The sequence below is a fragment of the Urocitellus parryii genome, chromosome 13 (assembly GCF_045843805.1).
Source record: "Urocitellus parryii isolate mUroPar1 chromosome 13, mUroPar1.hap1, whole genome shotgun sequence".
Taxonomy (NCBI): domain Eukaryota; kingdom Metazoa; phylum Chordata; class Mammalia; order Rodentia; family Sciuridae; genus Urocitellus; species Urocitellus parryii.
In genome coordinates, this window is record NC_135543.1 from 70050337 (window position 1) to 70194515 (window position 144179).

The 144179-nt window shown below is 46.7% G+C and overlaps 1 protein-coding gene and 1 non-coding gene across 2 annotated transcripts; one reads left to right on the forward strand and one right to left on the reverse strand.

Moving 5' to 3' along the window:
* The first annotated feature begins 43375 nt into the window (after nt 1-43375).
* Syk (spleen associated tyrosine kinase) lies at nt 43376-102284 on the forward strand. Its single transcript, XM_077792322.1, has 14 exons — nt 43376-43428; nt 58164-58625; nt 59952-60112; nt 76226-76364; nt 78619-78700; nt 79098-79129; nt 80707-80775; nt 88051-88138; nt 89263-89440; nt 92626-92835; nt 93317-93506; nt 98004-98144; nt 99262-99374; nt 101585-102284. The coding sequence occupies exons 2-14, from the start codon at nt 58212-58214 to the stop codon at nt 101655-101657; spliced, it is 1890 nt and encodes a 629-aa protein (XP_077648448.1). The 5' UTR covers nt 43376-43428; nt 58164-58211; the 3' UTR covers nt 101658-102284.
* Nucleotides 102285-139649: 37365 nt separating this feature from the next.
* Nucleotides 139650-139750, reverse strand: LOC113177353 (small nucleolar RNA U13). The gene has a single exon (XR_003300130.1). It is a non-coding gene; the product is annotated as a small nucleolar RNA U13 (small nucleolar RNA).
* Nucleotides 139751-144179: the final 4429 nt, after the last annotated feature.

Below are 144179 nucleotides of genomic sequence, written 5' to 3' on the forward strand. Positions count from 1 at the left end.
GCGTATGTATTGTAGAAGAGTGATGTCTTGGTTTTATAAATACATAAAGTTTGACCTGGTGACATTGACTTTTGCAATTCTATAGTTTATTTTATGTATATTCACAAACACACACACACATTTATTTTGTACAGGGGATTGAACCCCTGGGCACTTACCCACTGAGCTGCATCCACAGCCCTTTTGATATTTTATTTAGAGACAAAGCCCTCCCTAAGTGGCTGAAGCAGCTTTGAACTCACCATCCTCCTGCCTCAGCCTGCTCAGCCGCTGGGGTTTGTCCGATCACCTTTTCATAAACGTAATCAGATGAAGCCCCTCTTCCCATGACTTCTTCTTGCCTTAATAACAACATCAAAGTGCTCACATGACCTGCAAGGCCCGATGTCACCTGGCCTCACCGCTTGTCTCGGAACACCTCCTGCCACCCCTCTCTTAGGCTCACTGCATCCCAAGCACCTGGCTTTTTGCTGTTCCTGAACATTCCATGCTTTGTGTTTCCTTTTTCCTCTCCGGGACACCCTTCCCCCACGTCTTCTCATGGTTCAACGATTTACTAATCTCTTTTTAAATTCATACACAGATGTTTTTGCTTCTGAGACACCCGTTGAGCACTTCATCTCTTCCTTCTCACCCTCTGTAATGCTGCATAGCATTAACTGCCCCTGTAATCATGCTGCATATCCAGCAGACACGGGTGGGTGGCCCATCTGCCCCTGGACTGTCAGTTTCTGGAGGACAGGGACCTCCCTGTCCTGTATCCAAAGGGCTTAGATCAGCATGCGCTCAGTAAGCATTGCCTGTATAACACCTGTCAATGAGGATCCCGCTGGCAAAGTGACGTAAGGATGATTTCTCATCAGCTTCACAAAATGCGTGTGAGCTCTCCCGAGGAAGGCTGAGATCTTGTAAAATCTCAATATATTTCTAGAAACAGATTTCTGTTTCTCTACCTGGGATTCCACTTTTAAAAACCACAGAAATTCACTATAGAGTAAATCATACCATGTTTTGAAGACAAAGAAGTGAATCAAGTTCATATTAAAGATCAGCTCTTGATCTAGCTGTTGACCTTAACTGGGGAGATGGAAAACTTATCAGCTAAGAAGTATCTGACTTGTCACATTTTTTTTAAGAAAAATAAAGATTGTTCAAGAAATACATAGGAAAGTAGATAGGAGATTGTACAGACTGGGAACATTATTTTAATTTCACTTGTACCAGAGAATCGTCAGTAACAATCAGTCTTACCCACTACATACGTTTATAACATCCTTTGTGAACAATACCTAGGACCTTTTCCAAGGCCCAAATTACTACATTTCATAAAGAAATCACATACTGTCAAACAACACTTCACGGGTGTGACAAGCATATATGAAAATCTAACTCCCAGGAGTATTTCCAACAGTTCTGTGGGAGAAAAAAAAAAAAGCTATGAAATGTGAAATACAAATGTGACTGTCATTCTAATTTGGCTGTTTGTTTCTCTGATTCCCACAAGAAGAAGCAGAATCTCTCTTCCCACAGCTCCTCTGACATCACCCCCACGGGCACCAGGATGTATTTCCCCAGGTGGTTGAGGCCCTTCAGTGACAGACCTGCTTTGTGAGTGGCAACAGCGTGGAGTCACATGCCCATCATTTGCTCAGTCACTGGGCACAAGGCGTAGGATGCCCTGGTTGGCTAAGGAGGAACCAAGGTGGTATTCCTTATGTTTGCATTTTACTGAGATTACAATGACATCTTTATCATTTGTAGCACTAGCATAAAGACGTTAGTCTGTGTTCTAAACTGCAAAATTCCATGACCCATTCCAGAAATATTTATGCTAACTCCTGAAAATTGCTTGTTGGGTTGATCTTATACACTCTGAGGTCTCGCTCTGGAAACACAAGATCTAGGTGCAAATCTCGGTTCTGTAGGTTCCTGTCTGTGTGGTCTTTGTCAAATAACTTCCCTTCCTCAGAAGAGGAAGTCTGTCCATCTCTGAAATAGAGACAATAACTATTCTCCCTTCGCAGCCTCAATTAAAGAACTTAGCTAGATAATGCATGTAAAGAATTCAGCAAACCACCCCGAGATTTCATAAGTATCTATTTAGTATCTCTTGTAACCAAAGGTCTACTTAATGGAGATAGAAAGAGGGAAGTACACTTTCCTAAGTGAAAAAAAAAAAAAAAAACAACATAGAAGTTGTTATATGCACTGAAAAAAAAAAAGAGGAACTGGGATGTAGAAAATGTAAACTAATATTCACTGTTGACAGGGATCAACTTGAGATGTTTCTCACAATTTCACAGCCACAAAACCTGGTAGCATAATTTTTCAGGATACTTTCCATGGCTAGAGATGGAAATGGAGCTCAAAGTAGCCAAGGACAGAGGGAAGACAGAGAACCTGGGGACCTGTGAGGATGGCCTTCGGCCTGAGCCTAAGCAACTCCATTTTAAAAACTCCAGTTTGAAACCTGCAGTCTCACCAGGCACACCCACAGATCCCTCCAGTGTGGCCTCAGACAAGTTACTTCCCGTCACCCTGATAAACAGAGTGAAGCCCCCGCAGGCTGTCCTCGCCTGATAAGAGGGAAAGGCAAGAAGATCAGAGTGGAGACCACCAGACCAGATGTTTCTGACCCCAGGGAAAATGACGTCATGGAGAAATCTGGTGGTAGCTGATAAGGATTGAAAGGGGAGGGGGCGTCAAAAAACCCAAATTTAGTATAAATACTAGAGCTGATGAACAGGGATTCAGCAGCCGAAACAAGGATGCACTCGAGCTGGAGAGCCTGATGAGGCCCTGACATCCCATCACTTGTCATCATTCCTGAGCCTCTGCGTGATCCTCGCGGCTCTCAAACTCTGCCACCTCCTCTGGACCTTGGTGAGAGCCGCAACTTCTCCCTACGACCCCCTCCTCAACCAGTCACCCACTCCACGCCAGGAAAAGCCTGCCTTGGTTCCCGACCTGATCACCGCATTCTGAGTGAGTGTGCATCTGCTGGACATAAAGCCTAAGGCTTGAGACTTTTGAACTTATCCTGCAGAGGGAATGTCTGTCCTTAGTCTATCATGATTGTGTTTTCAGTGCTTAGAATTCATCTAGAATTGTTTGATGTGAATTGAATTGATTATGTCTATTGCAATTCCTAGCATTAAGGATTGTGGTTTTCTTAAGAACCTATAGAGTGAAATCGTATGGAGTAATTTGAGTGAATAAAGCATTGAAAGGGGCAGAAGCACGTGGACCTTCTTTATTTCTCCCCTCGACTGCATACATTGCAATTTTGCCCCCTCGCCACAGTAGGTAACTGTTGGGATCTCCAAGGTAGAGATGGAGTTTTGACAAGGAGCCCACAGGTTCAACCATATGTGAAAGGTTTTCTTTCTCTCTTTCTTTATCTCCCAGCTACACACCTTCTCTGCTTCCTCTGATTTGCCAGCTTCACCACCTCCTGTTTCCACAGGCTTCTCCATTGGGGCAAGAAATATGGTTTAGCAAACCCCAAGGCTATCCTCAGCACATGATCCAACAGGAAGAGGGACATTTTTTCCCCATGATTCTGCTGACAAATCTCAAGGAAGCATCCAGGAGACCCCAATAGCGTCACATGCCTAGCTTTTTCTTAGTCACTGAGAAGAGAAGCATGGATTGCTATGATTGGCCTGGTCTGAGTCACATGCCCCTCCTTTGTTCAGTCACTGGGCACAAGGCATGGCGTGTCCTGATTGGCCAGGCAAGAGAAACATGTCCAATCACTCCACCAATCACAGACTTATAATGCTTTCAGGATAACTTCCAGAACTTCATGGACAGTGCACATACAGCCACCAGGGCCCCGTGGTTAGGTTCATGCTCTGCTCTTTACACTTTTAAATCTTCATAGATTGAACCTGTGGTAGGTAAATAAAATCCAGTGGGAAGATGGAGCACTTGGATGAGCAGGAGAGGGACCTGCAGGGCACCTGCCTGCTGTTGTCCTTGGCCACTCACCTCTTCTACCCACACTGTCCATGATCACAGAAGATGTGTGGACCTACTGTGTGTGCGTTTGAACAAAACTCAAAGCACGTAGCACAAAGAGAGCACGTGGTGTGTACCACTATACAAGAGGAGTGTGCACAGCCCAAAGGGACACACACAGTCTGCTGAAACCAAGATTCCTCCAAATACAGAAGGAGGGCAGTGGCCTTCTGAGAAGACATCCAGGGTGCCCTGTCATGTCCCTTCTCACCTTCTCACGCTCAGTTGGCATGAGGCAGTCAATGGTGTCCTGTGTTACAACTGCCACAGTTTCCAAGAGCTTAGCTGGTTTGGGGAGTTTGGGGAGGAGTTTGATGTTCTTTTGCTTTGTTTTGGGCAGGTTTTAAGGAATGTGGCTCCTGACTTTGATTTCCAGGCATGTGCAACTGAACGCACCCTGATGCTTTAATCGCCTCCCTGAAACTCTTCTACAGTGGAATCGCGTCCCACCATGGCAATGGGCTCTGCAGAGCTGTGAGCCCCGACTGGACAGTGCATCCGCCAGCTGCCCACAGGAAGGTGCTCTCTCCCGTTCTCATCTCATCTACACCTTATGCACCCAACCTGCAGGTCATTTTATATAACATTTCTATGGCACCTGCATTTGGACATAACGTAAAGTCAGATGTGGAAATTTTATATTTTTGACATCATGTGCTCAAAAATTTCAGATTTAGGAACATTTCAGATTTGGGGTTTTCAGATGAGGGAGGCCTCAACCTATATATATTTTCTCCAGGTCCTGATGCAGAAAGGGAAAATCCTAGGAGATGGGAGAGAAACTTTTGCCCTCAGACCTTTTCAAGCCCTAAAAAAAAAAAAAAAAAAGAAACAGAATTATAAAGCTATAGCCATTAAGGCATGAACACCCTAGTCTATCAAATAGATCAGTGAAACACAGTAGAAAAACTGGAAATAAACACAAGCATTTATGCAAATCAATATCTGACAAAGTTAATTACCATCCAGTGAGAAGATGGATTCTTGAATAAGCTGACTAATCATGGAGGAAAAGAAATTGAATATCAGTCACACTCCTCTGACTAAATAAAATCCCAGATGGGCTGGGTGTGGCGGCACAGGTCTGGAGTCCCAGCTACTCGGGAAGCTGAGGAAGGATAAAACACTGGCCATGCTGGGAACCCAGGACAACAGGGAGCAGGAGGGGCCCCACCTCCCCCGCTGCTGGCTGGCCCAGGATCTGGCTTGTCCCCAGAGAGCCTGTGTAGGACATACCACCTCACACCTACCACCATGGCTGATGTCAAATGGCCAACAGCAAGAGTCACCAAAGATGTGGGAACAATTGGAACTTGCCTCCTTTTTTTGGTAAAAATTTCAGATAGTAAAGTCTCTTTAGCAAATTACCTGTTAGTTCCTCAAAATGACAAACACGGAGTTACCCTATGGCCCAGCAATTCTACTTCCAGATATCAGTACAAGAAAAAAAAGAAAGAAGAAGAAGAAGAAGAAGAAGAAGAAGAAGAAGAAGAAGAGGAGGAGGAGGAGGAGGAGGAGGAGGAGGAGGAGGAGGAGGAGGAGGAGGAGGAGGAGGAGGAGGAAGGGAGGAGGAGAAGGAGCAGGAGGAGGGAAGGAAGGAAGGAAAGAAGAAAGAAAGAAAAGAAAAACGTACATCAGCACAAAAGCTTGTGTTCATGGCAACAGTCAAAGAGCAGGGAGTCGTGAGTGTGTCGATGAAATGTGGCATATCCATACCATGCAAGATCATTTGACAATGGAAATAAATGAAATCGTGATGCATGCTATAACGTGAAAGAAAACATTATGTGCAGTGAGTGAAGACAGCCATGAAGAGCACATGTTATATGACTATATGACTAAATTTATATGAAGTGTCCAGAACAGTCACAGCTACAGAGACGGGAAGCAGACTGATAATTATCCTAGGACCACAGGTAGGGGGGAGGGGAGGGATTGTGTTGGTGGGAAGAATGGAAAGCTACTAATAATGGGGACAGGGCTTCGTTTGTTGTTGAAGAAGATGCTAATATTGATTTGGGTGATGATGTACAACCTTGGGCATATATTGAAAATTGTACCTTTTAAATAAGTAAGTGGTATAGAATGTGAATTGTACCTTCAAAAAAAACTGTCAAAAATTGAATTGCATGTAAAAAGAATGGTATCTTGGTATGAGAAAATCTAGGGACTGAGATAATTTTCACTAAGGTAAAAATAAGAGCATCCGGGCATGGTGGTAATTCCAGCGGCTGGGGGGACTGAGGCAAGAGGATCATGAGTTCAAAGCCAGCCTCAGCAAAAGTGAGGCACTAAGCAACTCAGTGAGTCCCTGTCTCTAAATAAAATACAAAATAGGGCTGGGGATGGGGCTCCGTGGTAGTGCCCCTGAGTTCAATACCTGGTACCTGCCCCACCCCAAAAAGCAAAACTATCTCCCCATTCAGTAATTATTTATTTACATAGAGTAACCAGTCCAGCAAATGATAGTTACCTATGGAACAGGTGAGGGGGAGAAGTTATTTTTTAACGTCTTTCCCCACCCCTTTTCATCTCTAGTGGTTAGGATGGTGCATGACCAATAGAAGATCCTCAATAATTGTTTGCTGACTCAAATTTCATTAGAAACAAGAAATCAGGAGTGTACAGAGGAGACCTGACTTGCTCTGAGCCACACACAAGGACAGGAACAGAGACTGGAATATTCTCCCTGCTTTCTGACCTCCTTCAGGGTGCTCATGGCTGGGTCTACACCCATGTGCTGGTAACTGTGTCCACTTTATGATTTGAATATAGCCCTTGGTGCTCTGCTACTGTAACTTATTTTTTTAATGGGCATGTTTCTTTCTCTTCCTCTCTCCCTGCTCCTCCCTAATCCCAGGGGAAACAGGATTACCTTTCTTCCCATCCAGGGCAGAGTTACCTGTCCCTGAGTACAAACCCACCGTAGGAACAAAGTCATCCAGACTTTGGGGATGGCACCAGAAGATCTCAGAAATGACTTTCTCCCAAATTAACAAGTGAATGTCGACTGCATTGGAGAACTCTTGGAATGTAGCTTTGAATCACCTCCTTAAAGCCCCCTGTTCCTGCTGATAGGAAGAATCACAGCCTTTGGGACAGAAGTCCCTTGTGTTTCTCCTTTGCTAGCAAAGCAATGAAACTTCTTTTTCTTTTTCTCAAAACTATGTCCTCATTATTGGATTGGCATTAGGGACAAGGACTGAGCTTTCAGCAACATGGTCAGAGTTCATACATGATTCTTGGTCCCTAAGGAACTTTCCTTTGTTTTTGTTTTGGCTCAGAATCTCACCAGCAAAAAGAAAGGGGGGAAAAAACAGAAGGAAGTCCATCCCTCATGTCCCTAGTAGGTGACAAACCACTTTTAATCTGCTCAATGGGGATTGGCTGGGGATACCATCTGGAGGGGATTGTTCCTCTTGCTACGTTCTGTGGCATAGTGGCAACTGGGTGGGTAGGACCAAGAGGTGAGACTCACAGGGATGGACGGATCCGTCAGGGGTTGTCAATCATAATTAACTTACCTTCCTAAGTCACACCTGCGATGAATTGTGTCCCCATTTGATTTGTATGAAAGTACAGAGGATGGAGTCCTGACCATGCTGGGTTCTCCTTTGTGTGCCAATAAAATTTTGTTATCTCACTAGTTTTGAAGTTGGGTATTCTTTTACTTGCAATCCAAATCATCCAAAGAGGGGTGAAAGAGGTGAAAAATGACAATCTTGCATTCTGACACTAAAAGGTACAATGTCAATTCTACAGCAAAAGCGTGGGGTATTAAATTTTGGATAGAAGTGGTGAAACCCTCACAGAAGGTCCTGCCGTCCAGGAGGAAGGGACCCCTCCCTTTCCTCAGGCCCCCAACCCAGATAAAAGGGAAGAGGAAGAAAGCAAACATGGTCTCCAGGGGCAACCGAAGGGGAAAAGGAGAAGCACCTCGGGAGAGGCCCTCCCTGGGGTGCTGGCTCACGGGAGAAACGGAAGCGTGAGAGGCCACAGAGATGTCAGACTCCCCCTCCCAGGACTGCCCCTTGGGGTCACGGCGTCCTGAAGACCCCCTCTGGGACCTGCAGAAGTGAATGGAGTCATGGCTCCTCCTTGGCTTTCACGAACCCACTGTTCATGGGGCAGTGAGGAGCTCAACGCCCCCCACCCACCCACCGTGGAGGGCCCTCAGCCTCTCCCCAGAGGGGGAGAGAACCCTGGATGTCGTGCCCAGTCTCATGAGGGAGCAGAGACCAAGTGGCCAGTGCAACTCCAGTTGAGCCCATCCTTCCTTCTTCTGCTCAAAGTCTGTAGAAAATGAGGTGTGAACCGTCCACGAGGTGTGAGCCCTCAACGGCAACACAGAAAAGGAGAAGGGAACAAGATCCAACAGAACAGAGCCCAACAGGACAGAGCCAAGGGGAGTCTAGATCGGCCAAGTGCAGAGGAGATACGACCCAGGGAGCGAGCCAGGTATGTGAACTTGAACTTGACCCGAATGTGCAAGCAAAACACAAACCCAGTCTGAAAGAGATTTTAAGTGTACAGAATTAAAATGATTCGGTAAGAATATAAATTCGATTTTTAAAAGTCTCAAAGATCAACTGAGTAAACCAAAGAAAATAATAACTAGTGGGCGAGATGGAGAGAAGTCAGAGGTAAGTAAATAACTTGAGGACCAATAAGCCCATCTCCAGGTAAGTTAGAAAGGGCAAGCCACAAGGCAGACCCTGCTGAACAGCTAACTAGTGATTAAAAAGGGAAAGAAAGTCACTATAAACACAGAAGTAAGAAGAGATGATAGCAATCCAAGAGAAAATAATAGATAGGGATGACAAAAGGTTAATCCACATCCTTGAAGATGAGGACCCAGCAAATGGAAAGGTATTCAAAATAACACACAACGCATGTCCTGAGCCAATAAAGAGCACATTGTGTTAAAAAAAAAAAACAAAAAACAGAAGATACAGGTCGATCCATGGCCATACATGTCCTTGTTAAGTCTCTTCATTGTAGAATAATAAAAAGTATCCTCTAGGAACCCAGGAGGACGAGAAAGAGCTGTAGTTTGGATTGGTTTGTCCTCCACAGTTTCATTGCTGGCAGCTTGGTCCCCAGGGTGGTGGCACTGAGGTGGGGGGACCTTGAGGAGTTTGATGGGGCCTAGTGCAAGGTGGCTACGTCATGGGGGGCTCAGCCTTAGGAAGGGATTAACGTAGTTCCTTTGGAACCTGGTTCATTTCTGTGATAGCAGGATGTTCTAACAAGAGCAAGCCTGGTCCAAATCTCTCTGTGGCCTCCTGCCTCACCATGTGATTTCTTATGTACATGTTCCCACCATTGTGATGTTGTTCAGCATGAACCAAAGCCATGGGGCCACCCAATCTTGAACTTCCTGTCTACAAAACTGTGAGCTAAATAAATTTCCTTTCTTTATAAAGTTTCTAACCTTGGGCACTTTGTTATAGCAACAGAAAACAGACTAAGATAGCAAGTCATCCAAAATTAGAGCAGGGGACTGGTTACTCTCAGATTTTTCCCCAAGCAACTTTTCCTGCCAAAAGATGAGTTAAATCTACCTAATCTTAGTTGAGAGGATAGAGGACCAAGGAGCAATGTGGCCACACTTGATATTATTCCCATGTAGTCATAATGGTAATAGACTCGTACCCTCAGTTTTGGGAGAACTGATAGATTCAATATGTGTTATCACTTGTTGAAACCAATAGAGACGTTAGGAATGGCGGAGTGCTGGTTAAGAAGGCCTGGGTGTGATGTGGAACCCTTTCAAATGCGGAAGTAAGGATAAACAACCAAGGGGTGATGGCTACAAAAAAATGAAGTCAAATTTAAAACACTTGACAACTTCAAACTTCTATGAGTAACTCAACTTGGAGGATGAGGGAAACACAGTGTGAGGGAATAGCTCATGACAGCAGGGTTAACCCACACTGTCCAAAATTAAACCTTACTGTTTAAAAAATGACTAAAACTGCTTATTTTCACTTGTCTCTGGCCTTATTCAGTGACATCATTCCAGAAATGACACACATTTGTGGTCAAGTCATTTCCATAGAGTCAGTAACTCTTCATTTCTCACACTAGGATTTTTATTCTATCAAATTTAAGTAGAATCGTCATATTTTATATGTACACAAATGTATGATGGAGGCATCGTCTTTGAGAGGAAGCCATATTCACCCCTCCACGGCCTTGTGTGTATATGGAAAGAGAGAATTCTGTCATGGTCACCTGAGGTTCCTGATGGAATTTTCTATTTTCTTTGTATTGTTCTTCATGTCAAGAATATCCTATTATTATTATGACTTGCCACTGTGATGAAAATAAAGTTAATTTTTTAAAAATTAAAGACTTTATTTATTTCATTTCTTTTTTTTTTTTTTTTTAAGGGAAGCTGTAGCTTCACAGCAAAACTGAGGTCCTGGTAACATTTGTGTGCTGGCTTATCCTTTAGTTAGCTTGTTACTTGCAGTTTTGGGGGTCAAACCCAGGGCCGTGAGCATGCTGGGCAAGCACTCTACCACTGAGCTACACCCTGTGCCCATGTGGAGATAGAAGTTTCCAGGTCCGTTAGGTAGATACCAAGGAGCATAGTTGGTGGATCATCGTACCTTAGGAGGGGTTGGGTTCCTAGGTGACCACTGCATCTTGCACTCCCCCCAGCAGGGTAAGAGAAGCCTGAATCCTCGCAGCATGTGGTATTGTCAGTGTTCTGGATTTTGGCCCATCTAATAGGGGTGTAGTGGGATCTCACTGTCATTTTAATTTGCATTTCCCAGTGAAAAATGAGGTGGAATATCGTCTCATGAGCTGCTTTGCCATCTGTACGTCTCTCTCTGGCCAGGTGTCGGGTCAGATCTCGGGCCCATTTTTAATCGGATGATTTGTTTATGGTTGAGTTTTAAAAGTTCTTTTGTAGATTCTGAATGATAATCTACCAGATGTGTCTTCTACAAATAATGTCTCCCAGTTTGTGACCTGGCTTCTCATTCTCTTGATGATTTTTAAAAACGATGGGTTTTGATTCAAAGAAAGGCAAACTGGTCAACGGAACAAGATTAGAGTCCAGAAAGAGGAACAGTGTTTGACGACTGCTGTGATTATTCAATGAGAAAGTTGACATTTCATTTCAGTGGAAAAAGGATTGCTTATCAAAACTGGTATCATTGTTCATTTGGGGAAAAACCAGGTGAATTTCACATAACACGATATATACAAGGTTATACAGATCTCAGAGGGAAGCAAGAATATTAAAAGTTAAAAATTAGAAATATTAGAAGAAAGTGTAGGAAATTGGTAAGGTTTGGTGTTATATTTTATTTTTAAAAAATTTCCAGATTCATTAAAGTATAATTGACATATAAAAATTGCATTTACTGTGTACAATGAGATGTTTGATATATGTATACATTAGGAAATGATTATCACAATGAAGCTAATTGGTATCTGTCAGCTCAAAGGGTTCTAGTGTGTGTGTGTATGTGTGTGTGTGTGTGTGTGTGTGTGTGTGTGTGTGTGTGTGTGTGTGGTAAGGACACTTAAGATCTTAGCGATTTTTAAGTGGGCATTATTAAAAAGGAGTTTAGAAAATAGATGGATTTTTGCTGGGCGCAGTGGTGCAGCCTGTAATGCCAGTGGCTTGGGAGGCTGAGATAGGAGGATTGAGAGTTCAAAGCCAGCCTGAGCAATTTATGGAGGCTGTAAGCAACCTAGCAAGAACCTGTCTCTAAATAAAATATAAAAAGAGGTGGGGATGTGGCTCAGCGGATGAATGCAGCTGGGTTCAATCCCCAGTACCAAAAAAATAAAAAAAATAAAATAAAAATAGATGGATTTTAAAATCAAATGCATTTAATTTCAGAAAATCACAAAGATTAGGTAAGTCATAAAACAAAGTAAAAGAGAAAAGTAAAAATGAGGACCATATATACAAGTACGATAAAAAGATTGTTAATATTTTTTACATTTAAAAAATTTCCTTAAAAAAAAGAGAGAGAAAAATAATTTCCTATAAACCAGGCATGGTGGTGTATGCTTGTAATCCCAGCAGCTCAGAAGACGGAGGCAGGAGGATTGCAAGTTCTAAGCCAGCCTTAGCAATTTAGTGAGGCCCTGTCTTAAAATAAAAAAAAAAAAAAATTTAAAAGGGCTGGGCATGTGGCTTCGTGGTTAAGTGCCCTGGGTCCAATCCCGGGGGGGGGGGGGGGGGGTAGGAGAGGGGGCAGTTCTTATAAATGAGTCAGAAATCAATTAACCACCCAGTAGAAAAATGGACGCAGGATATTAAGCAAACACATTATAAGAATAATGCAAATGTCCAAAAACTCAGTCTCCCTAGAGAATAGGAAAATGCAAATAGATGCCAGAGATGTCATCAGGCATCCTTCATACCACAAAAATGGAAAGCATGAAGAAATGAGATTCTCCACAAGGGAAAGAGAAAATTGTTTAAATCTGTTGAAAATTAATTTTTTTAAATGTACATAATATTTGGCCCAGACATCCCATTTTTAAGATGCTATACTACAAAAATAACAGTATAAGCACATAAGAATGTATCACAAAGAATCCAGAATGCAAATATAACACTTCCAAAAAGATAAAAAAGAAAAAAATGAGGGTAAAAGATCATTGACAAAATAATTGAATAAATTCTTCCATAAATAAATTTTTTTCTAGATCTATAATAAAACTGAATTGTATTTAATTGTATTTAAAAGTATGTTTGCACTGTATTTGTGATGAATAAATTGATCCTAGGAAAATCCACATTTTCATCATAACATTATCAACTTTAAAACACTGGGGACATAGAGCAGATGCTACAATCTTCAAAGGGAAGATAAGAAGTTACAATTAAAGATAAAGAATAAAAATGGTTTGGATCTATCAATAACACTTGAAGCAAGAAGGTAATAAAATTGTGAAGAAAAAATAATTGAAAGACTAGAAAACTATACAACCAAAGCATCTGTCAAACATGAGGGCGGAAACATTTTGGATATGGATGGTCTTAAAAAGATCTAGTTCCATTTTTCAAAAAAAAACCCTACTGTGTGTGAGAGGAATATGAGACACACAGATTCCAATGCAAAAGAAAGGTAAGAGGAAGCAGGAAACAGAAAAAAAAATTCTTAAGAAACGGTAACCATGAATTGATAAAATTCGTACTCCAACTTACAGCTCAAAGTCATATTACTTGTGTGGTCCAAAACACTTAAACTGAGTATTTACCTTAAAATGTCCAAAGACTAGTTGTGTCCTGTGTTTCTAACAGAAGCAAAGGCAAATTCTCTTTCAAAGAAAACACTTTCTTAGGTATCAACGAATCCCCAAAATACTTTTTCAAGACAACAAGTGGCTCCCAGTCAGCTACCACCAAGTACCCAAGGAAAAGACTGGGTACCCAGAACCAGTAGAAGCAGTGAGTCAATACAGACAGATGAGGAGAGACCTCATGTGTTGGGATTAAGCCAGCAGAAACAGAAAACAAATATACCCTATATACTATTTTTAAAGAAATGTAAAACATGATAATCTGCAGGCAAAGGGACAGGAGATTTTAAAAAGTGGTTGTGTGGGAGGCCTGAGTCTAGAAATAACTTAGATATATTACAGTGAGAGATTGGAAAACAAAGTCTACAGAGGGGAGAAGAAAGGGTGGAAGAAATGGACTGATGTGTAGGAAGGTTGTTTTCTAGCTATTTGGGAGATGACTTTAATTTTTTTATTTTTTCTAAAGCCACTGCAAGCAGAGTAATCAACACGGAAGATGTCTCAACGTGGGGAAAGACTACAGCACTGCTGGAGGGGCGCTGGCAGAGGGTCTAGAACCTCACCTCACCTCCACCAGGTGAAGCCCTAAAGAAGCCTTGATCGAAAGCAAAATCTCGGTTAGCTCTTCACACGCTGACCCAAGGCAGGACTCCCAGAGCCGGTGTCCAGCAACACCACCAGCTCTGAAAACCTCCTGTGGACAACCGGGATTTCTGCTGGCTTGTTGAAGCAACATTCAGTCTAATGGTTTACAGATAGAGACATAATAAAATCCTCCATACAGGTTTAGAAAAATGAATGGAAGAGCCATTCCAACAAGACTTGAAGTGGAAAAGACTAAGGGGCCCAACTGAAGGTCAACACTCCACATCCCTTCTTTGCTCTCCACCGTGATTATAATCTGACATACTGTGTATTTTATTTGGATTATTGAGTTTGGGCTCAGGGTACAGATTTTTTAAAAACAGGAATTGGCAAATAAGTGTTCTCAAGAAGACCTGGACACTGTTTCATGGGAACATTTAATGTCCTGTCAAAACCCACATAATACAGAGATTCTCCAAAAAGAGCACAGTTATTTGGGAGTAGCAGATTTTGCAATGGGAATACATGAGCCATGGGAAGCTATAAGCATATTCAAGGAGGCTTAGAAAAAAGGTGGAGATTCAAAGGCAAGATGAAGAGAATTGTTTTTATTAGTACCTTAGGATTATGCATGAGAGTGGGATTCGTTGTGATGTTCATGCATGCACATGATAATTGGATCAATTTCACTTTCTAGTCCCAGCCCTCTCTGTCCCTCCCCCCCAGAGTCCCTTCCTCAATTCCATGGGTCTCCCATCTGTTTCCATGGGATCCCTTTTCAAAAACATTTTTCTCTCTAGCTTCCATATATGAGAGAGGACACTCATTCAACTCTTGACTTTCTGGGTCTGGCTTATTTCATTCAATGGTTCCATTCATTTTTCTGCAAATGACATAATTTCCGTCTTCTTTAAGACTAATTAAACCCCATTGTGTATACCTATCACATTTTCCTGATCCATGAAATAGGATAATTTTATGAATTACTTTGATCCTGGCTGTCAGGATCGCTAACAAGAGTGGCATCTACCCAAGGTTGAACAGGCAGCTGCTGGACAGATACCCTCAAGCAGAGCCTTACGGTCTGAGGTTGTGGTGGTCTTTGTGCAAGATGGTGGTTCTGGAAGGTTCTTGTGACAGTTCTTGTTGAGGTCACAGGTGGGTGACATTCCCTCCTTCACCACCCTCTGGGCTTTATCATGCATTTAGGTTAAGGTTTGACAAAAGAGTCACAGTTTAACAATAAAAAGCATGGGTGGGAAGGGAAGACAGGTTTTAACATGTTAAGGACCTTAAAGAAGAATTACCCTTAATATGATTCCATATAGACCCCAGGACTAGTTGTGGATGGAAGGAAGTGGATTCAATGGAAAGAACTTTGAGATCATTAAAGCCCTCAGAAAAACAGCCCTTTGGGCAGGCGGGACCCTTTTTCCAAGTGAAGGCATGGTTAAAATTAGAAAAAAAAAATTAAAGAAAAAAAAGAAGAGAAGGAATAGAAGGAGGAGGAGGAGGAGGAGGAGGAGGAGGAGGAGGAGAGGAGAAGGAGCAGGAGAGAAGGAGCAGGAGGAGGGAAGGAGGAGGAGGAGGGAAGGAGGAGGAGGAGGAGGAGGGGAGGAGGAGGAGGGAAGGAGAGGAGGAGGAGGAGGAGGAGGAGGAGGAGGGAAGGAGGAGGAGGAGGAGGGAAGGAGGAAGAGGAGGAAAAAGAAAAGAAAAAGAAAAGAAGAAAAAGGGACCCTGAGTGCCTTCAGGGCCTCAGGAGTCACAGATGTCAGCCAGGTGGTGGGAGGACATGGGCAGCTAAGGGCCCAGCTGTGGTTCATGTTGTTAGCTGTCCCATTCTCTTTACATGGGACGGCTCCTTGCCTGGCTAGTTGAGCTGGGAGGAGGGAAGGGGAAGGCGGAGCGCCAGGTCCAGGCCTCTCCCCCGCTGCAGCCTGCCGGGCCACCGGCCCGCGTTGGGGTGCCCAGGTGCTGTCAACCCGGCGGGCCAGGGAGAGCCTGGGCGGCGGCCTGGAGGAAGGGCGGGCCGCCTGCCCTTGCGCGTTAAGGAAGTTGCCCAAAATGAGGAAGCGCAGCGAGCCGGGTGGCTGAGGCGACACTGGCGACCGAAGAGACAGGAGGAGCAGGCGGCCGGCGTCCCAGCTGTCCCCGAGGACGCGCCCGCTCCAGCCCCGCGCCACCGACGCGCTCGCGGCCGCCCAGGCCTCACCTGGCCCAGGTAGGTGTGGCCGCGCTGGCTCCTGGCCGCCGCCCGGGGCGCTCCCGAGGCGCCTGTGGTTAGGAGGGTGGCAGGGGGGGCACAGCGGGGCGTTTGTCCTGTGCCCTCTTCCTGCCGCCCGGGCACACGGGCGCAGGTGACCCGGGCTCCGGGCCTTTTAAAGGAGGACACTGAAGTCCTGACCATTGAATAAGGAGAGGTAGGTCCTGCCGGCTTCTGTCCCCAAACGGAGCCGGGGTCCAGCCCCTGCGCGGGGAGAGGGGGGCGGGGGCCGGCCGGGGCGCAGGGGCGCGGAGGTCCGACGTGCGCAAGGGACCTGGGACCGCCGCCCGCGCTGGCCTCCAGCCGGGGCGCACAGTGCGGCAGCCGGCCAGGCGCTGGGGAGCGCGGGCCGGGGACAGGCACGGCCCCAGGGGCTCCGTCTCTGAAATAGAGCATTTTCCCTTTGGCCGCTGAGGCGAATCCTTGAGGAAAGGATCAAAATATTTTAATTAAAATATCAAAAATATTTATCCAAGTCCATGAATCAGGCGGAGGAGCGCGCATGGCTTCTGGGCCTGGCGGAGCGGGAAGAGACTTTCAGAACCCCTCCAACAGGGAGCAGGGTCGCTGGGTCCGGGTGGGCACAAGTTCACTGTCAACGAACTCAGCCCGGAGCGACTCAGAGTCAGAAGAGTTTTAAGTGGGAAAATGTAAATTTGAGTTACGTATTTGAGGAAGGGGCAATATGGCTTCCAAGTCACTCACCCAAGGACTGCACCAATGCAGTCGCTGCTGCTGTTGGAATGTTCGAGAAACTAGGAAGACAGTCATTAGAGAAATTAGAGTTTGCAAGTTTTTTTTTTTTTTTTTTTTTGGAAAAAAAGTGAGAAGCTATTGCAGATTATTTTCTGAGTTCTATCTGACTGATGAAAGATTGGGTTGAACTCAAGTAAAACCATGGACTGGAAGAATTTTTTTTTTTTTCTTTTTCTCTTCTTTTTCAACCTTCACCGAATTCCAGGATGTAATAAAAAGATTTGGAAGTGTGCCATGTCTGAGTACTCATTTGGGAAAAAAAAAAAAAAAAAAAAAAAAAAACAACATTAATCATGTAATGTCTGAGAATTCCTGGAGTAAATGGGATTGGTTCTGTCATCTGATTTCTTTGTTTTAGTTAAGAATAAATTCATGGGCTAGGGTTTGGCTCAGTGGTGGAGCGATTGCCTAGCTTGTGTGAGGCACTGGGTATGATCCTCAGCCCTGCATATGAATAAATAAAGCATTTTTTTAAAGAACAAATTCATTGCCTTTACACAGGCAACTGTTTAATTAAACACTAAATACATGGATGATGTCTCTCTTCCCTGCAAAGGAAGTCAAAATAGGGGATGGGTATATTTATATTTGAACTAAAAGAAAAAGGTTTAAAGTGACAAACCTTACCAATTCAAGTTATGTGTCCTTATTTTGTTCTATCTAAACCATATGTTTGTTTTAGTGTATTTAGAGAAATTTTGCAGTAAAACAAATTGTGTTATCCTCTGTATTTGAAATGCTTATAGACATTGGGTTTTATAAGAAAAGTCTTCATAATTAGAATATTTTTTAATGTTTTAAGTTAGGATAAAAATGGGGAATATACTTTAGATCTTTACCTTTCCTGAGGGAGAAAATTGGTAGGCCGATTATTTTATTACTAGGTCTGCGTTTCAGAGATGATTCTTGTTGGTCTTCCTTGGGCTGGTGTTTAATATTCTGAATGCAGGTCCAATCACTCTGTTTTTTAAACTGAACACCTCTTGTAGAACTTTACTCATGCACCATGTTATTTGTTCATAGTCCTCCAAAACCTTTGTGCCAAGATATGCCTCAGAATTCAGCCTTTTGCAGAATTTGGAATTTTAAATTTAGAGTCTCAATTTCAGAATTTAGAAAGGTGGATATATGTGCATACCAACACCCTGGGTTCCATACAGCTCCAGTACACTCCAATAGCACCCTGCCGTCCCTCACATGAATCCTTGAACACTTTCCAGGTTAACATATTCATAGTCTAAGTGGAGTAAATAAAGACTATAAATAGCTGTGTGTCAGTTTGGGGCAGGTGTTGTCACTATTGAAGTTCCCCAAAACTTACCAAAAAAAAAAAAAAAAAAAACCCAGAAAACCAAAAGCCTTCCTTTTCAGAACTGAGTCTGTATTCAGCTTCTTTGAACCACTGTCTGTTTTGAAAGCAAAGGACCTTGACATTGTCCAGTAACTCACTCTTTCCAGTAACTGGGCGGGCAGTTCCCATCTTGTTCACCGAGTCTGAAATAGCAGCTAGCATTGAAGTTCCAATCCAATCAATCAGAATATGGATCCTTCCATACAGTGGGTGTTTTCAGCCTTTAGCGATCTGGTTTCCAACAGCAGGGTTTGTGAAGGTCTTAGGATTTGAGAGCCAGCGGATGAGAGGTACTCAGAGAACAGGTTATCAGGGCCCTGCACAGCTGCAGTGCGTCCTTGGAAGAAGCACGGTGGTTTCCTGTTACTCTGCAGATGGCTCTATCTACCCCTGCTATCTCTACCTGAGGGATGGCAGGGCAGTCTGTATCCAATATAATTTCTGCTTCCTCACCTTTCTTCAACCGCTGCCTCCCAACCCACTTCTCCTGTCCCCATTTTCCATGTTTTAACACTTTCCTGCCTTTCTGTATTGAGTTAGCTGTAACTGGGTGGAGGAAAAAAAAAATAGGAATTTAGGCCTTTGGGAATTTTTAAAAAAATATCTACACACTTAGCCTTTTTTGTTTTTTCCTTCTTAAGCAGTTGAAATAAAAAGACAGAGTCCCAATGAGATTATCATCAAATTGCCCAAATTATGTCTTCTCACCTTGATCTTTGGATTTGAACAGGTTGGATTTGAACACCACGAGATGGGAATTTTACTTCTGAAAGATTTGGAAAAGATTAAAATAATAATCAGGCTAATTGAATTTTAGGAAAGTGCATAATTTTGATATTTTGTTATCAGGAAATTTTTCTATTTGCTTATAACTGACAAAAGTTAGCTTGTATCCATTTGATCTTCCTTCCTTCCTTCCTTCCTTCCTTCCTTCCTTCCTTCCTTCCTTCCTTCCTTCTTTCTTTCTTTCTTTCTTTCTTTCCTTCTTTTTTTTTAACTTTAAGAATCAAGTTTGTAACTTTTACCTTGTATCTCTTGAAAGGTCCTTGAGCTGAAATGTTAAATACAATCAAATTTATCCAAAGTCCAAAACTACCCAGAGAGAGAATATCTCGGTTATGTTACAGTGGGTTTAACAAATCAAAAGTGGTGCTCTCGTTCTTCTTTTATTTCTTGGAAATCGCGTCTGTATTTCTGGAGGTTGGCCAAAGCTGACGGTGGAGGGAAAGGTGGAGACAGTTAGGAATCTTGGTGATGGCACTGTTCCTCACCTCACCCGGTAGGTGCTTGAGCTTTTCTGATGGATATTCTCTGGGGGAACAAGGAGGGTGCTTCCCCCTGATGCTGGTCCTGAATCCTGAGGCTGGATCCCCACAGCTGTCCCCCAGGACTGGGCAGGGAACACAGGTGTGGGGCCTTCAGAGATGCTGTGACCCCTGTGAAGACCAAGCAGGCCAGAAGCAGGTCTGCAGGAGGGGGTCAGACTTAGGTACTGTAAATGGGGACCAAGGTGGCCCAGGGCAGAGGTGTACAGAAATCGGCAATTTAAAGAGAGATTGGCTTATTTGGGCTCTGCCTAACTATAAAATCATTGAATGCACATGTGACTGACTCTTGCTTCCCTCCATCTGTTTGACTTCACTGATAAATCCTCATTCTGTCTCCATCAATATGATACTTTATGGCATCTATCAGTTCCCATTGATTTGCCATGGGCATGTTGGATGTGCCCTGGGCTAATTTACCTTTTTTGTTTAATTTAAATATTTAATAACTTCCTCTTTTATTCTTTCTATCCATGAGCTCGGCTCGTCAAAAACAAGCTTCTCAATTTTTTGAACTAGAATTCTTCCAGAATTCTCCTTATTTCCTTAAACTCAGTGTATTTGTCGTTTTTACTATGGTTATTTTTCTAATGTGTCAAGCGCCAACAGTGTGCTGACTTCCTAACCTGAGAATTGAGGAGTCGGTGGTCCTAGATCACCTGTCACCTTCTACCCTCTCCCCATATCGTCCCAGGATAAGTATTGTACTATTTGAGGTTTAAAAGCTTTTGGGTGTTTGCTTTATTATGCCTCCAGTAGTACAGTCTGCACACAGATAACGGCATCGTCCACTCAGCGCGCCAGGCCAGAAGCCACTGTCTTCCCACACCTGGGTTCCCTGTGGCAGCCATGAGGGGTGGCAGCTTCTGCAGTTCAACAACCAGGTGTATGTTGTGCTTAGGATATGGCCTGAGTGCGTCCCACAAAGCTTCCTGTGCTAGAGGCTACCCCCCCACAGTGTGGCAGTGTTGAGAGGTAGGGGAATAGTGAGTAGTAGGTGGTTAGGTATTTGGGGTCACTACCCTCAGAAGGGATTAATGTAGCTCTTATGGAACCCCCATTAGTTCCCAAGAGAGTGGGTTGTTGTAAAAAAAGCAAGTCTGGCCCCTGAAGTTTTCTGACTTTCTGTCTTATCGTGTGATCCCTTCTTCTTCCATGGGTTCCCTCCATGATACTATCCGCCATGTTGTGATGTCGCCATTAGGGCCCTTACCAGAAGCCAAACAGATGGAGCCACCTTATCTTGTATTTTCAGCCCCAGAGCATAATCTAAGCTAGTTTCTTTTTTTTTTTTCATCAAATACCCAGATTCAAGAATTTTGTTGTAGCAACAATAAACAGACGGATACAGCATATAGTATAATTACATTTTCTTTCTGATGCCCGTTTTTGTTTTTTTCTGCAGCAGAACTTTGATCTGTTTGGGGTTTTTCTTCGTTTGCACTGTTCCTATGATAATTTTCTTCTCAATTCTCTGAGAATAAAAGTGGATATCCCTCTTGACAGAGGTTTCCATAATCAGATAAACCAAGTAATCTCTCAGTTTTATTTTCTTTCTCTTTTTCTGGGAGATTCTTCTGCTCTATTCTGACAGTGGCTCTCCTTTTGCTGTAGAGTACCTTGGGGAGCTTGTTGACTGCAGGTATTTTCTGCCAGTTGTTTATTGCACTCTTTGTTTTGCCTTTTGGAGTATTCAAATGCATCTTAAAAACTTCCATTTACAGTTTACCTCTTATAAATCCATTCCCATAATTGTCGAACACATTTCCCTCAACTCTGTGTTTCTGCATTTGTTGGTTCACCTATTTATTTTTCACTGCGTAGAGTTTTTGTGATCTCTGCTGTCAGGAGATATTTTGAATTATGACTGATGAAAGATCTTTTTGACTTCTCACGGAGCAGTGAAACATCTATATTTTAAATCAGTATCCTTCTCACCACTGTATTTGTTCCTGCCCCAATGTTTTATTACATGAATGAGGAGAATTTATATCTTTTCTGGGGAGACCATGAGCCTTTAGTCAGAGACGTGGTCTTTGCCTCGATTTCCCTGCTTCCTACTGCGGATGCTGTGTAGTGTGAGCTGTCTCTGCTCACGTGTGAGCAACACTGGGTGGAGTGGAGTGGAGCCAGCAGGGAGCCATGTGGTGAGCTCCTGCCGGGCCTTCATGCAGGTGATGTGCACAGAGATCCTCCAGGAGGACTTCTCCTGAGACCACGCCGTGCACCTGCCCTGGGGCATCTTGGGGGCCTGGGGCTTCTGCAGCCCCTTCTGGAAACACAGAGTGACCTCTTGCTGCTCCTTCACAAGTCTTTTGGATTTGCTTGGGCAGAGGAAGAATGCTGAGGCTGTTTTTATCGTAAGTGCTAAGAAGGCTTGAGATCATTGATTAACATCATGTCTCAAACCCACGTCTATGGAAGACTTTTACAGATGGTGGTTGAGAGTTGGGGGTCGACGTCTCATTGTGTTCAGATCCCCATTCTAGGTTTTTAAGCTACTCTTGAAGGGAACGATCCCAGAGGGGGGGTTTGTTCTGATACCAGAGGCAGTGCCTGGTCCCTGGCTGTGGTCAGGACTGACCCACCTGTTGCAGCCCTAGTGGGGGAGGCAGGGAATTTGGGGATCTGCCCCTGCAGTCTGGGATGGAGGCCAATAACTCTACTCCCAGAGAGGTTTCAGAGGAACAGCCACAACTTTGAAAGGGAGTTTCTTTGATCTCCAAGAGGGGAGAACTCTCTGCATTTCTCGTTCTGGAAAGTTTTCCACTACACACTGGTACATGTGGAAAGGGAAGAATTCAAATGCCAACCACAACAGGGGCACCCTGACCTCTGCCCTCCAGTCCCACGGTGGGAAAGCAGTTTGGTACCTGTCCTCCCAGCCTTGTCCTGTGTGTTCATGTACATATGTGGGTACATACATTGGTTTGCCACAGCTCCCATGTTAGGGGTGTCCATGATACCTTCACTGCTCTCTGGCTGACAGCTCCATGCCTGGGATTATTCTAATTGATTCCACCAAGTTAAAAATACGTAGCTTATGGAGAGGCCTGTAGATTCTCGGTCCTAATTTTTGATGTTTCAAGTCAGGCACGTCTTCTTTTCTTTCTTTTCTTCTCCTTTGCTATCCGCATGCGCCATCTGGGTCATCTTTATCCCCAGACAGCTGTTGGTCCTGTCCTTCATTCAGGCCACTGTTGGAGTTTTTTTTTTTTTACTTTAGCAAGTGGGCTTCTCCTTTCCAAGGAATGCAGTTAAGACTTGGTTTTTATTAAATGACACGGGACGTGCTCGTGGTTCTGGTCACGCGTGGCGGTGCAGACGGTCTCTGCTGCCCATGAGCTCCATCTCCTCGTCCATCTGTTTGCCCACTGGGTGTCTCTGCCTGGGGGCCCCAGCTTTCCTGACCTGTCCTGTTTGGCATTTCCAGGTTGCACACTGGTCTGTCTTTCAAGGTACCCTGGGTATTTTGAGGCTGCATCTGTGATAGTACCATCTTCATCCTGTCCCCCATGAGACAGAAACAGGATAAGACATGGACACTCACGGGGCAGCGTGAGCCTGTAGCCCAGGCCCTTCCTGCCTAAGCCGCCTGAACTTGACGTCCTTCCCTCTAGAGGCACTTTTAGGAGCAGGGAGCTGGGGACGGCCTGGCTGCCGGAGGGCACTTCTCCCTGCAGGCCCTCTTCTGCTTCCCTGCTCTGTGCCCCCTGCTGCCTGCCTGCTCTGGGGGAGAGGTCCCCTGAGCAGCCGCCTGTCTTCTCCATGGGTGTCCCTCCACTGGCGGCCTGCGTCCTTAGCACCCCGGCACACCGATGGCTGTGTTTTCTGCCAAGTGCTCCGAGTGTCACTTCTTTCCTCTCTCTGCATTTACAGCGGCTGCCTGGGCTGGAGGCGGAAGTCCACCACTTCCTTTTCTTAGTGACTCTGGTCAGCTGATGGCCATGGCTGTTGGCGGGGGGTGGGCCCAGAGAGCAGGAAAGAGAAGAGACTTGCTAGAGCAGGGGAGGGTGCGTCCCGGGCCTTGTGTCGAGCTCCCCCAATGCTGATGGCTTCTGTGGTCTCCACCCGGCACCCTTTGATCCTGTGGCCACTCAGGAAGTCTAAGAAGAAAGTCCCATGTGACGGCCATGTTGCTAATTAGGACAGCGCAGGTCCAAGATTTCTAGACGCTCAACTAAAGATGCAGAGGGTGTGGGAGGTGACGGGGATCCTGGGGACCATCTAGTTTGACCTGTTTAGAGGCAATGGGACTCACGAAGCCGTGCTGCTGGGAGGCCAACCTCACCCCCAGAGTTCTTAGAGGCAGGGTCTCATGGAGATGTTGAGCTCCTCGCTTTTTGCTGAGCACCAGCCTTTTGCTGAGGCTGGCTTTGAACTCACCATCCTCCCGCCTCAGCCTCCCAAGCTGTTGGGATTATAACCACTGCGCCCGGCTAACTAAAGGAATCTTGAAAGGGCAGAGGGATGACCTGAGCTTGGCATAAGACATGTCGGCCTCACTCTTCACCCACTAGTGACAGAAAACTTGCTCTGATCCCTCTGCTTTGTGTTGAGCAATTCAGCAAATTTCATAAGAAATTGTTAAGACCTCTGGCCCCGTGACTGGTGAATATGAGCACACTGGACACATTGCACAGCTGTCCCCTTCCACAGAGACTGAGCTCACCTCCAAACCCCCGTCAGAGTGAACTGGCGTCCTGTGGGAAGCTCTTGGAGAGGTCCACTGTGCAGTCACCCGCTCTGTCACTTTCCAGCACACCTTCATGTCCGCTCTGGTTGGGAGATGGCTTGGGTGCCCCCCGAGGTTCCAGTCTGAGCATGGTAGTTGTGGGGGTGCTGTGGAATCTTTAAGAAATGGAAACTGGTAGGAGGCGCTGGGGTCCCTGGGACCCTGTTCTGACTGATGATGTTTCTCCCGTGAGTTCTCACAAGAGGCTTGTTGCCAAGGGGGTGATCCTGGATCCGCACTCTCTCTGCTTCCTGGCTCAAGGTGGGACTGCTTTCTCCAGTGAACTCTGGCCATGGATCCTCTCCAGAACCAAGCTGATTCAGGCACCATGACCTTGAATCTCCAAAACTGAGCCAAGTCAACCTTTCTTTTTTTTTAATCCCTCGGTAGGCTGTGTCAGGTATTTTGGTATAGTGATGCAAAGCTGACTAATGTCGTATCTGTGGCTGTCCCTCAAAGGGGTAGAATTGGTGCTGCCTGACTTCATCACTACCTTTTGGGCTGGGAAGGAGAAGAACTAGGTCTTCTGCAGCATTGGAATAAAATGGGAGGACAAAAGAAATTTGAGACTCATTTCCATTTAGTTATGGGAACTTTTGTGATGCAGGTGGGTTTTTGATGACCCAGGCAAGAAAGGACATCTTGTTTTTTGGGGGAGAAGGACACCTTCTAGAAGGTAAGCATAAGGTGAATATTTGTGAAGGACAGTCTCCCTGAAGGAACAACATTTTCTGCAAAAACATATATGCAAGAAATTCTTTCTAGTTTAATTCTTTTAAGTAAACTCTGGAAACGGTCAGTTCCCATTCATGGAGGAATGGCGTATTAGTTTGCTCAGGGCTGCTGTAACAAAGCACCCCGTGCTGGCTGGATCATGCAGCAGCATGTGTTGGTCTCAGTGTTCTGGAGGTCAGGAAGTCCAAGATCAAGGTGCTGGCAGGGTGGTTCCTTCTGAGAGGTAGGAGGAAGAGTCTGTCCCAGGCCTCTCTTGCCTGGCTTATGGATGGCTGTTCTCATCTTCACAGGCCATTTTCTCCCAGGCGTGTCTCTCTCTAGCCAAGTTTACCTTTTGCATAAGGACACTATTCATGTTGGATTGGGCTCTTCCTAGATTTAATCACCTCTATGGAGACCCCATCTCCAAGTAAAAATCCAATATGGAGTTTCTGGGGGTTAGGATTTCAACATTTGAATTTCAGGAACATGGGGGTGGACACAGGTCAATCCATCCGTCTGGCCTTTCTCTTGGTGTCTCTCCTGTGGTGCCACCAAGGGCCCCAGAGTCGTCTCTCCCTGGCCACCTGAATGGGCTCAATACACAGAGGGTTCTAGAGCGTGGCACCTGTCAAAACCAAACCTCAGCCAAGCAGGCTGAAGTACTTCATGTACAGGGCTTCCTGTGTGTAGATTGGCAAAAGCCTTTTTAAAAAAGAAAATGAGACAGGGGCAGGAGGATGAGGAATGGTAGATGGGAGAGCACAGGGGCAGGAGTCAAAACTGTCACGGAGAGAAGAGCAAGAGACTGGAATCGCATGCAGAAATCAGTACAGAGCAGGGAACCATCCACCTCTGTCAGGGAGGGAGGTCAGGGTTTTGAATAAATGGTACCAGGAGAGCTGGCTAATCATTTGTAAAATAAAACTTTGCTCTTGAGACTACAATACATTCTAACCTGAATTTTATGGAACCCATCTCGACGTCCATGAGCAGATGATTAGATAAAGAAATCGTGGTTATCTAGACACAGTGGAATATGATTCAGCCGTACAGAAGAATGACTTTATGGCATTTTCCAGTAAGTGGATGAATCCGGAGACGATCATGCCAAGAGAAATAGGCCAGTCCCCCCAAAACAAAGGTCAAATGTTTTCACTGATATTTGAAAGCTCACCCACAATAAAAGGGGGCGGGGAGAAGAGAAGTTCCATAGATTAGACAGAAGGGAAGGAAAAGAAGGGAGAGGAGATAGGAATAGGAAAGACAGTAGAAAAGCCTCTAACCTAACTTTCCTGTGAAACCTATGAAAATACCTACATGAGCCCCACCACCATGCCCACCCCCAAGAACGGGGTCCTAATTAGAAGATGTATCTAGGCTTACATAATTTTATCAAAATGGATTCTATTGTCATATATAATTAAAGAACCAATAAAATAGAATTAAAAAATAAGCATATCTAAATGAAATCATAAATCTACTAAAACTTAGGTGAACAGTTTAATTAATAATATTGTGGAGTAAAGAGGTTGTTCTACATATGATAGACATAGGAATTCACAATAGATAAAGACATATAAGAATGACTTCCTAAAAGAAAACCCTTATGCAAATGAAAAAAGAAAATCAGTAAAAAAAGACCCTGTAAGGTACATTTATTTTCAGTGCTTATGATAGAGCTCCAATAGCTTTAATATGTAATAAGTTCTTTTGAATCAATAGGACAAAGAACATAAGGGAGAATCCGCAGGGCCATTTGGTAACAGCTTTGGATGAAACACACAAGTACTTTGGCTCAACAATTTCACCTTTGGGAACTTATTGCACATACATATTAACAAAAGTGGGGAAATTTTTATGTATGCATACAGTAATGCATTGCAACATTTACTTTTGTAATAGCAAAAAAAAAACAGGAAAAAGAATAGCTATCAGGAAGGGACCTGGTTAAATAAATTATAGCCTGTCCATGCATTATGATCTCTGCAGTCTTTTTACAAATATAGATATTAATTTGTATCTTGACACCAAATTATAATGATATCAAAACTATATTAGTGAAAAAGCAGGTTGTCACATGTCACTCTATATTTTTCAAAACTCATGCGGGCACATAACGATGCAATTGACATTGGATTTTCATTTACTACATAACAGTGCATATCCAACTGTGCAAATATGGGAGTGTGTGTGTGTGTGTGTGTGTGTGTGTGTGTGTGAATACATAGAACAATCTGGAAACATGAGTACCTAAGAGAGAGCAGCATTCATCTGAGGATTAGACTTGGTCTGGAGAAAAAAAAATGAAATATGCATTTTTACTCTGTGTATTTGCAAAGAATGTGAGTGTGTCTTTTTTAAGTTAGGAAAAAAAATAAAATAGGGTTTGCTTGGGGGTGGGGGATGAATAATATGAGAGAGAAGAAAGAAAACTTTTTTGGAAACTCCCATCATGACTGATGGGGCGATTCTGCCTTGTAGTGAGGAGTGAGCTCAGGTGGCAGCCCTGATTCTCAAACATGTTTGCACACCATGACCCTGGGAGCCTGTCTCAATCCTGATGCAGAGGCCCTCCACCAGGAATGCTGGGGCGGCCCAGGGTACAGCCTCCCAGCCCATCCCGTGATAGAACTAGTTAGCAGGATTTCATAGCACACAAGCACATCTTGGAAGGAGATTCCCACCAGACTGGAATCAACTTGGATGCCGTGTATAATGGCGATGGTGTGTGCCTTTGGTGGTGGGCCAGAATGAAGTAGTCTCTCCCTATTTAATGCATGTGTGTGTGAGAGAGAGACAGAGATACAGAGAAAGAGAGAACTCATGCACTGTTGTGGAGGTCTCACTGCACGGGAACTTGCATTATAAGTCTGTCAGTCTGCAGAATTTGGAGAGGAAGGCGTTCGAGAGTTATCAGTGCCCTCCCGGCAAGTGAATAGCTGGAGGAGGGGATGCACATCAAATAACTCCCAGAGAAGGAATGTGTGCACCCACCTCCATGCCATTGTCTGCACAGGATGATCGGAATTGCCTCCATCCTCGGGATTTACGTAACCCACTGCACTTAGTCGCTGTCAGGCCGTGTGTCCTGTGCCTGCTAACGTGAACTGTTGTTTTTTCTCCCGTGAGAAGGATACAAACAGCCTCACTGCTGGTTGAGAATTTGGGCTATATTTGGTCCCTTGGTGGCTGTGGCTTGGCATCCGGTCTTGCAGGCTACCCTAGACGTAACCTGAAGGCTGCTCTGGGTGGCCCATCTGAACTGTGCTGTCACCTCTCAGGCCATGAACGCCTCCATCCACACTGTACACACTCACCCAGGACAGTCCCAGAGCTCACGCCATGCACTTTGTAAGGAAATCTCTAGGACTATGGCTTTGTCCCATAAACGTCCAGTCCCCAAACCGCAGTTCCAAGAGTCCTCTCTGAGGGAGTGTAGTTGGTGCAAGCAGACCAGGTCCCTGGACGTGGGGCACAGACTGCTTGAAGTTGCCTAAGCTCTTGCTACCTCACCTGCAAAAGGAGGCTAAAAATACCTGCCCCTGGGATTGTTTTTTTGTTGTTGGTTGTTCAAAACATTACATAGTTCTTGATATATCATATTTCACACTTTGATTCAAGTGGGTTATGAACTCCCATTTTTACCCCGTATACAGCTTGCAGAATCACATCGGTTACACTTCCATTGATTTACATATTGCCATACTCATGTCTGTTGTATTCTGCTGCCTTTCCTATCCTCTACTATCCCCCCTCCCCTCCCCTCCCCTCCCCTCTTCTCTCTCTACCCCCACTACTGTAATTCATTCCTCCCCCTTGTATTGTTTTTCCCTTTCCCCTCACTTCCTCTTGTATGTAATTTTGTATAACCCTGTGGGTCTCCTTCCATTTCCATGCAATTTCCCTTCTCTCTCCCTTTCCCTCCCACCTCTCATCCTTGTTTAATGTTAGTCTTCTTCTCGTGCTCTTCTTCCCTAGTCTGTTCTTAGTTACTCTCCTTATTTCAAAGAAGACATTTGGCATTTGTTTTTTAGGGCTTGGCCAGCTTCACTTAGCATAATCTGCTCTAATGCCATCCATTTCCCTCCAAATTCTATGATTTTGTCATTTTTTAATGCAGAGTAATACTCCATTGTGTATAAATGCCACATTTTTTTTTTTATCCATTCGTCTATTGAAGGGCATCTAGGTTGCTTCCACAGTCTTGCTATTGTGAATTGTGCTGCTATGAACATCGATGTAGCAGTGTCCCTGTAGCATGCTCTTTTTAGGTCTTTAGGGAATAGACCGAGAAGGGGAATAGCTGGGTCAAATGGTGGTTCCATTCCCAGCTTTCCAAGAAATCTCCATACTGCTTTCTAAATTGGCCGCACCAATTTGCAGTCCCACCAACAATGTACAAGAGTGCCCTTTTCCCCGCATCCTCTCCAGCACTTATTGTTGTTTGACTTCCTAATGGCTGCCAATCTTACTGGAGTGAGATGGTATCTTAGGGTGGTTTTGATTTGCATTTCTCTGACTGCTAGCGATGGTGAGCATTTTTCCATGTACTTGTTGATTGATTGTATGTCCTCCTCTGAGAAGTGTCTGTTCAGGTCCTTGGCCCATTTGTTGATTGGGTTACTTGTTATCTTATTGTCTAATTTTTTGAGTTCTTTATATATTCTGGTTATTAGGGCTCTATCTGAAGTGTGAGGAGTAAAGATTTGTTCCCATGATGTAGGCTCCCTATTTACCTCTCTTATTGTTTCTCTTGCTGAGAAAAAACTTTTTAGTTTGAGTAAGTCCCATTTGTTGATTCTGTATATTAACTCTTGTGCTATGGGTGTCCTATTGAGGAATTTGGAGCCTGACCCCACAGTATGTAGGTCATAGCCTACTTTTTCTTCTATCAGATGCCGTGTCTCTGATTTGATATCAAGCTCCTTGATCCATTTTGAGTTAACTTTTGTGCATGGTGAGAGATAGGGATTCAGATTCATTTTGTTGCATATGGATTTCCAGTTTTCCCAGCACCATTTGTTGAAGATGCTATCCTTCCTCCATTGCATGCTTTTAGCCCCTTTATCAAATATAAGATAGTTGTAGTTTTGTGGATTGGTTTCTGTGTCCTCTATTCTGTACCATTGGTCCACCCGCCTGTTTTGGTACCAGTACCATGCTGTTTTTGTCACTATTGCTCTGTAATATAGAGTCTGGTATCGCTATACCGCCTGATTCACTCTTCCTGCTTAGAATTGCGTTTGCTATTCTGGGTCTTTTATTTTTCCATATGAATTTCATGATTGCTTTCTCTATTTCTACAAGAAATGCCGTTGGGATTTTGATTGGCATTGCATTAAACCTGTAGAGAACTTTTGGTAATATCGCCATTTTGATGATGGTAGTTCTGCCTATCCATGAACAGGGTATATTTTTCCATCTTCTAAGGTCTTCTTCAATTTCTCTCTTTAGGGTTCTGTAGTTTTCATTGTATAAGTCTTTCACCTCTTCTGTTAGGTTGATTCCCAAGTATTTTATTATTTTTGAGGATATTGTGAATGGAGTGGTTGTCCTCATTTCCATTTCAGAGGATTTGTCGCTGATATACAGGAATGCCTTTGATTAATGCGTGTTTGTTGTCAGGCTCTGAGGAGCTCGCTGCAAAGCACAGAGACCAATAGCTTGTGAAGAACAGGCCCTCTGCAAAACGTTCATGGTCAAGTGCAGAAAATCTGCTGGTTACCTGGGGTTTGAAAAAAGGGGTTGTGTATGAGTCACATGAATTTAAGACACGTTATGGGAGGGTCACAGCAACAGAATGGCGGTTGCCCAACAGGGTCTCCTGACTTTGAAGCAAGCTTTCTGTAAGCTGATCATGTGTTGGGGAATTAGTAAGTTAGGTTGAACAGGGAAGAGAGAGAGAGTGTATGTTCCCCCCTCCCATCCCGAGTCCTTGGACAAGGACACCCTTCCCCATACCATGACTTTTACTTTGAAGCCCTAAAACCTTTGTCACATGATTTTTGACCTCTATTGTAGACTTTTAAAGCATCCAGTTGGGGACCATGCCCTGGACATTTTTGTAGATTTGTACTTCTAGAAGGATATCTTCTTTGCGTGTTCTGGGTCCTCTCAAAGTTCCTTTCTAATAGTTTTAGAGAAGCTTTGGATATAATAAACTAGATATTTGGAGAAAAATGTCACCATCCTTCTAATTAAAAAATAAATAAATAAAACAGTAGAGCCTCCAAATTTGGCCCAAGTAGGAGAGATTTCTGGAAGGGAGAGGTGTCTGGGCCACCCAGACTACGTTCCTGGGGTATGTTTATGTGATACCCCTCATGACCTGCAGTCCCCATGCCCTGGTCTCAGGGAGGGCCCTGCCTGGTGCCCAGGAGTGTACAGAAGGCCTCTCTCTGACTTCCCCCATGGAGATTCCACATGGAGCCATTTATATTTCAATTACTTAAAATTAAATAAATATGAAAATTAAGTTCTCCAGTCACGCCAGCCCCATGTGCAGGGCCTGCGGCCACACGTGACTTGTGGCTCTGTGTCAGACCTAGGTGACAAGCATTTCCGTGGTGGCAGCAAGGTCTGCTGGATGCCAGGTGGGACTTGAGCCCACGGCGTCAGCCCACGAGGAGCCCAGGGGTGCAGCTGGCCTTGACCTGCCGCCCACCTTTCCTGGTCGATCATGCCCAGGACTGAAACGGTCCACTCAACACAGCAGCCTTCCCGACACACGAGTGTGTACCTGTGCACAAGCGCACACCCAGGGCTGTAGAGTCTGTGGCACGCTCCCAGTGAGTCAGCAGGGGACTGGGCCAGTTCCCACTGGTGGCCTCCCAATAGTCTTCCACATGGGAACTCAGCTTTGGGGAAATCCAATTAAGGAATCCTCGGATGAAGTGGCTCAGCAGACAGCCGGCCCTTGGTATCCACAGCTGCGGCAACGTGGCAGGATCTAGCCAACGTGACACAGAGAACATTTAGAAACGATCACATCTGTGCTGAAATGTGTGCGCGCGGCCGTCTCCTGTGATTATTCCCTAAGCCACACAGTGTGGCGGTCATCGGCAGGACCTTTACATTCTGTTAGGTACCCAAGGTCATCTGGAGATGATCTAAAGTGCGTGGGAGGATGGCATAGGTCAGATGCCCATACCCTGCCGTTCACGCCAGGACCTGACCTGCTGTGCATTTGGATGTCCCTGGGGTGGGCATGTCTTGAAGTGGATCCCCTGCAGATACCGAGGGACAAGCAGAGTTCCTCAAAGAACTGAGTGACCTTGTTGAAGAGGATTTTGAGGGAGTGGAGAAAAACCTTAGTGCTCTTCATTGCTCTTTTGTTAAAACAAACAAACAAACTCACTCACTCCAGGGCTGGGGACGGGGCTCAGTGGTTGGGCCCTGGCCTGGCATGTACTAGTGGTTCCAGAAGAATTCAAAAATAGTAAATCAAGACTTTTTTTTTCGTTCCTGGGACTGTGTTGCACTGGGGGTGTTAGGCACCCTGAGTGTGATCCGAGGTCTTGCCCTGGGCTGAGAGGAGGAGCATCCTGAGGCTCCTGGGCTGGGCAGAGGGGGGTGGGACCCAGGGGCTGGGGACTCTCTCAGCCTGGGCCCCGACTCCAGCCCGGCCTCTGTCCCTGCCTCTGGGTGAGAGATGGGCCGTTGGCCTGACTCTGAAATTCCTGTGCTGTTCAATGTGAGCAGAGATAAAAAGACCACGAGAGAGATCTCTCTGGAGGGCCTGTGACGTCTAGAACTTCCTGGCATGATTCAGCCTGGCACCGGAAGGAGGGTGCCCCTCGGCACGTGGACCCCACAGCCCAGCCGCTCCCCTGGTGAGGGATGCCGTCGAGGGCCTCACGGGTTGACCACAGTCAAGAGAACGGGGGTTTTCCGGGTTCTTCACTCCTCGAAGGCCCTCCTCCTGCAGGATGTGTTTACGTGGCTTCTTTTGAATCCGGTCACAACGTCTCTGCCCTGTTTTCCCTCCAGCTGTGTCTGGACCCGTTTTGAGCCCCAGAGCTTTCCCTATTGAGAGATTAATTCCCCAACAAGTGATCTGTGTCCCCTGTGTCTGCTGGGTTCACGCAGAGAGCTGCAAATAATAATAACAACAACAACAACAATAGGGTTTTCTGGGCCCCCTGAAGGGCTACAGAGAGTCTGCCTGGGCTGGGGCCCTGGGTGACAGAGACGTGCAGCACAGTGGCTTTGTCCAGGGTCCTTGTGGCCTGAGCTGGCTAGGCAAAGCAGTAGCTCACACCAGTGAGTGTTTGTGGGCAACACCGGGGCAGCAGGGGGCCCTCAGATGCTGGCCCAGGCGGCTGTGGTGGCCAGGACGTCTGTGCTGTTAGCAATGGAGCGACTTTGAGGCCGACGTTGAGAAGGGAGCCCTCCTCTGACCTTCTGACTTCAACCTCCCAGTCCTGAAATCATGGGCTGCCGTCCCTGAGCCCAGCCGCACCATCTGTCCTGGGTTGGAGGGGTTTGCCACCCTGCAGGACCATGTGGACATTGCTTTCCGTCTTCTGGCTCGAGGTGTCACCACAGACAGGACCAGTATTTTTTTTTCCAATCATTGTTTTTAAACTTTTGATAAGTTAAACTTGTGCATGATTCTGGTACACCATGATGTTGTGACACATGTATGCAGCGTGGAATGATGAAATTGAGCTTATTAATGTAGCCATCGCCCTAAGTACGGATCACATATCCCCACCCCTCTCTAACAGAAGCTCTGAGCTCTTTGGCCAAGGTTACCTCACCCCACTCTCAGCTCCTAGTTTATCACTGTTTTATTCTCTGCTTTTGTGAGTTTGATTGTTTTAGATTCCGCAAATACGTGAAAATGGGGTGTTGTCTTTCTATGCTCAGCTTCTTTCACTCCACGCAATGTCCTCTAGATCTACCCAAGTTGTGATGACAGGATTTCCTCCTTTTTTATGGCTGAGTAATACTCCCTGTGTATGTATGTTACGTTTTCCTTATCCATTCCCCTGTGGCTGGAAACTGAGGTTGATTCCTTTTCTTGGCTACTGTGAACACAGGGGTCCCATCTGTCTTTAGTACATGCATTTCAAATCCTGCTCAGAAGGGGGCTTGGTAATTTGTTTTAGTTAAGATCAAATGATTTACTTTTCCTTGAAGATGCTCTTTTAACCCCTGGAGACAAGGACTTATTTCTGGAAATTCATTTTACTCTAATTTTGTTCCTCTCCTTTATTTAAATTCTCTACTTCAGGGACCCCAGTGTGGCACATGTCAGATCCCCTTGGTCTTTCATCCTGCTCAAGCCATTCCGTCTTCTCCTCCATGTCTGCAATGTCATGGTCTCTTCTCTTCTTGCTGTTTGAAATAATAGCCTCCATTTCTTTCCCCCTCCTTTGGTATTAGGGATTGAACTCAGGCGCTCTTAACCCCTGAGCCCCATCCCCAGCCCTTTGTATGTTTTATTTAGAGACAGGGTCTCACTGAGTTGCCTAGGGCCTCACTACTTTACTGAGGCTGGCTTTGAACTCACGATCCTCCTGCCTCAGCCTCCCGACTCGCTGGGATTGCAGGCGTGCCCCACTGTGCCCGGCCAATAGTCCCCCTTTATCTTCTGCTTCCCCCACCCTGGTCTCTGCCCGCTACCTCCAGTGCCTCTTCTTGCCTCCCACTTTCTTCCTCCAACTTGTGGTCTCCTGCTCTGAGCTACTGTTGTAGCAGAGGGATGATTCTCTTATGTTGGGGCCATGGCTTCACCTGCCCTTTGGGACAATATCCAGGTAGGTGTCCCTGAGCTGCCCTTGGTTTCTCCTGCTATTTCTCTCCTTTTATTCTTCTAGAGTAATTATGTAGATCTCTGATTGGTTCATCGTCTTTGAAATCAATCATGGAGGATGGAGGGACCCAGGATACGTTCCCGCCTAACAGAATATTCTCTTTATGCTGAATAATGCTGTGTGTGTGTGTGTGTGTGTGTTGTGGGGGGAGGATGGGTTGGTTTATCGTGTGTTTTTCCCAGGGAGGCCGCTAGCCATTCAGAATCTCCTTGCCTGTCCACTTCCAAGTCGTGGTGGGTTTGGCCGCTGCTGTGTGGACTCCCTGGTTCTGCGGGATTTCCCTGGGTCTGCAGCAGCTGGGCCCTGCCTGCAAGTCTCTGTGCTGCTAGGGAGAGCCTTGGCTGCCTGCGGCTCCAGTCACCTGCTGTGCTTGAGCATGGTCTGTGCCCTCCGTGGTGACATCTGTTCCCCGTTATGAGAATAAAGGGTGGGCCCAGGTTGGACCTTTGGGAGGTGATTGGGGTTTTGCCTTCTAGTATGGACTAAGTCATTTTTGTCACCAATGAATGAGTGGAAGGATGGATTGATGGTCTACCTCGGGAAGGGTCTTCCATAAAAACCAGTTTGGCTTCATCTCCCTCACGCTCCCTGTCTCACGTCACGGGATGCCCTGCGTGGCCTTGGGACTCCGTCAACGTGAAGGCCATCCCCAGCCCCTTGGCTCTGGACCAGGTCTGTGAGCCCAGACAGACTTCTTTTGTTTATAAAGTAACTAGACTCGGGTTTTCTGTTTTAGCAAAGGAAAACAAACCAAAATTTTGTTTCACGTTGTCATGTTGTTCAGGGCCCTCTATTTCTCTTTCTGGTTCTTCTTGTGGTAGGGCGGTTTCAGAAAGGCAGGGCAGTGACATCTTCACTCTGCTAGCACCCGTGTTGTGTATTATTTTGATGTTTGTCTTATAGAGTCGTCAAAATGTTTGGCATTGTCCTACAACAATGAAGTTTCTATAGGAATAGGTAAGAATAACAAATAAATCGAAAATAACTTCAGAATGACCAAAGCAGTTCATATGACACTTTTGACTTCAACCAGCCTCTTGAACCTTTATGACCAGCCAGAGCCACTTTCTGGGCCCATTCTTTGATCCATTCAACACACTGATTTCCAGGGCACCCACCATAGGTCAAGAGTAGGGTTAGGTGCTGGGCTATTGCATTTTGTCAGATTTTCCTTACTGTAACAAAATACCTTGGGCCATCAACTTATAAAGATGAAAGATTTACCTTGGCTCACAGCTTTGCACTTAAGTGGCATTTGGCCAGGTTATGCAAAATAGGAGCCCAGCACCAGGCTTGGTCATGTATGGCCTTATTTATTCGTCATAGCAACCATATTTTCTTAAATGTTAAAATTATGGAAAAATGCAATGCCACTCAAAATTAACCAAGGCCTTTATTTATTTATTTATTTTCCTAAAAGCAGAGCATTCCAAATAAAGCTGAAGCTACATCCTTTGGGTGGATGACAAGATGGAGAGTGATTTGCCTCAGGCCAGAAGGCCAGTGAGCACCTTAGTAGCTCCAGGGCCTTTAGTTGCAAAGACTGTAGTTCACTCTGCCATGCTGCTTTGTCTACACTGCATGAGTTACACTGTGTCAACTGTGTGACTTGTGTGCAGCAGATACCAACAGCGAGAAATAATGAGTCACCAATGTGCATGCTCCGGTGCTCGAGGGTGAACAAGGCCACGTTCCAGCTCCTTCTATAAACAAGTGTCCTTTTCATAGTCTTTTCAGTGACAGGGTTTTGCATTGCTTGGTGCTTTTCTTGGGCCATTTTGCTGGTTATTATGGTCCCAACGTGTCATGCAGAAGAGCTGTCTAGTTCCTAAGCACAAGAAGACTGTGCTGTGCCCTGGGGAGAAGGCACCTGTGTTAGGGAAGCTTTGGGCACAAGTCACAGTGCTGTTGGTCATGAGTTCCATGTCATCTAGTGAGTCAACAGAAACATGTTAAATAAGGTCTGCATGAGACAGTTGATGAAGGTGTCGTCAGCGGAACTCCCAGCCGTGATTCAGTGTTTGGGTTGACTTTATGGAACATATTGAGCTCAGACAATGGGAATCCACCGAATTCTGTTTCTCTCTTGTACAAAGAGGGGAAATAAAACTTAAAACCAAGGTAAATAGAGTCAGGTTATTTTTATCAGAAACATGTTTCCGAAACAAATGTACCACTTTATCATAAAGTCTCCTCGCCTTGGGTTTTACGTTGGTTAAGGACATCAGCAGATTTTATTATGCTTAGCACTGTTTGGGCACCAGGAGGACATCAGTGGACAAGTCCAGAGGGGGACAGACCACAGGCTGCAGGATTGGATCTTTCTGTTTCCATCCAGCCGGAAACCCAGTGACTTCTTAAATCAGTCTTCTGGGGTTGGGTGTAGCTCGGTGGTAGACCATTTGTCCAGCAGGTGTGAGGCCCTGGGTTCTGCCCCAGGACCCCCACCACACACACAGTCTTCTGATGCTCACTCACATGTTTCACTTCAGAGAGAAAGCGCACCCTGGTCAATAGTGTACAAGAAACATCTCCCGTAACTAGAGACGGACGGCGCGGTGGGTCCGCTGCCAGCGACCCAAGCTGGGGTCAGCCCCACTGTTGAATGATGCGCTCACCAAGGCCCTGAGGCTTCTAGCAATCAGACTTGCAGGACCACCGTGGGTCATTCAGGGGCCGCCAGGCAGAACCCCAGGATGGACCTCCGGTGTTCTTTCAGTGGGCGTCCTCTGAGGCCCCGCTCAGCTGGTTGAGGGTCACACTGCGGCACTCCCCTCTCTGATGGGCACGGTGAGCCTACCTTCAGGAGCTGGGCCTCTTCTCTCGATGGCGGTGGGCGCTGAGACTCAGCAGTCATCTTACACAGAACTATGTTCCTTGGAGGGAAAAGTGTGGGTCATTAAGCAGTCTTAGATTTTTGTGTACAAGATACTTCAGAAAACATCATGACAACAGGGAAGCTTTTACACAGGTCTTTATGTTTTCAAATTTTTTAGACAGCATCCTTTGTTCCTCTCCATCACTCTGTGTATTAGAAAAGGTGTCTAAATGTTATGGTCACTCCCATCTCTTCCTCCTTTTTATGGGGGGTACTGGGGGTTGAACTCAGGGACACTCAGCCACTGAGCCACCTCCCCAGCCCTATTTTGTATTTTATTTAGAGACAGGGTCTCCCTGAGTTGCTTAGCGCCTCGCTGTTGCTGAGGCTGGCTTTGAACTCATGATCCTCCTGTCTCAGCCTCCTGAGCTGCTGGGATGACAGGTGTGCCCTACTGCCCCTGGCCACTCCCATTTCTTTCAATACTATCAATAAGGTGCCCACTGTGTCCCAGCTGCCTGGCAGGTGATGTGGCTGTGTGGGTCAGTCTGGGGCTTTTGTGCATTCAGAATGGTGGAGAGATACCTCAGTCTTGGCTTTCAGACTCGTATTATATGGGGTGAGTTTTTGGTTTTGTTTTTACATTTTTGTGTAGAAAAAAACTTAATTTTTAAAAATTTATTTATTTATTCTAATTTGTTATATATGGCATCAGAATGCATTTCAATTCAGAGCACACATAGAGAGCACAATTTCTCATGTCTCTGGTTGTACCCAAAGTAGAGTCACACCATTCGTGTCTTCACACATGCACTTGGGGTAATGGTGTCCATCTCTTTCCACTGTATTTCCTACACTGCTGCCCCCTCCCTTCCCCTCCCTCCGCTTTGCCCTATCTAAAGCTCCTCCATTCCTCCTGTGCTCCCCACCACATCCCCGTTATGGATCAGCATCCTCATATCAGAGAAAACATTCAGCATTTGGTTTTTTGGAATTGGCTAGCTTCACTTAGCATTATCTTCTCCAGTTCCATCCATTGACCTGCAAATGTCATGATTTTATTCTCTTTTATGCTGAGTAATATCCCATTGTGTATATATGCCACAGTTTCCCTATCCATTCATCCACTGAAGGGCATCTAGGTTGGCTCCACAGTTTAGCTATTGTGAATTGTGCTGCTATAAACATTGATGTGGCTGTGTCCCTGTATTAGGCTGTTTTTATGTCCTATGGGTATAGACTGAGGAGAGGGATAGCTGGGTCAAATGGTGGTTCCATTCCCAGTTTTCCAAGGAATCTCCACGCTGCTTTCCGTACTGGTTGCACTAATTTGCAGTCCCACCAGCAATGTATGAGTGTGCCTTTTCCCCACATCCTCACCAACACTTATTGTTGTTTGTCTTCATAACAGCTGCCATTCTGCTGGTGTGAGATGCAATCTTAGAGTAGTTTTGATTTGCATTTCTCTAATTGCTAGAGACGTTAAACTTTTTTTCAGATTGATTGTCTATCATCTTCTGAGAAGTATCTGTTCAATTCCTTGGCCCCTTTATTGATTGGGTTATTTGTTTCTTTGGCCCATTTACTGATTGGGTTATTTGATAATGAATATTTTCTAACCTAGATGCATAGAGAGCATGGTATAACAATCACGCATACACTCATGACTTCGTTGTAGGAATCATGTGCCATATTAACTTACCAACTCTTTTGCTTACATTTTGCTCAAGGGTTGCTAAACAAACTATAGCTATCCTAGAATTTCAACCCCCAAACACTTCAATATACCTCTCTTTTAAGAAGACATTTTAGCTGGGTGTGGTAACGCAAGCCTATAATCCCAGTAGCTCGGGAGGCTGAGGCAGGAGGATCGGAAATTCAAATCCAGTCTCAGCAAAAGTGAGGCACTAGGCAACTCAGTGAGACCCTGTCTCTAGATAAAACTCAAAATAGGGCTGGGGATGTGGCTCAGTGGTCGAGTGCCCCTGAGTTCAATCCCTGGCGCCCCCCCCCATTAAAAAGAAAAAATATATATATTATAATAATAGAGATGTCCTGGGACAGCCCAGTCCCAGTTTGTTAGAATGGACCCAAAGTGCCATGGGACTGAAGATAGAGACAGAGCACAGACTGCCATTGATTGGAGGACAGACTGACGGACAGAAACGTGGTTCTGAGTGGTAGCAAAACTAAGAGGATCCGTGGACTGTGGATCAAAGGAGAGACCTAGACAGAGATTAGGACACAAGTGACTTCAACCAAGCCAGAACGTACCTCTTTTAAGGGTCAGGCACGTTCCCACCACCCAGTCGCCAGTCCTAAAGGGCCACACAGCACCCCAGTGGTCTCGTTGACTTGTGGTGTGCGGGGACACTGTGGGGGACACCAGGGATGCTCAGGAGCAAACATGGTGGCTGCACTTCAAGATGGCTGCGGGCAGGTCACGCTGGATGGCAATGACCGGTCCCCACACAGTGAACGTGATGTCGGGTTCCCGAACCTGCGTGCAGCAGCCGAGGCAGGAGGTTGGGAATAAGGACATGTGAGCTGCCTTCCCTGAGGCACGGTCATTGCCGTGCAGGGGGCAGGCCCTGAGCCGTCATCCCGCCACCCTGAGGACATCCCACCTGCCTCACCAGCAGGGGTAGCCTTCACCAGGCCACACACGGGGAGCACTCAAATGGCCCCCACACCAACTTCTGAGGAGAGGGGATCTGTCCTCATTTTGCAGATGATGAAACAGAGGCTCAGCTTTAGGGCTAAAAGTAGCAGAGAAAGTTCTGGAACCTGTCGTCCTGGGCTGGACTTGTAACCACTCTCTTACTCCACATGTACTCAGGCTTCCCACTGCTGTCCAGATGGACCCATCCCAGACCAAGGACCCCAAATGCAGCTCGACCTTGTTATCAAGGTGAAAGAGAAAAGCCAGCAAGCTTTGCTTTCAGAGCACAAAGCCCTGAATTTTGAAGTCATTTTCATGGCCTCGATTTAGACCTGAAATTTTCTTCCAGATTGTGCATAAGAAAGGAATCTAGATAATAAGGTTCGCAGTCTCCATCATTCTGGACAAATTAGTGGTCTATTAATAATCCTGGTAGAAAAATATAACTGGGTGATATTTAAATAAATCAGAAAAAGACTTGCTAACTGTATTTCATTTGGTGGGAATGTGTAAAACATGATTTTCCTTCTGCCTTCCATATCTGCATGACAAAATAAGGACCTGATATTTTGAGGTAGCTGTCATTCAGGAGTAGGCCCTGAGTCCTGGGGCTCATGGGGCCTCTGCCAGAGATTCAGAGTCAGGTGGGGTGGATGGGGCTAGGACCTGCAGCTCCTCCGGCCTCCGTGGATATAAGGTGGGTAGCTGGAGTCCTGTCTGGATAAAACTACAATCACATATCATTCACACATTCACCCAGAAAATGTCTATAGATCCGGTAATCATTTCTCCATTTCTCATTTATAGGTCATTAACCCTTTAGCCATCTACGATAGAATAGTCACATTTTAGTCCCTCACCCATTCATGTGTTCATTCTTCTGGACAGTGCTTATGGGCCATAGGATAGCCATGAGAGAGAGACATCAGGTAAAGGGTTAACCAAGAGAGACACAAGTCCCCTTCCTCAGCTCTGACACGTAAAGAGCTTGGAATTTGTCCCTTCCATCCTTATAACAAGGAGTAGCTGGACAAACGGAGAATCAGTGACTTTTCTTATCCAATCGGGTATCTGGGTAGACGGACACGGGGCATTTGGAGAGATGGGCACATTCAGAAATGCCAAGACCGACCAATTTGGATTGGTTGGTTCGCGTATGGGAAGTATTTTATGATCTCTATATCATCTGCGAAAGCTGTTTTAGTCCAACACTGATAGTGATTCTCGAGAGCTGATGTGGGGTGACTTGCTAGGGGCTACTGGAGTAGTTTGAGAGAGAGAAAAACTCCTGTGGGCAGCAGTATCAGAATGCCCCCTTCTTGGATCTTTCCTCCAGGATTTCACTGTAGGAGGCCCCTGGTTAGGTGTGGCCAGACATGCAGGTGCAGAAATGGCTGTCATGAAGGAGGATGCCGACCCAGGTTCCTAGGGGTAGAGACCCAGCACACCACGAAGGACCACGCAGGGTAGCACCAGAGCAGCTCAGGAGACAGGGGAAGGGCAGGGAAGGCAGGGGCAGCATCGAGAGCCTTTTCTAGGGTTTCTGCAGGAAAGTCTGGGCCAGGCAGGGCAAGCAGGCGTGGGCTTGGTTCATTAATAATCTCTGCAGGCTTGCCGGTAAGGGGCTGCCCCCAGTTGCCTAAGTACCTAGCCTTAGAGTAATTAAGGCAGGGGCATAACTGCTTGGTTTGTGAGAACGTGATAAAGGTAATTGAAGGGTGGACTTTGGGTTGGTTGGTTTGCACATGGGAAGGATTTTATGATCTCATATGATCTTTATTGGCCAGCCCTGGGAGGAACAGTGTCTCCAGCATTCACAAGGGCCCTGATATCAAAACATCATAAAATACAGACAATAAAAAGGCATGGTTGATACAAACCTCGCTTGGTTCTGATGATGCAGCTCTGAGGAAGAGCCCCTAACAGCTCTGGCCAGGTAGGAGGCCATTTATAATTGTGAAAGGCACCAGAGCTGTCTTCTCTGCAGTAAAGGTCAATAAAGGTTATTCTCCAGGAAAAATCAGAGTCCTGCTCTCTACCTGGGAGTTACTAAGTGAATTCCTCGTCCTGTCTTTAAAGACTAAGATTCTGCCAGGTGCAGTACAGTGGTGCAAAACCTGTAATCCCACCAGCTTGGGACGCTGAGGCAGGAGGATCATTGTGAGTTCAAAGCCAGCCTCACCAACTTAGCAAGGACCTCACCAACTTGGCAAAACCCTGTCTCAAAATAAAATATTTAAAGAGGGCTGCAGATGTGGCTCAGTAGGTAAGCGCCTCTGGGTTCAATCCTCAGTATAAAAAAAAGAATTCTCATAGTCAATAGGAGTCCGGGCTTCCAGACCCGTATTGACTATGAGATCAATGATAATGATAAAGGGATCAAACATCCAAGAAGACATTACAAGCCTACATGTGTATGCATGAAACAACAGAGCATCAAAATTCACAAGACAAGACAAGCACAGAGGCACACACCTGTCATCCCTGAGGTTTGGGAGCCTGAGGCAGGAGGATCATAAGTTCAAAGCCAGTCTCAGCAAAAGTGAGATGCTAAGCAACTCAGTGAGACCCTGTCTTTAAAATCATCAACCAGATTATTCAACCTTGAGCTCAGGTTACACAAAAAAGAAAAAGAAAAGATAGAGAAGAAAACGTGGATGCACCCTAAGACAGAGCTCATTCTGTCAGGAATCCCCCTGGAAAGCGTGGTTCCTGCCTGTCGGGAGAGGCCCACACTTGTCCCTGGACCCGCTCTTGGGCTGGCCTCTGTTTGGGTAGGGTCCAGGCCTCCCGGCTGCACGTGGTTCTGAAGGTGAAATTCAAAGAGGCCTGCAACCCGGGGCCCTCACACTTCTGCTTTCTGGTGTGTTTTTCAGGCGGACACTGAGGCAAGGTGCTGGCCTGTCACACACACTCCTCCTGGCAGCAGGAAGCCCTCCGGCCTGCCCAGGCCTGTCTTTAGCTCCCTCTGCGTCTCAGCATTCGGGGTTTTAAAGGCCTCTCTTCTGCACTCCGGCCTCCCCGAGTTCCATGCAGTCTGGTCTCCAGCCTGGGACCCTCCGGCTTCCTGTGTCAACGCAGGGAAGGAAGGTAGGTCCGACTGGCAGGAATCCCATCAGGAGGAGACCCCCGGGGGTCTCAGGGCTCCTGTGGCTGTGCCCAGGAGGGGCGATGGTAGGTCACATCTGTGCCTGTGTGTTCTCCCCATGGGACACGTCCCTCCAGGGGGTTAAACCACGCTTCAGTCCCCGTGTGTGACCTTTGCCCCTTCCGTTCAGCATTGGATACATGTACCTGCCGGGTTTATGACAGGGACGGTTATACCATCTAAGCCACTCTCAGAGGCTTCTGGAATATTTTACAATCACGAACCTCCCATGATCATTTTTAGTCGTTGGGGAAAAAAATGAGTTTATATGTGCTCAGGAAAACCCTGGAGATTTCTTAGTACACGTCCAGGGTGTCCCTTTTGTTTAAATCAGGGAATTTGGTTCTTGTGGCAGCCACAGGGTCCCCGGACGGCTGGTGCTAATGACATGGAGGGAGTGCAAAAGTAAAAATGGGGCCTGGAAGCTGGAGACGTCTGCCCAGCCCCTGCGGATCCGACAAATGTCGTGTCTACCGACTGTGTCTCTGCCGACCGCCGCTCGCCCGCAAGGGTGTTGGGGCTTGGAGCAGGATCAAGGAGAGCTCTGTACCTTGACTGCCGTATTTATCTTCCCTGGGTGCTTTGCCCGGGCAAGACAGGACCGGCAAGATCTAGCAGGCATGTTCCGCAGGAAGTCTTTAACTCACTGCTTTGCCAAGGGTTGGTATCTCTCCCAGAGGACAGTGGCAATGAGGTGGCTCCCGGGACACAGTAGGTGGTTGAGTTCATCGGGGAGCTGTTCTTGCTTAGGATCCACACACGCCCCAGGCCACTGGCAGAAGCCTGGCCCTGTCCTCCTGTGTTCCACAGAGCGTGAGACAGACTTTGCTAAGGTATGACCTTGGCCTTGACCTAGTCTCCACCAAATTATTCACAAAGCCCAGCTCTTTTTAATGACTCATCGCCTGTGTGCCCCTCCCCATCCCCGGAGCCCACCTGTGTGAAGTGGGCTCTGCGTGGAAACTTCAGAGCCGGCACCCAGGTGAGGTGTCTGCCTGGGTCCCCTGCTTCAGGCATGAGCCTGCCGTGGATGCCTTTCCTTGTCCTCCCCTGCCCGCTTCTCTGCCCAGGGTAAGGGTCCTTATTGGGCTGGTGGCTTATTTGTAGCCAGCTATGCTGAAAGCTCACACCCACCGGTGTGGACACGGAGGCACATCATCTAGCTGATGGAGCCTCCACAGTGGAGTCTGAGGAGGTCTGTAGGTTTGCTGAGGCACGTCAGCCCTGGCATTTCCAGGGCTTCCAAGTCCTGAAGGTGCAGCAAACGAATTTGGTTTTGAAGCTTTGGATGGCGTTTTCTTCTAGGGCAGCAACTCCTGTATTTCCAAACGACAGTGAAAGCCAGGCTGGCCACGCCAAGCTTACTTTTTGTTTCTTGAAATGGGAGGTCTCTGTGTTCTAAAGAGTCCCCTGTGCTTGCCTGCGGGTGCAGAAACAGGGGTGCACTCTGCAGAATGAACGAGAAGCATGATTGCCTCTTGGGAGAGCAAGTATCAGGCAGGCTACAGGGAGGCTGGGGACAGGCTCTGCATGGTGGTCTCCCAGAGGGCAATCCCACTTATCCACAATGAAATATCCACCAGGTGGGCAAGGGGCTAATGCAGGTTGAGTGTGTTCTGATTTCCATTCCTTCCATGTTGCAACCCCTGGTTTGTAACGACATGTTTGCATCTGCATGGTGAGACCCTGCTACAGAAGGCTGTGAACACCCACCCAGGGCAGACTAGTCGAGGGTGGTGGTCTGTGGAAGCAGGTGCTGTGGGGGATGATTCCTGTAGCATCTCTCTTGGCTTGGTCGTTTCTCTATAGCTAACCAGCCAATCCCTAACCAGCCCTGCAAGACTGATTCTGTCTCTTAGCTTGAGCTCATTCCTCTTTCTTATGAAAATCAATGTAACCCACAGAGGAAGTTTTTCCTTTTACCCAAATCTTGACAATTTTCTCAGCTTCAAACCATGAAGAAAATTCCCAGACGCATCTGAACAGGGCTACTTTGCATTTGAGTGGCTGTGTGGTTTCGAGTATGATAAACCTAGATTTGCATCTTCCTGATTTTGTTTCCCTAAATGGTATGGATTTTTTTATTTTGCATATTATTCATGATGTTTGTGGTTTAGCAGTGTAGCAAAGCATTTGCTTATGACACGAAGGATCTTTGAAAACATGGCTTTGAATGGTTTGATAGTATCCTCTTAGAGGCCTGTGCCATGACTAGCTTTTACTAATTCCTTATTTTTTAACAGCGAGGGTATTTCTCATATTCAGTGCAAGAGGGTTGAGCGCTTGTATAAATAGATCTCTGTCCACGTCAGATTGTTTCCTTAAATTCTTGGAGGTAAAATTGTTACATGACAGGATGGCACACATCTCTTAATACACGCTGGTATGGATTTATCAGATAATCATCTTCGCTGCTGTTTGCCCAGAGAACCTTTTACTTCTGCCACCGTCTATATGATACGAGGTACTCTTGTGGCCTAGAGATGGGAAAATGAGCCGCTTTCCATGGCTGAGTGCTGTTGGAAATGTTTGCTACAAGAAGTTACGGGGCTGGGGCTGGGGAAGCTAGCACCTGCAGGAGCCATGCTCCAGTGGTCTCAAGAAAAGCAGAAGCCCCAACCACAGGTCTGAGGCCCTGAGATGACGAGGACACACAGGGCATTCAGAAAAGGCTACAAAGGTTTCCTCTGCCGTTTCCCGGTCAAGCTAGAAAATGCTGGAAATTAGACAGATTCAGAGAACAAGAATAATGTGTTTAAGAACATCGTCATAGGTGAGTGGTTTTCCCAAAACGCTGAAGCACAATGGTATGTTTTTGTGAATGAGATTCAGGGAAAGTGAGGGGGTGCAGAAATTACTTAGAGTCAATGCTCACTCCTTGTGACTTTCAGATGTACAAATTGATCTGTTCATTAATATGTACTTGAAACCCCCAAATCAAAACAGTACTTTTACTACTGTTTGTGTAAATGTGCAAGGTGGTAAAAAATCTCCTGACACACATGCTCAGGTTGGATAAGAGACATTCTGCCTCTGGTTGTATAAAGGGACACTCTGCCTTCTTGTCTCCGCCATTCTGGTGTGAACAGGTGTCCCTTTGCCTGGTCTTTGGAGGGGGCAATTTTGTGCTTTCTGTGGGTGACTTCACCGTGGAAAATGGTCCCAAGCATAGAGCTAAAGTGCTGCGTCGGGCCTGAGATGTGCTTTACGGAATGAAAAGGTCAGCTTTATACATGAGTTGCAGTATTGGTGGCCGTGAGTCCCCTATTAACATATCAACAATATATATGAAGTCATTTTTTACAAATAGAAACACATAGTTGATGAAAGGTCACATATTGATCAACTGATAAAAAGGTAACCAGCCAGCCGGGCGCTGTGGCACAGTAATGCCAGCAGCTCAGGAGGCCGAAGCAGAAGGATCGCGAGTTCCAAGCCAGCTTCAGCAACTTAGTGAGCAACTCAGAGAGACCCTGTCTCTAAATAAATATTAAAAGGCTGGGGATAGAGCTCAGTAATAAGCGCCCCTAGGTTCAGTCCCCGGTACCAAAAGAAAATAAATATGTAGCCGGAGGATCCCGAGAATTTAACTTTGCATTTTCCTAAGGAGCAGTGTTCAGAATTTGCAAATGTGTTGTACATGCTGTAGAACATCACTACCATGCATAACAAGAAACCGCTGTATTTTGTCTCGTGCATGAAATGAAAAGAGAATAGAACCCAGATTATCAATCCTGAAGAAATGGGGAGAGGAGAAAATAGAGAAAGAAATGATACTCTGAGGCTTTGTAAGTTATGATGTTAGTGACAGTGAGTTAGTCTGAACTTTGAGAATCGTCTTTCTTCCTGGTTGCCATTATCTGTAAGCGCTGGGCTCAAGATTGTGGCCCTTGCAGGGTTGGGGAGCCAGTCCTGTCCTCTGGTCTGAGACCTGGAGATGAAGGAAGATAGCATGAAGCTGGCCGTTTCCACACTGGGCTCATGCAGCTTAGCTCTCCTCTTCCTGACCTCCGACTGCCTTTCCTCACCTCTTCAATACCAGAAAGGCTTATCCTGGCTCTGCCAGGAGTTTTTATCCTCAGTCCCCCTGGCTTTAGGTCTCGTTTATCGATAACTCCTTTATATATCAATCAAGCAACGGTTGCTTCTGTCCCCCAACCCCATGGCACTTACTGTATTAGGTGTCTGTTGCTACCTAGCAAATTGCCCTGAACTTAGTTGATTGAAACTATAGCCATCATTTAAAGGTTGAGAGCACCTCATTCAAAAATCCAAAATTCAAAATGCTCCAAAATCTGAAAATTTGAGTACCGATATGACACCACAAATGGGAAATTCCATACTGTGAAATTCTGTATTATGCATAAAATTATGAAAGTTATTCTATTAAACTACCTTCAGGTTATATGTATAAGGTGTATATAAAGCACAAATGAATTTTTGTGTTTATCCTTAGGTCTCATCCCCCAAAATTCTTCTGAGTTAGATACATAAAAATATTACAATTTCTTAAAAATCCAAAATCTGAAACAATTCCATTCCCAATCATTTGGGGTAAGGCCTACTCAACCTCTGTTTCCTCCATCATACTTGTGATCAGGTGTTTGAGACAGCTGGGCTGACTCAGGGTCTCCATAGGGCTGCGGTGACCTGGGCTGCAATCTCATTGAAAGGTTTGAGGGGGGCTGGAGGACCCTCCTCCAAGGTGGTTCCCATGGCTGGCAAGCCCATGCTGACTGTTGGCTGACGCCTCAGTTTCTTTCCACATGGGTCTCCCCAGAGAGCTTGAGCATCCTTACAACATGGCATCTCTCTTCCCCAAGGGTGAGCAATCCACTGGAATAGCCCTATTTGATCATGCTAGACGGAGGGGAAACTACAAAGGCTTTTTATGGATCAGCCTCAGACATTCCACACATCATTCCGAGGTCGGCCAATGGATGTGTGAGGGTGTGGACACCAGGTGAGGCTCACTGGGTGCCATCTTGGAAGCTGCCTCCCAAAGAGACACTTGAACTCTCCCACAAACTTTGCAGGGTAGAGACCCACGGTGAAGGTAGCCTCTATTCTGGGGAGCAGGAAACAAAATGGTAAGCATATTTACTCTAATGGAATGTCAATTCTGGTGACATTGGAGAACACAGACAAGAAGATAAATGAAAAGTTATGACGTGAAGTGGGCCAGGGAGTGGGTTGGGCAGGTGTCTGGTGGGCCTGAGGAGCTGTGCTCCTATTCCCTGTGTTGGCATTCATGCTGGCGACTCCTCTGCAGGAGACGGAATCCCTTCCACTGGAGTCATGCATTCTGGATGACTTTGCACCTGCCTTTTGGATCTGTGCCTAATCTATTTATAGTGCCCTTAAAAACAGCAGCTCAGAGTCCATGAGAAACATCATGCTCACGACAGCAGGTGTGAGGCTGTGGCTCTCCATCTGTAAAGTGGCTCCCTGACAAGATAGAGCTGCCCAAGTGATATGTCTCAATCTAAATAGGTTTTTAAGTACAAAGGTCAACTTATTTCTGGAACCGGAGAAATGGACTCCTAATGTCCAGTGAGACGATCCAGTGGTGTCGGTCGGTTGCAAAACAATACAGGGGGGTGGAAATAAAACACGTGGGAGACATGCAGGTGCTTATTAGACACAGAGGGACTCCTCGCCATTCACAAGAACTCACTTCCACAGACAGGTTCAGGGTGGGCTGCTGGTGGGGCTGCTCAGGGCCAGGGCAGACAGAGCCAACCCTGGGAAAGCACACAGGAGTCCTTTCTAGATCTAACCCCTCACAGTGTGTCATGTGTGGGATGAAGCCTGATGGCACCCGACTGGCACAAGGGAGTCTTTGTGGGAGGGAATCACTGTCTCTGGTTGATCCCAGGCCTCTTATGAGCTGTCCACCATGGTCATGTGGGTGTGTCTCGTCTCTCTCTCTTGGACAAGCGCACGCACATGCGCACACACACACACACACACACACACACACACACCCTCCTTCCAAGTGTCTGGTTTTCTATTCCTTTCTCTTCTGCATCTCACCATGACCTAACCATTACTTCTCTATTCCCCACTTCCACTCATGAGCTACCAATGGTCCTGCCAACCTCCGTGTTCTCCATTCACTGCTGACATTTATTTATTTATTTATTTATTTGTTCTTGAAGTTAGACACGATAGTAGAGTCTATTTGGACATATTTATACAAACAAGGGGTATATCCTATTCTAATTAGGATCCTATTCTTGTGGATGTACATGATGCAGAACTTCACTGTGTTGAATCCATATATGAACAAAGGAATGTTATGTCCAGTTCATTCCACTGTGTTTCCTATTCCTGTTCCCTCCCTTCCCTTCATTCCCCTTTGTCTAATCCACTGAACTTCTATTCTCCCCTTTCTTTATTGTGTGTTAGCATCCACATATCAGAGAGAACCTTTGACTTTTGTGTGTTTTTTTTGGGGGGGGTTGGCTGATTTCACTCCAGATCCATCCATTCACCAGTGAATGTCATAAAGTCATTCTTATTTATGGCTGAGTAATATTCCACTACGTATATATAACACATTTTCCTTACCCATTCATCTGTTGAAAGGGCACCCAGGTTGGTTCCATAACTTAGCTATTGTGAATTGTGCTGCTATACACATTGATGTGGCTGCTTCACTATAGTGTGCTGACTTTAACTTCTTTGGTGTGTGTGTGTGTGTGTGTGTGTGTGTGTGTGTATATATATATATATATATATACCAAAGGAGTTAAAAGTGGGGTGGGATAGCTGGGTCAAATGATGGTTCCATTCTTAATTTTTTGAGGAATCATCATGATTGTACCAACTTGCAGGCCCACCAGCTCATTGCTGCCATTTATTGTGGTGGCTTTGGTAGATTGCCTTCCCCTTTCACAGGTGAAGATCTGTGACACTAAGGTGCCCAGGTCACGTGGAGCCGGGATGGGACACCAGCCTTTCCATGTCCCAGCCTCTGCTCTGTGCCCATGACCTTGCCTTCATCTGGGCCAGCAGGCACCACTCCCATGGGACTCCACGTCTTTCCAACCCTCCCCAGCCTCTGCTCGTGAGTGATGATGCTAACAAAGTAGATCAGGGTCGCTTCTCCATCTAATTTGTTGGTGAAAGAGATAAAACCTAGAAGGCACACTTGAGGTCTGTGGTCAGGCCACAACAGCTAACGCAGTGATTTCCAGGTGTGGGTATCTCTGTCCCCAAAGAAGGTTGGGCAATGTCTGGAGATGATTTTTTTTGTCATGACTGGGGAATGGGATTCTATTGGCATCTGGTGGGTAGAGGCCAGGGACATTCCTAAATAACTTGTAAACTCCAGTAAATAACACAGCCCCTGACACACTCAGAGCCGAGAGTGGCCCAGCCCCAGTGTCGAGAGCAACTGGGTTGAGTGACTCTGCGCTAATTGCAACGAGGGATGCCAGATGAAAATAGACAGAACCAACAGAGGGAGTGGCGGGGTGAATGCAGCCGCCTTACTATGTAAATAGAGGGTGGGGGACGTGTTGTGACCACGTGTGAAAGGGAAACTTCAACCTCCAGAAGCCCAGTGTGACTGCTGGGCCGCTGGGGCCATCCACGCCTGTGCCGATAGACCACCAGGCACAGACCCGGGAGATGATGGCAGTTAATGTCAAAGTCAGTGGCACTTTTTTTTGGTACTGGGATTGAACCTAGAGGTACTTTACCACTCAACTATATTCCCCATCCCTCTTTTTAAAAATATTTTTAGTTATAGATGGACACAATAACTTTGCTTATTTAGTTTTTTTGTTTTTTTAGGTGGTGCTGGGGATTGAACCTAGCGCCTCACGCGTGCTAGGCCAGCACTTTACCACCGAGCCACAACCCCAGGACCCCCGCAGTCCCTTTTTATTTTATTTTCAGACAGGGTCTTGCTAAATTGCTGGGGTGGGCCTCAAACTTGAGATCCTCCTGCCTCAGCCTCTTGAGTGGCTGGGATGACAGGTGTGCACCATTGCACCCAGCTCAGCAGCACTTTTAAGAAAGGTTTTAGCAATAGGATATCGTGTGGGCAAAGTCAGGGTGCCGACCGGGACATGGGAGTTTGTGAAATATCAGGTGAAGGAGAATGTGTTGGTTTGGAGTAGCCACAGTGGGTGTGCAGACACGGGGAAAGAACTGCGTGTGTGCTTTGTGTCCTGGGGTCACATGGAAGAAGATTGGGGCTGGAGAAGAGTCAGGGAATCAGATGAGGAAGCCTTTCCTGCCAGAAGCATCTGGCAGATCCTCATCAGGAAGAGCCAGTTCCTTCCCCCTAAGAAGCTATGAACTCACACAAGAACCAAGTCCCAACCAAGTGGCTGCAGGACAGATACATCCATAAGTTTGGACCTACTTATCGCCAAGGGTCTCTGGATGCGCAGCGACTGGACATTTAGACTGTTATTAGAAAAGCAACATGCACTCATTGTAGAATTCTAAAGAGGAAGGAGCAACATGTTTCTATGGAAGAGTTATTTTGTGGAGAGCTTGCAGACCCTGAAGCATGAGAAAGTCAGTTAAAGTTTTCAGATCTTTGATGTGTACATTTTAGGATAAGAGAAGGCTTACAGGGATATTGTGAAGTAGTAGGTTCTGTGGTTAAGTTAAATATGAGTGGGGAGCAGTCTCCTGAATCTGGAGCCATTGGGGACCATCTGGACCACCCTCCTTAAGAGCATGATGTGGAACTGAGCCCTCAGGTCAGAGCAGGAGAAAGGCAGCCAGGATACAGGTCCATGGCTGGACACGGACAGACCTGACCCATGGAGACAGGCAACGAGGCTATGTGGCTGGACAGGGGAGCAAGCTGAGCCTGGAGGTCTCAGGGCCAAGGCCAGGAGAACCTTGGAGGAGAAGAGAGTTTGGAATGTGGCGTGAGAGGAGAGAGGTCACCTTGCCTGTGAGTAGGAACAGACCACCAGGAGCACAGGCCCAAAGCCAGGACCAGAGCCGATGCCTTCATCTGAAAGATGGCGGCTGCTGCTTCTCGGGCAGCCCGGGGAGATGGTGGGAGGCAGAAGTCCCGGGGATGTATGCTCAAGGAAGACTGCTGAGAGAGCCCAGGAGACCAGCTCGTCTCGCCTCTTAGATCCGCGGCTTCTGGGCTGATGGGTGGACCTCGGTGCCCATGTGAGCTGCTGCCTCTCTGGGAGGGGAGCCTGCCCCAGCATTGCCCGATGCTTCTGGCAGGAGCAGGTTCTTTTCTGACCTGAGATGTGCAGAATGGGGGAAAGGGAAGACGCCTGCCAGTCTCCAGGTCTCACCCTGACCAACCAGGTGTAGTTGGTGTCATTTCCTAAGTGAGGAGCCTGAGGGAGTGATCTATTTGGTGAGGTTCTAGGCATGAGGAATCGAAAGCCCCTTCTTGGTCTCGAAAGGTCGAATTACCTCTTAGATATCCAAGCCATGACAGGTAAGCCACCATGCAGGTCAGGAGCCCAGTGGAGAGAGACGGGTATCCATTAATCCACCAGTATTTCCTGACCACCCACCATGTGCTAGGAGCGTTAGGACCATGGAGACCTGGCAGTGGACAGAGGCTTCCCTATTCTGACCTCCCAGAGCTGGCCCTCTGTAGGGGGGGAAGAAGATAGACTCAAATGTGACCATCAATGAGGATGTGTTAAAGGGCTGTCACCTGACGGAGATTTGCTATAGGGAAAAATTAAGTAGAGGAGGGAGAGATGAGACCCAGGGAAGCATGGACAGTTATTCCACGTCAAAAATCATTTTTCTATTCCTAAGGGCGCATTTAACCTGCATCATGAAAAGGCCCCAGTAGAGCACGGAATTCTGTTTTTAAGGGGCTCACCTGGCACCTGAAAACCATTTCTGCTGAAGAGCGACCTGCACAGGTGTGTGCTGAGGCGTACGGTCTGGTAGGCTGAGGGGCACAGGTATTGGAGGGCCTTTCTGGGGATCATGTGATGTCACCCCCCGTCCAGTTGTAACGAAAGGTCTTTTTTGTTTCTCAATTTTCTGCTGTTAAAAAAAAAAAAAAAAAAAAAAAAAACTGGTCATACACATGGAGCAAAATAACTGGCAAAGTTGAATTAACAAAAAATACCGAGTGTGCTCTAAGGAGCACTGAGAAAATGATCCCCAGGGGAAGTGAGCTTGAACTCTGGACTTTCCCTGCAGACAGAGGAGAAGGGGTCGGGCAGGCGGTGAGCAGAGTGTGTAAGCAGCAGTGACGCGGACCATGGTAGAGTTCACGGGCACGCAGGAAGAAGGCTCATGGCAGGTGTGTGGCTGGCTCCCCCTGTCTCAGGACCCAGGCTTGGTGAGAAGGTGGAGCTCCTGGGATCTGCCACAGTGGCTGAGAGTGAGCATGGAAAACAGAGCTGAGAACAGCAGTCTGGCTGTGAGGTCGGGGTGGCTGGTGGCTGGAAGGGAGTGACCAACTTGAAGCTCGGGAAAGCGGAGGGTGGAGACCAGGACCGAGTGGGGGCCAGCCCTGAGCAGGCAGGAGTGCCACCATTGCTGCTCCATCGCCGATTCTGTTGGTGTCTGAAGTTTAATAGTGAACAGCTCTCCTGGCCAAGCACCCCACGGCACAGGACAAGGTCACTCTTCCTTCAGATCAGCACCTGGTCACCCCCAGTACCAGAAGGTCAGAAGGAAGAGGGCCTCTAGGCCAGGATGGGGCAGTACTGAGCACAGCGGGCTCTTTTTCTCCCCAGGGAAACCAGCGGTGGCCTTCTGCTCAGGAAGGAGGTGGAGATGCAGCATCGGGTGGAGGTTCCCAGAGTCTGGGAGGGTGGGGGCAGGGGCAGGGGTCCCCAGGGACAGGGTTACAGTTAGACAGAAGGTTCTACTGCACAGAAGGAGGACTGCTGCCGTTTCCATCCGGAATGTCCCTCAAAGGCTCAGGTGTTAGACTTCCATCTCGACTGGTGCCACTGTTGGGAGGTGATGGAAACTTCAGGAAGCGGAACTTGGTTGGAGGAAGTGGGGGTCTCTCTCGTCCCCTCTCTCTCTCTCTCCTTGCTGGCCAGCATGGAGCGGCAACCTTTTCTCCACACGCACATCCACCACGGTGAGCCGCCTCTTTGTGGGCCCATAGTGACAGGGTCAGGTGAGCAGGGACTGACACCTCCAAACAAGAAGCCGAAGTAAACCTTTCCTCCTCCAGGTTTATTTTCTCAGGTATTTTTGTCACAGCAACAAAAAGCTTATAAACACAGTGACTGTCAACAGCATGTTGTAGATTTTAAAATAAGGGGGTTTTGAAAGTTTCCACCACAAACATGTGATAACTGACGTGGATACGCCGATTACCCGGATCTGATCAGTGCACATTTTATACATGTGTCAAAACATCACACCGTGCCACGTGTATTATTAGAAATGAAATAAACAAACCAAAATGAGCTATAAAGGACTTGGACCTCAGAGGGCCTCTAGAGGACCCCAGGACCTTGTGACAACCTGCTCTGTCTCCTGTCGATGCACTTGAACCTGAGATTCAGGCCACATCACCTGCAGAGATGGAGCTATTACTAATTAACCAGTGAACTTTCAAAGAAAATGAGGTTCTGATTTACATGGGTCAAAAGATGGTTGTTGGCATTTCATTTAAAATACTGTTCCTTTAAAAAGTTGTTTAGTTGGAGCTCTTAGTGGATTGAAGCTACCTGAGGAGGGACATGGGGACCTGGAGGGGGTATGAGCAGTCAGGGACAGTCACACAGCAAGGGGCATAAGAGGTCCTTCTGTGAGGATGGGTGAGAGTGGTCAGGGGTGTGGGGAGGCCCCAGGGGGCGTGAAGTGGGCCCAGGAAAGGGGGGTGTCCGTGGCAGCCCTGGTGAGGTCCAGAGAGCCGAGGAGGGGATGCCCCGAGTAAGCCTCATGGCAGGGGCACGGGCAGCCTGGAGGCGCACAGTCTGTGCGCACAGGAGGGGGCCGTGGGAGGAGGTGTGCGGTCAGGGTGCGTGGGGTCAGAGGTGAAGGTCAGCAGCTGCAGGTGAAGCCTGTCGTGGTGCAGGGTGAGGACCAGGCACACCGCCCTTGGGAGTCACTCCTGGGAGAACACAAGACTGCACAAGGTCCCCTGTGTCCCTTGCTGGGCACTGCCAGGGGATCCACGTGTGGGCAGGCAGCAGATGGACGCTGTGGCCTCCCCAAGGTGGCGGGAACGGCAGCACAGCAGGACAGCCTGCAGGGTGAAAGGAGGTAGGAGGGAGAGTCCAGGCCCTACAGGCCCAGCACCCCTGGCCAGAAAAGTGTGGAGTGTGACAAGAGAGGACTGAGGGGCGGGGCCGAGCCTGGGCAGACACCAGGGCCAGACAACCAGGGAGGGGACGAGTCAGAATGGATGCACCTCCCAGAAGACACTCGGTGTCACCAGAGACGTCCCCTCCTTAAGAGCATGCTCAACCTGAGAACAAGTCAGACTGTGCTTTAAATTCTTAGAAACTTGTCGGACAAAGAAAAATCAGACGTTAACAGTCAAATACTATGAAGAGCAAGCAAAACAATGACTGTGCATCTTATCACTGTGGACCACACCCCGTCTCTGCAGGGCCACTGAGTGAGGATACTGTCCAGAGAAAATTCAGCGACCTGCATCAGGTGGTGTTCCTGTGCTGCGCAGCCAATTCGAGGACAGTTCACATCCCAAGGGGTGGTTTCGTATAGTCACGTGGCGGCCTTGCTGTGTATCATGTGGGGTGTGTGTGTATGTGTGATGTAGTCAGTGGATATGATGTGGCATGTGGTGCAGGCATGTACATGTGATGTAGGGTTTGTATGATGTGTGTATGGTGTGTATAGAGTGTGTTATGTGTGTAGCATGTGTGGTATATGTATATGTGATGTGTATGTATGCGATATGTGGGATGTGATGTGTGTGGTATGTGTGTAATTGTGCTGCGTGGAGCATGTTTGGTGATGAGTGGTGTGTATGGTGTTTGTGTTGTATGATGTGTGTATGTAAGACACATGTATACATGATGTGTGATTGTGATATGTATGTTGTGTGAATGATGGTTGATGTGTGTATGTGAGTGGTGCATTGTGTTGTAGGTGTGGTGTGTTGTCTGTTATGTGTGTGAAGTCTGTGACATGTATATGATGTGTGTATGTTGTGTGGTGAATATGTGATATGTGGCATGTTTATGGAGTGTGTATGATATGGGGGTGGTGTATGGGTGATGTGCATGACATGCGTGTTTGTGGGTTGTGTGTGGGTTTGGTGTATTTGTAGGGTACCTGTGTATGTGATGCAGTGTGTATGTCGTATATGTGCGTGTGATGTGTGTGTGGTATGTGTGTGTGTGGAGTCTGGAGAACATGAAGGGGCCAGTGCTTTCTCCCCAGATGAATAGTGAGGCCATCTGGATAATCTCCTTCCATGACCAGTCTCTTTAGTTTAAAATACACGCCTCCCGGACATCTCATTTACAAAGCTCCGTGTTAAAACTGCATCTGCACCAGGTACAGTAGCGAATGCCTGGAATCAAGGTGGCTCAGGAGGCTGAGCCAGGAGGGTTGCAGATTCAAAGCCAACCTCAGAAATTTAGCAAGTCCCTAAGCAACTCAGAGACCCTGTCTCTAAAATCCAGTGAAGTGTTGGGGATGCGGCTCAGTGGTTGAGCACCCTTGGATTCAATCCCTGGTATCAATCAATCAATCAATCCATCACCTTTGTCTGCAGCTCCATTTCCCCTCTGCAGTGTGCGCTGGCACCAGGGGGCAGTACCTTCCTGCTCGGATGTCCCTGTAGCTGTGAGTCTGTACTATCTATCACCCAAGCATTGGAGGAGCCCTGGTCGCCTGGGAAGCCATGTGACAAAGGGAGGCAATGGAGTGGAGTGGAGTGGGGTCGGGGCATACTGTTCCCACGCTCAGGCAAACTGCAGGAGGATGTGGCTTGGGTGCCTCAGGCAGCTGCTGTCTGGTCTCCACCCCAGACCACGGGTTGGGGGACCTGTGGTGACAGAAGGGGACAGTGTTCCATGGTCACAGATGAGGCCCCCACGGCTGCTCTCTGGATTTCAGCTCCCCCAGGGGCTACCTGGAGTCGTCTCTGTAGTTCAGATAGAGAGGAAAGGAGGGCTGGGATGTGGCTCAAGCGGTAGCGCGCTCGCCTGGCATGCGTGCGGCCCGGGTTCGATCCTCAGCACCACATACCAACAGAGATGTTATGTCCGCCGAGAACTAAAAAAAAAAAAGAGGAAAGGAGTTCAGCAGCATCTTCACTGGCAACGCGCCCTGCAAAAATAAAAACTCGTCGCCATCTCCAAAGCAACCCTGGCTTTAAGCTTGCATTGGTCTCTGCCCCTGGGTGCTGCCGTCCACCCACACGGGGAGTGCCTGAGCCTGTTTTGCAATAACACTTCTGTGTACTTCTCTTTTTTAGTAGGTTTCTTCTTAAAATTTTTTGTCCCCCACCAAAAAAAAAAAAAAAAAAAGTGAATTTGGTGACTTTGGCCAAAGGCTGTGATTGGGGTTCATTCTGCAGAGGGCGGGGTGGGAAACCCTAAGTCGTGTGAGCAGAAACGACAGTGCGGGATGGGAAGTCCAGAGAGGGAAGCACCTCCATTCTGAGGATCTGTCTCCAGCTGGCAAGGGTTCAGGGGGATTCAGCCCACATTTCTCGCAGCTTGAGTTGCTCACTGCAGTCTTCTCATCTCTGTCTTGTCCCCAGGTGTCTCCCTGCCTGGGCCCTGTCCCTTCCTGAGGAGACGGCGCAGGCATGGCCAACAGCCCAGCAGAGAGCGCCAACCACCTGCCCTTCTTTTTTGGCAACATCACTCGGGAGGAGGCCGAAGACTACCTGGTCCAGGGGGGCATGACAGATGGGCTCTACCTGCTGCGTCAGAGTCGCAATTACCTGGGTGGCTTTGCCCTGTCGGTGGCTCACGGCAGGAAGGCACACCACTACACCATCGAGAGGGAGATCAATGGCACCTACGCCATCTCGGGTGGCAGGACCCACAGCAGCCCGGCGGACCTCTGCCAGTACCACTCCCAGGAATCCGATGGCCTCGTCTGCCTTCTCACAAAACCCTTCAACCGACCCCCCGGAGTGCAGCCCAAGACGGGGCCCTTCGAGGACCTGAAGGAGAACCTCATCAGGGAATATGTAAAGCAGACATGGAACCTGCAGGTGGGTCTCAGTTGGACCTGCACCCTGTGTTCATGGGAACCTGGGATCCCACACAGATGTCCCCATGATATGCAAACCTAGTGTGCCCAGACGAGCACCCAACTCCTTAACCATTAATTTTAGCCAAAAAGCAACTGACTCTAGGAAGACTACCATTCCTCCTTTATATGCTGAGGCAGGGAAACTTCATGCCCGGGATGTGGCTTTCTGCACTACAGGAGATGTTGCCACCAAGTTCATATGAGGGACTTTTCAAAGAGACATTGATATTTACCTAACAGGGTCATGCCATGCACAACGATTGGCCCTTGAATTTACAGCTTCTTACTATCTCTCGCTGAATGTTCTGTCTCACACACACATAGGTGCACCACCCTTTCTTTGGCCACCTGGCATTGCCCACTGGGCACGATAATTTATTTAACTAGTATCCACTGATGAGCCCTTTTATCAATATAAATACTGCTGCTCATGATATCACTCTATGCCAATACTAAGCTGGATTGCAATATCTCTGGTATAAAGCCCAAGAGGCCAGATTTGCCATGGCAGAGGATGCTTGTGTTTAATTTGGACACGTGCACAAAAGTCTGCCTCTGGAAAGTTGGCAAAGGTGTCCACATTCTTACCCACCCTCCCTGCTCTTCTCAGCTACACATTTGGGGTGGTTTTATTTTTACTTCTTGGGTTTTTCTTGATTAATGCAAATTCAAACACTGGCTTCTTCCTTAGTAACTCTTGAAAAGATCGGTTTCTTTCCCACTAAGAAAGACAAAGTAGTTGATTCACTAAGCGCTCGGCCCAGTTTTCCACCTTTGGTTTCCATCTCGCTTTGCCCACAGGGGCAAGAGTTTCCCCTGTGCTTTCTGTGATGACGCTTCCTACAGGTACAGGGTCAGTGAGGTGCCCAGTGTAACTAGGTAAAGGGGACCGGACACCTCAGGTGCCTTCCTGGTTCACCTCTTAGGGCTTCTTGACCTAAGACCTTCTTGGAATAACCAGGTTCCATCATAGAACTGTCCACCTAGTGGATGATCTGGTTTTCTGGGCCTCGGTGTTTCTACCAGGTGGTATTCAACGTTTTGTCTGGTTTCGAAAAGGCCAAACTCTCTCTTCCAAAACATCTTTCTTATTTATACACTTGAAGGTATTTAAGTCACCTTCGAGATCCTACAGTTTGTTTTTTTCTGAATGAATAAATGATTGGATGGATGGAATCTGATCCTCCTGGGCCACATTAGAGCTCACCAAACATCAGACAGGGCTTTTGTGATTTTTTTTCCATTTCTACCTGGTGTGGCTCATTCTCTCTCCCTGGTCACACAGGGCCAGGCTCTGGAACAGGCCATCATCAGCCAGAAGCCCCAGCTGGAGAAGCTGATCGCCACCACGGCCCATGAAAAGATGCCCTGGTTCCACGGGAACATCTCTCGGGATGAATCGGAGCAGATTGTCCTGATAGGATCAAAGACGAATGGAAAATTTTTGTAAGTATTATGTGTTTTCCCCTCTCCTTCTACCTCTGGGCTTGTTGGGCAGTTACGGGGAACTCGGCTTCCCCGTGAGTAGACTCCATGTGACCCCATGTGCTGACCTGTCCTAAGGACACTTCATATTCAACTAGTAACCGTGACCCAGTGTGTTTTGCCTAGTGTGTCCCTGAAGTGCACATCCTTCTTGGGTATAGAGGGACTCCATGTTCAAAGAAAATGGCCTTCAGCCACAGACAGTTGAATAATCCTTTTCCAAAATGCTTGGGGCCAGAAGTGCCTTGGATTTCTGATTTTTTTTTTTCTAATTTTGGAAATATCTTGGGAAATACACATTGTGTCAGGTTGTATAAGAGAATCTCAGATGGTATTTTTGGTGCACCCACTTTGACCCATTACATAAGACCAGGTGTGAAATTTTGCACTTCTGGTAACGTGTTCAAGCTCCCAAGTTTCAGATTTTGGAACATTTCAGATTTTCAGCTCAGAGAGGATCAACCTGAATTCCACTTTTCATGGCAAATATGGGGAGCACAGACAATGTCTGTGATCATGGAACAGAAAGGCAAACAGAAATTTGTTCCTTCAGATCCTCCCACCCCCAACCTCAGACTGGACTTCTATTTTTTTCTTGGAACTAAGTGCTAACAGGGTAGATTTTTTCTTTTTTGGTTTCAAAAAGATTCCTGGGAGTAGTCTATATAAACAGTGGTTATAGCTATTTAATCAGAATGGGTTTGCGGACTTCAGCTTTATAATCTCAAACATCAGAAGGTGTGAATCCTGGGTTCTGTTGCTCGTGGTCTTTATTGGGTCAGTGTAAACCTGAATTTGAGAAGGGCCTTGGAGGAGCGGGCCAGCTGGGTGGAGTCATGGTCCAGAAAGGCTGAGAGCTGTTTTGGGGTGAAAGCACCTGTCTCCCAAGGTGCTCTGGCAAGATGAAAGGGCAGATGGTTGCTGGCAGAGAGAAGGCTCATGTGCATTTGTCACAACTCAGTGTTCCCAACAGAGATGCTTCCCGGGGACCACAGAGGACCCCATTCTTGCCTCAGAAACTGAACCAGGAACAGTGAGGTAGTCTCATGGTCAGGCACATTGATGAATACCAGGCAGACTCTGTCAATTTTTTCTAGAAACAGAAGTGTTTTCTCTGAGTATCCACCTACTTAAAGAATCTTTCTTATAGTTCTGATTTTTTAAAATGATTTTAAACACAAACTTAAAAAAATAAAAAAGTAGCCCAGGTTGAGATGCATGATGTCAGATTGTGACTTTCAGGGTGATGCAGCCCCAGCCGCTGGCACTGATGGTGTGCAGAAGAAACGGTGTTTGCCCTCCGTGTAGACACCTGGAAGCTCATTTTCTCAGTTTGGACTTTTTCCATTTCCTCAGCAATAATTTCCAACACACATGTCACAGGACTGCATTCTTCATGTATCGAGTGCCCGAGGGACAAGACCCAGAGACCAGGCCTTCTGGCTCTTTGCTAAGAGGACCTGTTCTTAGACTCTTTGGGAAATCACCATGGAGCAGATTTTATTTCTCAAAGTTACCTGTTGCTGAAAGAAGTGTTCACACCCTACATGGGCCCGAGTCCTGTTCTCACCTTCTTTCTTCAAGGCCATGTATGAACTCCATGCAGAAGGCAGGGGACCCGGTGTGCACCCTTGTCTGTCTGCTGCACCCTCGTGGTCCTGGGGCTCACAGTTAACATAGGAGTGTCTCAGAACCACTGTGCGTCTGCATCAGCCGATATTAGAGCTCATGAGGTGTAGGGCCAGTGGGGAGGGCTTTTCCCTCTCTACTAACTTTTAGTGTTCCTTCTCCGACATTAGCACCAGGAAATTCTCTTCACTAGGAACCTTCATGGTTATTTGTTACAGATAAAATATGAAGAGGCATCCTAGAAACCTTTACTATTGAAGGTTTTATTTTTTGACAATGAGTCCTCCTGCAATACCTAAGTGGGGTGCTTGGTGGAGACCAAGACATTTCTGCGAGACAGTGGTGTACAGTGCTTGGTGTCTGAATATGGGCTCGTGTACTTTTGTAGACTGTGAAGTTTCTAGCATCCTGATTTTGGCCCAGATCCTCCTTGTGTCTGGCATGGAGCAGGGTCTATGTCAACAAATGTGATGATTCTCCCAAGTCCAGGTTGCCCCCAGGCTGGTCCAGATTCCTTCACCTTGACAAGTGTCCGCTGGTGTTTATTTCGTGGGAAGTAGAGCTAACAGACTCCGGTGACTCTTATGAGCCAGCAGCAGATCTTGAGGCTGCACGTCTGCCATGAGTACTCCTGTCTTCCGTCTGTGACAGGCGTCTGTCCTACCTGCCCCTGTGGGGGTGCACCACGGTTGCAGGAGATCCCAAGCCTGGTTTTGAGTGATTCAGATCTGACCTGTCCTAAGATGTTCTTTCCTTCCAACAAATAGCCATGGCACAGGGTGTTTGAAGTCACAACTGGATTCCAGTCACGGCTGGGCATCCTCACTTAGAAAAGGCGGGTGTCACCAAGCTGTTGGTTTCTTCCTCCTAGTCCTTCCCAAGCCTTTATTTAGATTTTCCCAAAGAATGTGGCTGGTATCTCCTCTCCTGTTATTATATCTGCTCATCTACCCATGAACCAACATTACTGGAGTCTGTAGTTCTGTAAAGCACCAAATACTGGGTGCCCTGAGAGGTTCTGCCGTGGGAGAACTCAGCCCTGCAAGTATCTGCCTTTGTGGAGCCAGCTTCTTAGTGAAGACACTGAACAGTTAGAAGTGCTCTCTACGGTCATCACTCCACATCCGTGGGGCAGTTTGTTCCAGGATCCCTTTCAGATACCAAAATCCACCAGTGCATGAGTCTCTTGTATAAAATGGTAAACTATCTGCACATAACTTCCCAGATACTCTAAATCCTCTTTACGTAGCTTGTAATACCTAATGTAATGTGAATCTTGTGGAAAGAGTTGTTATTCTATGTGATTTAGGAAATAATGACAAGAACAAAGTCTGTGCATGCTCAGTACAGACTGATTTTTTTGTTTTTGAAATAATTCAGTTTCCCAGTTGGTTGAACGAGGATTGGGTGTGGAACCTGTGAATATGGAGAGCTGATAGTCTGTTGAGGGCACTGAACTAGGGTCCTGTTTTATGCCAGGAGGTGAGGGAGGGCCTCATTGCAAAGGAGAGGCCTGTGGCCATAAGGATGCATCCCACCTGAGCTCTTGTGAGTGCCTGAGGCAGGGGTGTGCTTGAGGGCTGGGCCCCCATGGGAGGCCAGCTAGATGGTGCAGAGGGAGGAGGGTAGGGGAGGAGGAGGAGGGATAACCTGGAAGGTCTCAGGCTTTGGTAGGCTCTGCTCCAGGCGAGTTGGTGGGGCCACCTTTGGGATGGTTAGGGCCAGATGCACCAGGTGTTCAGGGTGGTCTTTCTGCCTCTCATATCCCCAACAGGCACGCCAGGCTGTGCGTATTCATGCTGGAACAGCGGGCAGAGTTTATTTTTTACTGTGACCTTGGGGCCTTTGCCTTCTCATGCCTGAGCACAGGAACTGTGTTCAATGCTTGTGGGAAGACAGGGTGGCCTGTGCCAAGCTCTGCTGCAGAGTCCTCAGGGCACAGTGCAGAATGTCCCTGGTGCCCCATGTTCTGTGTCTGGGCTTCCAGCTCCCTGGTGATAGGACCAGCTTCACGTTCCCTTCGAGTCCCTGTCCCTGCGTGTGGCACTCAGGATGATGGCTCTGTATAAGGTGCGCAGGGCCCACACCCTTCTCCATGGGAGTCTGTGGTCAGGGGTCACATCTCATTTCTGTCCTTGTTCTCAGGGCAATGTGGCCACAAGACAGAAGGCAGAATTTGAGGGCAAGGACTGCCCTTGTGTGTACTTGGAGAATTTGGGGTTTCTGAAACTTGCTTTTGTGAAGATCCAGTGACTCCCTCCAAGTAGCAATCCATCCTTCAATGAAGCAAAGGTGATCCAGCAGCTGCTGATGACCAGACATCACCCTGAGGTGCTGCTTTGCAGCGCAGATGGATAACTAAATACAGCCAGCTTCCCATTTATGTGGGTTCCACATTCGTGGATCTGAATTTTTTTGTTTTAAGGCACAGATAGAGGTTTATTAGGAAGGTAGATGCACACTCAAGGGAGAAGGTAGGCTGTCTCCAAAGTAAGAAGCCCTGCCTTGGATCGTGGGGTTCAATATTTATGGAAGGGCTACATCAGGGGCTGGATGGGAGGTGGCTCCAGGGTGGGGCCGCACAATATCATGCCAGTTTTCCTGTGCGCTTGTGTATTTCCCTCAGTTTTCAAGATCACCAGCCAAGAACATGGGCCAAAGTTTGCAAGTGTGTTTTCTGCATCTCAGTGACTTAACTCTGCATTTCAATGGCTTGAGGGTGTTTCCCTTAAGATTCCATAGTTCTGTCTCTTTATTCTAAATCCCTCTCTATTTCCTCCCCTGAGACTCTGATCCCCTAATCTTACCGTTAGTGAGGAGTGAAGATCCATCTTCTGTGGCCGCTTCAGGCTAGCAAGGGGTGGTTGACCCTGCCTAGCCAGGGATCAAAAGTCCTGTCCTGACTGTTCTAAAGGAGATAGACACTGGTCTCAGTTGCAGGGAGGGGTTGATAATCTTGTGTTGCCATCTCTTAACATGGAATTGTTGTAATCTGGAAGATACAAGCTTTTTTGGATTAAAAAGACCTGGACTGAGCAAGAGGAGCAGAAGTAGAGTTACCAGAGGTCCTAGAAGTGAAAACAGCCAAGTGAGGTTAGGTAAATAAGTGCTGATAATTTTATCTGAAATATTTTTAAATGGTACCCATACTGAGCATACAAAGACTTTTTTCTTTCTTGTCATTCTTTCCTAAATAATATAGACTAACAATTTTTACATAGCTTTTACGTTGGGTATTATAAGTAGAGATGATTAAAGTTTACAGTAGGATGTGTGTAGGTTCTGTTCCCTTTAACATAACTTGAGCAGCTTATGGATCCTATCCTTATGGGGTCCAGGAATTAATCCCCCTGGATGTCAGGTGACTGCAGCCACAGTGTGGTCTCGCCAGTGTTTAATGGAAGTCTGGAGAAGGCTCTGAACCCAAACTAAGGAAATGACCTGGACACTGTGGTGCCCAACTGTAATCCCAGCAGCTCAAGAGGCTGAGGCAGGAGGATCATAAGTTTAAAACCAGTCTCAAAATAAAACACACAAAGGGCTTAGTGGTTAAGTGCCTCTGGGTTCAATCCCCAGTACCCCCCTCCTCCCCTACCCCCCCCCAGAAAAAGAGGAAATGAGCCAAACCTCAAAGAACAAATACACAGAGAACAAAAACTGCTAAGTAAGTTCTTTTGTCCTGATGTTTCTGATGCCTGTCCACCCATCTCCCTGACTTCCCTGTTCCGGGTTAAAGTTCCCACACAGGTCTCCCACACAGGTCCATTCCTAGCCCAGGGTGACCCCAGCTAAGTCTCCCCACACCAACCCTCCTTCCCTCAGACCTCCCTCTGATGAACCTCAGGGCTCCCTAATCTAGAAACAGAATCTAAGTTTTGTGATTCCTGAAGGAAAGTGAGGAAGGAGAGATGGGTAAGTGAGAGATGAAGGACAGAGACCAGGCTGAGATGCACAGGACAGTTTATTTGTCAGAGGTGACAAAGGCCATCTCTCTATAGACAGAGAGAGGTAAAACTGGCTGGGGGCTTGGGACTTTTGTGGGGCAGACTCAGGGACCAGAGCGGGTGGGTCCTAATGCCAGCTGTTAAGGGTGGGGTTGGTGTAAGGGAGTGGTGAGTCTTTCTCAGAAACACCCTCGGGCAGGAAAGCAAAATTTTTCTTAAAATGGTGGCTGTCACTGAAGATGGCTGTCCAGATACTAAGCAGGGACCTTACAGTGTGAAGATGCTGGGCATGGGTAGAAGCCTACCAAACAGACTGAATCTGACTCACGAATGAACACAGGGAGCTCACTCCCAACGACTCCCTGTGGGGTACTGTTGAGTGACCTGCTAGAAGTCCCATTTAGAGAATCACCCGAGTAGTCGCAGGTGAAGCTGTGAGAGTTCATTCTAGAAGTTTGGGGTTACTTTATGGTTCAACATAGCAAGACCCCTGTTTGGGGGAAACTGTGTCCTTGCAGCCCTCTTTAGAGGTGACACTGGTCACCTTGTCTCAGGTGGGACACAGAAAGATACAGAGCCCGTCCCTCACTGCCTCAGTCCTTCCCCCCTCTTGCCTACCTACTAGCTACCAAGGGCTACTTTGATCAATGCTTCTTACTATATCTTGTCTCCGGAGGTTAAGGGTGGAGCGGTCTTCAGGGACAGGGAAAGAGGCTCTTGGATGCCGACTGGCCTCATTTCCCTGATATTGCACACTGTGAACTCCAAGCATGCCCCTGTCACTTTGTCTCTGCCTGTGACTCCCCGTAAGCCACCTATGACCTTGTCCTGTGCAGGCCGGTGACTGACCTGTGCGGGGTACTCAGTGTCTGTCCACCACCTGAATTAGTGAAGTTTTGTGGATCTGTTCCACCTCCCCAGCTCATGTTTGCTCCTTGTGATCTGAAATGCTGTCGCACATGTTGTTCCACATGGGGACAGGGACCTGTGAGACTATGTGGGGAAGGAATGAAACACGATTCTTGGCTCTCTCTGATCTCCTCCAGCTTGCTATTTTGAGAAGTTAGTCACAGCTCAGGTGGCTACAAAGTGAATTTGTTAGAAAAAGGAAACAAAAAGTTTATTTCCTTTAAATGATGTATCCCTCCCCGCAGGGGAGAATCCAGGATTGGTGGAGTCCAGAGCCTGCAAAATTTGGAGACCCTCTTTAAAAAAATACAAAATTAAGAGCAAAGTAACCATAATCAATTACTGCCTTTTTAAAAAAGCTGGTAAATACTATTAGCAAACAAATTTAGAAAAATAACATGATTTTCCATGAGCTGCCTGATACATCTCTAAAATCCCCTTTATTTTCTACAAGGTTTGTATCACATGGTATTTTGACTGCCTCCCCATTCACAAAAACTGAGTAATATTGCTCTCTCTATCTAGAAATAGATGTCAGTCCTTTCTGTAAGTTCACAACTCATTATTAGTCACGATTTGTATATTTTTAGGGTCCTTGTTAACTCTGAGAACGGAAGTTGGCCACAGAGTAATCTTTCTGGGATAGAACTAAAATCCCTTAGGAGGCCCCTCAGCTGGCCTGAGTATGGATGGGGGAAGGTGTTATGGTTTAGATCCCCTTCCTCTCTCCCTCTCCGTTCCTGACCCCACCATGATCTGAGAGCTCTCCCCACTGGGGCCTCTGGCCATGACGCTCTGCCTAACCTCAGACCCAAAGAAATGGAACTGGCAGAGATGGAAACCTTGAGCCAAAATCAACTTTTCATGCTCTGAGTTGATCTTGTTAGATACAAAGAGCAAGGGCTTCTTGGAGTGATTTTAACTAGTGCACCCAAGATCTGTCACTGGAGAGGAGCACGTATAAGGTGCAAAAGAGATGCAAAGCTGGCAGAGATGCCAAGCTGACTAACACAGACAGGGCACTCTGAGCCCACACAGAGCCAGAGACACTGGAGCCCAGGGTCTGAGATGGCCACCGCAGCCTGCCCAGGTCAGGATGGGCCAAGGGAGGGAGGGGTGGGAAACCAAGAGGGGGAAGTCCATTGTTTCATTGCAGTGACCAAAAGGCCTGACAAGAACGATTTTCGAGGAGGAAAGGTTAATCTGAGACTCAGGTCTTCGAGGTCTCCGTCCATGGATGGCCACCTTCGTGGCTGTGGATCCCAGGTGAGGCAGAACATCATGGTGGAGGAGTGTGGTGGAAGAAAGCAGCTCAGGATATGGTTGTCGAGAAGCAAAGAGAGAGAAGAGATGAGACTGCAGACAGAGACAAAATGTCAACTTCAGAGACCCGCCCACTGACCCACCTCCTCCAGCACACCCTACATACCTACAGTCACCACCCAGTTGATCCATTCCAGCAGATCAAGGCACTGATTAGGTTAAGGCTGTCGTAACCTGGTCAGTTCACCTCGGAAATATCTTGTGTGGTCACACCCATGAGCTTTGGTGGACACCTCACATCTGCACCAAGATGCTGGGCAATTCTGAAAACCAGGGATTTGAGAGGCAACCACGTGGAGCAGTTCTCAAGGAAGATGTGGCCTGTGGGCTTACCTTGTGAGTCAGGAAAGCGTTCCTGGCCCCTTTGCTCTGGCCTTGGTTGTGGTACGTGATCCGGTGGGACACCTTATACGTGCTCCTCTCCCGTGACAGATCTTGGGTGTACTAGTTAAAATCACTCCAAGAAGCCCTGCTCTTTGTATGTAGGGGGGAAAAAGTTGTTCAGAAGGCCCTCTGAGCAGAGAGCAAGGAGGAGTGCAGTTGGCCTTCAGAGGCCATGGTGGACTCCCCGCTATCCAGTTCCCTTGGACAATCACAGCACCTGTGTGGCCTTTTCTTCTGTGTTCTGACTATGAATTCACATGCCCTCCTGCCCTTCCACCCCAGCCCCTTTCATGAAGGCATGAACACTTAGTCCCTGAGTCATCCTTTTTGTATCAGTCATTTTCCAGGGGGAGTATGATGCACTCGGTTATCTTTCCCCTTCTCTTTCCTCCCTTCCACACCAAACCCTTAGACTCCTCCTGTACACACACACACACCACACACACACACACACACACACCACACACACGCACTCACTCACTAACTCATTCAGGCCTCTCAGGTTTGGGGCTCCGTGGGAGGCCCTGCAGGATATGATCAACAGGAATAGATGGTTTAGAGGGCTGAACAAATCTTTGTACTTTGCCGGAGACTAGAATATTCAGTGATTTGGGCCTAAGGAAAGGGCTGTGTCCACACATAATCTGGGGTGTGCAAATCAGAGCCTCGCAGTTCTTGTTCAGGAGCAGACCTGGGAAGACCTGGCTTGGGGACACCAGAAGTGACATCGTCACCCTGAGTATCAGAACTTCAGAATTTAACTCCTGTCACTGATCCCTGCACCCTCCGGCCATGCCCAACCACGTGGCCCAGAAGACAGGTAGATACCGTGTTTCAGAAATAGCATCACCGATGCTCTTCGGTGAAATTGCCACCTGATATAAGGCAGCCATAAAAAATGTATTCACTCTGCAGCCAGTTCCTCAGCTTGTGAGAATACACACTTTTGTATTATTCCCTCTGCCCAAGGAACAAATCTAAATTAGGCTAAGGATAAAGATGGATGCGATACCTTGAGTTGGGCTTCACAGAACATAGACAAGGGCCAGAGGAGATGATATACTGAGCAGCAGCTTTCACATCTGTGTGTGTGTGTGTGTGTGTGTGTGTACACTAGGAGTTGTGACTGCTGGGTACCCACCCCCTGCATTGTTAATTCACTAAGATTAGGTTAAGATTTAGTTAAGATTAATGGTTGACATTTCTAGCAAGTTTGCCCATGTTGCTGATTCTGCTGGTCTGGGGACCTCGTTTAAGCCTATTTGAGATGTGTGATAGCTGTAAAGGCTGAATTAAGCCCAAATAACCACAGTGAGTGTGTGAGGTTTCCATAATTCACTGGAGGGTCTGTGCCCATAGTTATAGGTGAGAATATTCCTGTATCACACCCCAAATGCTGCCATATTTGTCTGGTGAGACAGAGTTAACCTTAAAACTGTTTGTACTTGTAGAAACTTGAGTGAGACCATGTAAAACACAGGTTATGAGTCAGGCAAGCCTGACACCTAGGAGCCTGAATCAACAATTCAGAAGTTTTAAATTACATGGCGTTCTGTGTCCTTGATTGGAATCTTGTGTTGTCCTATCCTGTCCCTCCTGAGATCTGAGTCATTCTTTTGTCCCGTGTATCCACACTGTATACACTACCCACCTGTTATTCACTTAGCAGCCATCTCAATTATCAGATCAACTGTTGTGATATAGCAATGCTTGTATTCAGTTAATCCTTATTTTACTTAATAATGGCCCAAGAGTAAGAGTAGTGAAGCTGGCAATGTGAATACGCCAAAGGTAACCTGTAAAGTGCTAAGTATATATAGTGAAGTACTTAATGTGATGCTTGGTGTACCCAGAGCTCAGTACCATCCACAAGGTCAGGTACCCACTGGGAGTCTTAGACAGCGCTGCCTTCAGATAAGGGATGACTACTGTCAGGTTTTAACTTGAATCATTTGCAGATGAACAAATTAATATATATAAAGCTGAGCCAGTGGTTCTCATGTATCTATCTTTTCTCTCATCAGTTCTAAAGAACTCTTAGCTATTTTTTTCCCATATAAATTGCCTTCTTTCATGCCTACCATTTCTTGCTTCATAGACTCCTATTAAACATATGTTAGACCTTCTAAATTTATCCTTCATAATTCTTTCTGATTCTCCATCACTTTTCTCTATATGCTCCACTGGGTAATGTCACTGAATTTGTTTTCCAATTCACTAATTTTTGCTTGGTCTCTTTTTAATCTGCTGTTATACACACTCATTGATTTTTCCTTATCGATTATGTTTTTTTAAAATTTCTAGCAGTTGTAGCTTTTCAAATATTTCTGGGAATTTTTGAGAGAATCACGCTGGTTAGTAATTTTGATTATCCCATCTTTGATTTCTCTAAACATTTCATACATAGTTTATATTCCATATCTGCTTTTTTCAAATGCTGAAAGTAACAGGATGGGGAGATTAACCTCTGTCTCTTCCTCTCTCTTTTTAATCTATGGCCCTTTTCTCATAACTTGTGTTCCCTTGTGTTTAGGGTGATCATTTCTGCGCTCATAATTCGATTGCTATGCATCCGTGGGAATCCTGGGTGTCCTATATTGGGATTGCTTTCCTCCAGAGTTGAAGAGGTTTTGCCCTGTTCATGTGGACTCTCACATCCAGTGCCTGCCTGGTTGCTGGATTAAGAGGTCACCCCCTGCTCACTACAACACCAGTATTAGTGTTTGCCCTTAGACCAAACCCACTGTTTTGCTCTTATTTGATACTCACTTTTTCCCTTCTCACATTTCAACTCAATTTTAGTTCTGTTTTGAAAGTGAGCTATGCATTTTACAGAAGCCTTCTCCTTGTCTGTTATGGGTGGGACTGTTTGACTGCTGTGAGCCTCCGATGCCATGATGAAAACCAAGTTCAGTCAGCGCTCTCCTCTGTGGCCGTGAGTGATCAAAGTGGGCCATTCTATGCGATGTGTGTGGCTCTGCAGTCACAGGCCAGCATCCAGCCTGTCTGAAGGTAAATGAATGTGCAAAGGCAGTTGAGGGCGGTGCCCGCATCAGCTCAACGGTGCTGACCCAAGTTTCAATGACGCTGAAAGAGAGGAAGCCTGAACTTACTCCACCCTCATAGACCCCAACAGAGAGGTGCTTGTGATGAAATGTTTTAAAAGGCAGAAGTGCTAAAAGCAACTTGGCATGGTCCCCGACGTGGATTGCGTTCTGGACTGGTCTCATTTTCCGTGTTGTATGGCCTGTGCGTGCTGTGCCTAAACACTGCGATGGCACAGAGCCAAAGTCCCCACAGGTTGCCTTTTTATTTTATTTACATTTATTTATTGTGCCTTTGGGGGGATCCGTAGCCTTGTCATCTCTTTTGAGTGGCAGGACACTCTTCAGGACGTCATGGCCTCCCGCCTTCCCTCCTCCCTCTCCCCGAGCCCTGCTTTCTGGAGAAGCCGCTGAGTGAGAACTGAGCACCCTCTGCCTCGCAGCCGCAGTGAATGTCCCTCCTGCCCACACAGCCGAGGCCAGGTGCCCTTGGTCCCCTCTGGAATGACGTCTTGCCCAGTGATGCTCTACTCTGCCCTGAGAGGGATGAAAATGTCAAGGGAGAACAGGAGCACTGAGTGGACGGGGGTGTGCCCAGCTGCTCAGTTCTGTCATTATCCTAGAAGCCTCAGAGAGGCTGCCTGGAGCAAGTGTCCACCACTTCCCAGGTCCTCAGCTGGCCCTCGGTGCCCAGCGTCACGACCATGCATTTCTTTCACCCAGGAGGGCACAAGAGGGTGAAGAAGAGGGTCAGCACTTCCAGGCGGTGCCCAGCCTGGGAACAATAGTCTCCTGTCTGGCCTCTGCATGGCACAGGTTTGGGGCCTCCCAGCCCAGGCCTGGGCCTGTCCCCCCAGGAGGGGAGCCACACCAAGGAGGACGAGGACTGGCCTAGGGTCTGTAAGCACAGCTTCTCAGCATAACCTTGAGATCAAGCCCCGAAACCCCCCAGCTTTCTAAGGGCAAACCACGGATCTGTTAGCTTCTTCTAAGGGAATCTTTGGGAAAAAATTTCCAAATAAACAGTCCAAGGTTTTGGTGAACAGCCCGAGGCCTGTTGGACCTGACAGGAACACAAGGACTGTGCTGGCTCTTCCAGTGATCCTGGTGCTGCCCACACCACCTGCCAAGGGGAGTTTGCTCAGGAACACGAGGTGGCCCAGAAGAGGAGCCAGGAGGCAGGTTCCAAAGCCATTTGTCTCATATTTTAAATTCCGTGTAGTCCAGCCCAGGACCTGCCTGCAGCCAGCAGCCGGCTCCCGGTTGCTGGCCCGTTAATGTCGCTGAAGCCTTCTGGTCTCCACCAGCTCCAGATGCTGGGCTTGTGGGTTCCCTTCTCGGTGCTCACTTCCTGCCAGCTGCCCGGGGCACTGCTCAGGCTGTGTGTCCACAGCAGCTGCCACACCTGCCAGCTACCTCTCTCGGGGAACATGCAAGGGCTGCCAGGTAGAGAGTAGGAATCTGCAGGACCCCTTCCCTTGGGGAGCTTGAGAAAGTGGGGGTCTTGCAGAAAACACGTGTTCAAAAGCGAGAGGTGGTCTCCGATTCCTCTTTGATCCAGTGCTCTTTTTATGCTGGTTTTATTGTGAGATATAAAACACCTGAGAGTGTCAGACTCTACCGAGGGGCAGCTGAGTGAGTAGGTACCAAGTCAACACCACCCAGGTCAAGAAGTGAAACCCAGCCCGAGTTCCAGATGACTCGACCCTCTCCCTCCACACAGTCCTCTTGGGAGAGACCACTTACTGGGCATTTTGGTGGTTTTTGTTTTTGTTTTTACTTTTACTGCCCAGGCGTCCATTTCTGTATAAATCAGTTTGCTTTGGGGGGACTTCATGTTCTTGGAGTAAGTTTTCTGTCTGTGAGACTTACTGATGCTTCATATGGCTGCCACTTGTCATTTTATTGCTTTGGTATATTGATTGCTTATACAATTTGTTTACTTTATGGTGAGTGAAAATCCAGACTGCATACAGGTGTCGATGAGCCCAGACAGAGCTGTTATCACATTCCAGCCCAACTTTTTTTTTTTTTTTTTGCAGTACTGGGGACTGAACCCAGGGGCGCTTTATCACCGAGCCACATCTCCAGCCCTTTTGACTTTTTATTTTGAGAATGGTTGAGGCGGACTTGAACTTGTGATTCTCCTGCCTCAAGCCTCCCAAATTGCTAGGATTCCAGGCGTGGGCCACCGAGCCTGATCCAGAACACTTTCTCAGGTGCACCATACTCGTGTTTTTTTTTAATACCTGGAGATAGAATTGTTGATCCATGAAGGTGTGGATTGCGGGACAGCCCAAAGAGTTTTCCAAAGTGGTTGACCCAGTGCATGCTCCACCAGCAGAATGTGAGGGCTCCTGCTGCCCCCCCATTTTTAACAATATCAGAAGTTATCAGTCTTTGGGGGGTTTGCAGGGAGGAACAGTCCCGTGGTATTTCCGTGGTGGCCTTAATTTGCATCTGCCAGATTTCTCATGAGGTTGATTGCATGCTCACCCTGGGCAGTCTGTGATCTCCTGTGTCTATTTGGGGGTTTGTTGTTTAAAGAAGCAGGGCCTCACTGTGTGGCACAGGCTGACCTTGAACTCCTGGGTTCAAGCCATCTCCCTGCCTCAGCCTCCTGAGCCGCTGGGATTGCAGGCGGGCTCCACCACACCCAGCTAAATCAAGAAGAATTTTGATGTGACCTCTGGTCATCCTTCTCCCAAGACCAACTTTATACATATATGCATAATGCTTAATGATTGGGTATTGATATTATTCATACATCCACAAAATTCTGTGAGCCACTGATGTTTAGAAGATAAACAAAGCAAGCATAAATCACCCCACATTATAAACTAGCTTCCCTACAGAGCAGACTCCGTTTTCGTCCATCTAAAACTATGTTTCACTGTGTGCTTTTTTGTGGGGTGGGGGGGGTTCGTTTACCAGGAGCCCACTGTGGCTTTAAGTGACCCATGACTGTGAAACAGGAATTCAATCTTGAGATGCTGGTGTTTCTGTGGGTGTGGGCTGTTTTCACAGAGGGGGAGGTTTCAGTGGAGTCACCAACCAGAGCCAGGGAGGGTCTGGGTGTGTATCCTCCCCCTGGCCTGCGCCCTGAGCAGTGGAGCATAGAGGAATGCAGCCGGCCACTGTGCCCGGCTAAGCACCTCTCGAGAAGAAATTCAGGTTTCAAGTCCCAGCCCCCCACGCCAGGGTTCGGTTTTCAAGTCCTGGGCTTGATTTTGGAGATGAGAGGATGCGGTGGGAGAAAGGGCAGTGTGGCCACGGCCCATCCCAGAGCTTATCTCACTCTCATGGTGACTGTGGCCGTGGCCTCTTGCCACCCAGAGGAGGCAGCAGAAATCCCCCCGTTCACTGACATTCTCCGCGGCAGCTGGGCCACAGTTGGGCTCTTCCCTGAGCATGTCCCCTTGGGCGTGTGGCTTCCTGCTTTCTGACCTCTGCTTCCTCATGTGAGCAGATGCCGGGGCTGGAGAAGCTTCCTGGGGCCTTTGTGACTCACCTTGATCAGACCTCATGATCTGGAGGCCTGAACAGGGACTAGAGGGCTGCATCTGGTGGTACCTGAGATGCTCAGAAGACTTCATGGTGCATGAGAGGGTGTCCTCACCTGTTTGTCATCAGATCCCAAGTCTCAGTCCCTGGACACCAGGTGGCACTGAAGGTTACCCATGATGACAATGACAATGGATTCTCAGGGACCATCAGCACCACAGATAGCAGCCCTGGTGCTGCCGGCCACTCACTCCCCGGTGGACGGCACGTTCTTCCCTGAAGGACTTCACCCGACTCAGCTATTTGACCATTTTGAACCCCAGCCCTGCCCCTGCATCAGGAAGAGGGGAAGGAGTAAAGAAGGCCCTGAGGATCAGAAGCTTCACTGAATCTCTAGATTTGTGCCCCAGAAAATTCCTGGTTAGAGTGCCCACCCTGCACCCCTCCCCACCAGACCCCTCCCACCTGCACCCCTCCCCACCAGACCCCTCCCACCTGCACCCCTCCCCACCAGACCCCTCCCACCTGCACCCCTCCCCACCAGACCCCTCCCACCTGCACCCCTCCCCACCAGACCCCTCCCACCTGCACCCCTCCCCACCAGACCCCTCCCACCTGCACCCCTCCCCACCAGACCCCTCCCACCTGCACCCCTCCCCACCAGACCCCTCCCACCTGCACCCCTCCCCACCAGACCCCTCCCACCTGCACCCCTCCCCACCAGACCCCTCCCACCTGCACCCCTCCCCACCAGACCCCTCCCACCTGCACCCCTCCCCACCAGACCCCTCCCACCTGCACCCCTCCCCACCAGACCCCTCCCACCTGCACCCCTCCCCACCAGACCCCTCCCACCTGCACCCCTCCCCACCAGACCCCTCCCACCTGCACCCCTCCCCACCAGACCCCTCCCACCTGCACCCCTGGCAAGGCTGTGGGTCTTGCCATCTAGGGTGGATCCAAACCAAGACCCTGGTCCAGAAGGAGATGAGCCCAGCCCCCTCCACAGACCCTCAGAACCCCACAAGGTCCCATGTGCTAGTCACCCTGAGCCGTGTTTGCTGTCCTCTGAGCCTTAGGCTGACCCTCCAGGGCTGCTGGGGCCCTGCTAGACCTGAGCCCTGATCCTGAACCCACCAGCCTCTTCTGGCAGAGCCTCCCTGAGCTAGAAGTTGAAGCTTCCTGGGCCCTCGAGGTTTGGGACAGCCCACAGGCTGTGTCACCAGCTGAAAGTTCCCGAGAGCATCTGCTGGCCAGGTCTCTGGCCCTGGCTCTGCTTCCCAGGCTCCTGTCTCAGGACTGGCTGGAGTGGGGATGACCCAGTGTCTCTCTTCCAGGATCAGGGCCCGAGACAATAATGGCTCCTACGCCCTGTGCCTGCTGCACGAAGGGAAGGTGCTGCACTATCGCATCGACAAGGACAAGACAGGGAAGCTCTCCATCCCCGACGGAAAGAAGTTCGACACACTCTGGCAGGTACACGTCGTCCTCTCCCTCCTCATGGCTGCAGCACAGGGCCCATGGGGCTCTAAGGAATAAGAGGGGACAGCTGCTGTCCATCCACAGTGTGGCCCCCAGACCAGCAGAGCCCCTGGAGCATGTTAGGAATGCACACAGGGGTCCCTGCCCACCTCCTCAATCAGAGCCTGCTCCCTGCCTCCAGGGGACTTGCATGTGTGAGAAGCCAGGGCCTAAGGACCATTGTGCCAGGTAAACAAAGGTCCAGAAGGTTCTGCCCCTTACCATTCAGGCCTGGGCTCTGAGTTGAACAGGCAGCCTGGCTTTGAGGAATTGGAAAATGCTTCCTTCTAAGATATTCTAACTAGAACCCAGAAGAGTCTTTCAGACAAATAGACACAAAATACAGACGCAGATAGGCAGGGAGCCAGGCTCAGGGGCCGGGACTCAGATTGTTCTAGGAGCTGTGAGACGCAGGAGGAGATGTCGAATTCAGGTGCCATCTGCACTGCAGGTAGAGCCTCTGTCTCTCTCTTGGGCAGCTAAGACCCCTGGTGAAGTTAGGTCTGCATTCCTGGGCTCCAGGGTGCCGCTTGTCTAGGAATGTCGCAGCCCTGGTCTAGAAGTGGTTTCCTCTTGGCCCTGTTCTGCTCACGATGGGGAGTTACCTGCGCATTCAGGAACACCTGAAAGTGTTCCCCTGCTTTTCACACCTCTGCAGGGAGCCACCCGTTGCTCTCCGCTTTAGATCACACCTACTTTCCCTGACAGGGAGGCCCTGACAGAGATGGTCCTTTGTGCACCGTGTTCCCAGGGCATCTGCAATCCGTAGTGACAGACAGAGACAGACAGAGACAGCCAGCCGTCTCTGCCCACAGAAAAACCACCTTGAACTTTCGTGGGTGAGGGACATACTTGTGGCGAGTTCACAAGCCCCCACCCAGGCCCAGCCAGGAACCCACACGTAGTCAATCAGTGTCCAGGAAAGCACTCAACCCCAAACCCTGCCGTTTTTAAAAACTGAGACCACAGATCCTCATTTCCTTTAGAGTTACTTCTCTAAAGATGTGATTTCATTCTTAATGCTGTAATCAGAAAAAGAGAGACTCCTTTTCTGAGTAGTAGTTATTATAATTAGTCACACATGTCACTCATGACATGGGCATTGGCTTTTGGTGATGGGGCTCATCAGTATGTGTCTCCCTGGTGATCACAGGCTTGGCTTTATGTTAACGGTATTGATTTGAAAGAGTATTAATCTTACCTGTACCCAGAGCTCCAAGCACATTAGGGAGGTTAATACAGAATGTTGCCTTCTGGTATTCTTTTCCCATCATGGTCTTTTGCCTCCTGCAAGAATCATTTAAAGGCACCTGGAGGGGCTGGGGCTGTAGCTCAGGGCTAAAGCAGTTCCTAGAGTGCATGAGGCCCAGTACCATCCCCAGCATTGCAAAAAGAAAAGCACAACTAAATATAAATAAATAAAGGCATCAGGAGTCTTTTCTGCTAGTCTAATACTTAGATCCCAGGCCTGTCACTTACATATAGCCACTTATTCAACTTCTCAATGACAGTTTTACTGGTGTGGTCTTTCACTCACAGTTTCAAAGGTTGTGCCTCACTCTATAGAGTTCTAGGAGCTGTGAGATGCAGCTCAACGTTGGTAATTATTGGAACATTCCTTCCTAAGACACTTTGCTGTTTTCATTGGGTATATCATAACGTTCTGCCCGCACTGAGTACTTCTCAGTGTGTATTTTCTAGCCAGGTATATCTTCCATTTTTTATGACCATGATTACTTTGGTTTTCCTTGACAGCATTGGAAAGTACCTGTGTGCCCTACTCCAACCCCAAGACCCCAGGATTATTTGACTGAGAGTCAGTAATTACGACCCTGCTCTGTTTTCACATCATTTACTTTAGCTCAGGGGTCTGCAAACCTCTAGACCGAATCTGTCCCATGGCCTGTTTCTGTGCAGGCCCTGAAGACAGAATTGTTTTTAATGTTTTTAAAGGATTGTCTTAGAAATAAAGAACTTGGTGATACTGATGTTAAGGGGTCCCCCAAAGCCTGAAGTATCACTATCTGGCCATTTACACAGAAGGTTGGAGGACATCCCTGGTTGGCTGCCCACCTCCCTAGACACCTGTAGAGATTTAAGTGTCTCCTGAGTTCTTTTAAGTCCGACAGGGGGTCAGTGTTTCTCTGTCCCTATTTTCCCATTTCTTGCCCTGGTATTTACCACACTTTCTCCCTTTGTTCTCTTTCAGCTGGTGGAACATTATTCTTACAAGCCAGATGGTTTGTTAAGAGTTCTTACAGTTCCATGTCAAAAAATTGGCACACAGATGGGTGAGTTCCCCGGACCCAGGGGTATCTGACTTTCAGATATGGGTCACAATCAACCATGTCTCAGATTTGGTTTATTCCAGGCTCCTATTGGATGAGGCCTGGTTCTTACTGAGTGATCAGACGTGCCGTCAGAGTGCTCCCATTTTAAAAACCATGGATTTAAAAGACAGCCAGTCCCTTTAACTTAAAAAAAAAATCCATTCATTTTAGTTGCATAAGTGTGAAAGCTAGTGAAAGAGGATAAAAAGAAATGGGTACAGAGGTCTGTAGTCTTCTCAAGAATCAGTGTGGTGCAGACACATTGATGGTGTGGGTGGAGGAAGGGACAACGGCGGGGGGTATGTGTACAGAGGAAGCCTTCCACACTCTTTCTAACCAGGAGATGTTACTTCTGCAGCTCATCCACAAGGACCAATTGCTCATCCTGTGGTAAGTGTCACCAGACATACCTCTGACAGCGAAGCAAATGTTTATTAGCACAAATGCAAAGCAGAGTTTAGCTAATAAGAGTAGTGTTCATTGTTTTGATTGTACTTCACAACATACCCCTTGATGAACTGGGATTTCTAGTGAGTGTTGGGTGCAACCAACCTATTATCAGTGCTAGGCTAGACAAGTTTTCCTAAGTTCTTGGTTGGGTTAAATTCTCCCTATTTATTATCTATTTATTTATTTATTTTTGGTACCAGAGATGGAACCCAGGACACTTAACCATTGAACCAGAATCCTAACCCTTTTCAAAACTATTTTGTATTTTTTTAAAGAGAGAGAGAGAGAATTTTTTAATATTTATTTTTTAGTTTTCGGTGGACACAACATCTTTATTTTATTTTTATGTGGTGCTGAGGATCCAACCCAGCACCCTATGCATGCCAGGGGAGTGCGCTACCACTTGAGCCACATCCCCAGCCCCACTATTTTGTATTTTGAAACAGGGTCTTGATAAGTTGCTTAGGGCCTCACTGAATTCCTGAGGCTGGCTTTAAAATTGTGATCCTCCTGCCTCAGCCTCCCAAGCTGCTGGGATTGTAGGCATATAGCACACACCCAGCTAAATTCTCCCTATTTTCTAAAAGTATCTAAAATAAGGAAGAAACCCCCATGTCAAATCAGAAATAGGCCCTCTGTCAGATTTGAGAAGTGGAAACATTTCGTTCAAGTTCAGCCTGGAACTCTGGATTCACACATATGCACAATTCACAGGGCCATATGTGTAATCCACAGGGCCACATGTGGAGCAGGGTGACTTGGCAGGTAGATGTCTCCCAAGTGATAAATTGTTATCAGGGAATTAGATCTTTCCCAGTAAACTGGTTCAACAAAAGCTTAGAGGAAGGAGAACGGGAGGTGGATGATTGGTGAGAAGAAGTTCCCGGAGAAGGAGGGAGACTGTGAGTCTGGCCCAGAGCTCTTGTCCTGGCTCATGTCCACAGGGGGTGAGGACGAGGCTACTGTTCCTCTCCATCGGAGTTTTCCCAGTGTGTGCCTGAAGCCTCTGAAGGGAAACCCTGCCTCTCTTCTCCTTCTAGACTGCTAGGAGCTGACTTACATTCAAGGCAGGAATTGATTTTCTCATTCCTTTGGGGGAAATCAGTGTGGACTTTCTGTGACCTCTAATGCCACCAGGCAAGTGGGCCTTCTGTACCTCCCTTTGTGCCTGATACCCCACCCCTCACCCCCAAAAGCCAGATCCAAAGAAAGCCACATTGATCTGTATGTTCTGCCAGGGGCGATTGCCACTTGGGATCTGAGTCTTTGTTGCCACCCAGGAGGCTGCTCAGGGGTGGAAAAGATTTCCCTAATATTTTCCTAGTTCCTTCTGCCCAAGTAGTAACCTCTACAGGAAGCATTTCAAGTGGCCAAGAGTCAACCTCACCCGCAGGGTAGGGAGGGACTCAGCCGAGCCCCGTTACAGAAGCAAGTTCAGGTAGGATGTCAGGTATGCTGTCCTGAATCTATTTTCTGACACTAAATTTCCTGTTCCTCTTTGCCATTATGGTTTCTAGAGTTGGTCAGCGGGTGGAATAATCTCAAGAATCAAATCATACTACTTACCAAAGCGGGACGGCAGAAAGGTGCTAAACCGTGACCCCCCTGCCCCCTGCTTGCTGTCCCTGAGCCGCGCGCGGTAGGACTGGCCTGGCCCGGCCGGCGCTCAGCCCGCCCTCCCTGTCCACTGCCTGTGTCGCTGTGCTTCGGTGCTTTGCCGTGTGCAGCCCTCGTTTGCACCCGCAGCTCGAGACACCCACACCCCATGTGCTCCGTGCTTTCCGTGTGGGTCCTCAGTTGCTTCGTGATAAAGTCCATCCGTGTCCGCCTGCTGACGCTGCTCGAGTGCATCTTCAAAGTCATTGCAGTGAGAGTGATCAGTGGTAGCTAATATTCCTATCAGAAGAGCTTTTCAAAGACAGCCAACTTTTGACTTGCCAGAATCACTCGGGGCGGTGTTATGTGATTGACTGTCAGTTGCATCTGTTGGGAACAGGTTTGGTAGGTGCACTGCATATCAAGACCACAGGTTGGATGCAGAGGGTGTGCCCCCCTCCCATTTCATGGCTGCTACGAGGTTCCACCGTCCTGGGGCAGCCACACTCACAAAGTGCAGTCGTTGTCAGTGGGACATCGCGTGTCCAGGGCTTCATAGAGCCCAGGGCAGGCCCTGCCCGGGACAGGCTGCCTTCCCCCAGCTCCAGGCCCAGGTCCCCCACGTCCTTGCCACCTCCCCGACACAGGATTTGCCAGATGGCCAAGGGAAGGGGCATGGTCCACGCCTCCAAGCCCCACCCCCTTTCATTCATCATTCCCCTCTCCTGGCCTCAGGCCTGCGTGCTGCCTCACAGTCCCCAGCTGGTGCGTCATCCCGGAAAGGAACACTGTCACCATGCACCTTGGCCACAGCATCCTGTGTTTACCTTAATTCTATGGCTTACAGGCAGATGGCTCAGGGTTCCACCAGGGAAGCATGACCAATAGGAGACATATGTACACACACAGAGAGCACACATGTGACATACATGTACACACGTATTCACACATGCATACATGTGCACACATATACCTATCTGTATGCATATATGGTATGTACACACACTAACGACATCGATTTATACATGTGTGCACTTGTATATGTGTTATATATAACATGGGCTCCACATGTATAGTAATGTATAGTAATATGCATGTCCATACACACTCATACATATATCAGTGCACACACAGATGTATTACATGAACTTACCTTACAAAATCATGGGGGCAGGCTTAGCAAGTCCAATATCCATGGGGCAGGTTATTAGGAAAGGAAGGTCAGAAGCAGGTTGGAACGAACCTCAGAGGCATGTCCAAAGCTGTTTTCTCCTGGCAAAATCAGTCAGTCTCTTTATGCTACCCTTTCTCTTTCTTGGGAAACCTATATTCTCTTCCTAGGGACCCTCAACTGATTATGTCAGGCTCACCCAGGATAATCTTCTTAACATAACTTAACTGTTTAGGTGTGGTGATTAAGTCTGCAGAACTCTTTCACTACAGTGCTGAGACCATTGTTTGATTCAATGACTCTAGCTCAGGGTAACCAAGTTGTCATTTCAAAAACCCATCGCCATGAAAAACCAATAAAACAGTCCTGTGAGACGACAAACCTCTGTCATTTTCTGAGTAGGCTTAAGCCAGCTAAGGCCCCTCACAATAGCTAAGGAAATACCTAGAAAATAAGATTTAGTATACCTTTTTAGACTACAGAGAATGTCTAAAGAAAGTTTAAGAATCTGTAAATACGACTACATAAAAATAAAGCAATATACACATGATAAGAGCCATAACTTTGCCAAAAGAGAAATGTAAAAACTGGGAATAAGTATTATAAATAGTATCAATGACATGTATAGAATATTTATTTCCCTAATATATAAAGCGATTGTATAAATCAATAAGGGAAGTATTCAACTATCTAAGAGGATAATGGGCAGGGAATTTCAGTAAGTAATTGAGAGTAAACATATATAGTTTTTAATATATTAACTGTTGCTCAAGTTTATAATAAGAGAAATGCAAGTTAAAACTATGGCATACAGTTAAAACTATGGTTATACAGTTATGGGAGCCGGCTAAGCAAGTCCAGTGTCCAGAAGGCAGGTTGTCAGTAAGGGAGGATCACGAGTAGGATGGAACCTCATGATCCTGTCCAAAACTGTTGCCTGTATGAAACTGAGACTGGTCCAAACCTAAAAGCTTAGTATGCTGTGTCTCAAGGGTGTAGTGAATTACACTACACTTTATTAGAGAAAAAATGAAATGATACCATCTACAAGAAAGGCAATTTTGTGACATCTATGGAAATTAGAAGTACATAAAACAATCGTATCACAGATGTATATATATGAAAGTGCTCATTCTAATGCTGAAAATTGTCAAATTCCTGTAATAATTTAAATGTCTTTCAGTGGGAAATAAATGTTATCAGTTAAGTAAAATTGCTACGGTGAGAGAAGCTGAAATCTAGAATTATTTCCAAAATACAATGTTAACTGTTAAAAAGCAAAGATAAATAGATAGATAGACAGATAGATAGTATTGACATAGTGTGAAATATTCTACAAGAATACAGAAAATGCTGGTAATGCTTCAAGTTTTCATAGATGCCAAAAATATCAGTAGATAATTGGTAAGGGAGCAGGATTATATTATTTAAAATAGGGATTGAATATTTTAATGATTCATCAGGAATAATCTAGAAGAATTCATACTTATATTCTCAAAAATGGATGAGGAACTTTCCGTTGTTTAACCGTTCATGATTAAAGAATTGTGACAATTATGTCAAGTAGACCATCTGTTATACTCAGGAGTAAACAACTTTTAACTTGTTAATTTGCTTAACATTAACAATTGTTTTTAACAATTCAGATAAAAAATATGTGTTGGAACTTAAAGTAACTCTAGCATCTATACAGCTAATGAAAAGTATGCTTTGATTTTCAAATGATTAGAGAATTTGAAATTTTCATAATGAAAACAAGAGTCAGATGCATTTTAAACTTGTCTTTAAAAATTAGTATCACTTTTGTATCTATTTATTTTTAATTTATTTTTTAGTTATAGGTGGACACAATGTCTTTATTTTACTTTATGTGGTGCTGAAGATCAAACCCAGTATCTCACGCATGCTAGGCGAGCGCTCTACCTCTGAGCCACAACCCCAGCCCATGTGTTTATATTTATATAACTGAATTTAACTAAAGGATATAAGTCCTGGGAGTCCTTACATAGAATCATATCCCTCTTGTCATTAGTCCTGGAATTCTGTTTGTCTTTTTTAACGTAAGCACAAAACTGTATCCATCCTCTAACCCCAGTATTATCCATAATTATAATGCACTAATAAAAACATTGATAAAAATGTATCCTATTAAGAAAAATGAGCAGAATTTGACCATCAGCCTTAAAGACCGGAAGGTGGCTTTTCAGTTTTGCATTTCAAAGACACATTTCCTGAGATGATTAGACTGAGATGTGTCCCCAAATTTCTCATTAAAACCCACTTTTTTTCCTGTTTTACTCAACACATACATGGGTAATTGAGATATTTAAAAACATTTCTCTAAATACTCATTTCCTAGGGCCCCACAGAGAGAACAGGAAGACAGAAATTCTCCAGGCACATCTTTTGACTTGGCAGTGCCAAGCCAGCGGGCTACATCACCGAGAAAGGGTGTCCATGTGGTTTTAGAGGGACAGATTTTACACCTTTACTGTCACATGAGAGAAGATTCCTTGTGCAGACCACTTTTGTGCATCTGAAACAACCCTAATACTGACCCACAGCCTGAAATGACTGTGGTAGCCACGCATGGTTCACTGCAGCCAGTAGCTCTGAAGTTATGTTCTCACCTACATGACTACAGCTGCCTCACTTGAAAATACCTTTCAAGAACCTGACAGTGAAAATCAGGATCTAGATAATAAACCGGAGGACACTTACGGTACTGGGAAACCAGGAAACTCGGAATTAGCTTATCTCTCTGTGCCATAAGAGCATTCTTTTTTTTCCCTACTCTTGTTCACTTCCAAATTCCAAGCACTTTAATAAAAAAAAAATTGTCAAAAATATTTTCTATTTGCAGTTAAACCTAAACTGTATAATATCAGGGACCATAACTTATAATCAAACGTGACTTTTAAATCATTTCTATGGAATAGGCTATCATCACCTGAATTGATGAGATTTTAAAATGTCCAGTTTCTCTTTGGAAAGTCAGAAGCTCAGGTAGCTGGTGCCACCTAGTGGTGGCCAGCAGCTGTGTTCTCTGTTTTGAGTGTTGGCAAAACTGGGTCAAAGGAACTGTCTGCATTTCCTTTAGGCCTTGTTGTTCTCTATGGAGAAAAGATGATAGCATGGATCAAGGCAGAGTAGATTCCCCAAACAAAAGGCAGAAGGAAGGTGGCAGGAATAGTAATGCTCCCCAGCCATGTGTTTTTTCACTAAAATCAACATTTCATTAAATGTTACGCAATCATAAATACCTTCATGATTCATCATCACGCCTTTTGTTTACTCCGTACAGAGGCCTCAAATCGTTCTCGTCAGCTGAGTTTTGGCTTCCGAGGTTTAAGCTGCTGTTGTGTTTCTACCAGATGGCCTATTGACCCCTTAGGGAAAGGTGGAACTTGGACTTGTATCATCTTCATCATAAAATGGACGTTGCTTTCTTACCTGACTCAGTGGGAACCCCCCATTTCTGCCACAGAATGTCCTGCCAAGTGCGGTGCCATCTTTTGTTCCAAACGGATCAGGCTCCAGAAAGCAGGGGGTGCTGAGGATGAAGGCATCCAGATAAGAGAGAGCTGACATGGTTAATGGAGGGACTCGGGGCTCTCTGTGGCTGAACCCTGAGACCTCCTTGTCACAGGGTGGTCTGTGTGGGGCAGCATAGAATCAAGCCCTGAGCCACCTTTACTGAAAATATGGAGCCCAAATTTCCAGAGGAAAGCCCCAGTCTATTTCCTTGTCCATAATAAGCCCCGAAAGACAAGGAGTATGTAACACACGGCCGATCTGAGTCTAAGGTACTCACGTCCAGGACTTTAGATTCCCTGGGTCAATCAATACTAATTCCTACTTAGTGCTTATACACTGTATTATTTCCAGTATTTTTTTAAACAACTTCACCTCTGTTTTAAGATTGTTTCCGCAGGATTTCTATGTTAGGTATTTGCACTGTGATTTAGTTGTAACAAGTCTTTTTGAGGTCCCCTTGCTCTGGAGAACATTCTACTGGGGGGAGGCTGAAGCCTCAGGATAGTGTCCTGAGTGAGCAGAAGACAGTAGTTCTTAAGGCAAGGATTCGTGGTCCCTTCCTCCCTGGTGGCCTATCCTGGGGCATCCTTTAACTCTGTGTCTGTTCGAGTTCTGCCTTGGGATCTAGAATTTTCCTATAGGTAAAATCAAAGGATTCGAGATTATAGTAAATGTTAACCTGAAAAACAACTTTTAAAAAAGTATTCCAGCTTAGAGTTTGTTTGAGGGAGGGAACTCAGCAGGAAGGATGGAGAACAGGGTAATTGTATTATAAATTGGAAGTGAAATCATATACAATGTTTAAAAGAGGCAGATTGTCAAATAATCTGTACCTACTCCCCTCTATTAAAGTCTGGAGAGAAAACTCATTTTAGCATCAATATTAGGTTACACTTGGCACCTCCCATTTATAAGGAGTGATTTTCTTTCATCCACCCGCCCACCCACCCATCCACTCACGTGCTTGTTTAACACATTTTTATCGAGCACCTATCATGCATATGGCAGACACTCATGCAGGCAATGAATAGTATACCTCGGGGAACTTTTGTCATTTTTGATATGTCATAGTTCTTTTAAACAGTTCCATAAGAATGCTGAGATGATGCATGAGAACATAGATCTGATGATCTCCCTCTGACAGATAAGACCTCATGTCCTTTAGCCTCACCACTGCGGGAGGCCATGCCCTCAGCAGGAGAGGAGGACATCAGGATGCACCAAGATGCACAGCCAGGTGGCCCCGTGGTACATTATGACCGCATTGTTACACGTTGGTTTCTGAGCCTATAACCAATAAGGCAGATGAGGATTTAGTATGTCCTGGAAGATAAGTGACGGTGTAATGTTAAGCTTCAGTGTCTCTCTGTTTCTTTAAACTTCTCCCAAATCTGGTGTTATCTCATTTCTTCCTGGCCAGTGTTTGGGATAAATAAAGTTGCTACTCAGTTCATACCAATGGGGAGTAGGGAGGGATTTGGATTATGGATTTTCTGTGAACTAAATTTAGTAGCAATCACCTTGATTTTTTTTTTTAAAGAGAGAGAGAGAGAGAGAGAGAGAGAGAGAGAGAGAGAGAGAATTTTTAATATTAATTTTTTAGTTTCCGGTGGACACAACATCTTTTTTATTTGTATGTGGTGCTGAGGATCGAACCCAGCGCCCCATGCATGCCAGGCAAGCGTGCTACCGCTTGAGCCACATCCCCAGCCCAATCACCTTGATTTGATTTATCTTAAAGGTGAAAGTGGGTCAGGAAATTCAGGATAAATGTGTTCAAGAAGGAGAGTCCTTAGGAATATAAGGAGTAGATTTTTCCCCCATTTATTTCATGATGCAAATTGATGTTAATCAAATGCATATTATTCAAGTTTGTAATGACCTGCCAAGCTTTGCTTCAGATGGGCTTCCGTTACCTTCCTTCAGGTAATCAAAAAACATTCCTCATCTCACAGGATCCATAGCTTTGCGATGGCCCGGGTGGGTGGCAGCCAGACTTTGGGACCTGTAGCTTCCAGGCTGGGGCTATCTGCCAGCATCGACTCAGATGGTGCTAGATGTCCCCTGCGGCCACAGAAGCAGGTGGCAATAAAATGTACCTGCACGCTTTGGACTTAGGAAGTAGATGGTAGCAGCTGGTGGGTATTGAATTTCCCTTTTAAAATCACTTCCATGTAAAATAAGATCAGAGAGACAGAGTTAGAGCAGGAAAATGAATCCAAGGGGAACATGAGAATCCTCAGCATCTTTTGTAGGTGGGAAACTGATGTGAAAAGCCACAGAAGTGGGGAGGGAATTCTTGCTGAACGGAGGGGGTGGTCTCCCCACACCCTCTGAGACCCCAGCCGGACCTGAGCTGCATGTACTCCTGCCACGATCCAAACAGTCGCTGGAAGAATGAGATAACCCTTTTCATTTCCCTTTTCGTTCTCCTGAATTCTTTCCTTTGTCTTCCCTGCATAAGTTCAACTGTGATTGTTGGAAAATAAAACATACTCAGACCTACCTGAGTGTGTGTCAGTGAAAAAAGTGACCCGGGGTCATCTGTGTGCTTCAGGCCTCCCCGTCCCCCAGGAGCCGGCCAGAGAGCGCTGCGACCTTCAACCCTTATGAGCCGGAGCGAGGACACTGGGCTGCGGAGAGAGGTGAGAAACACACTTTTATTCTCTGGACATTCGCAGAGCAAAGTGTATGGGCACTTGTAAGTGGGTAGAGTTGGCTCCAGAGTTCAGCGCGTGGTCTGTAGTTGTGAGGCGATTGTCCCGCGGTAGCAGCGATGTCATGGGGCCGGGAGCAGGACGGGCCTGTTGAATGAGATAGTGTGCTACCAGCAAGACCCTCTCCATAAACTGGCTGCGTGGACAACATCCACGAGTCTTCTTCCCAAGGTCTCCCCTTGGAATCTGGCATCTACTCTGTTTGCAGTTCTGAGAGGGTCATGTTCTTGGAAAGCCCTGTGTGTCCACTGTTAGTTTTGAAGAAGGCCCAGTCGGAGGTGTGGGGATGGAAGAGACCTGTGGGCCGCTCGTCTTCCAGGTGTGTGGAGGGAAACTCACTCTGTGAGGCCGTGAGGAGACACAGTTCCTGGAGAGACCCCCATCATGGCATGGCCTCAGGAGTGGGGCCTCTGGAGGGTTTCCTTGGGTCCTCTAGGTATCTATGTCCAAGTTTCTCTTTTTGTTAATGAACTTGGAGTCTGTTTAATGCTATAAAAACACCTTAAGGCAGTGCTTTAGAATAATGAGAACCAGTTATATCTCATTTAATTAACTTCTGTAGGTCGGGATTGGGACCTGCCCCATGGGGTAGACTCAGGCTGGACCCTGCAGGTGGTCCAGGGCAAGGCCAGGGCAGCCTGTCTCTGTCTCCCCCGTGTACTAACTAGAGGTCCTCTTGGTTTGGTCCCTGTGAGTGGGCTGCTGTGGACTCTCTCACAACACGGTGGCCTCAGAACACCTTGCATGTCACCTCCAGACTTCAGGAATGAGGTTTCCCACAGACGAGGCAGAAGTCGGATGTCCTTGGAAGTCACACGCGTCACTTCTCCTGCGCTCTACCAAGGAGCGGTGACCGAGGCTGCACCTCTCGGCAGGAAGGATGTCCCATCTCTCTCAGACCTAATTTAAAGCCACTGCAGCCCACAGTTCCATCTGGGGTTGAGGACCCTTTCCTGGTGTTCTCTGTCTCACCCTCCGTTCCCACGGCGACCCAAGGGGTGACCCTCACAGGGAATCCCACCTCAGGGTTGTGTTTCCGGACTGTGTTGCAGGTCCCCAGATAGAAGCCATGCCCATGGACACAGAGGTGTACGAGAGCCCCTATGCGGACCCCGAGGAGATCCGGCCCAAGGAGGTCTACCTGGACCGAAACCTGCTCACTCTAGAGGACAAGGAACTGGGCTCTGGTAACTTCGGGACGGTGAAAAAGGGCTACTACCAAATGAAAAAGTAAGTCGCGGTGCTCCATTATGCTATCATCCTCCCCCCATGAGCAGACGTTCTAGAAACTTCTAAGAATACATCGATGATGTTCGTTTAGTCCTGAACTTAAGATCCAGCCTGACATGGCCGAGTTCTTTATACATCATAAAGTTTGTTTATTTCTGGTATTCTTATAATGAGAGCATCCATTATGGGTACTAACTCTGGGTGTAGGAACTATTTCAGCTTTAGTACATCCGCCTTACAGAAAATCGGGGAATGGAAATAAGCAAATGCGCGAGAACAGCATCTTCATACCCAAATACGACCACTCTTAACTACACTTAGTTATGTGTATTTTTTTGAAGTTTAATATGCACCTGTAGACACACATGAATTATCTTATTTAAATAAAACAACAGTATGGCGTTCTCACTTATTTGGGGGGATTTTATAATGTGTCTCAATTTTCTTACCTAGAAATTTCTTAATTCCAAATACCATTAGGACAATTTGTATTTTTCTTTTTCTTTCTGGTATAATTGAAAATCACAATGTACCATAAATCAGTTAAAATTCGTACATTACTAAAATGACTTTGCATCTTACTTGATCTTTAGAAGGAATCCCACATAGAATGTCCCGTAAAAATACTGGTTTCTAAAGTCCTTTGAGACAAACCCTCTCTTCAGATAGGTAAAAACACTAATGCAGGTTTGATAGGGTTCATTGTTTCATTCTATTTGTGATGGAAGAAATTTTGGTAAAAGTGATGTTTTCTTGAGTAGGTAATTTGCATGATTCAAAGATCAAAAATAGAGATGAGGACTAGGGCTGAAGCTTGCCTAGCATATGAGAGGCCCTGGGTTTATCCCTAGCAGTGTAAATGAAAAAAGAAAAACATATAGGCAAAAGCAAACACAGAAACCCTTGCTTCTGAGGCTACCCCTCCATATGTGTATGTATATTCATGTGCATTTACCATATGTGTGTACATACGCATAGCATATGTGTAGGGGGTATATATATGTATGTGTATATATATATATATATATATATATATATACACATTGTCCACGATGCTTATTTTTATATATGTATATAATCACGATCTTTTTTTTTAAACTGAATATTAATTCTCATGTATTTAGGCACACATTTTTTCAACTTGTTATAGTTGGCCATATTTAAATTCCTTGCTTAATTAAGTATTAACATAGACATAGGTACATAATTTTCACTAGAGGGTGTGGGGAGGGAAGAGGCTCTCTAGGTTAATTTAGGGCAAATAACATCTTCACCATACTGAGTCTTCTGGTCAGTAAGCACAGCCATCCTTCCGTGAATAATGAAGAATCACAGTTTTGTTTCCTCCTGTCCAATCCTTATGTTTGTGTGTGTCTTATGTATTAATCAGGAACCGTCAAGCAATGCTTGATAAAAGGGGGCAGTAGCCTGGCCACTGATAGAACAGAGAAAACTCCCTATATTTTACCATTAGGAATGATGTTAGCTATAGGTTTTAGCTGCTCTCTATCAGAATAAAGAAGTGTTCTCTTATTCCTGCACTTCTCAGAGTTTTCCCCAAGAATGAATGTATGCCGGATTTTACTGAACACTGTCCCTCCACTGAGACCACCATATGGCCTGTCTCCTTTATGGTGTTTATATGGTGGATGACACTGATTGGCTTTGGAAGGTTAAACGCACCTTGCATTCCTGGAATAAACTCTCCTTGTTCGTTATTTGTTCATTATATATTTTCATAAGTTACTGAACTTAATGTATTAATATTTCTCTTAGAATTTTTACATCTGTGTTCCTGAAGGATCTCAGTCAATTTGTTTTCTTTTCTCGTAATTATCTGATTTTGGGCATCAGAGTAATGCTGGCCTCAAAATGAGTTGGGGAGTTTCCTTCATCTAATATTTTTCTGGAAGAGTTTGTTGTTTCTTCCTTAAACATTGCAAGAGTTGAAAGATTTTTACTTCTTAATTTTGACCCCTGCCTCACACCATACACAAAACCAATGGGTGGTAGACCCAAATGTGAAAAGCAAAATAATCAGCTGTCTAGAGAAGGCATAAAGGGGTAGCTCCATGTCCTCAGGAGGGTCCAGGGAGTTTTCTGGGGTGCTGTAATGTTCTGAACCTGTCTTTGTGAAAGCAACCACCACGGTCAACTACTGACATTCACCGAAGTTACAAGTGCTTTCTCTCTAGTGTGTCAGAATGAGTCTCCTGTTCTTTTTTTGATCGATTTTATTGGATAGTTCTCTTTTTATTCTTCAGTTTGGGAGCTCAACAAGATACTTCCCATACTCCTGGGAATTGTACCACAGAGAGGTGCAGTTTTTCAAATCACGTACAACAATTAAGTTCTATTATTTTATTGAAGCCTCACTCTATTAGAATATTTTCAAGAGTTCAACATGATCTAGGTGGTGCTTTTTGTTAGAATATTAAAAAAAATCTTAATTTTTGCAAACTAAGTTGAAGCTTGCTTAAAATTAACAAATTTCAGATGGAAAAAGAAGTATTTTTTTCCAATTGTGAGCTTTAACAATGTATGTTTCATAATTCTGCACTGAGAAATTCATTTTCCATTGCTATTGAAGGAATCTTATGATCACATAATCTTGATTGGTAAATCACAAGATGTTACAGAAATCCATGTCTGTCATGGTTGGTTTTATGAAGATGCTCTTTAAATATTTTACCATTTAGGGGTTTTGCTTGGTTTGGGGCATTCCTTAGCATGGTCCCCCACCATTATTTGTAAGTAATGTGGTGTTACTCTCTTCATCTATAAAATAAAAGAGCATGGTTAGAAGACTATGCATTCATCACATGGCATTATAAGATGCGCTCTGTTACAGATTTTTTGGTTTTGTTTTTTTGTACCAGAGTTTGAACCCAGGGGCTCTCAACCACTGGGCTACATCCCCAGACCTTTTTTAACATTTTATTCTGAGACAGGGTCTTGCTAAGTTGCTTAGGGTCTCACTAAGTTGCTGAGGCTGGCTTTGAACTTGCAGTCTTCCTGCCTCAACCTCCCAAGCCACTGGGATGACAGGCATGAGCCACCAGGCCTGGCTGTTGTAGGTATTTGCATAACATCACTTCTGCATAGGAATCCTGCTTCATGGAAGATAGTTTTGTAGACAGGAGTCATTCTGGAAAGTTCCCTACAGGTGATGCCCTGTTTTTCAGAGTGGTGAAAACAGTGGCTGTGAAAATCCTGAAAAATGAGGCCAATGACCCCGCCCTGAAGGATGAACTATTAGCAGAAGCAAACGTCATGCAGCAGCTCGACAACCCCTACATCGTGCGCATGATCGGCATCTGTGAAGCCGAGTCCTGGATGCTGGTCATGGAGATGGCAGAGCTTGGTCCGCTCAACAAGTATCTGCAGCAGAACAGGTATGGCAGTGTGCCCAGAGGCCAAGATGCTGTGCCTGGAGGGACAGGGCCCCTGCTGACCCCAGAACAGCCTGAGTTCTATGGGAAACCTCGCCCTTGGCACCTTCCCACGGTAGTCGATGCTCAGAAACCTCGAGAGAGGAGGCACGCTCTCTGGGTCCAGCTACTTAGAGATAATCTGTAATCCACCCATTTTTGTTCTCCTTTACTCATTCTCTACCCACACTTCCGGTTCAGCAATAGAATCAGCCCCTCAGATGATTTGGACAAGAAGTCTGCCCTCGCTGGGCAGAACATGACCACACCTTTAAGCTACCTTCCTTGCAATTCAGACCTATTGAATATCAGGAAAATGGAGTTCCATCTGAAAGTGCTGTTACGTTAACAAGGTTGCCTCTGCTGCCTCTGTGTAAGATTAGGGAATGAAGGAGGAGTGAGGGTCACTATCCATGGTTCCTAACAGCAGCCTTGTGGTTTTCAGGCACGTCAAGGATAAGAACATCATAGAGCTGGTTCATCAGGTTTCCATGGGAATGAAATATTTGGAGGAGTGCAATTTTGTGCACAGAGATCTGGCTGCAAGAAACGTATTGCTGGTCACTCAACATTATGCCAAGATCAGCGACTTTGGGCTTTCCAAAGCACTGCAAGCAGATGAAAACTACTACAAGGTAGGAATGAGTCCCCGATGTTCAGAACAGCAGGTTGTCAAAAGCCCAGAGGTAAATTAACCTCCTGTTTATTTTATTACAGTAGGATTTTAAGAAGAAGATTCCCTAGTAACCATGCCAAAATTTTCTTATCAAACTTTGATTCTAGGGGGCTGGGGTTGTAGCTCATTGGTAGAGCACTTGCCTAGCACATGTGAGGCCCTGGGTTCGATCCTCAGCACCACATAAAAAATGAATAAACCAATAAAGCTATTGTGTACATCTCAACTAAAAAATATTCTTTTAAAAAAACGTTGATTCTATTTTTTTTTAAATGGAAATACTCAAATATGTCACACCTTGAGATTTACTCAAATTAGTCTCTTTCGAATTATGTTCCATGGAACAATACTCAATAATTTGTTTTGAAAAAGAAGGATGGAGTTCCTTCACTAAATTAACTTTGAAAACTATGGACTGGACAGGTTGATTCTTGTTAGGTTTCCCTGAGCCCTTTTATTTAACTGACACTGATGCTCAGAAGAGGGTTTTCCTCTGCTGTTTTTCTCAAACCTGATTCACGGTGTATCTACTAACATCTAATGGAACACTGTTCCAGAGCATCTGGTCTGGATCTATTTCAAAATAGCCTTTAACGTACACATATCTACACCTATGTCAAAGAAAGCAGATGAGAAATATCATCTAAATCCATCATCTCCACCCAAATCATCATCTCTGTCCAGATCAGGGCCCATGTTTTCCCACTGAATATGTGGAAATTGTTGGTATCCATTAGAATTAAAGTGTAAGAAATAAAAATAATAAAATCCTGGAAATCAAAAATCAAGGTAATTATGTGTGAGTAGAAAAGAAATAGACCCTTTGGTTTGTTAAGGCAGAAATTAGGCAGAATTGAGGATGGACTCTCAGGAAAACATCAAGTGATGACCAGGCCTAAGTGTGTGTTTGGACTTCCTAAAAAACCCATTTCACAATGACCATTCCTGCTTGCCACGGTGACTTCTCTCCTGACTGTCACCCTTCTGCGTGCCCTCAGATGAACTGATAACTAAGAGAAAGGAACAAGTCCCATCTTCACAGGAATGCAGGTACAGCCTACTCAGAGGGTCTGTGTTGACCAACTGGAAAGTGTAGCAGGACTTGTCGCCAAGTTATTGGGACAAGTGTCACAGAAGGATCGACTCTTTAGGTTCCTAGAAATGTCCAGGGTTCTCATAAATCGAGAAGGCGCCCTGAACGGTCAATGAGTGAGCGGCAGAACACGGGGGACGGGGTGGCTCCAGACACAGGTTGGGGGGTGCTGTGGAATCTTCCCTGAGCTGCACCAGCTGCAGTAATCAGAAAAGTCCCCCTAGAGGACAGTGCCCACCCATTCACCCTTTTCCTGAGAGGCAGCACGTGACTCCAGGAGGTGGCAGGGGATGGCGGATGTCAGTTATCTTGGGAACAGAGCGGGCACTGGTTGAACTGGCCTGCCCCCGGGAGAGTATTTGTGACTAGCACCTGCTCCCACACAGCCCCCTCCTTGTGCCATTGCTCATAAAGCAGCTGCCCACTGGGGTGCAGGTAGGACCTGAGCAACCTGAGACAGGTGTCAGCGGGAGCCCATCTGAAGGCCCAGGGGAAACAGCAAAGTAAAGTGCCGTCTGGAAGGAAGGGCACCAGGACACACGGCAGAAGGAAGAGCCTTGTAAAGCAGGCATCACGTTGGAATGCCATGGCTAATAGAAGAGAGGACAGCCAGTTGGGAACAAGTCCTAAAGGAAGACATGGAGAAATACACATCAGAATGTGAATGCTGTCCTCAGTATCTACTGCTGCTGCATGAGAGACCACTGCAAACTCAGTGCAGGGAAAGACCAGCCAGCGCCCATTTACTGATACTAAACTGGCCTGGCTCAGTGGGGACAGGGTGTTTCTGCCCCGCCCAGTGACTCAGTTTACTAAAGGAGCTGGGGATCCATCTCCATGGTGCTCATTCGTACAGCTAGAGACTGGCTGACCACAGCCTGTGGCCTGGGACCTCCACTGGGCTGTGGGCCAGCACGCTTCTGTGTAGTGCCTCCTTGTGGCCCTTGGGCTTCCTGGCAGCATGGCGGCTACAGGAAGCAGGGTCACTTTTCCCTGCTTCTGTTGGTCACTGCAGCCATAGCTCACCCAGATTCAAGGGACAGGATGGACAGATTCCCATGATGGGGAATGTGGACAGGTTTTCTATTTTGTTTTCCCTGCAGAGCCTGTTTCTTGTAAGTTGCTTTTCTTTTCTGTTTTGATTTGTTCTCTTTTAATCTTTGAAGCTTTCTGCAAAGATCTAGTAACCTGCTTGTGCTTGGATGGGTCCCTTGAGAGGAAGAGCAACATACAGCTGGTGGTCGATTTTAAAACTGCCACAGATATTAGATATTAATGTGCAGTTGAGGAGCAAACCAGCAGGTCTCTGAGAATCAGAGAAGGAGAAAAAGGAGGACACTCAGAAGTAAGGACCCTGTTAGAAGCAGTGAGAAAGGACCCAACACCACTGAAAAGATAGAGATAGGGAGGCTTTTTAAGAAAATTTGTATTTATTCTCATAATCTAGTTCAGGAGGCCATAAAGCTGGCAAAATAAAACATAAAAGAATCAAGAGTTAAGTCAGATCACAGAGAAATGATAGGAATGGAGCCACACATGGCAGCCTGCTCCGGGCCGTGTCACAGCTGTATTCACAGTGCCCTAGATCCACAGTTCCCCACAAGGGCAAACATAAACACTCAGTGTTGTGCACTCTAGCAGGATCGGATCTGTCACAGCAAATCCCTGGAAACCATCTTGTGTCCTCTCAGTAGGAATCTGGCTCCGTGAGTCCTGAGAGCTTCTTAGGAAGCACACACTGCAACTTTCAGAAGTAACATTATTTTGCACGAGTCAATCTAGAGCTGTGTCCAAGATGCATGGTTAAGTAGGGAAATTAAAAGTAAGGTACAGAATACACATGCCCTAGTTTTATTACCAAAAAGATACATATTACCCGCTTATGCTTGTATCTAGCTTGTTCTTGAAAGATACACCAGATCCTACCAAAGTTGCTTGTGTCCGTAGAGAAGCTGGAGCTAGTAATGGAGAGAGACTGACTTTTGAGCATGTTTAGGATGTGTTAAAGGTTTACCTGGTTATTGGTTCAAAATTCAAAATGAACTTGAATTAGCACACCTGACTACATGGTTCACAACATTGAAAATCAGAGAATGTAAAAATAATGCATCACACGATTAAGACAGCTGTATAGTTGGTTGTGTAATTTTGAGAAGTCTAAGGGTACCCTATCATCTCCATAGTGACATCCCCAGATGGCTACTGCTGACCTACATCAGTGAAATGAAATCAATTTTCACTGAGATCATGTCCCTCTCACCACCCCAGGGAGATTTTATTCATATGAAAGGGAACATCAGGAAGTGACAACAGGACTTAACAGTGTACCATACTAATCCCAAACCCTCCAGGGCTTCCCTATGCACAGTTTTGATCTTCTTAATACTACTGGATTTTTTTTTAATTAGGAAGTTTAAAGCATTTAATTTCCATTTTTTAATGGCTCAGCAAATAGCCTATGCTAAAATAATTAGCATTGGCTTAAAACTACAGACCAACACGTAGTTGTAGTTGAATATGCTTGTGAGCAGCCCAGTGTTGACATGCAACCTTGACCTGACACTCAGGCTTGGCTTGTCCATTGCCAACTTCATGCTCCGTGAAGCCGTGTGCAGCCAAGAAGTGAAAGAAAAAGACAAGAAAAGAGAAAAAGGAGTGAGCAGTTTGACAGTTTGACCCAACCGATTCTTAAAAATATATATTTAAATCTAAAATTAGTGCTTAAAGTTTTAAGATTTCATAGGATTTTAAAAGTTTGTTTCAGAGCTAAGGACATGGTAGAGTGCTTACCTGGCATTCATGAAGGGCTACGTTCAATCCCCAATATCACCAAAAAAAAATTGTCTTTTCATTCCAAATATATACACACATACACACACATGCACAGAGCATTGTGTGAGTCATACTCTTCTTCATTTTAAAAATTGTGTTAAAATGCATGTAACATAAAATTTACCACTTAACCATTTTTAAGTGCATTGTTTGGTCATGTGCTCATGTTGTACAACTTACCTTCAGAACTCTCTACATCTAAAAACTGAAACTGTATCCATTAAACTACTTCCCACTCTCCCCTGTCCATCTCCTGAATATGACTTCTCTAGGTCCTTCTGAGTAAGCAGGATCATACCGTATTTGCTGTGTGGCGACTGTCCTATTTTGTTTAATGTGATGCTCGCTGGTTTCTCCCGTGCTGCAGCAGGCATCAGAATCTCCTTCCTTTTAATAGATGAATCTCTGTGCAGATGACATTTGGCTCATCCACCTGTCTGCTGATGGTCACTTGGCTTGTGTCCAGGTTTCCGCTAATGGGGATAAAACCCTGGTTCACGTGGCTTTTCTCTCCCTCTGCTTTGCATTCAGGCCCAGACCCACGGGAAGTGGCCCGTGAAGTGGTATGCCCCCGAATGCATCAACTACTACAAGTTCTCCAGCAAAAGCGACGTGTGGAGCTTCGGCGTGCTGATGTGGGAAGCCTTCTCCTATGGGCAGAAGCCCTATCGAGTGAGTCATCCCTGTCTACACACTTCCTTCCTAAACTCTGTGGCTCATAGAAAGGACAAGCACCAGATTATCTGCCCAAGAACCTGACAATCGTGAACTCTGGGCACCCTGAGTCTCTGCTTACCTTCTGACAGTGGTTATTAACATGACCTCAGTGTACACGGACCTGAAAGGAATGGTGTATTTTCTTCATGGTGTGTCACACATATAGATGGGCGTAAAATATCCAGACCATGTTTCACTAGAGCTAAAATATAGACCATGACTATTGACAGTAACAGATTTACAGTTCCTTTACACTTCTCAGATTTTTTTAATCAAAGTGTAATATCAAAAAGTATACAGATCCTAAAATTCAGCTCAGTGGGTTTTCACAAATGAAGCACACATGAAATCAGCCCCCAGATGAGGAAATAGAGCAGAAATCCAGAATATCCTCATGTTCTCATCAGCTTTTTGTGGTGGTTGTTTTGCTTTTGTCGCTGTGATTAAAATACCTGACAAGAACAACATAGAGGAGGGAAATTTTATTTGGGGCTCACCCTTTCTGAGGTTTCAGTCCATAGATGGATGACTCCATAGCTCTGAGCCCAAGGTGATGCAGAACATCATGGCAGAAGAGCATGAGGAAAGAAAGCAGCTCAGAACATGGGAATCAGGGAGCAAAGAGAAAGAGAGAGAGTTCTGCTCACCAGGGACAAAATATAAACCTCAAAGGCACACCCCCAGTGACCTGTCTCCTAGTACACCCTTCGTGCCTACAGTTACACCTGAGCAATCCCTATTGGTGAATTAATCCATCGAGTGGGTTAGGACTCTCATAACCTCATCATTGCACCTCTGACCGTTCTTGCATTGTCTCACACATGAGCTTTTGGGGGATACATTGTATCTAATCCATAACACCCTATTCCCTGTTCCCCACATATAGCTCTTGCCCCAATCTGTGTACCGGATCTAACTTCTAACCTCATAGATGATATGCCCCTGGCTTGTGACTTATATAACTGACACCACACAGCCCATACTCTTTGGTGTCTTGGGCGGTGAGGTGGTTATTTGGGTTTGTTGGTTCACACTGTGTTTCAAAGGCTCCTGTGTATTTTGCATGTCTTAGGGGATGAAAGGAAGTGAAGTTACCGCCATGCTGGAGAAAGGAGAGCGGATGGGGTGCCCTCAAGGATGTCCCAGAGAGATGTACGACCTGATGAACCTGTGCTGGACCTATGAGTGAGTACCCAGTACTGCTGGCACCTTACCCAAGAGCTATGGAGGGTGATGGCATCACTTGGCATGAACAGGAAGCACAAGTTCTACCTTGTCATGCATCAAGATATGCCCTTTCCTAAACAACAATAGGGGAGGGCCAGGAACTGTCCTCTTTAAGATACAGTCAGATGTCCCTTAGCGACATGGACATGTTCTAGGAATGCATTGCGGGGTGACTTTTGTCTTTGTGCTAATGACATAGAATGTGTTTACACATACAGATGTCTACAGTGTCACTAGGAGGTATGATCTTATGGACCACTAGGTGGCTTAAGGGATCCTCGCTTCCACCATGTTGGCTGCCCCATCTGAGAGCACCCCTGGTTCTACAATGTATTAGGAGATTCTCCTGATCACAGATGGGTTCAGTGTCAGGGGTCCAGAGAGCATGGCTCAGGGTCATCACATAACATTCGCAGGCTACCTAGCACAGGCAGAGTCAAAAGTCAATCCCTAATTCTGGGTGCAATGCATTTTCCTTCCCTGATTACCTCCCACACAGCCCCTGAGCAGAATTCAGGTGCATTCAAAAAGCTTGAATGGCACCCGGGAGCCACAGGGCATGCTCTCTAAGAGCAATCTGTGGGCCCCCGAGGCCATGGTTTGAACAACAGGAACTGCTGTTGAAATGTTTGCTATTCCAAAGATATTGGCAGTACCATTTATTTTGATGCCATTTGACAAAACTACCCATCTTGGTTTTGCAGAAACTGCTCTTATAATAGAGACTCTTGGTTCTTGGGCATGTTCTGTGGTTGTCCCCGTGTGTCTAGACTGAACGAGGTGGAACTGCAGCTGTCTTGGGTTAAATGAGGACAGTTATCTACCGCTTAACCTCAAGTTCTAGTTTACCTACTGGGCAACTTTAACCACTTGCATTATAGTGAAAAGTCTTGCAAAATGAGAAAAATAACTTCTAAGCAAGGATAGTCTCAAGGTTGTAAGAAACACAGTCACCCCTCAATGTCAGGGGTTCCCCATTCACAGGTACAGCCAACTGCAGATCAGATTTCTATAGATGGAAAATATCATGTCTGCACTGAACATGTACAGACTTCTTTATCTTATTGTTATTCCTTAAACAATAAAGTCCTACTATTCCCATAGTAAATACAATTTACATCATATTAGATATTGTAAGTAATTTAGAGGCAATTTAGAACATACAGGAGGACATGCCTAGGTTATATGCAAATACTGTACTATTTTATAGAAAGGATTCAAGCATCCTTGGACTTTGGTGTCCTTGGGGGTCCTGGAACCAATTCCGACTGTACTCTAAGGGTTCCATGGCCTCTGCTCCTGTTACAGAAAGCAGAGATAGCTATAGATGTCTTTTTAGAGATCAAGATTGCAAAAAACCTTAACCCGTAGTTTGCTTACTTCAGCACCTCACTGGCTCAAAGGCCTTGCCCTGTTAAGATTTGCAATAGAGAATGCTTGGGTCTTTGTCTCAGCCATGAAAAGAGGGAAATTTTGCTGGTCCTGGTGATGCTCTCCTGTCATCCCAGCAGCTAGGAGGCTGAGGCAGGAGAGGGCAAGTTCAAAGCCAGCCTCAGCAACTTAACGAGGATCTAAATACACAACTTGGCGAGATCTGCCTTTGAAATGGTAGGAGGGAGGCTGGGGATGTGTTCAGTGGTTAAGCACCCCTGGGTTCAATCCTGGGCACCAAATAAATGGGGGAAGTTTCAGTAAGAACCCATATAACATCCCCTATCAGAAAACCGGTACATGTTCAGCAGGAGTGTGGGGAGGAGAGTCGCAGCTCTGTCCATGCTTTTGGACTTAAGAAAACCGAGTCAGACACTACCTATCTGCAGCACCTTCACCTGTGAGGTATCTTCAGACACGTTGCGGGCATCACCAGGAGATTCCAAGAACTTAGGGTCTAAAAGATTCTGAGTTCTAGTAAAAATTTTTCTCTAACTTCAAAGTGGACATGAATCCCCCGGGGATCTTGTAAAAGTGTAGATTTGGGTTCCACAGGTGTGGAGTGGGATCAGATGGGATCCATTTCCCACAGGCTGGGGATCACCCCGTGATGGGCGCCAAGACCGTAGGGGACCACCAGGGGGCGCCGCTGCTTGAAATCTGGGCCTGCGAAGGCCCCAGCTGGAAAAGGCTTTCCACAGGCACCTTGACCCCCACCTGGTCTCTTCCCCTTACAGGGTGGACAAAAGGCCCGGGTTTGTAGCAGTGGAGCTGCGGCTGCGCAATTACTACTACGACGTGGTGAACTAACAGCCCGGTGCCTGCCCACCGCTGCCTGCAGTCAGGAGCCATCTCAGGAGCATGTATTCATAGGCACCGACTTCCAGCCCCTCCATCTCCAGCTGCTGGGGGAGAGAGCCGCCCCCGGGGGGAACATGCTGGTGACTTCGTAAGCAAAACCTGTCCTAGGACTCACCAACCGCCCAGCCAACGGGTCCCACAGGAAGACAGAGGACATGTGGACTGGGGGGGCTGCCAGACTGGTTCTGTCCTTTGTCCGGGTGGATTTTGTGCCGACGGATTCTAGGATGTTTCTAAATTCCTTTTGTGTCATTCCCGTTCTTGGGGTCTTTGGGGTCGCAGAAAGCCCTGGAGACCTGAGGGCAGGGCCCATGGCTCCCACCCAGTTAGCACTGACTTCGGAAATGAAGGAAGGGGAGGGAAGGGCAGAGGGAGCCGACTTCCCCTGAAACAGGACTCTGACAGCCCAAGACGGATCCTGGGCCAGAGAAAAGCTGTTCAGATGAGGAAGTGCTTGCTGGGAAGCCTAAAAAAAAAAAAAGTTCAGCCGGAACGATTTCTAAGCATGGAGCCAATTAATGAAATAACACACCAATCACTAACAATCATAAGCCCAGGTCTGGCTTCTGCTCTCTGTTATGGGACAGAAGCATCATCTAGATGAGAAATGAGAACTGGGGGTACATCCGCTGAGGTTACATCTTCTGAAGTCCTCTCCCCTGCAGGTGGTCTTAAAAATGGTTCTTCTGTGCTTCGATGGAGACTAGTGAATGAAGTTCTGCGTGGAAATTGCATAGTGGTGTCAGGCTGCCCTCATCCCGTGTCCCATCGGGGCAGCAGAGTGAGCAGGCTGCCATCTACTGAGCATGGGCCAAGCTTCAAGGTGAAGTTTACCCTCTACAGAGGGGCTGCAGCCAGAATTCCATCTTTTATTTTTTTAGAAAATCCTGTTTTCTGTTGCTGTGACTAAACAGCTGAGACTGAGAAATTTATAAAGAAAGATTTATCTCTCACACTTCTAGAGGCTGGGAAGCCCAATTGTCAAGGTGCTACCACCTGGCAGGAGGCTTCTTGCTGCATCATAACACAGCAAAGGCATCACGTGAAGAGAGAGCCATGCCAGTTGGAGTCACTCTTATGAAGCCACTAATCCCATACAATCCCCATCCTCTTGGCCCGTTCTAATCCTATCACCTCTCAAGGTCCCACCTCCAAATACCATTAACATGTGAACTTGGGGATTAAATTTCCAGTCCATGAACTTCGGGGGACATAGTCGCACCAGAGCAGAGGACAACATGGTGGCCAAAGCCATCAAAAGAGGAGTTTCTAAAAGAGAGTGTCAGTCATATAAAACCAAAGACTTTGATCCTCACCACAGAGAGGCCTTATTTGTGACTAAGTGTGACCTTAGGTTAAAGATGTAAGACCTGAGAATCCTGTTAGTCTTTGAATCCTGGACATAATGTTTGATCTTATATAAATCATCACCCACTGATACCAGTCTTGTGGCCCTTGAAAGTTAAAAAGCTATTTATCCGGTTGATTTCAATGTCTGTAGATATGCATGATCTTGGACACATCTTCACATCTAAGGCATTTTAAAGCATACACATAGCCATGGAGGGCAGAGGAAGCCCTGTTCCTAACTTGAGGCATGAAGGAAAGTAGCCATCAATACCTTGGCTTAGCCAAAAAAAAAAAAAAAAAAAAAAGACATGAGCTGTTGTGTTAGGGAATTTGTAGGAACCAGCCGCACGTTTTGGAATTGTGCCACCATCCATTCATTCATTTCATTGAAGAGAGGAACCCCATGTGCTGAACTCACTGAGCAGATCCTCAGAGACATTTACAGTCTCTGAAATTACAAGGATCAGTGAGGAAGGTCTCTGTTGGTCGAGCCATTGATAGCTCTGGATCATCACAGGGAGGGTTGGATGTGCTGGGTTTGGTAAAGTGATGAGTACTTCAGAGATGGACGCTCTGCCATTGAACTCGTGAGTCACTTCACCCTAAGTGTGTCTTTAATAGAGGCCACCTGCTCCTAGGAACATGGATGCCCACGTGTAGCAAGCAGGTGCTGTCCTTGTTGTCTTTTTTTTCTAGTGTGAATTTCTGGCATCTCTAGCTACACCCCTCCCAGGAGTCCAGGGCTGACACTTGTCTAGAATGTGCCTGGGGAACTGGGATGCAGGAGCCTTGCTCGCTGTCGAAGGTCCTGTGTTCCTCTGTCCTCTCCCCTGTGTGCACAGGGTCCACTGTGGCCAGCCAGTGAAGTTAAATCTGTGTCCGACCATCAGGAATGATTTTCCTTTCCCCTGGGGTCACAAATAGAGAAAGGCAACCTCATGGAAGAATTTAGACTGTGAAAAGGGTTAAATTTGGAAAGTGGGGGAAAGATCTCCAAGTCCTTCTAGAACTTCTATCCTGAGCTGCGTTTCCACTCGCAGGCTACCCCTCTGAATGTTCTAACCCTCTATTTCCCAGGGAGCCGGGCTCACTCCAGGTGCCGGTCACCTTCTGGTCCTTCTTAGTAGGTACTGACTCCCCAGGCCACCCTGGCTGCCTCCCGTTGACTGTGGATGACACGGATACCTCACCCCCCAGCACAACCGAATGTCTCTAAGGCAGAAACAAACCTCCGTCCAGTGCTTAGCTCATTGCCTGTGGTTCCACCTGAGCGTGTTCTCCGCGCACTCTCATCACCCAGTTGCTGGACGGTGGCTTCACATGGCCGTCAGCCCCAGTGACTGCAAATCCACCTGGATCTTCATTTGCAGAGGTGACGGCTGGATATTCGGTTCCCCCAAACTCCCAAAGAGTTCACTCCACCAGCATTTTGCATTCTTTTTTTTTTTTCAGAAGAGCTACATTTTGTCACCGGATATTTGTAACTGTGATTTTTTTTTAAATAAAAATTTAAAATTTGCTTTGTGATGACTTTCATGGAAGTTATTGGGATGTGACTGGCTACCCTGCCAGAGAGCATCCATGAGCATTGTCAGATGTGCAGCCTGTTTTGTAAAATGTTGGGTCCCCTGCCATGTAAGCCAGGGACAGGGGCCTCTGGGAACTCCTGCCACACAGGAGGAGGCCTGCCGAGGAGGACCCTGTCCCACCAGAGTATGTCTGTCCTTTCTTCATGAACTGTGGATCTGCTCAGTGGGGACTTGACAGCCCACACCAAACCCAGGAGAACCAGAAATCACCAACGAGGCCAAAGCAGGAGTGTAGAGCAGGAGCTTCGTCTTTCTCTATGAAGACAGCCCAAGAGTAGTGGGTAGAAGAGTCCTGATCTCCTATTATAAAGGACATCTCACACACACACACACACACACACACACACACATGCAAAATACATACATGCATACCTATACAAATAGACTGCATCTACATACATGCATTCACTTGCATTTACAAAGCCTGCATACACATGCACATGTATATGTGTGTGCCCATGTATGTGCACACATGTACACAGTATGCACATGTGTTGCATGAACACATATGAATGTATGCAGCATGCACAAGCAAATGTGTGCACATACATTCACATGCACATTCTCAAACCCTCACATATATGCAGATGTGGAGGCAGATGCACTGCACATATGGCACAAGTAACTTAGGCATCACACTCCAAATGCTTGATGCATACGTGTGCACATATACACAGCACAGCCATCTGTGAGCCATGGAATCCAGGCATGTCACAGGAACATGCACACATCCTCATCACACACACTGAACCTGGCTTCAAATAACCACTTAAAAATCAGCAGGGCACCCATCCTGCCCAGGGACACAGACCCGCCTCTGGGTTGAGATCTGCCCCTGCTTTTCTGGGTCAAGTATTGGTGGGCCCCCAGGCCATAAGCTTCTTCTATGGCCCACTGGGGTCCTCTGCTCCTGTCCAGTCCAGGGAGAGGTTAGGAGGGAATGATGGTGTTGGAAACGGGAGATGGGAATGACACAGAGTGGCAGTGGCCCTGGGGCTGCTCTTGAATGCAGAATGTGTGGACAGAGCACCTCCACCGCTGGCCTGGGCAGGTCAGGTAAACTGAGCCTCTGAGCCCCACAGTGGAGGCGAGGAGTGCCTACTCTGGCACACGCAGATGCCAGGCCCAGTGACCTCAGATGCCAGTGGCTGCCACGGTGTGTGCCCACGCCATTGGCCACCTGCTGGCAGGAATTGTGTGGACGCTGGCCTAGGGCTTTGAGCCTCCACCCCGGGGAGCAGGGGGGCCTTGCCACCAGGTGGTCACTTCTCCTGACAGCGAAGGTGGCTTCAGAGCTCCCTTAAGCTCAACACAGAGGCTCCGGACTCGTGCTCCCCTTCTGGAGACGGGGAGGGGCCTCAGAGCAGGTCCGTAAGTGTGTTCTCATTTGGGGAAGGAAGGAAGCGATTTGAAAGCACCAAAGCAAGTCTGGGGGTTTGGAATTCTCCTTTTTCCCTTCTGGGTGAACACAGCCTTGTTCTTCCTTTGCCTGGGCATTGGCTCTGGCCTCAGGCTGGAAATTCGTCCCTGCTCCAGGGAAAGCCCATCTTACTGAACCCTTGTTTGTGTGAGTCTGGGGTTCTGTCTGCAGGGCCTCCCTGCTCCTTCCTTCTCTATGCCCTGACTCTGCAGCCTATCACAAAGTGTCTGCCAGGGACTGTGGATCTGGGGGGCAGAGGTAGGCCATGCAAGTGTTTCCTTGATTCAATGACTTTGAACATGCCACAGAGAATATTCCCAGTGAAGCCCTGCAGCGCCCACGGGCCTACAGAAACCTCTGAGGAGTGAGGACTGTGACCAAGGCCATTTCATGGACTGTCTTCTAGCTCACCATTTCCCAGCCTTTGTCCTCTGAGCCACTCGTGTGCTGCAGGCCCATCAGCATGAAGGACAGAGGGCTTCTGGCGCACAAGGAGGTAGAACCGTGAGGACACAGCGAGTGAAGATCCAGTCCTTTACTGTTCTCAGGTGGTGGTGACACAAGGTGTCAGCTTTCTGTTGCTTGACTAAATACCTCAGAAAACCCACTGAGAAGGAGCAAAGGCTGATGTGGCTCACAGCTTCAGAAGTCTCAGTCCACGGTTGCTTGGCCTTGTGGCCTTTGGGGCTTCGGTAAGGGAGGGCATCACGCTGGGAACAGGTGACAGAGGAAATTCCTCACCTCAAACACCTGGATGCAAAGAGAGAGGCAGGGGCTGGGGTCCCAGTGTCCCCCTCCAAGGACACGCCCCCAATCACCTGACTTCCTCCCACTAGGTCCCATCTCCTGAAGGTGCCACCACCTCCCAATGGCACCACAGACCAAGCCTGCAACCCATGGGCCTTGGGGGACACTTCTGTTCCCAATTATAGCACATCATATATCCTCCCTCTCTCCCCTTCTCTCTCTCTCTCTCTCTCTCTCTCTCTCTCTCTCTCTCTCTCTCTCAATCTCTCTCCCTCTCTTACTCAATCTCTCTCCCTCTCTTACTCAATCTCTCTCTCTCTCCCTCTCTTACTCAATCTCTCTCTCTCTCACTCAGTCTCTCTCCCTCTCTTACTCAATCTCTCTCTCTCCCTCTCTCTCTCTCTTTCTTACTCAATCTCTCTCTCACTCAGTCTCTCTCTCTCTCTCTTACTCAATCTCTCTCTCCCTCTCTCTCTCCCTCTCTTACTCAATCTCTCTCTCTCTCTCTCTCACTCAATATCTCTCTCTCTCTCTCTCTCTCTCTCTCTTTCTCTCTCCTCCCTCCCTACCCGTAGGACTCATAATCAATGATTCATTCAAAGATAAAGAAACAGTACCATTTGGACACAGAAAGGGGCCCCAGGGGGGACCTGATCTTTAAAGGCCACTTACTGTTTTGCGATTTTAAGAAATTCAGCTATGGGAAGAGAGAACAGCTTTCCAAAGCTGCCACCACCAAATCCAAGAAGGATCTACCAGGATGCCCAGCACTTCCCGAGCTAACCATCCAACCCTTCCTGCACTGACCACAGGCCTGTCCCCACCGGTCACTGTCCTGTATGGGTCATTAGACAAGCAAGTGAAGAAGCCCACACAATGTTTGGCTGGGGACATTTCCAGCAGCTATTTTTTTTTTTTTTTTTTTTTTTTTTAGCTAAGCATGATTGCACCGAAGCCATGAGTCACAAGCCTTTGCAACCTCTCCATCTTGGAGGACTTTCAATGACTCAGTTTTCCACACCTGTCATCAAGCTGGGGAACAAGGAGTGGAAAATGAAGGCTGTTCATCAACCACTCTTCCTCATTCAGAAAAAATAAATAAATAGAGAGCCAATGTCTGGTGCTGTTTCTTCCGCCCAACTCGTATCAGGTGACATAAATTTCCATAAACCACAAGGTTGACGAAGCTGGTTGGAACACAGCATGACAAAGACCTCACGGCCTTGAACAGCAGTTGAAATTCTTCTGCCCCTGACATAGGACAGAGGAAAAGCCTCTGCCTCAGGAGGTGGGCAAAAGGTAAGGAAATGGCCAAACCGTCACTTATCAAGTCACTTTGCTCAATCAGAGTTGGCTGTGCCAGAAAGAAAGTGAATTCCATGGGAGTCGGTGAGCCGACTGCCTAGGGAACTAAGTTTTAATTTCAGAACGAAGCCAGAGGTTCTAGAAGGACATCTAAGAAGCGGGGACTCCTCTGGCTTCACAACCTGCTGGGCGTGCTCCCGGGGGTGCCAGGCAGCCCTCTGCACGGTGGCATGCGGTGGCCAACTCAGAGCAGCTCTGCATTCCGTGATGTTTTTAAGCAGCCGTGATAGCATTCGCATTTGCACAATATTTTACAGCTCATGAAGCCCATTCGGGTGTATCTTATATTTTAAATCTAGAAACAACCATCTTTCTGGGATAACTGTTGTTATTAACTCCTGGTTTTGCAAAAGAAAAGTCACAGCTTAAAAAATAACAGCAAGTGGGGGGGGGGGGGAAGAGGCCAACCCAGATTTCTGGTCCTCAGGCCTGGTGAGCCACTGGAATAAGTCAGAGCCTTGAATGCTGGTGCTCAGGCCTTGGCCCTGAGAAGCCAGCATGATTGTTTTTTTAGGTCAGGGTCCCGTAGCCCAGGCATTGACAGGCTCACGTGGCCATCATTTGTCAGGGCCTGAACTTCGAGGACCTGGAGGGAGCCACATGGGACCCTGGTTCATGGAGTTGAGGGTCAGAGGCAGATCTGAGTTCTGATACGGGGGTTTCTGCCTTAGACTGAGGCCACGTGCTATGAACCTGGTGAACCAAGTGCTAGGTCATTGAATGCTCACCAGAGTTGCCCTGGAAGGTGCCCCGGAATTCCAAACTGGCTAAGTGATGAGTAACCTGGACTGGTCTCCACTGATAGAAAAGCCCCACACTGTTGATTCTGCCGTTGAATCTGATCACCTTTCTGTAGTTCCAACGTTCCACGTGAGAACAGGCAATCGACAGTAGGGAAAGGTCAGGCCCATTCCCCGCCACATTGGCTCAGCACATGGGGGAACAGAGCTGGGACCTTGGCCTGGTTCATCACTCCTCTGTTGGCAGAGTTGAGCACGCAGGGGTCTGGGGTGTCAGGTTGGACCTGAGCAGGGCGTCAGGAGGCCGTGGTCAGCCTGGGATGATGTTCCAGAAGAATCTCAGGTGGACTGGAGTTCAGACCTTGCATGGGAAAGATTCTAGGAGATTCCAGCTCAAATGCCGTAACAGTGGCAGAAGAGGGGGAGCTGTGATTGGACGTAGGTGGTGGGGAGAAGAGACAGAAGTCCCCAAAATGGGCGGAATCTCCTGCTGGGGACCTGCTCCATGGGCTGCAGCAGAGGCAACCTTGGGCAGCTTCCTGAATGTTCAACCAGAAGCAACACTCGGGTAGTGTTAGCCTGAAGCAACTCACTCAAAAAAAAAAAAAAAAAAAACAAAATGCCCATATGTTTCCAGGGCTAGGCCCAGTATGGCATATGCCCATCACATGTGACCTTCATGTCTCAAAGCCAGGCAGTCAATCAAGTGGGTGGTGGGCTTTGTGGCCCTGGATGGTTGGCAGGGACTTAGCTCCACAGGGAAGCAACTGTTTCTACACACATACATGCCACAAGTCTGCGTGTTCTCCAACTCACCTTTCATTTTCTCTTAAAAGTCCCCGTGGCTGAGCCGGGGACATCCCTGGCTACATAGCTCAGTGGTGGAGCACTGGCCTAGCCTGCATGAGGACCTGAGTTCCAGCCCCAGCACTGACAGTTAAAATTAAAAAGTGCCTGTGGCCAATTCCAATACTAGACATGGGGAAGTTGGAGAGAGAAAAGATGGCAGGTGGAACTTATTACTTTGGGAAACTTTATTCGAAAAATGTGACTGTCTGATGAGGTCCTCTTCATGCTAGGAGCCTATGCAAACACCAGACCCTGAGGATTATACGGTAGTAGCTCTCCAGGGAATCCATTGTGCCAATGAGCAGTGTGATGGAGAAAAACTGGGTGTCAGAGAGAGTGGGTTGTACAGGGGAAGGGTATAGAAGGAGAAGGAGAAGAAAAAGAGAAAGGGAGGAATGGAGAGAGGAAGTGGGGGAAGGAGTGATAGAGAAAAGGAAGAAGGGGAGGGAGCTGTAATTGGACAAAGGTGGTGTCCAGAAGAGATAGAAGTGCCCAAAATGAGAGGAATCGCCTGCTGGGGACCTGCTCCCTGGGATGCAGCAGAGGCACCGTAGTCTCTGCAGATTGTGGTTGAGCTGTGTGGTCATGTGACTATGTGGACATGTGACCCGGGAAGGGGCAGCTGAGAGCCCCTCATCTGGCCATCTGCAGCTGTACTATGACCTACCTGCAGTTGTCAATGGGTCAGGGCACAACAGAGCTGCTGGGGATGAGCCCAAGCTGACCCTGAGGTTCTCCCAGTCCCAAAGGGGCATTCGGGGTCCCAGGGTCCTCAGTTCAGCCAGCAAGAAGTTCACCCACTTTGCAGCATCACGTCATAGGTCAGGCTCCCTGGGGGAGGCTGGGAGTCCTGACGGAGTTGGGGTTGTCCAGATGTGTCCAAGTGGGTACATATCACTCACCCAGGACAGTCCTTCTGGACTGTGTTGATTCTAGAACCTTCATAGGGTTATCTGAGGCTGCCATTCCACTTTTTCCATCCAGTCCTGACAGAGTGGATGCAGGGGCCCTCCCTAATGAATCCCTGCCAGACACCTCCTCCCAGAGTCTGCTGCCCAGAGGACCAGCCTGCCACAAGGGTCTCTCCAGCCCTTTGGAGGTGAACCTCATGCAGCAGCACCTACTGTGTGCTGTACCCTGTGTGTTTTGGTGCATGCCACGTGTGCGTCTCAGTAGGAATCGACTGCTCTGGGGTCAGGGGGCATGAACCCTAATGGACACTGATAGCTACACCCCAGTGTCCCTGGGATGCTAACATTCCTCTGTGAAGGCTTCTGGCCCCTCCCCTCCTACTCCTTAATTCAAAAACACAGTCTCGTCCCTACTGAGCCCAAGCCAGCAGCAGGCAGGGAGTGGGCAGGGTGGCAGGCAGCATAGATCAATCAGGTTCTGCTCACAGTCGAGCCTCAATGCCCAGTGCAGCTCCTGGTTCAAAGTTCTGTGGTATATAAATGGAGGTGGGGGCATGGGTGGCCAGGGAAGGCTGTCCCCGCACCCTGGTCCTGGGAACGGCAGCTCTGTGAGGCCACCTTAGGGATGAACAGTGCAGCTCCTGCCCTGCTGTTCCCACCTGCATGGCCCCCGCCTCCAGAGTGGCTGGCCCAGCACCACAGCTCCTGCTGTCCCCTCCCTCTGCTCCCACGGCTCAGTGGAGTGAGGCTGGAAAACGCTGACCTGCAGAAGCACCCGGCTGGGGTAATTTCTAGACTTCCCTCTCCCTCTCATTTCTTAGCTAGAATTTTAAAATTCAAAGCAAATTTTATTGAATTAAAAAAAAAAAAACCAGATATTACACTTCTCATCATGTGTCCAGAGCCATGTGCACCTCCGGTGTAACCTCCAAGGTGACCGTGGGCAAGGTCCCCAGTGGTTCCATGTGGAAAATAAAAAGCCTCCATGACCCAAGTTGTGTGTGTGTGGGGGTGCAGCAGGAGACCCTTCTCCAAGGCAGGAAGGAGATGGGCTTCGTCGGTGCTACTCTTCAGGTGCCCACTAGGTGGCAGCCGACACTCGGGCGAGAGCAGGTCCCACCGCTCAGGAGCAGGAAATGGAGCTGAGGTCTCTTTGGTTGCACGATTTTTTTTTTTCTTTTTTTTTTTTTTTTTTTTTACAAAACAGTAAAAGACAGCAACTGCATGCACGATTGAGAAATCACATTCCAATAAGTGGAGAAATGAAGTATTGAGTTACATGCAAAGTAAGAGGTTGGCACCTGATGGCTGTATTCAGGGAAACAGTTTCTAACCTTTGATAAGAAAGTACTGGCCCGTGAAGGGGTTTAAATGGGTGCACTCACTCTTTTACAGATGCACTCGGCACATTTGCATGTCTGCTAGTTTAACGTTAAGATGTGGTCATTTGAGGTCTGGTCACCAGAGATGGGAGGCAGAAGGGAGGTTTGAGCTGCAAACCATATCCAGGCTGATTGGCCTTCAGACCACGGGAATGCGCAGCTCTCTTAACAGGAGCATGAACACTCCAGGCTTTGATTAAGGGAAAGTGTGAAAACAAAGTCATGACCTCATGCATGACTTAATGGAGATGAGTTGGAGGATTCAGCCACACAGAACGAGAGTCCAAGGAATCCCTAGACGGGTGTGGGTTGAGAGCATGGATCCTGTAACCACTTTCCCAGAGCTCCCCCTCACCTCCACCAGGAACTCCCAGAGCTACCCCAGGCCACGGCAGGTCAGCTCATGCCTCTCCTTGATTTCTAGACGTGAGTCAAAGCCAAGGAGGAGCCACATTCTGGACACATCCAAGAAAACCCTTGAGAAATGGCAAGAAGAGTGGCACTTCTAGGTGAAAGGCATCTGTTTCCACACACGTGTTCCCTTGCCTCCTCCAGGTAACTGACAGTCAGGCCTAAGCACAGTGCCAATCAGGGGACAGGGGTTTTCTTAGGCACAGCTGTGAGGCCCAGCGTGTCTTTCAACGTTTCCAGCAACCACCAGGGCTGTGCTGGGCCGGTTCCCACACTTGCCCTGGGAGACTCCACTCTGACTCCACTGAATTTGGATAATGCTCCACATCAGTGCCCATGCATGGGCTGTTTCTCTGACTGTCGGGTTTGGATCCAGGGGTGGGCACGGGAGCTGCTCCACACAGCTGCCCTAGTGATGCACTCGCAGAATTCCTCCTGTCCTCCTGACCATGTGCTCTGCTGGCCTTGAAGGCTTAGCTCCACAGGGAGGGCGCTTCCACCAGGAGACACAACGATGGCCCTGAAGACTAGAAGTTAGGGTGATACCAGGCCATTTGGATCCCTCGTGCCTCTGAGTCTGCAGGCTAAGCAGGGAGTTACAGTGTTGTCTTGGGGGGTTGATCCAACTACCAATGAGAAATTAACCTAGAACCCATGATAGAAGTCGGGAAGGGTAGGTCTGGAGATTCCCTAAGGCATCTCCCAGGAGCACCATGCTCTGGGATTAAGGTCCATGTCAGTGAATGGCCCAGACTCCCAGGAAGGAAAGTGTAGGTCGCTCCCCAGGCACAGAGAGTCACCACGGGCTGAGGTGCTTGCAGACAGCACAGGGAACACAGGTCGTGGAAGAAGGTGTTAGGAACGTCAGCGATGACGAGAGATCATGCTCAGAACTGGGGACTGCAGGGGTCGTGAGCATCTCCTATTTTGTTTAGAGTACCACACTGATGTGCATGTAACTTGTAGTAAGCAAACATTTTTGTTATTTTCCCTTTTTATTATTTTTTTCTATCACGTATACCAGCATTTAAGTCCTGGTGACTTCCCAGCACACTATTTGAAATGACGGGACATCAGGGAGAAGAGTGGACATGGCTCTGGGATCTCTCCATCTCTTGACAAAAGACGTCAATGAGTTTGGGATCGTGTGATGTTAGACTGAATGACGACTTTGGTATTGTGGGCCTGGAGATGGATTCTCATTTAAGGACAGGGATAGAGGTGTCAAGTTGACAAAGGGTGGACTCGTGCTGGTTATTGTTATGTGTCAGCCCGACTGGACAAGGGAGGTGTCTAGACAGCTAGGAGGACGTTATTTCCAGGTGTTTGGGAGGAGGATGTTCCTGGAGGTTGGCGTTTTGTTTGGTAGACGGAGATCGACTCTCACTGATGCCTGAAGGTCCAGTCTGTTGACCCTTCAGTCTGTTGGATCAGCGTATCCAATCTGTTGAGGGTCTGAACAGAACAGAGCGGGGGAGGACAGGTGAGGTGGCTCTCTCGGCTGAGCTGGGACATCTTCTTCCCCTTCCTTCAGACACTGAAGAGCTTCTGGTCCTGGGGTCTTTGATTCCAATGGCTCGGTGGCTCTCAGGTCTCTGGACTAGGACTGAATTGTACCACTGGCCTCCCTGAGTCCCCGGCTTGCAGATGGCCACTCGAGTGATTCCTGTAAGGTCTCCTCTCCTGCGTCTTTCTTTCCACATCCCAGGAGTTGTGTTTCTCTGAAAACCCTGACTAGTGCTTTGCACATTTGTTGTAGATGAGATGACACACATCCTTCTAGAACAGTCACAAGTTTCCTGAGAACAACTGGATAATTGAACAGATTCAGTGAAACAAAAATGTATTCTTTTGCAGATAAAGCAGCGTTGGGGAGTTAATGATTTCACCTTGAACTCTCCTTTCATCCTGCTGGGTACATCACGGGAGACCCTGGAGCAGGAGATGGGGACACATTTGGCAAAGGAGATTGGGGCAAAGGACAATACCCAAATTTCATTCTCTCTCTCTCTCTCTTCTACTCACATATGCTAGGCAAGCTACACCCCAGCCCTGTTCTCTATTTTACACCAGGGGGCTCCTCACACCCAACAGGAAGGTAGGTCGACCATGATTTTGGGTTCCAGAATCCTCAACTGGTGGTTTTAAAAATGCTTTGTTGATTATTTTTGTGTCCTTGAGCCAGTGGTTCCATCTCTCTACGCCTTGGTCTCCTTCTTTGCATAGAGGATGGTGAGACTGATAATAACAGTACTGACTCTCTAAGCAGTTTTTATTGCACTTTGGCTCCGTGAATAACAACCTCACCAGCTGCTTCTTCCCCGTGGCCATCCTCCGTGCCTGGGGTCTGGGCTCTTGAGTCCAGTTTCAGAGGACCAAGATGTGTGGGCTGGAGTCAGTGGACAGAGGGGCTGAGCGCTTCACCTGTGGGAAGACTCTGGCATGGCCACTCTGGGTCTTAGGTGGCTCACACGCCACGCTCACACACGTGTAGTTTGTCGTGCAGGTAGGTACCCAGCTGTGCTGGGGCACCTTCCTCACTGGGTCCTGGCCTTCCGGAAGGCCTCCAAAGTCCCCGGCTGGAAGTGAGCACCTCAGAACTGGTTCATTACTTCCTACTGGCTCACCTTGCAGCCCAGTGAGATGTGAGATAGAGGGAGCATCCACCCAGCCTCCCTTGGGAGTGAAAGACAAATTGCTTCAGGTATCAGGAAGTCTGGCCTTTCTAGCCCAGCCAAACGTTTGAAGGGTCAGTGTCCATGTGAGAAGGGGGGCGGTGGTGGCCATCATTTATGACTTTATTTTTTTTTGCAGTGCTAGAGATCCAACCCAGGACCTTGCACATGCGAAGCACACACTTTACCACTGAGTTATGCCCCAGTCCTGGGTGATGATCTCACTAAGTCGACTTGCTCTGGCCATATTTTGTGTTTGTCATGGAAAGGGACTTGTGTCAGGAGAAAACAGCAGAAACACAGAATCATCAAGGGATGACAGGAAAAGGCAGGAGGAGAAGGTGTATCAGTCAGCTTCTCATGACTGTAGCAGATACCTACTACAGGACAATACACTTACGAAGACCAAAGGTTTATTGTGGCTCCCTGTTTGGGGGGTGTGAGCTCTGTTGCTTTGGGACGGTGTTGGCACGTCACATCGGGAGCAGGTGGTACCGCAGAGCTTTTCACCTCTTGTCCAGGAAGCAAAAGAGAGGGAGGAGAGCTGGGTCCCCTTGACCTTGGAAGGCACGACCCCCAGGACCTTCGCTAGGCCTCCACCATTTAAACCTCCACCACCTCCCTGTAGCCCCACCCGAGGACCAAGCCCTTCACCTGTGGGCCTTTGGGGACACTCCAGATCCCAGCCGTCGCAGTGAGGAGACGAGGGAGTAAGTCCAGTAGTTCTTCATGTGGTTGGAAGGACTCACACAGTAAACCTCCAGGTTCATTCAGACAGAGACACCACTCAGGGCTCCTCCGGGCCCACGGCATCAGCTTGTGTCCCGCAGCAGACACTGCCCTGGGCCGATGGCATGGTCACCTGGCGTCATCCACAGACGTCACCACCTGGCCTGGGCCTGGCCCTGGGATTCAGCAGTGCTCTGTGGTCACCTGGCCCAGCCCACGTGGCCTACCCTGCAGTGTCTCAGGATCCATGTGGATGGAGAGCCCTTCTCCTCCATCCTGAGGATGAATTCCTGTCCACTCTGACAGGGACTCTGAGAGGTGGGTCCTGTAGGTCACGGGGGTGTGCTCTCAGAGGGGATCATGGCATCCTGGTCTCTTCCTCTTTCTCCAGCTTCCTGGCCACATGGTGAGCAGTGTGGCTCCACTGTGCCCTCTCTGCAATCGCCATCTGGAAACTCCACCAGAGTTCTACAGGCAATGGGTCCACCTAATCATGGACTGGAATCTCTAGAACTGCTGGCCACAATTCTCTTTATAAGTTCATTATCTCAGGTATTCGTTAGAGTGGTGGGAAGCTGAGTACTGAGTACCACTTGGACGGAGTACCACGTGGACTCCTGCCGCAGGGCCAAGACCAGGGTGAGACGGTGGAGATGTCTGGGAGGCTCGGGCAGGAGGCTTGCTGGCCTCACCCTGGCTCGGCCTTGCTGAGGCTCCTGCACATGGCTGAGGACCTACACCAACCACATGCTCACTACTGGAGAAGCTACATCAGGAGAAAGTTCCACCCTGAGTTTCATTCTTTGCAACCAATTTAGTGGCTTTCAGCTTCGACTCACCATTGATAAATTCCTCTGCAAGAATGAATCTGCCATATATTAGGCTCAAAATCCGGTGGTCCTGGCTCTCAGGCTGTGGCCGGCACCAGCCTATGGCCATCCCCGACTCTACCGTTGTCACTCCACGGATGAGTACTGTGTGCTGGTGTATGTCTGGGGGAGGAGGGAGCAGACAGATACAAAGGAGAGAAATACTCAAACAAGGAGAGAAGAAAACCCATCAGAACTTTTTTAGTCCAAAGGCAAGGCTGACCTCATGGATCTGACCTGTGCCATCACGTGGGCCCTAAGCCGGGAAGGCTTCGGGGCTTATGGATTTGGCATTGCTGCCATCTTAGAATTCTTAATCTAAGAATCTGATCTTGGAACTTGTGTTTTGGAATTGAAGTCTCACGGGGCCACGGACAGTGTGCAAGATCAGAGAAAAATGCCTGCAGTCTGTGTGTCCCACTATCTATTTGCCCAGCTTACCTTCCCGACGCCAGCACAGCACGGGCACAGCCTCTGTGCGGACCCAGGATGCAGGGGTTTCAGAGACACGCAGCGAGTCCTAGGTCAGCATGTGGCGTCTGCAGGTGTCAGAGGGACCCAGACGGCCCAGGAGACTTTCTGTGGAACCAGAACTCGCTCCGAGTGCAGAAGGAAGGCAGTGGCTCTCTAAGAAAGAGGACAGCTGTGGCGCCTGGCTTTCCCTTGTCATCTGAGCTACTCTCCCACATTGGCCGACCACACACCCTGAAGATGAGGCACAGAGGGGAAGGGAAGGATTGAGCCGTCATGGTTCCGAGTCTCCGATGCTTCTTGCTTATCAGCCAGCCAAAGGCACAGAGTGCAGGGAGAATGCTCACTCATCAGCAAGTGAAATAAAAATGGGCAAGTGAGTTCCCTAAAGTGTCTCCACTGCTCTTGTGAGGACAAAACACACGTGTACATATGAGCTACAAAATCAAAATGTGACTTCCACGATTCCTCATGTGAGTTAAATGCCCCTGTGTAGTTGAAACCAGCACGGCACATACAGTACGATTCATGCTCATCATTTAAAAGTTGAATTTTACTTGGACTCACTCTAAAGAACTGAAAAACAGCACAGCGAGTCAGTACAGAGGCTGTGGGTGAAAGGAAAACTCTATTTTTCCTATCATTTCATATTATTTTACTTTTTTCCTGCCTTTGGAACCAGGGCCCTACGTTTTAACTTTGCACTAGGTTTTGTGCATACAGAGAAGGGTTTTGTCTGAAAGGCCCATCAAACTCATCGCAGAATATGATTTTGAGATACTTCTTTGGGACTTCGAAGGTAAAGTGGAATTTATGAAGTTTCTAGAGAGAGAAAGAAGAGTTAATTTTCAGGAAATGAAGTGACCAGGACCAGAACTGGTGAGTCAGGTCGGGAGCACTGTGCCCCTTTAGTTGCTGGGCACTGGGGGGGGGACTTGTCCTCACTGGTGGTGGCAGACCTGAGCTATTGAAGCATCCCAAGCTCATGTCATATCTCCCTGGGGTCTAGAAGCCAAAGGAGAGGGAAGCCAAAGGAGAGGGAAGGGACAGTGGCTGGGACTGGGCTGGACTGGGCACACCGGGCTCCTTGGGGCCCTCCCAGGGTGTCTCTGCAGAGCTGGCCCTGGAGCCAAGCCAGCTTCCTGGAATCTTCTGAGACACAGCCTGGCTGGGCCTGCGTGGCAGGTTGGTGGGCAGCAGTGTGCAGAGACGTGCTGGAACACAGTGTCCCCGTGACAGCACTGCCCCTGGGCCTGGGCTCTGCAGCCACGTAGGAAGTCCAGGAGGCCGAAGAGGCTGGGAGGCCAGGCTGGTACGCCACACGCCAGACACACGCAGACACACAGACGCACGCCTACATAGAGACACAGACACACAAACAGGCTCGTGGACATAGACACAGACACACAGAGACACACAACAATGAAAATTTGCTTTGGCTTTGGACATCCACCCAAGGGACAATAGAACACAGGAGCTTACCTGTGGGGACCTCCTGGTTCCTCACCCAGTGGACCAGGCTCTGAGGCTTGGATTGTGGGGAGCCTGGTCACCCAGCCTCACAACCGCAGGTGAGGCCCCACTGCACGGCAGGAGGAAGCTGCGAGGGTCCACGTCGGCACGTCTAGAGTGGAAGGGTACCTCGACTCCCGTTAGGAGCAGCCCACTTTGATTTGCACACATTGTGTTCCTACAAGTAAGATGTCAGTAGGATACAGAGGAAAACATCTGGCTCTACCTTTGACATGTTGCCTTTCTCTCTTACTGATTTCTTCATTCTTAGGAATAACATTCTACCTTCTACAAAAACCTCTTGTTTTTTCAGTTCACTGATTCTTTCTTCAATGGTATCTGTTTTCCTAGAGAGCTCATTGATGGAGCTTTTATTAACAATCATCTTCTAAGTTTCAGAGTTCTACAGATATTTTTTGAAACAGTCTCTTTTTATTTCATCGTTTGTCGTCGTTAGTTTCTCGATCATGTTTCTCACCATCACCTCTGAAGCTGTAATCCACATGTTAGCTGCTCCCTTGATCCAGAAGCATTAGGCTTGCTGAATTTGAATGTCGTGTTCCACAGCATTCATTTTGCTCAAACGTTGGCAGCTTTTGCCAATCTGCTGTTATCTTTCTGTTTGGAAATCCCTGATCAGCCCTGTTTCTCTCTGTCCTAGTTTTCTCATTTGTAAAATAAGGGATCCAAATAGATGAGTGGTTTTCAATTCTTTTGAGTCTGGGTGAATATTGTCAAATGAAAATTCATACTGTGAGATCTCTCCTCCTAAATATTTATTTTGGCATGGTTCTAGAAATGGAGGGGTCTTCATGGCCGACAGACTCACGGTGACTCACTTGCCATCCCAGCCATCAAGAGGAACAGAGCCCTCATTAACAGTTTCCAGATAGAGTCTTAAAAAAGAAAACTTATACACACAAAAACCATGTTGCAAGTCACGAGGGAGTGCAGGAATACATTTATTTCATTTAAGTGGACCTACTGATTCCAAAGGAGCCATTTCCAGAAAAGACTGGGCTGAGATCCATTGTTGGCCTCTGTGTATAATATAAAAGTAGATGCTATAAATTCATGGCATTCTGCCCATCATAAAAAGAGGAAAAATGCATTTTCTGTTAGACCTCAAGACTGCTCTTTCCCAACCATGGGCAGAGCCAACATCAGGTGGGCAGGTGGCTTTGTGACATGGAGGACAGTTTCTGATCCAGAAATAGGTCAGCGCACCAGTGGGAAAATACCTGTTGTTTTAAAAATAGGTGTGTGTGTGTGTGTGTGTTTCCTTGAGTGTGCTTGAGATTCGGCAAAGAAAGGAGGAAGTAGGAGTTTTGAATTGGTTTGTCCTCTTTTGTCTGGGGAGGAGAGTATTTGCTTAAGTGGTTTTGCCAGGCTAATTGAATTCTTTCTTTGGAGGAAGACAGTTTTTCACTGAATCAAACGAATAAAAATGATTTTAAGACGCTGCACTCACAACGTTTAGCTGCTGCCCGGCTCTGGGAGGCTCCACCCTCCTCGCCCTGCCTGTGTCCACCGCCACACTCTGGCCCCTCCGTCCTTTTGAGTGCACTCTGGAAGAATGCCCAGGTCCCTGGTGTCAAGTGCGAACATGCCTCCCTGTCTGGGATAGTTGGACACTTTGTCTTGACAGACACCACCACCAAGTGGTTCCTGTTTTCCCTCCTGCTGCATCCCGACGACCAGGGCCCGTGGTGGTGACTGCTTGGTGGTCCCTTCTAGTGCAGTGCTGGTGGCCTCCATCCCAGGCTCCTGCCTCCAATCACTGCACAGTCCTTATAGGCCCAGGGAAGGCAGCGTGGACCAGAGCAGAGAGCAGAGACAGGAAGGCCAAGGAGGGAGGACAGAGTGTTGCAGGTGGCCTCTGCCTTCGTGAGGCCCACCCCACAGCACAGTTGCTTTTGGGCTGTTATTTTTAAATATAAGATACACACACACACACACACACACAGCACAACACATGTATACACACATACACATGAACACATATACTACAGTTTGGATCTAAAATGTCCCTTAAAGACTCATGTATCAAAGGCTTGTGCCCCAGAAGGGCACTATGAAGAGATGGTGGAAATGTCAGGAGAGGGGACCCAGCAGGAGGTTTTAGGAAATCACGGAGGAGCCTTGAAGGAGACAGTGGAGGCCATCCCTTCTCTCCTCCTCTTGCCCTTTCCATCCCAGTTAGGAAGTGAACAGCTTTGCTCCACCATGCTCTCCTTCCATGAAGCCCTGCTAGACCCAAAAAGCAATGGGACCAGCCAATTAGGGACAAAAACCTCAAAAACTGTGAACCAAACGAACTTTTTCTCTTTATAAGCTGGTATTTCAGGTATTTGTTATAGTAACGGAAAGCTGACTGACACACATACATACATATATATTCGCACACACATACAATCATACAAATACAGAAACATGTCCATATTTTACACAGCACATACACTATATATATATATATATATATATATATACACACACACACATATGCATGCACTCATATGTACATATGCATACATACACACCTTATACACAACACTATTAATACATATACACTTGCATGAGCATACATGCAAGCAGACACATATGCATACGTATACATACATGCACACATGCACACACACATCAACACAAATGAACATAAAAGTAGCACATCTCCTAAGCGAGTGGGTTGTTAGATCTTTATGAACGGAGCACATCCATGTGGCCTCATGTCCCTTCCTGACCCCTGATTGGCCACCATCCTGACTGCTCATGCACACAGCACGTTCTGCTACGTTCTCTATTTTGTCTAAATGGAATCACAGTCTGTGCTCTTCTATCTGGGAACTTTCATTCAAAGGACGTAGGCAAGAGACTCGCACGTTTTGTTAGGGAGCATTGGGTCCTGTCCTCTCATGTCCACTCACTGCATTCATCCTGGGGGGAATAGATCCCAGCTTTGTTTTGTGTCCCACCGCTGATGGCCAGGCTCTGGTTCTCTGGGCTCATTCCCACAAGCTGGTCAGAGGCTTCGATACTTTAAAGTTGCTGCTGGGTTAAAACAGATGGTGTGGCCTGAATCTTTGGGAAGGATGGGCAAGGGGAAATGCTGTTCAAAGAATACACAGTTTCCGTCAGACAAGAGCAGCTTCCGTGAACTCCCACACAGCATGGAGATGGACCTGATGATCGTATATTTCAAAGCTGTTTTTTTTAAAGTTGACTAAATATTCTCCCCACAAACAAATGATAAGCATGTGGTGGACATGCTCATTAATTTGATTTAATCATACCACAGTGTGTACAGACATTAAAACATCACACTGTATCCCACGAATCTACACAATTATTATTAGTCAATTCATGGAATTTTAAAATGACAGAGTAAAACCAGACTTTACACTAGAAAAGGAAAAAGAAAAGAGACAAAACAGACCCAGCCCTTCCCTGTGTACAGCTCCACTGGGTTCCCCCTGCAGCCTCGGGGCAGACTGAGAGCCATTTCTAGACCCCAGGGCAATGGCTCTTTCCTTTTCTCTGAGGGTGGGCAGTGTGGACAGAGTTCCCAAAGACGTTAAAATGCAGACGGCCGGCTGTGCGTGGGAACCTGCTGGCTCACCCCCACCCTGGGTCTGTGGGAAGATCTTAGATGAGAAGTGGGCAGAGGAGAGAGGAGGGGCAGGTGACCCCAGTCACGCAGAACAATCTTCTGGAATACCTGGCTGTGGTTTCCACAGGTGTTTCTCCCATCGAGAAGATTCTGGAAGGCACACCAGACCACTCTAACTTGTCCTGGTACAGAAAGTCGGAGTTGGTTTCATTCTGTCTTCTAAAAAGTCCCCTTGGATGGGGGGAGGTGGGAGTCGGCCCTGGGAACAAAGTAATGCCAGAAACCTCAGAGAGACTTCAAACCACTGGAGGGAGAACAGGAGCCTGCTGCCCAAAGCTCTGACCAGAAACCGATTTCCTTCTCCACACCAAACCTGAATGCCTGTAAACCATAGAGACCTTCGGGACCGGGCAATGCACAGGCCTTGAGGTTTGCATTTTGGGCTTTGGGTTGATAAAACCACGATATGACTGCTTTTATTGAACATGTATTAACTCCATGGTATCATCTAGCATTTGCAAGCTCCAGAGCAAACCTTTCCTAAAGAGAGCATGGTTTGGCTAATGACTCAACGAAGTATAAAAGTAAATAGATTTGTTGAACGAGGGAAGTGGGTTATGTTCCCAGATTCACCTGGACCCCAGGAGGAAATTTGATGGGATTTCAAGACACAAGCCACTCCCATCTCTGAAGGGAAACTGCCTTGCAGTCCCCAAAGCACTGACTTCTTGTGGTTCCCATTGTCAGGTCCTGCCTGGGTTCCTGGAGATGCCATCTTCCAGGACTATGTAAGAGGGGGTGGGGAGAGAAGGAAATTTGACTTTTTTTTTTCCTGATTTCCACACCAAAACAGATATCTAAGGAAAGGTGGCAATACTGAAGAAAGAGTGCAGAGAAATCCCTTCTAACCTAAAGTATGATTCCATTTTCTATTGCTATAACAAAATATCTCAGACTGAGACTGTTATAAAGGAAAAAGGTCTATTTAGCTCATAGTTTTGAAGACTGAAACTTCAAACAGCATCATGCTGAGTCACAGCGTGGCTAGGGCATGATGGTGGAAAACTATAGGAGAAGAGGTCACATGATGAGATGGGAAGCCAGAGAAAAGGGAAGGGTTGACCTTGTTCTTTGATAACAACCCACCATCAAGAATTAACCAGTAGAGAATAGGACAGACAGCAGAATACATCAGACACTAGAAAGGCAATATGTCAATCAATGGAAGGGTAACTGATGTGATACAGCAATCTGTATTCGGGGTAAAAGTGGGAGTTCATAACCCACTTGAATCAAACCGTGTAATATGATGTATTAAGAACTATGTAATGTTTTGAATGACCAATAATAAAAAAAATAATAATAACCCTGAAAGTTTAGGAAAAAAAAAAGAATTAACCAGGGTCAAATATGAAGTAAATTAAAATAAAATGAAAGAAAAAATATCATGATACCACTAAAAAGGCAAAGTCCTAGGAATAAATTTAACAAGAAATATGAACATGCGAGAAGAAAAAAAATTAAATCCTCAGTGTGGACAGAAAAAAAGATTTGACTATATAAAAAGCTGTTTTTTTCTCCAACAAAAGGCATAGTATTGCAAAATTGGCAATTCTTCTCATATTCCCTAAATCTGAAACAGAGCACTAATAAAATCTAGAAATATGTGCTTGTAAATGGAATTAAGGAAAGTCTGAACAAGAAAAAAAATGGGAAAGCACTTATTAAATAGGTACCAAATTTATCACAAAGTGGGCAATGTGGTAGGTGGCCTATAGTATGTCCCCCAGGCAAAGTATGGATTCCACAATTGTGGAGCATTTTTTAAAAAAAAAATTTATATGGTCCAACATGGCACATAAAGCCTAAAATACTTATTCTCTGCTCCTTTCTGGAAAGAGTCTGTTCTAGAGCATCTTCCTGTATAACCATATGATAAAGGAACAGAGTTAGACATAACTAAAGGAATAATAGGTGGTACAGAAATGAGCAGGATCAAGGCAGGCAGGGGCCTTGGTTAATTTTCATTCCAAATCACCAGGTAAGCATGAAGTAGCTATGTCTGCTTTGGACTCACCTGGAAATCCCTAAGGAGCAGAAAAAACAAGTTGATTAATGATGGCACATTGTACCCATGTACAGAAATAATTCCTGCTCTACTCCCAACTTCGGAGGGGCGAAGTCTCCTCTTAACTACACAGATAACCACCCGTTATCCAAACCAGAAAAGATTTTAGAATGTTTAAGACAATAATTTCTTTAATATACAATGGGCTTCTACCAATAAACAGAGTTTCTCAATGGAAAACAATCTAACCACACAGTGATGAAGCAAAAATGGCCAAGGAATGTGTTTGATCTCGGGTGCAATTAAAGAAAGAAAGATCAGATTGTGAATATGTGTTTTTTTTTCTTTATCAAAATGACCAAAAATGGTGCTACCTGGCATATGCAGTGCAGGCTTTCTGATGAACTGATGGTACCCCTGAAATCCAAGGGGTATCTGCAAGGACGTCTGAAGGAGTTACTTGGCAGAGGGTGAGAGCATCCCAGAGAGAACTGTTTGCCCCAATTCCTGGACTGAGGGTGGTGAGGGGCTTCCCTGTGTGAGAAACTGAAGGGCTTTGTGTCTATATTTGGTGACATAAGTTAGACGCAAGGCAGGTCCTGGGCACAGAGGTAGGAATTTTGCCTTTGTCCCCAAACCTTGCAAAGTACATAAAAGGGGCCAGCAACATGACCAGAAGAGTCCCTGAACCAGTCTGCCTGACTGCTGGGAGGAAAGCCAGTGAGGGACTGGGTGGGCGAAGGGAAGCGTAACACAGGCTCATGTGATCCCCCTTCTCCAGGTTCTAAGAGCACCTACATCCTGTGCCACTGTGAAGATTAAATATATGGATCTACTTGAAAGGCGTATCTCAATACACAACCCACAGGAAATGCTCAATACCTGCTCGCTATTGTCAGGTCTTTTCATGTACGTCCTAGGCAGAGCTGTCCAAACACACAAAATGCAAAGGGTAAGCTGCAGAGTAGTATGCTGTCTAAAACCTCATTTGTGCAAAAATAAAATAAAACAAAAGTACATTTGTGACTGTATATGCAAAAATATTTCTTGAGCAGTATGTCAAGGAGATGCCTGAGTGTTTGTGTTGATTGCAGCACTATTGGAAAAGACAAGATATGAAATCAACCTATGTGTCCATCAACAGTTGGTTGGATAAGTAGAATGTGGGATGCATACACTATGGGATATTATTTATCCATGAAAAAGAGTGAAATCCTGTTATTTGCAGAACTGTGGATGAACCCAGGAAACTGTGTTAGGTGAAATAAGCTAGCTCAGAAAGACAAATACCACATGTTCTCATTCATATGTGGAAGTTAAAAATTATCTGACCCCATAGAAGTAGAGTGCAGAATAGTAGATAGGAGGCTTAGGGAGAGTAGGCAGAAGGGGGTTTAAACAGAGGCACATTGCTAGAAAGAAAATTACCCAATGACCACCTGATAAGAAGTGGTATGGACTCTCATGACTTTGCCCTCAACTATTTCTGAATTTTTAGAACACACAGACCAGCAGCATCAGAGGCTCCCGGCTTTGGTATCATAAAACTGATTTTCAAGAGGATAAAATAATTTACATTAAATCACAAAACTGACATCTAATCTGTAAACATATTTGAAACTTTGGAAACATCAGAGCTAACCAGGAATGGACTTGCAGTCACGTACATGCCTGTGTGTGGACCGTGTGTGAGTGCATTCTCAGATGAGGGTCCACGGCGACGAGCTGTCCCCCTGTGGGCCTGTCCGGGTGGTTCATCATGAATGCAGTCATTCCATGCACAGAAATAGGATGAGTTCATCATGTGGGCAGGTGCACAATGAGCCAAAGAGGTGCCAAGCCTGGGTGGGCAGTCACTTTTCAACGACAGATGCCACAGGGAAACAGTGGGAAGATGTCGGGTCAGCATGGTGTGCCGGCCTCTGTCCTGGACAGGATGTAGCCCAGAGCAAGTGATTTCCAATGTGTGTTGCCCAAAGATGTGAAGGAAAAAACACGGGTTCAATCTATACAAAAACAAAGTGCAAAGGTTGTAAAAAGGTCTATGGCAACCCAGGTAATTTAAAGACCTGTGCTTAAGTGTATTAAGAAGGACATTCAGAGACACCAGTTGGTGTCAGCATCAGACTCAAATATCACATTACAGTATCTCAAATATCACCAGGCAGGAGCTAGAGCCCATTTCACAGATGAGGAACCTGAGACTTTGCTTACACGCTTCTCCCAAGGAGCCAGCACTGGACACAGGGGCTCTGGTAGGGATAAATCACCACGGAAAAATAACTCCCATCCCCTTTCAATGAGGGATTACAATGTCCTTTGTCTTCTAGAGGATGTGGCAGCCAGTCTCTAAGATCCTTACCTCCTGGTATTCAATGCTTCCCCTCTGAACCAAGGCTGGTTTCTCGAGGCTAATGGTACATGATAGAAGTAGAGTGTGAGTAACTTTCAAGACTGGGTCATAAAAGGTATTGCAGCCTTCACCTTTGTCTCTTGGATCACTTACTGTCTTGGGACTGGCTGCCATGTGTAGAGGTCACTCAAGTAGCTCTGTGGAGGAACCACAGGAAGAGAAGCTGAGAACCTCAGCCAACAGTGAGCCACATGAGCAAGTCACCATTGAAGTAGATTCTCAGTCCTAGCTGAGTCTTTTTTTTTTGGGGGGGTGGGGTGGTGATGAGGATTGAACCCATAGTTTGTGCATGCAAGGCAGGCACTCTACCAGCTGAGCCATATCCCCAGCCCCCTAGCTGAGTCTTTTGATGAGCCCCTGCCCAAGTGAATACCTGACTGCAATTTCATGAGCAAGATTCCAAGCCAGAACTACCTAGCCAAGCTGCTCCCAAATTCCTGACCCACAAAAACCACATGTCGGTGATTTTTTGCACAGTAGCAGATCATTAATACTCATAGGAACCTCTTTACCCTTAATTTGCAAATATCAAATGCAATGATGTTAAGCTTTGGCACTATCCCTGCCGATAAAAGTAAGTGGTAAGAAAATGGCATTGCTTGCTCTACCAGTCAATTACAGAGAAGCTTAGCAGCTCTAAATTTGTGGTACAACCAGCCTACAGGATTTAACGAACCTGTAGGTAGGAACTACAGAAGTCCAATGTGTTCTGTTAGCCCTCTATGCATCATGAGAAAGACTATCTTGTTAAGGTTTGAATGTGTCCACCAAATTTCATGTGTTGGAAACAACATTCCCAAGGCAACAGTGGAAAATGTGGCTTAATAAGAGATGACTGTGGGCCACAGCCCTCATGCCTAGATTAAAGTCATTATCATGGGAGGGGGTTAATCATCTTGAGTTGTTATAAATTTGCCCCTCCCACCTCTCTCCCTCTGTCCCTTCCCACACTCCCCTTGCCCTTCTGCCTTCCTCCATGGGATGAGACAGTATGGAAGCCCTTCCCAGATGCTGGTGCCATGCTCTTGGACTTCCCAGTCTCCAGAACTGTGAGCCAAATAAATTGTGTGCATTATAAGTTACCGATCTCAGGTATTCTGTTTCAGCAGCAGAAAATGAACAGATAATCTTCAATTTTTTTCTTACAGCTGAAAATATATACCCCCGCAGAATCTGCTGGAAGTCTTCTTAAACCTCCCACTTTAGTCTGCTTTTATCCATCTCAGGAGCACCTCCATCTCTCATGTGGACAACTACAACAACCTCCTGCATGGCGCCCAGGCTTCCTCTTTTCCTGTCCTGTAGCAAGGCTGCTAACAAAAATCTCACCCCAGCCCTCCCTGCCTTCGGGTGTCCCTGCAGCACCCTGTTACCCTGGAGGAGGAAGTCCACCAAACTGTCCTGCTTCTGAATGTTTGCATTGCCAGGCCTTCTTTCTGGAACATTCTTTCTGTGGATGTTCATTGCCTTTTTCACGTCTGCTCACCCCATTGTTACCTGGCCATTTGGCTTAAATTGCTACATAGTCACACCACCTTCTCCCTGCATCCATCCTCTTGGTCTGCTTGGGCTGAAACAACAAATACATTGTGTAGCTTACACAACAGACATGTGTTTTTCTTTATGGTTCTGAAGACTGGAGTCCAAGATAAAGGTCTGATCAGGTTAGTTCCTGCTAGGGCTCTGTTCCTGGCTTGCGGACAGCTGTCTTCTCACGTCCTGACATTGGTGGACGAGGAGCTCCAGTGTCAAGAATAATCCTGTCAATCAAAGCTTCAGCCTTATTGCTGCCCCCGCCCAACCCTTACCTCCAAACACAGTCAATTTGGGCTTAGGACTCCCACATATGAATTTGGGGAAGGGGGACCAGCATTCTGGCCATAATACTTACCTTCTGTTTAGCTTTCTTGATTTTAGCTGTTTTCTGTTTTATTCATTTAATGTACTTGCTTTACCCCAGTTCATTTCAGTATTCCTATTGCTCAAAACAGTGCCTGAAGCACATGATGCACAAATATTGGCTGAGTACTAGTAGAGGTACATCTACTGACAGAAAGAGGATCAACAAATATTGACCAAGTAGTAGTTGGTGTAATAATGCATCCATTGACATGAGATGGTCATTAAAGATGGTTTTAGTGAAAGAGCAATGTGTGTGTGACACTGGAGAGATTAACATGCGACGTGGCTGTGAGGGATTGAGAAATAGCTTGTTCATGCAATGAGTTGGAGCATGCCGGGTGGGTGGAGGGGCTTTTGATATAGATTTGCATTTTCTCCTGGGTCTCGATACTGATTGAAACTTACCAAGCCGATGAAACATCTGATATTTGTGTGCTACTTACAATTTACGAAGCGTTCAAATATATCTCATTTGATCTTTACAATGTTCTGTGAGATAGAGCAAGAATCAGCACCCCTTGTAGTGGGTGGCTACTGTTGCAGAGAAACTCATCTCCAAATTTACTACAGGTTGAATATTGCTAATTCAAAAACCTATAAACCAAAATGTTTAAAAATCTGAAACTATTTGAGTGCTGATACAATACTTCAAGTGGAAAATTCCATACCAGGAAACTTGGGGATGTGAGGATAGAAAGGATAATAGAATGAAACAGATGTTATTGCGCTCTCTCTCTCTCTCTCTCTCTCTCTCTATATATATATATATATATATATATATAAAACTGCATGACCAATGTGATTCTATGATATGTACAATCAGAAAAGTGAGAAATTATATTCTATGTATGATATATCAAAGGGCATGAATGCATTCTACTGTCATGTATAACTAATTAAAACAAATAAAGAATTAAAAAAATAAAGAGGAGGGTTTGCACACATACACATACACAAATGCCTATTATTTACACACACACATTCAGAAGAAAATGGATAGTATATATTACACAAAAGTCAAATACACTGAAATAGAAAGTTTCAGTTGGTGACCAGAGGTCACCACACTTCTATAGTATCCCTTTAAGTATAAAGTGAAAATCAAAAGTTACCAGGGGGAAGAAGACTACTCTGAAAAGGGATAGAGTCAGGTTTCAAATGAGTGGTAAGAGAGATTATTTGTTGGTATTATGTTTAGAATTAATATTTTGAAGTGTGATAAAATGATAACAAATTAAAATATTCCCAAACACTGATAATTATATCCACAGTAGAACTGTATAGGGATTTGTTAGATTCAGTAAGAATTAGAAGAGATTAGAGCTTGACTGGCCATATGGCACTGCCCATATGTGGCTCTAAAGTACTTGAAATGTGGCTAGTCCAATTTGAGATGTTTAGTAAATGTAAAAGAGTCACAGGATTCAAAGACTTTGCCTGAGAAATAATGCAAAAAGTATCAATAATGTTTATATTGAGTATATATTAAAATGATTATGTTTTGCATATAATGACCAAAGTGCAATGCATTATTAAAATGAACTTCACCTGTTTGTAGTAGAGAAATATAACCTTGGCCAAAGATAAGTTTGGCTTTTGTCTTTAATTTCTACGAGGTTACCTCTAAACCCTCCTAACCTCCTGCCTGAGAGACTTTCTTTGTTTATCTGGAAATCTTGAATCATTGCAAATTCTCCAATAACATGATTGATTATGGGGCTTTGAGTCATATGTGATTAGTTGAAACTTGGCGGGCATTGGAGTCTAAGGTCTGCCTCATGGGCAGCTACCCATGTCTATGTGACTGAGTTCCAATAAAATCTCTGGACACCAAGTTAAAAAAAAATGGTTAAAGAACACCCAAGTTGTAACTTCAAGCTCATTAGTTCAGGATTAGTTCATTCACTTATTTCAGGATTCAGCCGGTGGGCAGTTTAGGCCTGAACCAGCTGGGGTTTTCTATGCTCCCTCACACCATGCCTCTCCGGAAAGCTGGGGGTTGGCTGGGTGGTGTGTTTGGGTGCACGGAGGCCTCTGCTCTCCCCTACACATGGTTCTCTCTCCAGGCAGACTAGCCCAGACTTGTTCTCAAGCAGAAACAAAGGAGCAAAAGCCAACAAAAGGCACAGCCTCTGGAGTCCCTGCTAAGAAGTAACATGACTGTTTGTCTATAACATCCTTTATCCAGAGACAGCAGGGAGCCAGCCCAGCTCCAAGGGAGTGAGGATGGAGATGAGATCTACCTCCCACTGGGAGGCACTGAAGAGAGACTGGGAGGGGTGTGCATAGCGGAAGGGGTGGAAACTGGCTCCATTTTGGTCGTCTATCCCTCATTCTCACATTCTATAGCAAAGTGGGGCTTGGAGAAAATTCATCTTGCTCAGAGACTTGAATCTGGCTTTTCTGCCCCCAACTTTCAGTAAGCATCTCTGAGCCAACAGGAAGCTCCCTGCTAATATTAGTCGCCTTCTCTTTCTTCAACAAGCTGCTGATCACTCAAAATTTTCCTCTCTGCCTCCTTGTGTGGGAACATGGAGCACCGCCCTGACCACATCCCGACACAGAACTGTTCCTCATTTAGTGAAATGATGCAGCTTGATTTCAACACTGATGCTGTGTATGGAGAGCGTTGCTTGGGCTTGGACACCATCCACCAACACACACGGTTCAGGCAGCATATTTGCTCTGTTTGGGGGCCCTTGATTGGCATCTTCTTAAGCCTCAAGAACTGTGTAGGTGGAGACAGTGAAAAATGCAAGGTCAGGTGGATTTAGAAATAGTGGGTAACGAACCAGAAAGTCCAGACCAGAGATGGCACAAACAGGAACAGAAAGAGCCATTAGAGGCTGAGTCACCTGCCGTGCCGCTCCATTAGAAATTTCCAGTGTACTTAGGCAGCAAATCAGGTTCAACCAGATGCTAGAAGTGTGATTTTTAAGGTTCTCACATTAAATGATAAGTTGGCGAGGTGATAGTTATGTTAATTTCTTGATTTAATCTTTGACTATGTGTGAACATAATCAAAACGTTGTATTGTACCCCACAAACATACACATTTGTTATCTGCCCAATAAAGATCAGCTGTTCCTTTTCTTAAAGATCAGATGCCTTCTTTGGTTGAAATGAGAATTGGGGGTTGCCTTTCTCTGCTGTTTTCCAATGAGGAAGGGATTAAAATGGCATGCATCACATCCATGGAAAAATGGCAGTTAAAAATCATCTTTAGAATGAGTTTAAGTCAAATAGTGAATAAAAACAAGAGAACAATTAATTTTACCAAGTTCTTTCTCTCCTAGAAAATAGCAATCTTGACTCATGGAGATCAGGATCGGCAAATTGTAGCCCGTGGGTCAAATTGCAGTCATGACTGGCCTTTGGTGAAGTTTTCTGAGCGCACAGCCACAGTCCCTCATTTGTGATTTGCCCGTGGCCACATTTACAGAACCACAGATGTGGGTAGTTGGCATGCAGACCTTACCGCCTTCGAAGACTCACTTAGTTACTACCTGGTCCTCCACAGGAAAAGATTTCTGGTCCTCAGCCTCCCCTCTCAACGCTGAAGCTCTGGGACGGGAAGGACAGGGAAGGGGTGGCCAGCCCATCAGTCTGAGTGGTCCTGAGGCCAGTCCTGTGACACTTTAACCTCTGGGTCACCTGGTTTCTGGAGCATGTTTGCTCCTAGGGAGAATCTGCCTGAATGGCATAGGGTCAAGATCAAGCTGAGCTCCAGGTTAGGGAACATGTAAATGGGCTCCCTCCGTCCAGCTAGCTAGAGTCTAGGAACCAGTTCAACCCAGGCTCTAAAGATCTGCTCCCAAGGCCGCCTAAAGCAGAGCTGGTGTTTGGTGCTCCTGGTTTGGCTGGGTGCTTCTGAATCAGAACTGAGTCTCCAGCCCCCTAAATAGGACTCTGTCATGCTCACAGACAACCAAGGAGGAGCCATATCAAGCCTCTGGAAATTCATCTTGCCCCCAGCACTGGGCCCACAAGTGTCCAAGACCTAAGTTCAGGCATGAAGGGTCCCCTGTCGCAGATCGATCCCAGGGCTGGGTGTGAGAAGGCCAGGTAGTGACAAGGGACCCTTTTCAGGCTTGCTTGATCCCAGGTTTCACATCAGTCTGGAGGGTCTTGGGGCCAGTCACTCTGCCAGCCCCACCTCCCGGGCCACCAGTACCTCCATTCACCATCAACTGGTTCCATTGACCTTGGTCCCACGCCTCTGTGGCACCGAGAGCAGAATCAGAGAATAGTCGTCATCACAGGGTGCTGACAGTGAAAAACACCCCGTTTTTGAAAGACCCCCGTTTCCCTGTCCAAGGAGAATCACACGAAACACTGGCTGCAAAAGCAAGAGGGTTTAGGTTTATTGGGACACAGGCGCCTGCGGGTGTCCAGCAGCACCTCAGCCGGAGCTTTGGTGAACTGGCACACCGGGCTTGGGGATACAGAGATTTTTATGGGGTTTGGGACAGGTTTCGCGCGCGCGGGAAGCAACAGGTTTCTTATTGGTTTGTTTAAATCTAGCATATAGGCCACCTAGGGGGTACAGGTCTGCATTCCAAAAACCACAGGTCTGCATTCTAATCTTTCTGTTCCTGCTTATCTGTTCTTGCCTCAGGATGTGGGTGCTCTGTCCTTTTCTCAACCGGTTATATGGAAAGCACATCTGCACATCCGGCGCCTGAGCCTGTTTATGACAAGCCCGGTATCTTGATTTCATGTCCTGGCCTTAGGTAACTGGGCTAGCTGGGCTAGGGTCTTTCAACAGGACAGGCCCAACCTGCAGACTGACCCTACGGGGTGTCATGGGGATGAAAGTGAGAGAATCCCCCAGGAGCTCCGTGGGAGACCCTGGCGGGCACACCCCAGCCCCAGGAATGAGTGGTGGGGGCAGAGTCAACCACAGAGCCCCATTCCCCTTGGAGTGGCTGGATCAGGCAGGAACAGGATCAGGCAGGAACAGGACAGCCTTCCTGACCAAGGAGATGTGAGGAGACCATCTGGAGGCCTGTAGCAGAGTGGTCCTGGCCCTTGGGAAGAAGATGGGGAAGAAGCAGTTCCTTCCACCTCGTTGTCCACTGCGGTCACTGGAGGTAGTGCCTGCCTGGTGGCTGGTGGTTGGTAGGGAGCTACCACACCCCCAACACAGGCAAACTTGTGGAGTACGATGGAGACCCACCGAGCTTTTGGACAGTGCTCAGGGGGTGAGTTAGTCGCTCTGGAATTGCCCTGACTCCATGATTTGCAGTATGTGAGAAAATGCATATTTTTTTTTTCCACTGAAGCTCTTTTAAATTAATTTGCATGTTATTTGCTCTAAAGTCACCTGAGCTTAAACAAGTATCCGCCACCTCACGGGACACTTTCCATGGACGCTGAAGACTTCTTTCCACCAGGCACAGGCCCTGTCCCCCACAGAGGCCCCCTCTGAGTCACAAACACTCTGAATCCTGCCCCCTGACGGTGCCAACATGGGCTCAGTTTTGAAGCCTTCACCTTGGCCTGCATTGCCCCCCCACTTTCTCCCACCGTGCCCAAAGATACGGCAATTTTACTTAAAGTGAATCCCCAAACTTCTGCTTCTAGTAATGATGGGTTAGGTCATTTGAAACAAAAATCTTCCAAGGACAATATGAAATCATCTGATTCTGGGCATTTGAGAATCAAGGGGAGCCAGAGTTAGAGTGAAGATGGAGTCCCCAACGGTGAGCTCAGCTTAAGGGCTACTTTCCCTGGGACATTTTCCAGTGTAGAGAGGGAGCTCAGATGTGGAGTGGCTCTTACAACAGAATCATAGAATAGTCACCCTTATGGTTTGCATTTGAACTGGAAAACCACATGTAGCAAAATGAACTTAAACCCCTATCTCTCACCCTGCACAAAACTCAAAGTGGATCAAGGACTTAGACACTAGAACAGATACCCTGCATCTCACAGAAAAAAATCCCCACCATGTTGGCTTAGGAACTGACTTCCTCACCAAGACCCCTAAAGAACAAGAAGTAAAATCAAGAATCAGTAAGTGGGATGGAATCAAACCTAAATGCTTCTTCACAGGGAAGGGAATCATTAATAACATAAAGAGAGAGCCTACAGAATGGGAGAAAATCTTTACGACACGCACCTCAGATAGAGCATTAATCTCCAGGATATACAAAGAACCTAAAAAATTCAACATCATAAATATAAATAACCCACAATAAATGGGCAAAGGAACTGAACAGACACTTCACAGAAAAAGAAGTTTAATCAACCAACAAATATATGAAAAAATGTTCAACATCTCTAGCAATTAGAGAAATGCAGATCAAAACTACACTGAGGTTGCAGCTCACTCCAGTCAGAATGGCAAGCACAAAGAATAAAAGCAATAATAAATGTTGGTGAGGATGTGGGGAAAAAAGTTACACTCATATGCTGCTGGTGGGACTGAAAATTAGTGCAACCACTCTGGAAAACAGTATCAAGATTCCTAAGAGAACTTGGAATGGAACCACCATTTGACCCAGTTATCCCACTTTTCATTTTATATCCAAAGGACTTAAAATCAGCATACAACAGTGATGCAGCCACATCAATATTTATGGCAGCTCAATTCACAATCTCTAAACTATGGAACTAACTTAGATGCCCTTCAACAGATGAATGGATAAAGTAAATGTGATTTATATACACAATGGAATATTACTCAGCCTTAAAGAAGAATGAAATTATGGCATTTGCAGATAGATGGATGGAGCTGGAGAATATTATGCTAAGTGCATGATGTCAATCCCAAAGAACCAAAGGCTGAATGTTTTCTCTGATATGTGGATGCTAATTCACAATAAGTGGGTGCAGGGAGGAGCTAGGGAAAGAAGGGAGAAGATATGGGGTTAGAAAGGATAGTAGAATGGTTCAGATATTATGACCCTATGTGCATATATGATTACGTGACTTGTGAAACTTGACATCATGTACAAACAGAACAATGAGAAGCCATACTCCATTTATGTATGATGTATCAAAATGCATTCTACTGTCATGTACAACTAGCTAGAATGAATTAAAATTTTGAAAAAAATATAACATGAGTTACAGAAAGACTAGTTATATATTAAGTAAAATCCATAAAGGAGAAGACTTGGTAAATTGTTCTATAATAATTCTAACATCCTCTGGTAATAAAAAAAAAACAAAACAGGAAAAGGACAAAGGTAAGCCATATAGCAGAAGGAAATCTAGTTGTGCGTCCCCTAGTGACATGTTGGTCAATGGTGGACCATATATGCAATGGTAGTCCCATAGAACTGTACTGGAAAATCCCTACTAGCCAGTCATAGCATCATCCCAACATGGTAGCAGAATGCACTGCTCATGCATTATACTGTTTGTGGCAGTACTGACATAAACAAAACCTGCCACACTGACAGTCATTTAAAAGTAGGGCACCTACAATTATGTACAGTGATAATTGATAATAAATGACTGTTGTTGGTTTATGTATATACTATGCTACGCTTTTATCATTATAAACCTTCTCTTTGTAAAAATATTTACTGAGAGTATGCTGTGCTACACACTGACTGCCAGCCACCTCATGCATCTTGCATTTACCATGTTTCTTTTCTTTTTTTTTTTTTTTTTTTTGGTGCCAAAAATTGAACCCAAGGTTCTTAACCACTGAACCATATCCCCAGCCTTTTAAAATTTTCATATAGGATCTTAGTTGCTTAGGACCTCACTAGGTTGCTAAGGCTGGCTTTGAACTTGTGATCCTCCTGCCTCAGCCTCCCAAGCTGCTGGGATTACAGGTGTACACCACCAAACCCAGTTTATCACATCTCTTGATAGCATTATTTTCTCTTGTGCATAATGTGGTCTTGTGTTGTGTTGTTTTATTTAGCATGGCTCTGAAAGCAATAGGCTATACTACACACACACACACACACACACACACACACACACACACACACACACATCATATAGACAAGGTGTATAATAGGCTACATAGGGTCTAGGTTGCTGTAAATATATTTGATGATGTTTGCACAATGACAGAATCAACTAAGGACACATTCCCCAGAACATCCCCGTTGTTAAGTGACACATGACTGCATTGTTGCATGTTTAACTTCCAAAGGATTTCTACAAGTTAATTAAGAAAATGACAACCAAGTAGAAAACTGAGCAAGAGACTTCAAAGGACCAAAAAAGATAGATAACCAAGGAAAATTACATTAAAATCACAATGCGTTAGGCTTGCATACGTTAGAAAGACCAAGATGGAAAAGATAGGCCCACAACTTCAGTGAGGTGTAAATTGGTAGAACTATCAAGCACTACAGAAAAAAATTTGGATGGGTACAGCCACTTGGGAAGACAGATTGGCACAATTTATTAAATCCAAAGTTGTGAATAAGGCAGGACCCAGCAAATTCACCCCGGCTACATCTTTAACAGAATGCACAGATGTGTGTGAAATGACCCACACATCCGTGAGTAACAGATCTACTTGTAAGGTGTAGTGCCAGGTAGGAATGAGCTCCAGCTACGCGGTGAGCACTGACACCAGAGCACTCACTGTGTGATTCCATTAAGATAAAGAGCAAAATCCAGCTACAAGAAACCCTAGCATTTAGTTGCTAAGGGAAAGCAAGAAAGCCATTTCCATAGTTGGGATAATGGCTACCTTTAGGGACAGGTTCCAGAAGTAGCAATATTACCCTCTCAACCTGGTTACACAGGTATTTACTTTGTGATAAATATCTTGGTTCTGCGCATTTTTCTGATTGTGTCTTATATCTCACAATGAAAAGAAAAAAAAATAAAAGGACGTTTTGCACCAAATCACACACAATAAAGCCTTCCAGAAACAGCCTCACTTGGCTTCCCACAGTCCACGTCACACACGCACTCAGTGTAGACAGATAGATGTGCAGCCCAATGAGAGTCGTGTGTTTACCTTCTGGACCCTGCCTCTCATAGCTGAGCTGATCACGTCTCATTCAATTTTAGTGCATGAAGCCGAGCACCACATGCAGACATTTGGGATGCAGCCACAAGCCTTTCTGTGAGTTGAATTTCCTTTGGGATTTATTAGATTTTCTCTTCTTAATTTGCCTACCTAACTTCCTCAACAATTCATCTGATCCTCTCTTAGTGCATACATTTTGATTGTATTTTTTTCCTTTTATGCATTTCATAGTATCCTCAGTTCTTATAAGTAGTATTATCTCGATCTTCCATTTCTAAGCAACCAACAGCCCTAACTGCATGAGTCAGAAGAACAGAGCATTCGACGTGACTCACAATCTGGGCAGGTCTCATCTGGACTGAGTAATAGAGTGCAGCTGAAACATCCAATATGGCTGGGGCTATCAGGAACCCTCTTTCCACAGGGTAATTTTCCATCAGGGTAACTAATTCTCTACGTGAGGTTCAGGACTTCTGTTGGTCCATTTTTTTGTTGTTGTTATTTTAACAAAATACTGGAGGTTGGACACTTTATTTTTAAAAAAGGTTTCTCAGTTTTCAGTTCTAGAGATTCAAGGGTGTGGCACTGCTTCTGCTCAGCTCTGGTAAGGGCTTTCTGGCTCCACCCACCAATGGTGGGAGCACACGGAGAGGGAGAGATCATCGGGGAGACAGGAAGCCAGAAGTATTCAGCAGCCTGGCTTGCTCCTCATTACAGCTTGCTCTCACAGGCACTAACTCACTCTGGAAGACCAAGACCTAATTACCTTGCACTAGGCCCCACCTCTTAAAGGTTCCACCACCTCCCAACATCATCGCATTGCGGACCAAGCTTCCAACACACGAACCTTATCCAAATCAGAGCAGTCTATGTCGCTGTGAGGACTGTGGATTTTCATTCTACAAGATGAGAAACCATTGGTATGATTGCAGTATAGAATCTATGGTCAAACATACTCTGCTGCTGCATATCGACATGGCAAAAGGGGATCAAGAGAGGAAACAGGAGACAGGACAGATTTGATGGCTGAGACGTGGATGTGGTTCCCACTACTCAGGGTGGTTGGATTCTGGAACTGTTTGCAAAATAGAGAAGTGTCAAGGGCGACTCCTATTTGGGGAGGAAGGAACCCAGCAAATGGGGATGCTGTTCATAGACTGAGAGGCCAGGGATAGTTGTATTAGTCAGTGTTCTGCCACTAGAACAAATACCTGAGTTAAGCAACCTATGAAAAATAAGAAAGGTTTCTTTTGTCTCACAGTTTTGGGGATTCTGGTTCATGGTCAGTTGGCCTGATTGCTTAGGGCCTGTGGCAAAGTGGCACATCATGGTGGGGAGTGCATATCAGAGCAGATTGTTCATCTCAAGGCTGAGACAAGAGGGAAGGAAACTGGCATCTTATAACCCCTTTGAAGGCACACCCTAGGGGCCAGAACTTCCCATGAGGCCCCGTTCCTGAGTTCCCACCGACTCCCAATAGTGACACCCTGGAGATCAAGATTTTAACCCAGGTGCCTTTGGGGGACGTTGAGGGTCCAAACCATAGCAACAGTGAACACTGAGTCTGGTTTGGCAACTGTAGGTTTTAGAGACTCTTTGGTCACCATGCAGAGCTGTGGGCTGGGTGGCAAGGTGTCGTCTGAAGCTTACATTTGGAATCCTCTGGTCCAGAGAGAAGAGAAAGCCCAAGAATATGTCCTCATAGGGAACAGCAGTGGGCACAGGGGATGGGGCACTTCAGTGTCATCCTAATGAGCCCCAAAAGAGGGCTCTGAAGAGGCCTGACCCCACCCTTTGTCAAGGGGACCACTTGCCCAGAGCCAGGGCCCCTTACCTGATGGTCCATCCCAGCAGGACCCAGACCTTTCTTAAAGCTACACCAAGACAGCTTCCCCACAAATAGCACTGATTAAAACTTGTGTTCTTCCTACAAGGGTTTGCCCAGGTAAAGGTGAGCGTTCTGGTCCATTTTTCACATCTGACTGGTAATGTGCTCACACTGCAACAAGGTTTGGGGAGGCAGATCTCACACAGTGGCATGAAAACACGCATTGTACATAAGAACAGCCGAAGGATCGTGCTTTTCTTTGTTAACTTATGTCAAGTAACACTGGGATTGGGGAATGGCAAACTACAATATTTTATAATTCGGAACTCCAGAAGGGAAAGGCCAAGATGTTTTGCAAGATAAAGTATGACATCCTGAGATTCCACCAACTTTAGGCTAAAAATTGAGTAGCTAAAAATTGAAAAGCTCAGCAGGCTTTTGACTGGCATTTTATGGGCTCCAGTTGAGCCATGCTTTACTACGTTTTGCATGCCACCTTATTTAATATGGGAAAATTACCCTGAGATAAAGGAGCTACTCTCCTCCACATTTTACAGGTGATAAAATGGAGTCACAGGGAGAGGTTCCCTAACTGTCCCCATTTACCATATTTTGAAGTTGTCAGAATTAAAATAAAGCCTCCTGGGTCAAATCTTCTATTTGAAAAATAAATACCACAAAAGAAATAAAATTGTGTGTGTGTATGTGTGTGTGTGTGTGTGTGTGTGTGTGTGTGTGCGCGCGTGCATGCACACGTATGCACAAATTTTCTGGTGAAATTCACTGGAAGAAATTAATTCTTCGTGTTAAGTAGATTTCCCAAAGCGATCCTAGGTGTTACATAAACAAATTTACATCCTAAGAACTATGTTTTTATTTTAGAGTCTATAACAAAAAGTAAAATTAGTACTTCCAACCTATGACATCAGGTGCGACCTAAAGTTTTCTTTATGCGTTTACATAAAAAGAATCAATTTCAGGTTAAAATGTTGGACAAATAAGGTTAAAGTGGCATGTTTTCATGGAAACGCTGGGAGCCATGGGACATCGGGAGGAAAGGGAAGCAGAGGTACCGTGAGGCCCGAGTACAGGAGTTCCAGAAAGTTCCATGTAGCAGGAGGCATCTCACTCTGTGTGGAGTTTATCCAGTTTGAATGAATTATCATGAATCAGTCCACTGTCTATTAAATATCCATTTGGAGGTTGGAGGGGAAATTCATACTAAAAACTATTTGGATTCATTTTTAATCCTCACGATATCATTTAAACCCTTTGGGGTGGACTTTTCTCCCTCCTCCATCCCCTGAGGAGGAGCCCCCGAACTTCGGTCCACCTTAGGTCCGCCTTGGGGAAACAGTGGCAACTTCCGAGCCCAGCCAGGGTTCCGGAAGAGGGCTCTGTGTTTGGTAAGTAATGTCTGAGTCCATCGTCTGTTTTACTTTCCATGGTTTTAGTTACAAATGATCAATTATAGCCCCAAAATATTAAACGGGAAATTTCAGAAACAGCAATTCCCCAGTGGTAAAACGATGTGCCACTCCGAATAGATGTCCTGGTGAACTCTCCCACTGTCCCATTCCATCCCATCTGGGATGTGCAGGGTTCTGTCACGTGGCAGGAAAGGATGCGTATGGTAAGCCACGTTCTTCCCCCACCTGAGATGCAGCACATTGTGTGCATAATCATAAAACAACCTCTTTATCGATCTGTTTCATGGACCAAGACCCAAAATGACTTGGACAAAACAACTGTCCACCCTGCCCCCCACGATCAGGGCAGTGACGACTCTCTCCCCCTCTGGATCCGGTGAAGTTAAATGATTTTGTAAAAAGCCAAAGGTTAGAATCATAGACCTGGAGGATCAAGAGTGTGTTGCTCCTGGGGAGCGGGGCTCTGCCGCCCGCTGAGACACCCCTGGGCAGGAAGCACTCCCCGTGCAGGTTCTGGAGATGGTGTGGGGTACCCGCTGGCCTGGGGCCAGGCGGAGCAGGAGCAGTCCGCGTGCACAGCTGGGTGAGAGCCAGGTGGCCTGGCTGTCATCACCGCAGACAGTACCAAGAGGCTGTGTGTGTGTTTAAGGGCCACACTCTCCGCTCTCACCCCACTCCACGGAGCATCAGCACTTTCTCGGGACACGCTCTCTCTGCCACCTACCAAAGGGGTGGATGGTCCCCAGGCTCCAGAGACCTGACCCCGCACACGGCTCTTCCTTTGTGTCACTTGGCTACTCCGCGGGCTTCTTAATTTATTGTCTTCCGATCACACTCGACAGATTTCGGAATTTGCTTTTCATAATTCAATCTCATTTTCCATATTTTTTCTTTAATCCATATTTCAAGCCAATTATGATTGACTCAGGTAGAGAAAAATCCAGGGAAGAAAGAGGCCCACATGCCACACTTTCTCGTGTGTATGTCACGCAGAGGGCAGGTGCTGCGTCCTGGGCCACTAGGGTCAGAAGGCCACACTCTTTCCTGTCTCCCATTCCCTTAATTGGATTGCTCCCTCCCTTTCTGGCCCTGTATACATCCCTGGAATGGAGCCACCACTACCCCTGGGAGCTGCTGTTCTATTATTGCAGAACCACAAGGGGAGGGCAGACAGGGTGAGCAGGAGGCAAGGAGGAGCCTCTGGGCCCAGCAGCCACACCTGTCCTACCTGGAGCCCCTGGCCATGACTTCTGAGTGTCCGCTGTCCTCTACTCCGTCCTAGTCTCTGTCACAGCCTACCGTGACAAGGCCTATAAGCCACAGAAATCTATTTCTCATAGTCATGGAGGCTGAGAATCCAAGACTGGGAGATCTGACGTTTGCTGAGGACCCACTTTCTCATCCACAGGTGGCATCTTCTCTCTGTGTCCTCACCTGGAAGAAGAGTGGGTGGTTCTGGGGCTTTTTTTCCTTTTTCCCAGGGGTGCTTTACCACTGAGCGGCACCCCCAACTCATTTGATGTCTTATTTTGAGACAGGGTCTCACTAAGTGGCTTAGGGTCTCTCCACATTGCTGAGGTTGGCATTGAACTTGTGATCCTCCTGCCTCAGCCTCCACCATACCACTGGAATTAGAGGCATGCACCACTGCGCTGGGCCTTGGGCCTTTCTTTAAAGGATACGAATTCCCCGCATGAGGGATCTGCCCCATGACCTAGTCACCTCCAGAGGCCCCATTTCCTAACACCTTGTGGGTGAGGATTTCATCATGTGAACTTGGGGACATCACAGCCAGATCACAGGTCACAGCAACTAAGTGACAACAGCGCAGCTGCCCCAAGCAGCCCTAGGGGCAGAACCCTGCTCTGATGCTGGCGTCCTTCCATCCTGCTGTGTGGTTCTTTGGGGGTAAGGAGAAGGTTAGGAGCCCCGTGTGGACGTCTCATCTCCTCTTTGTGTGTTAGTGGTTGTACCCAGGGTCACAAAATGTGCTGTTTTCCCAGATAATAATATTTGCTTTTTTTCCCCCACAAACATGTGGCCCTGGGAAGGGGCAGCCCAAGGGAGGAGGGACCTACCCCAGACCAAAGGGCCTGTTTCCCTTCTACCAAAGTCCTTCTGTCCTCTCAGAATGGCCCTTCCTACTTTCTTTGGAGAAAGACACTTAGGTGAATTTTCCCATGGAAACTTCTCAAAATAGTCAAATAGCAAATAAAGCAGATCACCACAGGAAACCAGAATGAGGCGCAGTTAAGACACAAATTCAGTGTTTCAGCATCTCCCAGCCCTGTCACACACAGCAATGACTGTTTTCTTCAATATGGTGATTCCAGGAAAGGGCCAAGCAGTAAGGTTTTCCCTATCAGCTATGACGCTGCAGATGCCAGTTAGCATGTTCGTGGACCTGGGTTCCGATCCATTTCCACTGCGGTAGCAATCGGCATTTGGTGAAAATGAGCTCCCCACCCTGTACTCAGACCCTGCCTGTCTGAATTTCATGAGCACCCAAAAGTTCAAGTCGTTTTTTCTTAGCAGAGCCAGGTCTCAATCCTTATTTTGCTTAACAGCAGAAACTCTTCAGGTACAACATGTTCTGTGCTCGAGAACAAAGCAGCAGATAACGTTTTCTGGATGCTTAGAAGTGGAACAGTTTCCTTCTGAGGACTTTACAAACATAATTCATAGTAATCCTAGCACAAGCCAGCTGTCATTCACATTTTACAGATGAGGAAACCCAGGCGCTGGATGGGGAAGTAATTTGCTCACTGCTCCTCCCAGCAGGGTGGTATACTTTATCAGAGAATCGCCGCAGAAAGGCAGCACTGTCAGCTATGGCTGAGTTTCCGGTAGACAGAAACTAATAAATAGGTATCTGCTCTCCACTGCACCTTGCACGTAAAGAGCTAGGGCTAATTTTATACCCGCATATACAGACTCCAGGAAGATTTGCCTTCCATCCTGGGCTCAGCTGGGTATCAGATCCTCTACAGGCCCTTGGAATTGTGTTTTGCCTGCAAAGCATAGAGATTGAAAGGTTGAAGGACCGGTTCAATAAGTACTGTGCACATGTTGCCTGGATTCAACACCAAATGTCCACGGAATCTCCTCTCTCTCCCCATCCCCTCTTGCTGACCTGCTTAGAAGTTAGTTATGGACATCATGACACCTTATAAACTCCTCTGCAAACATCTCCTTAAAAACAAAACAAAACAGATGGGGTCATTGTATTAATTAGGGAACCAATAGC

Coding starts and splice junctions, on each gene's coding strand:
- Syk (XM_077792322.1), top strand. CDS start 58,212: ATGGCCAACAGCCCAGCAGAGAGCGCCAACCACCTGCCCTTCTTTTTT. Junction 80,776..88,050: donor CAAAGCGGGACGGCAGAAAG/GTGCTAAACCGT, acceptor TGTGTGCTTCAG/GCCTCCCCGTCCCCCAGGAG. Junction 98,145..99,261: donor ATGGGCAGAAGCCCTATCGA/GTGAGTCATCCC, acceptor TGCATGTCTTAG/GGGATGAAAGGAAGTGAAGT.